The sequence below is a fragment of the Crinia signifera genome, chromosome 1, assembly GCF_055691185.1.
Source record: "Crinia signifera chromosome 1, ASM5569118v1, whole genome shotgun sequence".
In the NCBI taxonomy this organism is placed as follows: domain Eukaryota; kingdom Metazoa; phylum Chordata; class Amphibia; order Anura; family Myobatrachidae; genus Crinia; species Crinia signifera.
In genome coordinates this window covers 352,891,921-353,014,689 of record NC_139217.1, presented here as the reverse complement: position 1 = coordinate 353,014,689, position 122,769 = coordinate 352,891,921, and the positions used below count along the sequence as shown (strand labels likewise).

The 122,769-nt window shown below is 44.6% G+C and overlaps 1 protein-coding gene across 2 annotated transcripts; it reads right to left on the bottom strand.

Moving 5' to 3' along the window:
- Positions 1-4,823: 4,823 nt before the first annotated feature.
- GGT1 (gamma-glutamyltransferase 1) lies at positions 4,824-104,816 on the bottom strand. 2 transcript variants are annotated; one of them, XM_083148188.1, is made up of 13 exons: positions 104,682-104,816; positions 60,360-60,539; positions 54,095-54,225; positions 52,406-52,495; positions 41,021-41,213; positions 20,645-20,802; positions 20,361-20,510; positions 19,997-20,130; positions 18,231-18,418; positions 12,148-12,275; positions 11,943-12,055; positions 8,970-9,083; positions 4,825-8,876 (listed from the first exon to the last, which is right to left on the bottom strand). In XM_083148188.1, exons 2-13 carry the CDS (start codon positions 60,533-60,535, stop codon positions 8,730-8,732), a joined length of 1,722 nt encoding a protein of 573 aa, XP_083004314.1. In that variant the 5' UTR covers positions 60,536-60,539; positions 104,682-104,816; the 3' UTR covers positions 4,825-8,729. The 2 variants fall into 2 exon arrangements, with proteins under 2 accessions (XP_083004322.1, XP_083004314.1); XM_083148196.1 differs by lacking the exons at positions 20,645-20,802; positions 41,021-41,213; positions 52,406-52,495; ... (1 more) ...; positions 60,360-60,539; positions 104,682-104,816 and having other exon boundaries at positions 4,824-8,876; positions 19,997-20,114; positions 20,361-20,374.
- Between the last annotated feature and the right edge of the window lie 17,953 nt (positions 104,817-122,769).

The following is a 122,769-nucleotide window of genomic DNA, read 5'->3' as shown; positions in this document are numbered from 1 at the left end:
AATATACTTACCAGGTCCCCCCAATGGTCCCCCGGCATCCATGGTGGCCTTAAGGATCCTCTTCAGCTGTCTCAGGGGTGCATTGCACGAGTTTGCAGGCGCGCTCGTGCAATGCACCCTTGGGACCGGAGATGCCTCTGAAGAGGATCCTGAAGCCTACGATGGACGCTGGGGGATTTGGTAAGTATGAAAAAAGGGGCAGGGAAAAAAAAAGAAATATTCTGAAAAACCACAGTTTTTAGAATATTTCGGTTTTTGGATATACGGATACGGGATACTCAACCTGTATCATGTTGCCTATACTAGGGATGCATGTGAAATCCCGGCGTTCAAAATCCCGACGCCGGAATCCCAAATGCCGAAATCCCGACACTTTCTCTCCCCGTGGGAGTCCACGACACCCTCGGAGGGAGAATAAATTAGTGTGCCGAGCGTAGCGAGGCACCGGGCCCTCTGCGTGGCGAGCGCAGCGAGCCCGTAAGGGGGGGCGATCCACGTCCCCCCCTTGTCGGGATTTTGGCGTTCGGGATTTTGAACGCCAGGATCCCGACCGCCGGCTTTTCATGCCGAATCCCTATACTAACAACTATTCATTATAACATCTCATTGACTGCTAATCATACTAAACGGACTTTCATCTACTAATCCTTCAACTAATTCATAAATGATCTCATTAATACTTGTTTGTTGATCAATCAGCATTAATACAAGTACTATTCTACATTATTCATAGTGCTCCATGGACTGGCTTATATAACAGCGCTAAAATATTGCCAATCACTTCTTCTCATTGAGATTGTTTATCTTTTATGTGTTTTTTTTTCACGTTTGACTTTAATTGATAATTTATATATTTACATAAAAAATTGATTTCTATTTTAGCGCATTTATTTGTCCTTTTTTGTGTGCTTCATGTGACTCAAGTACCCACATTACTGCTGCTTAAATAAAAATATCTGTACACATGCATCGGTTTGTCCCGATTTTCGATTCGATTTTGCTTCTATGAGCAAAATCGAATCGAAAATCGGGAAAAATCGAATCCTAAATGAAATAAAATGGTTTCTGTGTAACTTTCGATCTACATTCGATTTGATGCGCGCTCCCGTTTTCACAAGTCGAACAGAAAAATCTACTGTGCAGCCAAGGAAATATCGAATTCGATCTAGTAAATCGAATGTGTGTAGGCATGCACAGCACATTTTATTAGGGGGTGCACTGTCAAAGGGGTGTGAGTAGCTCCACCTATTGGGCATGTCTAACCGCCAATCAGGCGTGTCTTCCGTCATCTATTGGCACTCGCTACAATATAAAAAATCTCCTGCCTATTTCAGTTTTCATCTTCTAATTACTCTATGTAACACTAACAGCACATTTAAATCAGTTAAGTCATACACATATATGGATGACGCAGGTATGTAGTAATATGACTATGGTCTAGTAAAATTACCAATGCACACACATTATTGATGGGCGCTTCTTTAAATGGAATACAGTTCTAAAAAGTAAAAGTCTTTGGTTAAAGCAGGGGTGTCCAACTTTTTGCAACAAGGGCCAGATTTGGTGAAGTGTAAATGTGTGGGGCCGACCATTCAGCCTGCCATTCTTTGAATCATTAATCACATCAGAATGGTCCCCCACTCTGCCCCCATTCACTGTATGTCCCCCAGCCTGCCCCTCCTTCACTGTATGTCCCCCATTCACCGTATGTTCCATTCTCTGTACCCATTCACTCTGTCCCCTTCTCTTAATGTCCATCATTGTACGTCCCCAAGCCTAACCCTTCTTCACTGCATGACCCCCATTCATTATGTACCCTACTCTGCCCCCTTTCACTGTATGCCTGCCCCTGCATCTCTTAATGGCCATCACTGCCTCCATTCACTGTATGTCCCGCAGCCTGACCCTCCTTCACTGTATGTACCCCACTCTGCCCCTTCCCTGTATGTTTTCCAGCCCCTTGTGTGAGCCAGGCAAAGCAGGCACTGCAAGGACAGGAGATGCTTGGACTCCCGCTGCTGCCCTCCTCCGCTCTGCATGTTACGGGAGCAAGCTGCCCCCCTCCCCAAACACTGCTGTCACTGTGATTGTGGAGTAGGGATATATACGATTGCAGCAGCAGGGGTAGGACGCCAAACACATCTGACTGTGGCGGCCGGCACCTCCTCACTGCAGCAGACATCAAGGTAAATGCGCGATCGCTGGGGCCCTACCTTTAGTGCCCTGTGCTGTGCTTCCCACATCTGATGCTCTGCTCGCTTCCAGCTGGAGGCTGCGGGCCGCTTGAAATGACAGCACGTGCCGCAATTGGCCCCCGGGCCTGACTTTGGACAAGGTATTGTTGGTATTGCTAGCGGCAGGGAGGTGTTCATAAGGGGCGGGGGGGCACAGCATTAGGGGGTGCCTGTGCACCCTTAACACTCAATGTGCGCACACCTATCAATGTGTAAAATGTACCATGAATGTATATCGAATTGATATCTAATGCAAAAGTACCGATCTAATGCCATATCGAATGGAAAGATCTAATGCCAGTTCTAATAGAAAATCAAATCTAACATCGAATCAAAAGCAAATCGATGTGTGTGTACAGGGCTTAATGTTGATCATTTGGACAAGATGCATTGTGCACAGCCACTTTCCTTTATGATTCCATATGCACAGGGCGATTTGGGCTTATTTTCTAAGCAAAGAAAAAATTACAGTATCCTATTGGCGCACAAAAAGCTGCAGTAGGTACAGGGAAATGGAGGTCACCCAACCTTCAATACAAACAAGAAATACAAAGAATAGTTTCCCCTGTCGCACACCGCGCTCACAAACTAATATTAGTATCTAAAGATAGTCCTTGGTGGATAATATAATATAATCCTCTTCCAAGAAGTGTCTTTTCTTCTTTCTTTCTTTACTTTTTTTCTCCTTTCTTTCCCCCTTCCTCTCTCTGTGGCGGGAGCATGAAAGAGAAGCAAAGAAGAAGAAGGAATATAGTGTAGTATATTCTAGAACTGGTAATGGATTGTTATGTAACCGCCACCCTAGATAGAAGTGGGAATTTTTTTATATAAGTCCAGAAGGGTAGCATACCCTACTCACACCAAGATAGAGATGTGCTCCTCACATAAAGGTTTCTTTTCCTGCCTATGGGTGAGGCCTTTTTCTATCGGTTCCTCTCCTTCCCCAAGATCAGAATAAATCTCCACCCGGTGCAGGTCAAAGAGAATAAAACTGGGGACGTACCCCACTTACACAACACGGTGCGACTTCAATCCTATCTCGGTTTCTTTACTGTAATCTCCTTCTGATTCAAATTCCTTTTCTTATGTCAATATTATATCAAAAGAAAAAGGTAAAAAAATACCGGTATAATACAGATAACCAATTTATTTGAAAGGACAATTAAAATGTGGATTACAATGGGCCCGTACAAAAACTGCACAGTGTAGATGAAAAATAAACACTTAACTTTGTTCAGGGGATCAGGTCCGGACTGATACCCCTGAAATGGAAATAAGGTGCATGCAGCAGTACAGGTCTCCAGATATGTCCCAGACTCTCCACCAACGCGTTTCAACCTTGCCAGGTCTTCCTCAGGATGTGAGAGTCTTTCCCCTAGAATCCTGTTTTATGGCATATAGACTGCAGGCTGTTTTCCCACTTCTATCTAGGGTGGCGGTTACATAACAATCCATTACCAGTTCTAGAATATACTACACTATATTCCTTCTTCTTCTTTGCTTCTCTTTCATGCTCCCGCCACGGAGAGAGGAAGGGGGAAAGAAAGGAGAAAAAAAGTAAAGAAAGAAAGAAGAAAAGACACTTCTTGGAAGAGGATTATATTATATTATCCACCAAGGACTATCTTTAGATACTAATATTAGTTTGTGAGCGCGGTGTGCGACAGGGGAAACTATTCTTTGTATTTCTTATTTTCTAAGCAATCTGACCAGATTGCTTAGAAAGTAAGCACGGGTTTCTCTGTGTGTACAGGGTATACCGATGGCGATGTGTGGATCCACGCATCACCAGTGCCTGCAGGGATAGACAGTTCATGCACTGCCTATCCTGTTAAGATTGCAGCATTTTGCCTATTAGCATAGGAAAAATGCTGCTCTGTACAGATCGCTGAGCACACATCATGGGAGCTTCAGCACATTGCTTAGCACCGGCTCCCCCTATGCGCCATGTGTATGGGGCTTTACAATGTTGCTTAGAGAAACATTACCCCAATGTCTGGCTACATGCTTATGATCAATATACAGCACACTGGATGTTGTGATTTTTCTGTAACCTCAAGGGTGCATGGAATACTTACCAATGTTGCTGGCTATTGTGCCATTTGGGTCGACAGTCAATATGATGTGGTCAAAATGTTGATGCAAGCAATAGGTCGACATGAAAATGGTTGACACATGACATAATCTATGATTTTTCACACTTTTTTCCCATTTTTGGGACTTATTCATACTTTCCATTCATGTAGATTCCATTGGCAAATGTTAAAGTGTGCTGAGCGCAACAGTAGTGGAGCGAGAGATGGGGTCCGCATGCTTAGGTGTCCACATTGACAACATTTTTTGAAAAATTATGTGTTGACCTTTTGCTGTTGTCAACCTTTTTCCAGTGTTGACCTTGTGTCTGTCAACCTAGACATTGTCAGTGAGCTATACCATACCCAGGCTGAACTGAATTGCCAGTTGTTTCCTTGGTAGAGACCATTACGCCTAAACTTTATGTTACTGACAAAATGCCATACCACTCACATATTTAAATTTTGATAATATTGACAATTCATTATTTGTGACAAAAATAAATAATTTGAATGGGGTGTACACATGGTGCAATGTACTTTCTATTCAATCCCAATTCAACCCTGTATCCCGATTAGATTTCCTTTAAATCTGCACTATTCAATGATTTATTTGGTCAAGTTTACATGTACCCTATTAAATCACCGTGCCGAATGACTAAATTACCGTGCCGAATGGATCAACGAATTACTCCAACAAAGCCGAAACCACATCAATGGAAAAAGCGCCCACGTAAGGCTGCATTGAATAGGATATTATTGAATACGGTATACGGTCATTAGCAATAGGATGAGCAATAGGATTACTATGTATTGTATTGCTGCTGAGAACAATAGGATATCCATGGCTAGCCATGATGAGCCACGACCTAAGGAACAAAGTTGGCAGGGGCTACAACTGTACATTGCGTTGTGTGTACACCTCTTTAGACGGGAAAAAAAGAAATCTTCCAATAAAAAAATTTAATGTTAGCAGAAAATTACAATTTGCTCATTCATTTTTCAGCTAAGAAATCAGGGGAGGAACAGAAACACAGATACAAAGTATATTTAAGATGGGTTATGTGCATGGGACATTGGCACAGACATCTGGCCTGTTCAGTGATAAAGTATTACCTCCAGTCTTTCCCAACAAGGCATCAGATAGCAAATTCAAGTCTTTAATATTGCAATAATATAAACGCCTAAAAGTGAATACACATGGAACGATTTGGCTAACTATAATATTGTTAAGGATTTCCTCATTACTCCTGGACAAACAATTTGGTGTCAAATAGTGAACAATTCTACAAACGATTACACATGAAAGATTGATCTTTAACGATGGTGGAGGGGAGTGGGAGCCAGTCAATCAGCTTTACCAAATCCTTTATTTCTTGGATATTCCTCTCTCCGACAGAGGACGGTAGAGTTTACAAATATGAAAAATAAAAATATGAACAATGTGAATGTGAAGTATTGTTTTTATGCAATAAATGATTGTTGGTATTTGTTTACTAGTAGGCGTACTTAACTTACACATGAGTGTAGTCAGGGACACTTATGAAGATTTCTTTTCTCACAATGTAAAAGGTGTGTATACTCCTCATCTTTGCACAGATTTCCTCAATTATAAAAAATATATATTTATTAAAGCAAAAATATACATGATGAAAAATTAATTTCTAAAACCTAGGTTTCAGGCTTCAGTCATATAGTGTAAATTGGTATTCACTACACACATGGTAAATAAGTAGATCCTACCCTCCACCAAGGTCAGTCCACACACAACAATCCCCAGGTGGACATTCACTCCTTCCAACACGTTTTGAGATGATCTCTTTAAAGTATGCCTATCAGTAAACGAGTACCAACAGTAGCTGTAGAATTTTATTGGGCAAAGCTTCAAGCGCTGCGTCTGATCTTATGCTGCCTCAACCTTCCCAAAAAAGGAATGTTCCCTCAAGTCCCAAAACAATTAGTCTAAAAAAGAGAGGGAGGACTTGCTTTTTGGTACTTATGTATTATCTGGGCTCCCATGTTAAATGCACCCCATTTTTTCATACCCCTACTATCCAACTACGCATGGAGTTGATTTTATATAGTGTGGCGAGCGCAGCGAGCCACCGTGCCCGAATCGTGGCGAGGGGACGCGGTCTCATAAGAAAAACTGGAGCCCAGATATTACATAAGTACCTGCTTTTTTTTATTAGGAATACTCTTTGCTGAGAGTTCTGGACATCACAATGCCCCCCTGGGAGAAAGGTAGGATACATAGCATTCTTGTTTGGTACATTAACTATAAAACCTGTTTGTGGTTTTGTACCTCTGTCCTCCCTACTCCAATAGGGCCGACTCAATCCCTCTACCAGCAAACAGTTTCCCAATTTTTATTTTATGTATTTTATAAGTCAAAATTAAAACATTTTGTAAGGATAAAGAAACCTTGATGAGAGTGATTGTACATACCCAGATATTCCTAGCCTCACTACATTGTTACGTAAGTGAGGTAGGAACACTAACATCCCTGGGACACCTGCACCATTTTTTAACAATCTGAGACCTTCCTAAAAAAATTCCTTTACCCCTTTTTTTGTCTCCCATACTCAAGGTGAGATTCACAATCATAAACAAGAAGTACATTAAAAAAGAAAGAACACCATCAGGATAAGTATTCAACTATTCTATGATTTTACTTATCTAGCGCCATCTTCCCCACCATTTTCTCTTTTGTTCGAATACGAACAGTAATTTATTACATTAAAAACAATACTTTCGTTGTACATATTTTTATTTTTCATATTTGGAAACTCTACTGTCATCTACCGGAGAGAGGAATATCCGAGAAATAAAGGGCTTTCCAAAAGATAAGTATACAGTATATCCACCTTCTTAGTGCCCTGTCTATATACCCCTTCACCAACCTATCCATTGTATCTTTCTGGGATTAAAGGGATTGATCCTGGGATATAAGAAAGGCAGCAGAGATCAAGGAGCGCCCCATCTTTCTCTCCTCATATCTCAAAAGCTTCACCAAATCATTCATCCTGCATACACATGAAACGATTTGAAAACATTGAAAAATTTGGTCTATGATCGCTCTGCGTTCATGAAAGATATTAGACCCCTCTTAACTAGCGGCATGTATGCACATCAGCGATAATATCGTTCATACACACGGAATGATTTGATCGATCGGTAACGCACACATTCTATGCCAAATTGTTCTGTGTGTATGTACCCTAACATACTATGAAATGTAATGGATGGAGATGATGCAGATAAAGAAACATGTCACTACACAGGCTACTGCAAACAGAAATCTCTCTCCAACAGGTGAAAGAATAAATAAGAACCAATTGATAAGTAGTTAAAAAACAACCATATATTATAGGGTTCTTCAAAATAAAAATGTGGCTGTGATAACCTCTGACTGACTGAAAAATAAAATCCTAATTGATATGTATATACTTTGATTCGAAGCTAACAAACAGTAAAACACAGGAAGAGATAATGCATGTTCTTTGTTGGGTGTGAAGCGTTCATCCTCTTGAAGAGATGTAAATATTTTGTAGGATTATCTTTAGTCCCACTTTTCTTTCACATATAGCTCTAACAAACTCTCCTTTATTTACAAGAGACGATATTACGCTGGTGAATGAACTCTCAAGAATATATAGAGTCAGAATGGCGGCTCTATGAAAGGCACTAGATAGAAGTTTCTAAATGCAGTCCGGTTCTGCTTTGTTCATTGTATCACCGTTGTCACCTGATCCCGTTTGCACATTCTGTGGTCACAGCATGGAGTTAACAAATATGTTCCCATCATGCAGCAGCACTTTGTTATATCCTTTATCTAATGGAGTGCTTTCTATATTGTGTACACCGATAAGACTTAATAAAATTTTTTAACATATTATGTAAAATATATATATATATATATATATATATATACAAATACATCCAAATGACTGAGAGCGCACTCACCAGACTTGTTAAGGGGTAAAACTTCAAGGCTTTATTCAATCCATTCAATCCTTTTTCGCCTAGATCCCAGGATCTAGGCTTTTGTTGTTTGTCTTGGAAAAGGGTCATGTTTGGACCCGGAACGTCGACCTTGCTGTAAATTTTAAAAATGGATTGAATAAAGCCTTGAAGTTTTACCCCTAAACAAGTCTGGGGAGTGCACTCTCAATCATTTGGATGTATTTGGCCCACAAGGAATGTGGCTTGAGCTTATGGACACCCCATCAATTTCTGGATGAATATTGTGAGTGCTGTTTTTCTCTGCAAAAAAAAAAATAAGTCATTGTGTTACCCAAGTTGTCAACACAATCTGATATTTGTGCCCTTGGATGTTTTTGTGGGTTTAGGGAAGCTAGAGGAAGAAGTGCGCAGAGACCCCAATAGGCAGTTCGCAGTCAGCATATAACATGGTCCAAGATCAGTAGCCTGCAGGGTAACCTCCCTTCCGAGTGTCTGAGGCTGCTGCCCACTTGCCCTCCGTCCGTACAATGCCCTGTACCACGGTTCCACGTCTTTCAGAATATACTACATTATGATGGCGCTTCAAGAGTTCAGTCTCCACGGTCTGCAATACAGAAGTTAAGTCAAATACAAATGAAAGGTGAAGAGTTGGTGATAGTGAGCAGTAATAACATAAATCTATGCAGAGATGTATAACCTTTGTCATGCTGACTTCTATTGTGGTGTCATTAGGGAATAATTGATTGTGTAGTCGTGCCATTTCCACAGATTTCTCAATATCATAACCAAACCAAATGGAATGTATAATTGCCTACAAAAGGAATGAAACAAAAAAAGACACGAGACTCAGGTGCTGTCATGAAATTGCTGCACATCATTGCATAAATGGTCATACATAAAGAACCTTTTATGTAACACAAGTTTTTATTCACAACAAATCTTTATTTTTTATTTTTACTTTTAAAATGTAATTTTTTAAGTCTAATATACTATGTATGTCTTTTTGGATAAACTTTCTCCCTGGCTCTTACAAGTGTCGCAAACACAGTGTTAAAATGGGCTCCACTGTGCATGCTGATTTGTGCTAGTGTGTCTAATGATTTCTAGGAGAGTGCAGGGCCGTAACTAGGGGGGGGCTGGGGGGGCACGCGCACCGGGCGCTGGAGGCAGGGGGCGCTGGAGGCAGGGGGACGCTGGTGTGACCAGCGGCAGCAGCGGGGAGCTAGCGCCGCAGCCGCTGCCACATCAAAGATGGCCGCCCGCCGCCGCCCCCTCGTCTCCCCGCTCCCCCGCTGGCTGCCCTGCTCCCGTCCCCTCACGTCTCCCCCGCTGTGTATGCGGGAGAGACGTGCTGCTGCGGTGCTGCATATGCTGCTGGACCGCTAGCCAATGGCCGCTCGCGGTCCAGCAGCCACCAGTTGATTGGCTGCTGGACCGCGAACGGCCATTGGCTAGCGGTCCAGCAGCGGGAGTTAGAAATGTTAAAATCATACAGCACAGCAGCAGCACGTCTCTCCCGCGAATACAGCGGGGGAGACGTGAGGGGACGGGCAGGCAGGCACAGGCACACTGACAAGCCTGCCTGCCTGTCTGCCTCCCGCAGGCGGGGGAGGGGGGGGTTCTATCCCCCTTGGCAACGAGCACACTGGCATTCTATCCCCCTTGGCAACGAGCACACTGGCACATATCAATCCCCCTCGGCAACGAGCACACTGGCACAGATCAATCCCCCTCGGCAACGAGCACAGAGGCACAGATCAATCCCTCTCGGCAACGAGCACACTGGCACATATCTATCCCCCTTATCAACGAGCAGAGGCACAGATCTATCCCCCTCGGCAACGAGCACAGAGGCACAGATCTATCCCCCTCGGCAACAAGCAAATTCAGTCCACCTTGGCATCGGCATGAACCCCCTGGCATTGAGCATATAGGTAAGTGGCACTTATGTGTCAAATGTGTATGGTGTGTTATACAGTATGTCATGGGCATTGCGTCGTGTTATATAGTATGACATGGGCATTGCTTAGTGTTATAAAGTATGACATGGGCATTACGGAGTATTTATTTGTAATGGGCATTGCGGTGTTATATAGTATGTCATGGGCATTGCGTAGTGTTATATAGTATGTAATGGGCATTGCAGTGTTGTATAGTATGTAATGGGCATTACGGTGTGGCTGGGGGCATGGCTAGAGGCTCACAGAGCCTCTGGGTCATGCCCCCATAGCGGCAAAATGGGGGCGTGGCCTCGCGGGGGGAGCAGCGATTATAGGCCACGCCCCCAAATTAGGCCACGCTCCCCCCCGAAAATTTCGACGCGCCTCCGGCGCACAGCATCACTAGGGTGGGGGGGGGGGCACCAAAAGACTGCCTTGCCCCGGGCGCCGGAAACCCTAGTTTCGGCCCTGGAGAGTGTAAGAATAGAAATAAGATGGCGGCCTTTTCATAGATGGGGAGGAGTTGGGTGGCGCAATTACCTGCTAAGCACCGAGCAAGTGCACAGTGTTTTATGGAGGTGAGGTGGAGGTGTGAATATGCAAATCAAATGTCTAACTTTATGGGGATCCTTGCTGTTCTGATTGGTTCTCCTGTCCTAGACCTTTAGTGGACCACATTCTGCACGTTTATGCAGTACTGCTGAGGAGAAACACATTTCTAGGTACACTCCGAACAATGGAATGAAAATGTATCTCCCTGCATCCCAAAAAAGGTATTTTCTGATATTGATAGTATTATATCCTCCTTTATATGGAATGGCAAGATCCCCAGAGTAGTAATGAAGACCCCGGTTCAGTCCAAACTTGACGGTGGCCTCGGTCAGCCCAACATTTGCCTGTATTATGTGGCATCACAGCTGGCTGACTGGCTCCAAGGTAGAGGTAGTGTTACTGTGACTGGCTTCTTCTCCAGTTGGGTGAACTCTTCTAATTCTCCTCTTCATTTTTAACCTTTTGGCTGCTCTGCCTCAGCTCTCCCTCCTCTTCTGCGCCAGGCTCTTCTGGTGTGGGGCCTATCTCATACTTTTTGCAAGTGGAAAGACCTGGATGGGGAATCCCCGCTATGGAACAATCCTTCCTTTAAAGAATGCCTCCCCTTTATTGAGGATAACTATTTGTTTTGAATGAAAGTTACTACTGTAGGTCAGATATACGAGGATAGACTCTTCAGGGGTCAGGGAGATTAACACTATTTCAGGGAGTCTCCATAGCATGCATTATGATTTGGCAAGTATGCGTTAAGGTGGATTTGCCTTTTTCTCATGAAAAATGCACTGTGTGGATTGGAGGATGTCTGCACACAGTTAGTGACAGCAGCAACATTCTCAGCTTTACCACCTGCACTGTCCTCAGTTACTGGAGGAGCTTTAGCTATCTGTAATGGACTGAGGATGTAATAACTTACATTTTAACAGAGCTGCTATGGAAAATCAGAGTAACCCATGGCAATGTATTTTAAATTCACATTGTAAACGATAAAAGGGAAAGAAAATCCTGATTAAACTTTATATTGAGCTATTTACCATATACCAAATGCAACTGAAATTGTAAGATGCACTTATGCAAGCTCCATTTGTTAGAATTGTATTTCTGCTCCTTATTGTTTTCCTCATCAATCTGCATTGATCATTTCTCCGCAGTCTCCTGATTTTTTTGACTTCATGACTTACCAGCGCTGTTGATGTAGTGATTTTACTCCCTCCTGCAGCGCCAATCACCATATGTACCTTGTTGTCCTTATTCAGTAGGATTGAGGGGCACATTGAAGAGAGGGGTCGCTTCCCTGAATAAGATTTGGAAGTTACAATCTGAACATTTCACTACCCAAAGTTTAGTTATGTTCTATATTTGTATGCACATTAAGTGGACAGATACCTGGCGTGATGAAATTAGCTGGTGATGGGGGAATACCAAATCCATTGGTTATCAAAGGTGAACTAAAGTCATCCATCTCATCATTGTAGAGGATTCCTGTCACGTTGGAGAGAACATAGGAGCCAAAGCTGGAACAAAGAAGAAACGACGAATCTTATATTCTAATTCCAGACCTACAAAGGCAATGCTTTACTATATATATTGTTTAGAAAGTGCATGAATAGGCAAATAATATATTTTTACTATACACTTATTATGGCTTGTTAAACTTGTTTAAAATGAGTCAGCTTTCCTCCTGGAGATGGAGATAGGGGTTGTCAGCCCAGGTAGCATACACATTAATAGTTGGGTATGTCTTCTGGAATGATTTCAAAACACCAAAAGGTAATTTTGCTTGTGCTTTAGTAGACACAACTATTCAGCTTCCCAAGAGACTGCTGCTGTTGAAATGGGGAAGAACCAATAAGGACTTAAGTTATATAACTTCTTCTTGAAGCCAAAGCTAAAATACCTTTGGTCAATCAATTTTATAAAAAAAAAGACTTTAAATAAACTTATATTTGGACTTCAATTTAATTGTTTATTGGACTGGAAAATCCGAATAAGAACTCAGGCTCATATTGGTCGTTATACTAGACCTATGTATTCGATAGGTATGTATTAGATGCCAACGCAATATATATATATATATATATATATATATATATATATTTAGACCACCAGGTGGTAATAGGAATAAGATCTTGCCTGGTGGGCTCAATGAAGCGCTGGGGCTCCAGTGTTTTCTTTGACTCCCAGGTATCAAGTTGTTTATTACATATTTGCATTAATAAACACACTAATTCTTTGTTATGTTATTTACATTGTAGACTTTTCAGGAACAAATTGGATGTGTATTTAATAATTTATCCATATTTCATTTATCTACATCGTTCAGAGTTTCAGTTCTCTATCCGATTGTATATATTTGTATATATGTTAAAAAATATATTTTTTCTTCTACAGTATGCAGTCTTAAATAATGATATGGCGCATATCTGATGAGTTATTAAATTGATTGTTAGCTGTTATAATATGCGATCTATTGGGTATTGTTTTATGATTTTAAATGTGTGTTATTCTTGTTTCCATAGGAACCATCAGGCTGGTTAGTTTGCCTGCTTCCTGATGCGGGGTGCCGAAGCTCCTGTGGCGTCACTGAGTCACGTGGGGCGGAAGGAGAGGTCAGTGAGACTCCACTCCACCTCAGCTGTGATATGCTGGCAGCATCCATGTGCTTCATGGCAACAGGTATGATCAGCTATCTGTGCAAACAGGGGGTGAGTAAGCATCCAATCGGATGTGTGCAAAGGGGGGGGGTGTTTCTATTTTTGTATGTGTATATAATGTTGTTCAGTTTTATTGTGCATTTGTGTCCCTGGTGACGGGGTGTGTTGCCTCGTAAAGCAATAAAGGACTTTTAAAGCAAGTTACAAGTCTGTTGGAGCACCTCCTATCTTCCCTTCCTGTATTATGAACCACGTGTTCTGGAAGGCACCACAGCAAGTATTTCCATTAAACAAGTAGAGTGCTGGGTATATCTGTTATATATATATATATATATATATATATATATATACACAAATAGAGGAAAAGGGTACCCAATAGTGCAGCATCATCTGATTTATTTAAATGAATTTAAAAGTTTCAATGTACATCAAGCGTACCAAGTATTTCCTCAGCGGTGGACTTAAAAAAACACCTGGCATAAAATGTAATCCACACTGGCAAACAGCATAAAAATGCAGGCAGAGAGAGACCCTTTCGGTGCACTCACGGTTACCTGACTGCACACTGAATGTGTGCAGGGACAGTTTTCTCCTGGGATCACTACTCTCTCCTCCACTCTGAACGTTGCGTCAGTCAGGCCACACCCCTACGAGTTTCGTCAGAGACTTCGTCACCCCACATCATACGCTTGATGTACTTTGAAACCTTTGAAACTTTTAAATTCATTTAAATAAATCAGATGATGCTGCACTATTGGGCTCCCTTTTCCTCTGTTTGTAGATTTATCTCGTGGGAATCGAGATCAAGGAAGAGGGACAAGTGCTTATTAAAAAGACTGTGGACTGATTGCAGTGTCCTCACTAAGTGCAGGTGCTAGCGCACCTTTTCCAGCCTATTGTTTATATATATATATATATATATATATATATATAAACATATTCTAACAGCAGCAGTAACATTGGTGCCTCCTTGAATGTGTAAAACTGAAAGATCACAGAGCAACACTATCTTCAGGTTACAAAGAAGATTAACACACATCCTATCTTTAGTACTATACACCCCCATGAAAACCGCGCCAGGCATTGGGACTGGAACCTTGTTCTGCATCAGTGATGACGTCATTGTGCCTGGAACGCTCACGGCGCAATAACAGGGCACCCATCACAATGACAACTGTATATAAAAATGTCACAACGGAATAAACCATAATAAAGCAAAAGGCTAAATATCCAAAACATTGCTCTATCAAACAATTATACCCTAATTTAAGAAGCATGACAGTGTTAAACCGCAAGGAGAAAATCACATCCAGACAATGGGCCTTATTCTGATCGGTGCGGCCCGATCAGAATATGCGGCCGCAACCGTGCAGGCGAATCCCCGCCTTCCATACGGATCGCCACCTGCCGTCCGTACGCGGATATGTGGCGATCCGCATGAAATTGGACGGGGATACGCCTCCTCCGTCTTGGGAGCAGCCCCTGCATTCGATGGTCGCCGAACATCGAATGCAGGGCCGCACGCTCCACCAGGTCCCGCAACACAAGACCACACGGACACTTGTCCGTGTGAAATCATGTATGGGGGCGGGCAGCTGACATCCGGCGATGTCAGATGCCCGCCCCGTACCCACGCGTCACGGCCTCATTACCATGCATACGCCCCGCGTTTGCATGGGAACGCCCATGAAACGCGGGGCGTATGCATAGGGTAATGAGGCTAAGTAGCCCCTCACGCCCCTCTACGCCCCCTGTGCGGCGTATAAAGAATCCGTGCGGCGAAATCGCCTGCACATGCGCAGAGTGACCTCTGCACATGCGCAGACGATCAACATCGGCGGTCCGTCCGCATGCGGGAATATCCGCACCGATCAGAATAAGGCCCAATGTGTCCAATGCGCCTCGCGCATTACAATCACCACTTTTATATGGTGTTAAGGAAAACGCTAGGAATGATGGTAAAAACACTGGGAGTGTCAGGGAAAAAGCAGTTATGCCAAAGCTGGTTAGGGGAGGGTGTGTGACGTCTGCTCCAGCCTCGATCTGATTTTATCGCAGCTGCTGAGTAAGTCTCTGGCTACTCTGAGTCTGTGATGAGCGGTGACCAGTGAAAAAATGATTTGATGGTGAGCGCCTTACGAATGTATAGAGACATTTTCGCATGCCTGCAAAGTCTTCGCTAGCTGTACACATCCTCTTAGCATACACAATAATTCACAAGGATGGATTTCACTATAGCTGGGCGGTGTCCACCTGATCGCTGGCCGCTGCACATTTGTGGCCATTCGATCAGGTCTGAATCGGCTCCAATGTGTCGATGTGTTCTAAATTTACATGGGGGTTTTATCCAAATATGGAATCGCAATGACAAATAATCTGGTAAATCATTCTGACATTGAAGGGGACATGTAATACTGTGCAATTTTTTTGTTAAAAATGTCCCAAATCACACACTTACGATAAATCGCACTTCAAAAATCACTTCCAGATGTTTTCTCATTGAAAAACATCAAAATCCCGAATGTAATCGGGTGGGATTTTACAAATTAACCCCTATACATTGCCAAAAATCACAAGAAATCTAGATCCGCTTATGGTTGCTGAGTTTGGCAGAACCATGCACAGATCAGTGAGATCTGTGCATGGCTCTGTCAGAAAGAATATTGTAATGTAAACAAAACCCAAAATTACTTCTGCAGTGCAAGGCGCATTAGATACATTGTCTGAATGTGAGAGTTTAACACTGTCATGGATATTATACCTTTTGCTTTATAATGTTATATCGCTGTATTTGCTTTCAGTGTCTTTTTTGTATAAAGTTTTCATGGTGATGGGTGCACTGTTATTGTACCGGTGTGTATTCCAGACACACAGATGCAATGCGTTCCAGATGTGATGATGTCATCAGTAACTGATGCAGGATGGGGTTCCGCTACCATTGCCTGGCATGGTTTTCATGAGGTTGCATAGTGTTTAAGGTAAGATGTGTTTTAATTATCTTTGTATCCTGAATATAGTGCATTAAACAATGAAAAGTAAATATTACGGTCTTGATTTATGTAAAAGTGAGGTGGCTGCAAAAGTTTTCTAGCTCCGTTTTCCAACTGAGTTAAAAATGTTCATCAATGGTAAAACTTTGCGCCTTCAGTGTTAATAAAGGTGATTATCAATCCTTACAAGTTACACAAATGTCGATATGCGTACGGGATAAAATAAATCCCAAACTATAAAGATAGTTATAAAAATTGGTGCTACACTGCCACCATGTGGTTTAAATCTATAAAGATACATTACTAGTGATATATATATTAAAAAATCACCCAATTTAAAAGTGAGGATTTTTTTTTTACAGTATGTTAAAGTAAAAAATAACACCCCCTGTCCCCTGTCTCCACTGTTCACTATAAATGTAAGTACCTTGTTTGCTGTGCTGTATGTCTTGATAAAGGGCTTTGCCCGAAACGTTGACACAAGCCTGTGTTGATTCTGTTTGTTCACATTATTGCTGCCGCCGTGCAGACTTTGTTTAATCTTGTGAGTGCCATCTGCAAATTTGTTGCTATATATATATATATATATATATATATATATACACATATACGCATACACACGCATATATACCTGCACAAAACTCACTTTATGAAAAATTGACACACTACACACACTGCACCATTTACGAGTACAACATCGGATAACCCTGGAGCACACCAGGCAGAAGTACCATGTCAGAAACACTGTTACATGCTGAATTTCCTTAATCCGGTACGAATATAGAACATTCATGTAAGGATAGTATATCACCTTTATTAACATTGATGAACACACACACACATATATATATATATATACAAACGTTTTAGGTCCATCCCAGCAAAGACGACAAGAACTACAAAAGGCTTCTTCCCAATAGCTGTCCACCAACTAAACCGTATTGAACATACCAAATACTAACTCGAACTTTTCTAGATACATGTGAAATGTATGTGATGTATGTTTACGCCTCTCTTCCCACCCCCTTTGTGTTCCCTGATTGATGCTGCACTGTTACCACAAAAAATTCCAAGCATACGCAAGTATACCTGGCCAATAAAGATAAAGATGATTCTGATATATATATATATATATATATATATATATATATATATATAGATAGATAGATAGATAGATAGATAGATAGATAGATAGATAGATAGAGAGAGAATGAGAGAATTATGGGTAGCCGGCACTCAACTCCGTCAGTAAGATAATTGCCCTGTGCTTTCGGTAAGATCACCTCAGACAGGTGCTGCATGTAATATGTACTGGGAGTTGATGCACTCAAGACTTAGGTAGCAGGAAAAACACGTAGCCTGTAGCTAGGTTAGCGTTTCAGCCTTTATTAAGGCTTTTATCAATCAATGGAAGCTATTTTGATAAAAGCCTTAATAAAGGCTGAAACGCTAACCTAGCTACAGGCTACATGTTTTTCCTGCTACCTAAGTCCCGAGTGCCGCGGCTACCAGTACATATTTTATATTATATATATATATACATACATACATACATACATACACACACATGCACACACATACATATAACATTGTGTTGTATACTTATAGTTAATCCACACATCCTATTAAATTCGTGGAGCATTTTCTCCTACTATTTGCATGAGGAGGGAGACACTTTTGCTACCTATTTAAATTTAGTTCCATCTTCCACATTTGGCCAAGTCAGAATAGGTAGGTATTGTTGCAAGGCTTCATTGCTCTATGATGTCATTGATGCTAGCATGCTATGATATTTGCATATACAGTATACTGTCCTATGTCTTACTAGAAGTTGATGGTGCTGGTTGCAGACACTGCACTTCCATCCTCCCCTACAACGGACAGGTGGACTGTGCCATGATTATCTGGAGTGTAGAATACGGGCTCATAATATTCGTAGGGATGAGTGGTATCATCTGTGATCTTCTGTTTCAGATTCTCAGCAAAGTCAGTTGAGGTGAAATTCTTCATCACCTGTAGGTAGAATTACATCTGTCATGTCTAGCCATGTCTGTCATCCTCACAAATCATTACAATATAGATATACAGGGTTGGGGTCCTGGGGTGCACACCAATTGAGATGTGCGACCATGCGGAGACCTTTCAGTAGAACTGCATACAAAGTCAAAGTTGCCGGTGCACAACTCAAACTCCCAAATTAATGAATATTGCAATAAAATTTTGCATTTTTAGCACGGTTCTTCGCTTATTTATAGCCATAAGTAATGGCTTGCCCACCGCGTCCAGGTGACCTCATTAGTCGGGCAAGTCCCTAACATTTTGGGGGGTACAAATCTAGGGCACAGGGCACCCCAAAACGATGCAGCCGAGTGACCCCAGGGCAACACAAGACTGAAAGAAATATATAGTGAAACAAAGTGAGGATCCAAACAGCCACATAAGTCCAGGGGGCCCACAACCCAGAAATGCACCCCCCCATCTGATAATCCATTATACATTTGTGCAGGTCTCACCTTGCTCTGCATGCAGTCTAAGAAATGTCAGGAACCTAATAAAAAAAAAATCCTCACTTTGTTTCACTATATATTTCTTTCAGTCTTGTGTTGCCCTGGGGTCACTCGGCTGCATCGTTTTGGGGTGCCCTGTGCCCTAGATTTGTACCCCCCAAAATGTTAGGGACTTGCCCGACTAATGAGGTCACCTGGACGCGTTGGGCAAGCCGTTACTTATGGCCATAAATAAGAGAAGAACCTCGCTAAAAATGCAAAATTTTATTGCAATATTCATTAAATTGGGAGTTTGATTTGTGCACCGGCAACTTTCACAATATAGATATAGCTGGAGAGCAGCAAATGCTTACCTCCCTATGTTTATATCAAGTCTCATTTTATTAATCTGCTCCAAACTGTAAAGTACAAAGGGACAGATTCTCTAAGCTTCAAAAGTGATAAAATGGAGAGTGATAAACAGCCAGCCAATCAGCTCCTACCTGCCATGTCACAGACTGTGTTTGAAAAATGTCAGACAGGAGCTGATTGGCTGGCTGTTTAACACTCTCTATTTTAACACTTTTGAAGCTTAGAGAATCGGGCCCAAAGGAACATATGCTGTTTCTATTGAAATAAATGTGGATAAATAAATGCAAATGGTGTATAAAAACATTGGGGATTATTCAGACCTGACCACAAAGCTGCTTTTTAGCAAATGGGCGAAACCATGTGGTGGGGCAAATGTAACATGCGCAGAGAGAGTTAGATTTGGGTGAGTGTTTGAACACACTCCACCCAAATCTAACTCTATCTGCACATGTAACATCAGCCCCACCTTCAGTTTAACATGATTTTATCCATTTGCTAAAAAAAAGCAGCTTTGCGATCAGGTCTGAATAACCCCCAGTATACACTCATCGCTGTGCTTTAAGTATTCTCTGTCCAAATGTGTCTACAAAATGTTACTGAAATAATAGGAGCGAAAGGGAATAAGCGTGCATTGTAGCTTGGGTGAAATGTCCATATAAAATCCCAACAACTGTTTTCTCATACAATCTATTAGAAGACATGTACACATCAGCCAGGCAGACCTGCACATTACCTCTGTCATATCCACAAATTCGGGATCCCCAAGCAGAGTTCTCTTTGCATAAGCAAAGCGGAAAGCTTCTACAATGCGATGGTAGGTCAGTCCGAGAGCCTCAGGCTTTACACTGTTACTGGAAAAATTAAAACCTAGTTGAAAACAAGAGAGGATAAAAACAACAATAAATCACATTCCACCAAGTGTTTCGATTATTATCACTGGTGTGTCGTAAGTTATGACAACCCTTGGAAATGGTGACTTTGAAGAACATGAGAAGAGCTATGGTTTCCTCCTGAGAAATAATTATCACCAACAGATCAGTCACCTAAAGCTTCACTACAGGTGACTAAACTAACAACTCTCTTCCTCTAGATCTCACCACTCAGTATGTTGAGGATGAGCCCAAGAACAGGACCACTCAGAGGTGCAGAAGGGGTGATGAGGGTGAGATCTCCAAGTTTAAAACTCAGTGGATTCTCTTCGATAGTCACTTTGTAGGTTCTCAGATCTTCCTCTGTAATAATTCCACCTGCAAAACAATGTAGGAGAAGTAGCGATTAAGGACACATCCTCATTAGACAATTAAGCCACGGACCATGTCATTCTAGGAGTTGATATGATTTAACCAGATACCACTAACACAACCCATCATGTTTGTCTCACCTGCTTGCTGGATGTCCTTAACAATTTGCTTAGCTAGCGAGCCAGTGTAAAAAGAGTTAGCATCTTCTGCCAGGATCTGTAGCGTGTCAGCAAGTTTAGGCCACTTCACAATGTTTCCTCTCTCCAAAACCTTCCCCTCTGCATTACAGAATACCTCGCTGCGAAGGCAGGAGACAGATTCAATAGAAACATGCACTTTATACCTGGAAGCTTTTGTTTTTTTTTTAAATAAACTTTAAAAACTGTATAAATTCCTCAAATATACTCTTTTACATCACCACAATATCCATGATGGGTAATTCCATGCCACCTCAGCCATGCCATCTAACTCACCAACTCAAATTTCGATGACATTTGACACATACACTTTACCATAAACCTAAGAAAGTGCTGAAAACATTTAAAATGTTTATTCCCTATTTTTGAATCACAACACCCTAGATCAGGGGTGGGAAACCTCAGGCCTGGTGGCCGTATGCGGCCCCCGTAGCCGGTCAAAGTGGCCCACCCACCCGCCCCACGGCTTTGCCGGGAGTCAATTACAGGATAATTCTTGCAAGAGGTCAGTAGTTCTCGCGAGATTCCTCTTAATCAACAGCAGCTGGAGACTGTCAGTCCTATTCAGCGGCAGGCGCTGGAGCATGGGAAGGCTGTGTTTATACAGTATGTCATCGTTATGGCCAGTTATATGGAAAGGGACAGGATTTGCTTCTGACTGACTACATATATTGTGAATGGAAGCCACAAGCACTGGTTTTGCCTGTTATATTGGGTGTGGTATAGGGCTCTAACAGTAGGGATCCCGACAGTCAGTATCCCGACTGCCAGTGCTCCGACAGGGGGGCGAGTGCAAAGAAGCCCCTTGCGGGCCTGGTGGCTCACTACGCTCGCCACAGGTTATATTTTCCCTCCATGGGGGTCGTGGAACCCCATAAGGGAGAATAGTCCCTGTGTGTCGGGAAATCCCCCGTCGGAGCACTGTCAGTCAGTATACTGACTGTCGGGATCCCCTCTGTCGGACCGTCATCCGGCACTCGTTATATTGCCCATAAATAATTTTAATTGATCCTGGACCACCAACCCCGGCACCCCTGCAACAGTCCCGAGGCACTCCAGGGTGCCACGGCACACAGTTTGGGAACCACTGTTTAAAATTGGGTTTAACGGTTTAAAATTGGGTTTGCCTTTGTTCCTATATATATATATGCCCACCACCAATGATGGCCTACCGCCGAAACCCGAATCTACAGCAGATCCTGATGCGACCAACCGCACGACCTATAGCAAAAGGGACACAGTGGTTACGGTCCAGCAAACCAGGCTGTGTGAAATGCAAGGGGTGTACAACTTGCAATGCTATGGTAACTGGGGAGACGGTGGTGCACCCACACAGTGGAAAAAGAATCAAAATACGTCATCGTCTGACATGCACAACAGCATATGTAGTGTACGTCCTAATTTGCCTCGTGGTCTTTACTATACAGGCATGACCACAAGACCATTCCAGGAACGGATGACAAACCACAGGTGCACAATCAGAGCCGCACTGGAAACAGGAAAAATTGATAAACCAGTGGCAAAACACTGCTTGGTGTATTGCCACCAAATAGCATCCATTAAATCAATGTTGATTGACCACATAACCCCATTCAACCGTGGGGGGGACCGTACGAGGGCTCTACGTCAGCGTGAAGCACAGTGGATTTTTACTCTGGACACTGTGGCCCCACGTGGCCTAAATGAAAATAATCCACTAAATTGTTTCCTATGAACGGGACCCTTTGTTGAACTATGACTGAGGGTATACGAAGGCAATTGGTTCTCTTATAATTATATTTTCATCATCTTCTTGTTAGAAAGCAGCGCCCTGCGTCTGTCTCCATACACTGGTTAGTGTGCAGCCTACAGACTGCCTTGTCCCCCTGCAGCCACTGTAGCTAGACGTCACCCTGAGTGACAGCTCACATAGCGAATAGCAGGGCAGAGACTCCTGACCCTGCTGGCAGCGTTTCCTTTCATGTAGGGAAGTGATAGCGCGTGATAGTGTGCCTCAGCGCGTGTGTGACATCCTCCATGCCTGTTTGCAGCTCCACGTGCACCGGAGCGCGTAAGAGCAAGCCCCGCTGTACTCCCGTTACAAGCGTGACCTCTATACAGGGAGATTCATCATATGTGGCAGCAGCGTCGCTGGGAGAGATACCGCAGCGTAAACCAGTCAATTGCCATTAACCCTGCACAAGCTGAACGCTACAGATAAGTAACACCCGTAACTGTGATTCCTGCATCAGTTGTATTACACCTGAAGTTAACTACTGAAGTACTGTTGTATTCTACAAGCTTATCACTTGAATAAACCTCAAGCTGGTTACATCTTCTAAAGTGTGTCGTCTAACAACCACACAGCACGTATATATAGACACTCTGCCAATAGGTTATGGGCCCAGCACGTCACGTGCACGAAGATTAACCTCCTAAAGACCAAGTGCTAGCGCAGTACATAAAAGAACACAAAGGAATTATTTCTAAATTGACATTTGTGGAAGAGTTAACGAGAATGCACAGTACAGGGCATAGCATGAACTTTCCAAAACTCAAAGGCTCAGAGAATTACACTACATGGAAGTTCACTATGGAAATGCAGCTTAAAAGGGAGAAGCTATGGAAAGTCACAATAGCCCCAGGAGATAGTCCAAACCCAGAAGAGGTAGACAAGGCCATTGGCACAATAGGCCTGGCTGTGGAGCAGCATGTTTACTCTACAATCTGTGGGAAAGAGTCCGCTAAGGACATGTGGACAACTCTACAAGGTGCTTATGAGAATAAAGGCCTAATGAGGAGGATAAGTCTGAGACGCACACTGTATGGAACAAAGTTGAATGCATGCAAGGACATGAACGATTACATTGATAAAATACTATCAATAGCTCAGCAATTGGCATGTGTAGGAGCGAAAGTGGATGAGGAAGAAGTGGCGATGGTAATGCTGCAGAACTTGACAGAAGAATTTGACTTCCTAGTTGTCGCACTAGAGTCGAATGAAACCAAGCTTACAACAGAAGTTGTGAGGGCCAAGCTACTACAGTTCCAAGAAAGAATCCACAAGGATGCCATAGCTGAGGGTTCTGCCTTAGTAGCAAAGGATGCAAAACCCAAGAAATGCACATTCAAATGTTATGTGTGCCACAAAGTAGGGCACAAGGCTTCAGAATGCAGGATGAAGAACACTAGTGGCATGCACAAGCGGCATGACAAGAAGAACGAGTCAGCACTGAATGTAGCAGACAAGCCAAGGAGGGATTGCTGGTACATGGACTCGGGAGCCTCTAGACACTTCAGCTGCAACAAGGAGTGGTTCAATTCTTTAACACAGTGTACACCCACAACAGTTACCGGGATTGGTGAAAAGGTCCTTACTGTGTTGGGACAATCACAGTGAGACTAAGAATTGAGGGACAGACAGTAGTCACAGATATCCAAGACGTCCTGTATGTACCAGAATTGGGAAGTAACCTCATCGCCATCAGCGTACTCGAGGCAAAAGGCTACAGAGTCCAGTTTGCAAAGGGCAGGTGTATGGTGCATAATGAAAGAGGGACTGTAATTGCTTCAGCAACCCGATGCAACCAACTATACGTCCTAGACACAGATGAATGTGTAGCTTTGGCAGCCTCTGCTGAAAATGAATCGATGGAACTCTGGCACAGACGTTTGGGACACTTAGGATATGATAATGTCCAGAAATTAGCTGATGGGATGGCAACAGGGATCACAGTGAAAGACACCGGAAGACCTGTGTGCGAGAGTTGCATAAAAGGCAAGCAGACCCGCAACCCATTTCCCAAGTCAGCGAGCAGAGCAGAAATACAGTTAGCTCTGGTGCACACAGATGTGTGCGGACCAATGGAAGAGGAGTCAACCAGTGGTTACAAGTACTTCATGACTCTCATCGATGACGCCACAAGAATGACACACGTGTACTTCATAAGGAAGAAAAGTGAGGTGGTCAAGAAAATTGTGGAGTACAAGAACCTAGTGGAAACTCAGAGGGGCCTAAAGCTAAAAGCCCTGAGATCCGACAATGGGGGAGAGTACGAAAATGAAGAACTAACCGACTTTCTCAGAAAACATGGCATAAAGCATCAGCTGACGATGGCCTACACGCCTGAACAGAATGGCGTAAGTGAAAGGGCGAACCGAACAATCGTTGAAAGAGCACGAGCGATGGTGAACGATGCTGGCCTGGAGAAGAGTTTTTGGGCAGAAGCTGTATCTACTGCAGTATACCTGAAAAACAGAACACCTACAGTGGCCGTGAAGGGAAAAACCCCCTTAGAGGCCTGGTCTGGGAAGAAGCCAGACATCAGTCATCTCCGTGTCTTTGGGAGCAGAGCTTATGCGCATATACCAAAGGAGAAGAGAAAGAAACTTGACCCGAAATCAAGACAGTGCATACTGCTAGGCTATTGTGAGGAGAGCAAAGGGTACAGGCTCTGGGATGCAGAGAACAGACGTCTTCTGAAATCAAGAGATGTGATATTTCAAGAAACAGCATCACCCACAAAAGCAAAAGAGCAAGAAAAGCAAGCACTAGTAGAGGTGTGCAAAATAGAAAGCATACCTGAAACAGAAAATACCGAAGAGGAAAGCGAACCAACAAACAGAGCTTCCATAAGGAGCAACAAGGGCATACCAGCCAGAAGGTATGAGGAATAATATGCGAATATTGCTTTCAGTGAACCTCAGAGTATTCGAGAAGCGAAAGCGTGCAGTGATTGGGCGAAATGGAAATCTGCAATAGACACAGAGCTATCAGCACTGAAAGAGAACGATACTTGGACCATAGTAGATAGGCCAAGCAACCGCAAGACAGTCAAGAACAAGTGGGTCTTCTGCAAGAAGTTAAATTCGGACGGAGAAGTTGCCCGTTACAAAGCCCGTCTTGTTGCTAAGGGATACACACAGAGATCCGGAATTGACTATGGGGAGATATACTCACCAGTTGCGAGGTATAACACTCTTAGATTAGTAATTGCAGTCGCCACCTTACAAGACTTACTGCTATACCAACTAGACTTCCACTCAGCGTTCCTAAATGGAGAACTACTTGAAGAAATCTATATGGAATCGCCAGATCATTATAATGAGGATGAACTTCAGACAGAGAAGGTGTGTCTTCTGAAGAAATCCATATACGGCCTAAAACAGAGTGGTCGTTGCTGGTACATAAAATTGGACACAGTACTACTTGAAATGAATTTTATTAGATCAGAGACTGACCACTGCCTTTATCACAAAACTCTGGGAGAAAAGTTGTTCATCATAGCAGTCTATGTGGATGATATACTTATAGCAGGTCACGAAGATCACATCATAAGTGTGAGAGATCAACTAAAACAGAGATTCAAGTTGAAAGACTTAGGTCCAGCCAATCATTTGTTGGGAATGAGAATTGTTCAAGACTTGCAAAAGGGAACAGTCACAGTCGACCAACAAATGTACATCGAGGCAACAATCTTGAAGTATGGGATGGCAGACTCCAAGTCAGTAAATACACCAATTGACAAAAGCATCAAGATTACAAAAGGTATGTCATCAACCACACAAGAAGAAGCAGAGGAAATGCAAGATGTTCCTTACAAGAACGTGGTTGGAAGTCTTATGTATGCAAGTATTGGAACCCGTCCAGACATCACTCATACAGTCAGTCGGGTGAGCCAATTTGCAATAAATCCTGGAAGGCAACACTGGATCGCAGTGAAGAGGATTCTGAGATACCTAAAAGGTACAAGTTCCTTGAAATTAAAGTTCGCCAAGACAAGCAATTCAAATTTGAAAGTCTTCTGCGATGCCGACTGGGGAGCAGATGAAGATGATCGTCGTTCCCACACCGGTTACCTGTTCACACTGGCTGGGGCAGCAGTTAGTTGGGCGAGTAGAAAACAACCAACCGTTGCTCTCTCAACAACTGAGGCCCGAATACATGGCTCTTACAGAGACATCAAAGGAAGCACTCTGGATCAAAGAGACTTTGTGTGAGTTAGGTCTACTTTATGAAGAAGAGACTATCAGCATCGCATGTGATAACAGGGGAGCAATAGATCTTTCCTGTAGTACCAAGCACCATGGAAGGTCGAAACACATCGCGATTAGACACCACTTCATCAGAGAACTAGTGGAGAACAAGTCCATCGATGTTGAATACATTGCAAGTGAACAGAATGTCGCTGACATGCTTACAAAAGGACTGTCGACAAACTTGCTTATTAAGTTCTTGAAGGACTGTGGACTTGTCTAAGTTCAAAATGTTGATTTGAAGTTTTGATGTTCTGAATGTCTCTCTCTCTAACCATATTTTCGGTTACAGGTATAACAAAGGACAAAGTATTGTATTAAGTTCTTTTATGTAGCCGAAGACAGCCTTGAGCGAGGGGGAGTGTTAGAAAGCAGCGCCCTGCGTCTGTCTCCATACACTGGTTAGTGTGCAGCCTACAGACTGCGTTGTCCCCCTGCAGCCACTGTAGCTAGACGTCACCCTGAGTGACAGCTCACATAGCGAATAGCAGGGCAGAGACCCCTGACCCTGCTGGCAGCGTTTCCTTTCTTGTAGGGAAGTGATAGCGCGTGATAGTGTGCCTCAGCGCGTGTGTGACATCCTCCATGCCTGTTTGCAGCTCCACGTGCACCGGAGCGCGTAAGAGCAGGCCCCGCTGTACTCCCGTTACAAGCGTGACCTTTATACAGGGAAATTCATCATCTGTGGCAGCAGCGTCGCTGGGAGAGATACCGCAGCGTAAACCAGTCAATTGCCATTAACCCTGCACAAGCTGAACGCTACAGATAAGTAACACCCGTAACTGTGATTCCTGCATCAGTTGTATTACACCTGAAGTTAACTACTGAAGTACTGTTGTATTCTACAAGCTTATCACTTGAATAAACCTCAAGCTGGTTACATCTTCTAAAGTGTGTCGTCTAACAACCACACAGCACGTATATATAGACACTCTGCCAATACTTCTAAGTTAGACACTTAAGATGTAATTGTATCGGAAAATAATTGTATAATATTTTTTGACTTAAGGATAGACCAATCATGGTAACTAGAGTCCATGATCACCAACCCTGGTGATCTAGAGGACATAGATATGTTCTGTCTTTAATTTAATATGTTTATTTTCTTCGTGTAGTTTTTTCATTTGTAAAATGTATTTTCATGTAAATACTCCTCTAATAGCAATCTGACAAGGTTACAATCACCCTCAGGATAAAGCATACAACAGACCATAGGGGGTTAATGGGCTGGAACGCACAGCCATTATAACCAGAACTGGCAGAATATACCAGCAGACGAATACATCTAATTCAGTACCAGTGACCTCACTAAATTAAGCATCTGACTGGAGAATGATAATTATAAATCAACTAAAAGTGTACACATTTGATAGTCCAGTAAGCTGTAGGCAGAAAACTATCCCTGAGCTGTGGAACGCACAGCCATATTTGTTTTATTAGCCACAGAATTCACACAAAAAACAGAGCCCATAAGAGTCGACTACAGCGCTTACAGACGCTCTACAAAATGAGTAGAGAGCGCAAATCAGAGTATTCACAGTATACTGCTGCTCCTGTGACCATGGGCTTTCTTCCATGACATCGCTGACTACTGAGACCACGTATTTACCAAGCTCCTTGATAAAGGTCCGCCATTATGGACCGAAACGTCGGGGCACATATGGAAAGGCTAAAACTGTGATTAATGCTGATTAAAAATCACTGGATGTTATAATAAAACCTGGATTGGATTTTATAACAAGATTGGATATCTTTTGTTATAAAGGCGAGTGCCTGACATCCCCCACCTTCAGTGTGGAGGATACCCCCGGAATATATATATATATATATATATATATATATATATATATATCTCAAACATACAACATACAAAGCTGAACTTTCAATGAGGAAATTAGATAATCAGTGATAAAAAAACCCGTTTAGCAATATTGTTTTAACTATTTAAAAAGCTTAAAAATTAGCCTCAGGCAGGAAAAGCAAAATCCCGCAAAATTATTGGAGGCATATTTGGTCTTTTACATGATGGTGAACCTATGAGGAGGTAAGATTGGATCGCACCGGAGTTTAAATCTCAGCTCAACTAAGCATTATATGTCTGCTTGATTGGAACGGACAATAATATAGGGTACGGCTCCCATGTATGTCTTTATTCTAGTGGATTGGGGTTTTTAACTGTATCACACCATATGTGGTTTCCTTTTTTTCTATATACTGAGAGGAAGTGTGCTTTTATCGTGGAGAAAATGATCCCCGACTTTGAAGATTGGACCTTCACCCCTTAATAGCTGAAATAATCGACTCTATATTGGTGGACTATATAGTACGGTACAGTTATACACATATACCGTGATTACACTATTGTGGTTTTCTCTGTCTCTTTCATGTTCAAAGTAACACCGGGAAAAGGGCTAAACCGGGGTTTTGCAGCACATTTGGGAAGCGCCTGAAAAACTGTCGGTATTTATTTTTCTTCTGTGGATGTAGGCTTGCTCAAATCCTTCTGTCTGTTCACACAATCCCTGACATATTCGTTGATTAAGATCTGGGCTTAGTGGGGGCCATATCATCACTTATTATTCTTCTTTACACTGAAGATAGTTCTTAATGACATTCATATTTCATTCTAATCAAATTTCCAACTCCATTTGCTGAAAACACGTAAGAAATGTCCACCATGCTTCACTGTTGCAGACACTCCTTATTGTACCGAATTTTGCAGCTTTGCACATGGATTAAACGCCGACCACACTTCCGGCCGCCCCCCCCCCCCCCCCCCTCTCCTCGCATGCTGAATATCCCTGCACGCATGCTAATGGATATTTTGCATACACATCCATCCGCAGGCTTGCATGCAGGGACAAAATCAATGACTTTGCAAGCGCTCACAGACCTGACACCTCTTAGGTCTGTGGGCGCCCTATACGGGAAGCGGGTGGGCAGCTGACAATCACTGATGTGATCAGAATAACCCCCAGTATGCCACACTGCAGTACATTCAAAATGTGTCAGTGTTTGTATAATTTAAATGAATGTGTGCAAGGAGACAAAGCTGTTGTCCCTACATATCCTGCCTGTGCTGGGATCTGAGACACCAGCTTAATACCCTGGCCAAGTCTCATAGACTCGCTCTAAGTGGCAAGTACCTGATTCACAGCTGCAAGAACACTGGGGAGGAGACAATGCGGTGCTCATCTCTCATGTGGGTCTCATTCACATCACCATCCCCAACCCATTCTGCCCCTGTTGTTGCTGGCAAATGTACATCAATGCATGGAAATCATCCCCCCCCCCCCCCTCCAGGTAAAATCGGCCACTGGAGTGCAGCCAGATGCAGTCTGTGAGACTGCACTGGCTTCACTGTCCGACCTGCCAGTCACCAAGGCAGTCCCATTGGGAGGTGTTCCCTCCCTCTGGGACACCTCTCTTTGGTTTGTCGAGCAGCAGCCCAGAAAGTGTATTTTTGGAAAAAAATGAAAATGTTTAAAGAAATACTTAAGAAAAGTAGAGCAGAAGGTGTTTAAATACATCTAAAAAGAGACAGTGAGGCAAGGTGGTGAAATTACAGGAATATAAAGGATGGGCTATATGTGACAATTTGCTATATATCAGATCTGATGTGGACAGAATAATGAACATTGGTGTAAAATATATATACACACATATTGAAAATGCACTGATTAATGCAAATCAAAGGGGGGTACTTGTTTCCTAGCACGGCCACAATCGCATTGATCTTGTGCCCTTAATAGTGGTATGCGATGGCCCCCGACGCGATGGACCCGATTTCCCATTGAAAAGCATTGAAAAGTTAAAAAATCGCGTCGGTCGCGTCGCATGCGGCTAAATAAGCATTAAATGGTCCCGACGCGATGCCCCCGATTTCCCATAGGGAACAATGTCAAATGGCTCAATTTACCCAAATCAACAGGGAACAATGTTAAATGGTCCAGAAAACCCCAAAAACACCCCAGAACAGTGAAATGGCCCCCCAAAATTAGTTAACGCCACCCCACGATCAACGTGAACCCGAAGCGTGGCGAGCGAAGCAAGCCCGCGAGGGTCGTCGGTACGCGTCCTCCGACCTTTTCATACCCCCACTATCCACGTCGGCGTGGAGTTGAGAATAGAATAGTGTGGCGAGCGCAGCGAGCCACCGAGCCCGAAGCGTGGTGAGCGCAGCGAGCCCCGCGAGGGGACGCGGATACCTTCACAGGTAAACGCGTCCCCTCGCGGGCTTCACAGGTGTCCGCGTCGCCACGGACACCTGTGAAGCCCGCAAGGGGACGCGTATAACTGTGAAGGTATCCGCGTCCGCTCGCCACGCTTCGGGCTCGGTGGCTTGCTGCGCTCGCCACACTATTCTATTCTCAACTCCACGCCGACGTGGATAGTGGGGGTATGAAAAGGTCGGAGGACGCGTACCGCCGCCCCTCGCGGGCTCGCTGCGCTCGCCACGCTTCGGGTTCACGTTGATCGTGGGGTGGCGTTAACTACTTTTGGGGGGCCATTTCACTGTTCTGGGGTGTTTTGGGGGGTTTCTGGACCATTTAACATTGTTCCCTGTTCATTTGGATAAATTGAGGCATTTAACATTGTTCCCTATGGGAAATCGGGGGCATCGCGTCGGGACCATCGCATGCGATTTTTTAGCACGCATGCGATGCGACCGATTAGATTTTTTTACCTGCGATGCCCCCGATTAGAATCGGTGTGGCCGTGCTAGGAAACAAGTACCCAAAGGGGTATTCTAAGCTGTTTTAGGATGGCTTTTCTGCTGATACAGATTAACCCCTTCACGACATTTGACGTATATATACGTCATGGCCGGGAAGTACTTCCCGACCGTTGACGTATATATACGTCATGGCTTAAAACTGTCACTGCGTCTAGAGACGCAGTGACAGAGGGACGATGTCTGCTGTCCCTGACAGCAGACATGTCCGTGCATGCCCAGGGGGGGCTGCGATGCCGCCCCCCCGTCCGCGATCGCTGTGATTGGCTGTTCAGTGTGAACAGCCATTCACAGCGTTTTCTGTGTCACCGGCGAATAACATTCGCCGGTGACACGGGATCGGAGGTGATTGGTGCTGTAAAGTACAGCACCAATCACCGCGGGGTGTAAGGGTGACACTGGTGTCACCCCACCTCACCCCGCCCGCCCCCAAAGGCCGTGATTGGTCCGTCGGACCGACGGACCAATCACAGCCAAGGAGGGGGGTTTAAACTAACGGTGACTGCACTGCAGACGCCATTCCGGTCTGGAATAGCGTGCAGTGCGGTCACCGTGCCCAGCTGCCGCCAATACTGACCAGAACCCATCCAAATACTTACCTGATCACTGCCTAGATATTGCTTATTCTTGTGACATCTTGTGACATCCTGTGACATCTTGTGCTGCTGCGAGTTATTAGATAGTTATTAGATAGAGAGAGAGATAGAGAGAGATAGAGAGAGATAGAGAGGCCTAGTGCTATATTTTGTGCTGCTGCAGTGTGATAGAGCTATAGATAGAGAGATAGAGAGAGATAGAGAGAGAGAGAGAGATAGAGAGAGAGAGATAGTGACAGATAGTGACAGATTGTGCTATATATTTTTTATATAACTGAAAGAGATATAGAGAGATAGAGAGAGATAGAGAGGCCTAGTGCTATATTTTGTGCTGCTGCAGTGTGATAGAGCTATAGATAGAGAGATAGAGAGAGAGAGAGAGAGAGATAGAGAGAGAGAGATAGTGACAGATTGTGCTATATATTTTTTATATAACTGAAAGAGATAGAGAGAGATAGAGAGAGATAGAGAGGCCTAGTGCTATATTTTGTGCTGCTGCAGTGTGATAGAGCTATAGATAGATAGAGAGAGATAGAGAGAGAGATAGAGAGAGATAGAGAGATAGTGACAGATTGTGCTATATATTTTTTATATAACTGACTGCTGCCCCCCCTTTTGTGCTGATCAGTATAAATTAACTGATCAGCAACTTTTTGGGGGCGCAGGTTTTTTTTTATATATAGATATACCTGTCAGTGCTGCTGCTGCAGTGTCATAGAGTGATAGATAGTGAGAGATAGAGAGATAGAGAGAGATAGTGACAGAGAGTGATAGAGAGTGCTAAATTTTGTGTCTGCTGCCCCCGCCTTTTGTGCTGATCACTATATCTGAGGTGATCAGCAACTTTTTGGGGGTACAGAGGTTTTTTTTTTTATATATACCTGTCAGTTGCTGCCAGTTGCACTGTCAGTTGCACCAAAGGTTGTGCACCTGCTGCCCCTCACTGGTAATCAGTGTCGCATCACTGATCACCTTTTTTTATTTTTTGTGAGTGCTGTGGGGTCTTTTTTAAATTTTTTTTTTACACACACTGTGATTTTGTGTGTGTCCTGTGGCCACTGTGCGCTGATCAGTGACGTACATCACTGATCAGCTTTTTCGGCACAGGGTTGATCTATTTTTTTTTTTTTTTGATCAAATTCCTGTTGCCTTTGAGCGCTGTTCAGTGACGGACGTTACTGACCAACATCTGTGCTCAATTTTTGGCGCAGGACCTTTTTTTTTTTTTTAACCCCTTCCATTTTTTTTTTTTTAACCCCTTCCATTTTTATTTTTTTTAACCCCTTCCATTTTTTTTTTTTTTAACCCTTCAATTTTTTTTTTTTTTGTATTTTTTTTTTCTGCACTACATACACACCACACACTACATACCCCCCGGGTTGAAATAAAGTTTGTACCCCCCCCTACACTATACACGTGTTGAAACATTTCACTACCAGTAACACAAAAATATAAATGGCATCCCAAATGTCATCCCAAATGTCGTCCCAGTCATCCAGGAGAATGTATTCAGTGGAGGAGGCATATGCCATGCTTGCCTCTGACTCTGACACAGCCAGTGAGGCAAGCGGGGAATTTGAAGGATTCGTCTTAAGCTCTTCTTCCTCCTCTGGTGATGAGGGACCCCCTCAAAGACGCCCCCGTAGAGCAGCTGAGACCCCCCCCCCAATAATTGATCTCGTATGGACCCCACCACCAGACAATTTTGAGCCCCAGGTTCCTGAGTTTTTGGCCATCCCAGGAATCCAATTTGATTCAACAGGTCTCAGAGAAATTGACTTTTTCAAATTATTTTTCTCTGATGATTTTATAAATTTAATGGTGGACCAAACTAATTTATATGCCCAGCAGTTTATTGCTCAAAACCCCACGTCATCATTTGCTAGGTGGACCCATGTGGATGCAGTAGAGATGATGACGTTTTGGGGTCTGGTGTTACACATGGGCATAGTAAAAAAGCCACAAATTAGGCAATATTGGAGTACAGATGTTCTGTACAGCACCCCATTTCACCGTATGGCCATGCCCCGGGCTCGTTTTGAGGCAATCCATAAATTTATACATTACACCGATAATGCACAGTGCCCACCCAGAGATGATCCCACCTTTGACAGGCTATTCAAAGTCAGGCCGGTCATTGATCATTTCAGTGCCAAATTTGCAGAGCTATACATCCCTGATAAATGTATTAGTATCGACGAGTCCCTTATACATTTTAAAGGAAGGGTTAAATTCCGCCAGTACCTTCCCAGTAAGAGGGCAAGGTATGGCATAAAAATGTATAAGCTGTGTGAAAGCACCACAGGGTACACCCACAAGTTTAGGGTATATGAAGGGAAGGATTCAAGAATTGAACCACCAGAATGCCCCCCCTCCCTCGTAGGTGTTAGTGGAAAAATTGTCTGGGATTTAATGCACCCCTTCCTGGATAAGGGTTATCACCTCTATGTGGATAACTTTTACACCAGCATCCCCCTGTTTAAGGCCCTTGGTTCAAGAGGTACAGCAGCTTGCGGTACTGTGCGCAAGAACCAAAGAGGCCTCCCCAAAACGCACATTGCCCAAGTAATGAGAAGGGGTGAAAGCAGGGGAATATGCACCGAAAATATGTTGTTGGTCAAATATAAGGACAAGAGGGATGTCCTTATACTGACAACAATTCATGGAGACAGTACCACCTCCATCCCTGTACGAGGTACCAGTACCCACACCTCAAAACCAAATTGTATCCTAGATTACAATAAGTACATGGGCGGAGTGGATCTTTCAGATCAGGTACTGAAGCCGTACAGTGCCCTGCGGAAAACAAATATCTGGTACAAGAAGCTGGCCGTGTATATCATCCAGATGGCACTGTATAACGCTTACGTGCTATTCCGTTCTACCGGCCAGAGGGGGACATTTATGCACTTTCAAGAGGAAGTCATAAAGAGCCTAATATTTGGGAATCAGCAGGCAGAGGGCCCCAGTACTTCTAGTTCTGGCCCCCGTATTGTACCAGGGCAGCATTTTCCCAACGAAATCCCCTCCACTGCAAGAAAGGGCAGGACACAAAAAAGGTGCAAAGTTTGCTATAAAAAGGGAATAAGAAAGGATACTATTTTCCACTGTGAAACTTGCCCCGACAAACCCGGCCTATGTATAAAGGAGTGTTTCAAAATATACCACACATCTATGGATTATTAGGTTCATCATTTCACCGTGCTTCGGGGGTCTTGCTAATGCCACATAGCACCCACCATTCATTCCACCAGAATCTGAGCTGCAAAATCCAAAAATCACTCCTTCCCTTCTGAGTCCTGCCATGCACCCAACTGGTATTTTTTGGTCACATGTGAGGCATTGCCGTACTCTGGAGAAATGGGGGCACAGATTTTGGGGTGCTTTGTCTCCTTCATTCCTTGTGAAAATGAAAAATTTTGAGCCAGAAGTACATTTTTGTGTAAAAAAATGTATTTTTTTCATTTTCACTGCCCAGTTGTACCAAAATTGATGAAACCCCTGGGGGTTTGAAATGTACACTATACCCCTAGATGAATTCCCTGAGGGGTGTAGTTTGCAAAATGGGGTCACTTGTGGGGGGGTTCCACTGTATTGGTAATGCAACATAGCACCCACCATTCATTCCACCAAAATCTGTGCTCCAAAATCCAAAAATCACTCCTTCCCTTCTGAGTCCTGCCATGCACCCAACTGGTATTTTTTGGTCACATGTGAGGCATTGCCGTACTCTGGAGAAATGGGGGCACAGATTTTGGGGTGCTTTGTCTCCTTCATTCCTTGTGAAAATGAAAAATTTTGAGCCAGAAGTACATTTTTGTGTAAAAAAATTTATTTTTTTCATTTTCACTGCCCAGTTGTACCAAAATTGATGAAACCCCTGGGGGTTTGAAATGTACACTATACCCCTAGATGAATTCCCTGAGGGGTGTAGTTTGCAAAATGGGGTCACTTGTGGGGGGGTTCCACTGTATTGGTAATGCAACATAGCACCCACCATTCATTCCACCAAAATCTGTGCTCCAAAATCCAAAAATCACTCCTTCCCTTCTGAGTCCTGCCATGCACCCAACTGGTATTTTTTGGTCACATGTGAGGCATTGCCGTACTCTGGAGAAATGGGGGCACAGATTTTGGGGTGCTTTGTCTCCTTCATTCCTTGTGAAAATGAAAAATTTTGAGCCAGAAGTACATTTTTGTGTAAAAAAATGTATTTTTTTCATTTTCACTGCCCAGTTGTACCAAAATTGATGAAACCCCTGGGGGTTTGAAATGTACACTATACCCCTAGATGAATTCCCTGAGGGGTGTAGTTTGCAAAATGGGGTCACTTGTGGGGGGGTTCCACTGTATTGGTAATGCAACATAGCACCCACCATTCATTCCACCAAAATCTGTGCTCCAAAATCCAAAAATCACTCCTTCCCTTCTGAGTCCTGCCATGCACCCAACTGGTATTTTTTGGTCACATGTGAGGCATTGCCGTACTCTGGAGAAATGGGGGCACAGATTTTGGGGTGCTTTGTCTCCTTCATTCCTTGTGAAAATGAAAAATTTTGAGCCAGAACTGCATGTTTGTGTAAAAAAATGTAATTTTCCATTTTCACATCCCAGTTGTACCAAAATTGGTGAAACCCCTGGGGGTTTGAAATGTACACTATACCCCTAGATGAATTCCCTGAGGGGTGTAGTTTGCAAAATGGGGTCACTTGTGGGGGGGTTCCACTGTATTGGTGCTTGGGGGGTCTTGCTAATGCGACATAGCACCCACCAAAATTCCACCAGAATCTGAGCTGCAAAATCCAAAAATCACTCCTTCCCTTCTAAGTCCTGCCATGCACCCAACTGGTATTTTTTGGTCACATGTGAGGCATTGCCGTACTCGGGAGAAATTGGGGCACAGATTTTGGGGTGCTTTGTCTCCTTCATTCCTTGTGAAAATGAAAAATTTTGAGCCAGAACTGCATGTTTGTGTAAAAAAATGTAATTTTCCATTTTCACATCCCAGTTGTACCAAAATTGGTGAAACCCCTGGGGGTTTGAAATATACACTATACCCCTAGATGAATTCCCTGAGGGGTGTAGTTTGCAAAATGGGGTCACTTGTGGGGGGGTTCCACTGTATTGGTGCTTGGGGGGTCTTGCTAATGCGACATAGCACCCACCAAAATTCCACCAGAATCTGAGCTGCAAAATCCAAAAATCACTCCTTCCCTTCTAAGTCCTGCCATGCACCCAACTGGTATTTTTTGGTCACATGTGAGGCATTGCCGTACTCGGGAGAAATTGGGGCACAGATTTTGGGGTGCTTTGTCTCCTTCATTCCTTGTGAAAATGAAAAATTTTGAGCCAGAACTGCATGTTTGTGTAAAAAAATGTAATTTTTCATTTTCACATCCCAGTTGTACCAAAATTGGTGAAACCCCTGGGGGTTTGAAATGTACACTATACCCCTAGATGAATTCCCTGAGGGGTGTACTTTGCAAAATGGGGTGACTTGTGGGGGGGTTCCACTGTATTGGTGCTTGGGGGGTCTTGCTAATGCGACATAGCACCCACCAAAATTCCACCAGAATCTGAGCTGCAAAATCCAAAAATCACTCCTTCCCTTCTAAGTCCTGCCATGCACCCAACTGGTATTTTTTGGTCACATGTGAGGCATTGCCGTACTCGGGAGAAATTGGGGCACAGATTTTGGGGTGCTTTGTCTCCTTCATTCCTTGTGAAAATGAAAAATTTTGAGCCAGAACTGCATGTTTGTGTAAAAAAATGTAATTTTTCATTTTCACATCCCAGTTGTACCAAAATTGGTGAAACCCCTGGGGGTTTGAAATGTACACTATACCCCTAGATGAATTCCCTGAGGGGTGTACTTTGCAAAATGGGGTGACTTGTGGGGGGGTTCCACTGTATTGGTGCTTTGGGAGTCTTGCTAATGCATCATAGTACCCACCATTCATTCCACCAAAATCTTTGCTGCAAAATCCAAAAATCACTCCTTCCCTTCTGAGTCCTGCCATGCACCCAACTGGTATTTTTTGGTCACATGTGAGGCATTGCCGTACTCGGGAGAAATTGGGGCACAGATTTTGGGGTGCTTTGTCTCCTTCATTCCTTGTGAAAATGAAAAATTTTGAGCCAGAACTGCATGTTTGTGTAAAAAAATGTAATTTTTCATTTTCACAGCCCAGTTGTACCAAAATTGGTGAAACCCCTGGGGGTTTGAAATGTACACTATACCCCTAGATGAATTCCCTGAGGGGTGTACTTTGCAAAATGGGGTGACTTGTGGGGGGGTTCCACTGTATTGGTGCAACATAGCACCCACCATTTATTCCACCAAAATCTGTGCTGCAAAATCCAAAAATCACTCCTTCCCTTCTGAGTCCTGCCATGCGCCCAACTGGTATTTTTTGGTCACATGTGAGGCATTGCCGTACTCGGGAGAAATTGGGGCACAGATTTTGGGGTGCTTTGTCTCCTTCATTCCTTGTGAAAATGAAAAATTTTGAGCCAGAACTGCATTTTTGTGTAAAAAAATGTAATTTTTCATTTTCACTGCCCAGTTGTATCAAAATTGGTGAAACCCCTGGGGGTTTGAAATGTACACTATACCCCTAGATGAATTCCCTGAGGGGTGTACTTTGCAAAATGGGGTGACTTGTGGGGGGGTTCCACTGTATTGGTGCTTTGGGAGTCTTGCTAATGCATCATAGTACCCACCATTCATTCCACCAAAATCTTTGCTGCAAAATCCAAAAATCACTCCTTCCCTTCTGAGTCCTGCCATGCACCCAACTGGTATTTTTTGGTCACATGTGAGGCATTGCCGTACTCGGGAGAAATTGAGGCACAGATTTTGGGGTGCTTTGTCTCCTTCATTCCTTGTGAAAATGAAAAATTTTGAGCCAGAACTGCATGTTTGTGTAAAAAAATGTAATTTTTCATTTTCACATCCCAGTTGTACCAAAATTGGTGAAACCCCTGGGGGTTTGAAATGTACACTATACCCCTAGATGAATTCCCTGAGGGGTGTACTTTGCAAAATGGGGTGACTTGTGGGGGGGTTCCACTGTATTGGTGCTTTGGGAGTCTTGCTAATGCATCATAGTACCCACCATTCATTCCACCAAAATCTTTGCTGCAAAATCCAAAAATCACTCCTTCCCTTCTGAGTCCTGCCATGCACCCAACTGGTATTTTTTGTTCACATGTGAGGCATTGCCGTACTCGGGAGAAATTGGGGCACAGATTTTGGGGTGCTTTGTCTCCTTCATTCCTTGTGAAAATGAAAAATTTTGAGCCAGAACTGCATGTTTGTGTAAAAAAATGTAATTTTTCATTTTCACATCCCAGTTGTACCAAAATTGGTGAAACCCCTGGGGGTTTGAAATGTACACTATACCCCTAGATGAATTCCCTGAGGGGTGTAGATTGCAAAATGGGGTGACTTGTGGGGGAGGTTCCTAACTTTTAGCACTTATGGTGCCTAGAAACCTACATGGTGCCTAAAAAAAAATCTCATAAAAAGGAGGCTCCAAAATCAAGTAGGTGCTCCTTCTATTATGAAGCCTGTGGTTTGGTCAACGTGCACACTAGGGCAACATATAGGATATTTTTGAAAACAAAAGAATTGGGGGAATCAATTTTTAGTCACATTTCTCTAGTAAAATCTACTGTATTTGTTAGAAAAATGTATTAAAATTGAAACTCTGCAAAAAAAAAGAAATTTTGAAATTTCACCTACACTTTGTTTTAATTCCTGTGAAACACCTAAAGGGTTAACAAACTTCCAAAATGCTAATTTGAATACTGTGAGGGGTGCAGTTTTTGAAATGGCATCATTTATGGGGGTGTCTCACATACAAGTCCCTCAAAGTCACATCAGAACTGAACTGGTCCCTAAAAAAATCAGTGTTTGAAATTTTCTTGAAAATTTGAGAATTTGCTAGTCATATTTGAAGCCTCCTAGTGTCCAAAAAAATGAAAAGGGGGTTGAAATAATGATGGCAACATAAAGTAGACATATGGTCTATGTTAGTTATTAACTATTTTGAGTGGTATGATTATTTGTCTCACAAGCAGAAAATTTAACATTTTGCATATTGCTAAATTTTCCATTTTTTCACGATATTTTGGTATTTTTCACAAAAAAACACAGACTGTATCGACCAAAATTTACCACTAACTTGAAGTACAATGTGTCACGAGAAAACAATCTCAAAATCACTGGGATAAGTAAAAGCAAAAAAAAGTTATCCCCACTTAAGTGAGACATGTCAGATTTGAAAAAAAGGGCTCTGTCATGAAGGCACAAACTGGCTCTGTCATGAAGGGGTTAAAGTGAAATGTGCACACGTATCAGTGAGTAATTTGCCAATACACGTTTATTCCAACCAAGCAGATTTCTTTAACAGTCAAAAAAAATCATCATGGATTGAATACCCCTCATAAACAATAACTAGAGAAAATATTGTGATCTTTCAAAAGGTGAGAGGGGCAAGCAAGGGCCCAGAAAGTGAATGTGCAGTATATCTCGCACGTGTTGAGGATCCTTTATCCAAAATGTTCAAGATCAGATGAAATTTGGATAATGGAATATTCCGTATTTTTTAATATTTTTATATTTGAATGAGGTATCTTGCATTTATGTTGTATAAACACATGAAATATACAAATATATTTTATTTGTGCATGAAACAAGGTTTTAAAACATGAAACAAAGTTTGTGTACTAATCTCAGATACTGACTTTGAATGCCAAGCAATCATTGTCTTGCACATATTTAGTGCCAGTTACATATCATGTCCCCAGTAGTGCCAGTTACATATCATGTCCCCAGTAGTGCCAGTTACATATGTCCCCAGTAGGTTTTTTTTAGCAACAAATGGTTGCTAAAAAATGGAGACTATGGTTCTCGGAATAATTTGGATAACAGATATTTGGATAAGGGATACTCAGCCTGTTTCTTACCAGAGTGACTTGTCTGCTTCAATAGCTGCCTTGGATGAAGAGAGACCCTGGGACAGGCCCAACCCAACTTCAAATCCCTCACGTGCCAACTTAATGCTAGGCTCAATCAAACGTTTCCAAGGCAACTTGCCATACCGCTGGTGTGCTATTTGGTACCCTTTGATCTCTCCTGGCACAGCAATCGACAATCCTCCTGTACAAAATGATAATGTTAAAGAAAAGTAAACGATTAGGATAGTGCGCATAAAGCACACTATAGATAGATAGATATAGTGTGCATAAATATTGCCTGTAAAAAATGTTTATAGTGGACATTTTTTGTACTAGCATTAACACACATGGAAAGATTGTGGTATAAAATTATTTATTTGTAATGAGAAAGGAAAAAACTTCATAACATGAATAAATAGAATTATTCTAGTAAAAAAAGCACGCTATGAAAATAGAGACTACACAGTGGAAACTTGAGATATAGCACCACCTACTTTACCTCCAATAATAAATGTGGGGACTCCAAAAACCGTGCTGAGGCATACAGATATATCCTCATTACCTCATAAACCTAGCTGCCACATGCACAAGACACTAGATGCTGCGCTGTGACTTTTACTGCACAGTAATTAGTTACCAATCTGTACAAAGTCGCAGATGAAGCACAACAGAACTTGGCGTGAAGACGTTTTGGTTACTGCATAGTAGCACTTCATATAAAGATTCATACTCATACTCATACAGATGCACAAGTGCAGTCTATCTGTTTGATTATCGCATAGTGAATAAGAAGCATATGCAAGTGAAAAATACACTTGGTCTGGTACCTAGCACGCTGAGAAGGGAAATTTGGCATAAGTGCAGCAATAGGCCAGTATTGAATGCTCCGGTGAGCGCAGGGGCAGCTTACGCTGTAACGCTTTTGCCTGCGTTCGCTGGGCTTTCGCTGACATTTTGATTCGCCACCTGCCCCGCCTTGCACCCTTTTCAACGCCTCAGGGGCTTGCTGCCCCTGACGTGAAAGTACCCCAGAATGGCGACACAGCGGCGGCAGGCATGATGGCGAACCGCCAGCATGTAGAAAGGCAGGAGGGGGACAGGGCGGCCGCTGCGGATTGACGGAGGGCTGCAGGGACCCCCTGCCCGCTGGTTGGTGGCATGCAGTGGTGTCTGGCAGCGCAGGGTCAGTAGCGCTGATGGGCAGGTGGTCCCTGCAGTGTATGTGAGTTCCCATCTGCCGCAGGGAACCCACCGCTGACTTCACATACACCGCAGGGACCCCCTGCCCGCCAGCGCTACACGACCCTGTACTGCCAGACCCGCTGCATGCAACCCACCATCGGGCAGGGGGTTCCTGCAAAGTACAGGATGTGAGATCAGCGGCGCCCCCCCCCGCAAATGTATTGGAATCAGCAGCCTAATGTTATGTACTGTAATGTAATGTAATTAGCAGCACCCCCCCCCCCCCCTTCATATGTAAAGGAAAAAAAAAATATATTTATATGCTGCTTTTCAAGTAAAAAAATTATCAAGATCCTGCAAATAATAAATAAACTGATTTATAGACACCAAAAAAAAGAAAAGAAAACATTTATTTTAAAAGTACACATTACAGTTCACCTAAAAAAAGATGAAACCGGTGAAACTCAGTGAAAATCACGGTGAAAGCAGTTCTCCATTTCAGCATTGAATACGCTTTCGGCGAATTAGAGTCAAAGCCCCATCGAAATAAACCAGAGAATTGCAGTGACAATGAAACGGTGAATTGGCTGTCATTCACTGTTCGCTTTCGGCGAACAGTGATCATTGAATACTGTGAATAACATTTTCAGTGAAAAAATTCAGTTTCGACGAAAAATAGCCCTGTTCACCGGAAAAAGCGGTGAATCAAGAGCATTGAATACTGGCCATAGTGTATGAGTGTATGCAGACAGATCTGTAGTTCACTAGTTGACATTTCCTTGACATGTAATAGGATGAGATTTTTAGAAAGGTTCTGAAATCGCACAAAATCTATTTTTTTAAATTGCACTTTTTAATGCAAATTGCAGGTTGAAAAATGTGATGAAAAGTGATTTTGTGTGATTTTTGGTCATGAAAAAATGTGAATTTTAGTAATGAAAACATGCGATTTAATGCATATGTGCAATTTATTAGACATGGATATGTGTGGTTTTTAGTAAAAAAGATATGGCGTGGGCTCCTCCCTCCTGAGCATAACCAGCCCCGGGCTCATTGAACCGGTCCTGGTTTAGAGATTCAGGGGACAAAAAAAACATAGTGGTTCCCCAAGTTTTCTAAAATCAGCACCAGGCTCAAGGGCCGTCCTGGTTCTCAAAACAAGGGGACAAAACGAGTAGCTGTCCCCCGTATTTTGGCAACCAGCCAACAGGGTAATGTCACAGCTGGAGGAAACTTTTTACACAAGTTGCCCCGGCCAAAGCATTCACCCCTGTGGCTGGTCAGCCTGGGCAGGGACCCTGGAGGAGTGAGCACGGGGCTAGTTATGCTCAGGAGGGGGGATCCCACTCCGTTTTTTTTCTCATTTTTACTTTTACACATTATTTGGGACAGAACCTTGCACAGATCTCACTGATCTGTGCATGGTTCTGTCAAACTTGCCATGCTGAACTTGGTCTATTTGGTTTATTATTTTTCTTAACGTTTTCCAAAAGTCGCACCCTATTTGCGAGTTTGTGAGATTTTTACGGCAATTCTCATCTTGTTACATGATTCGATGGTGAGCGAACATCTAATGATTTTTCCTCCGTGCTTTCGCAAGCCATAGGATGTGTAAGCGTACAATCCACTCACATAGTAGCAAGGGGATTGGGATCTTCTTCAGCCCCCTTTGTCCTTCTGTTGGCTTCTCCTTCAGTAAAATGAGATGTCTATTTTGCAAGTAGGTTTCATTTCTGCTACAAAACAGGGCTTTTCAGCTAATATGGAGTCCAACAACAGACGTCTGATTTTATTTCAGTCAGGGTTCTGTAGTACAGTACCTTTCAGCTAATCCCATTTGCTGTGCTGTATATGGAACGGTCTTTTGATGCTCTATGCAGTGTCTTAAGAAGTTCTCTATTAACTTGTTACTTGTCACGGTTACTTGGGTCTCTATTAATCCTGCATTTTATATTTGTTCATAGTTAAATAAGTTACTGTATATCTTGATAAGTTCGCCATAAAAGTCATGTTGCCTTCCAGTGTGGGTCATTTCATAGGCGCACTCATGTGTAGGAGATTAAGAGCCAGATGTACTGTATAAAGCTTCAAAAAGTGATACAATGGAGAGTGATAAACCAGCCAATCAGCCCCTAACTGTCATGTTAGAGGCTGGATTTGAAAAATGACAGGTAGGAGTTAATTGGCTGGTTGTTTATTACTCTCCATTTTATCACTTTTTGAAGCTTGATACATATGGCCCTAAAAAGATCTTGCATGTTTTAGATTTTGTTTCCTCTTAGCTTAAGGTTTTATGCAACAATTAATATCCCTTATATCAACCTTTGCAGTGGTGTCAGCTGGCAGGTATAGGCAGAGCCAGTGCAAACCGCTTAGCAAGCCTATGAAGTGCAGGTAGGAGTCAGATTGAAGAGGCGCTCTCCCTGCTCTACTACCCTGCTGTTTCTGTTGGATGCCACTGAGCCTATGAAACTGTATGAGAGTCCTCATTGGCAGTGGGAAGCACAGCTCTCTGATTGCCTCCTTCTCTCTCCTTTCTGCTGAACCAGTTAAGCTCTATGAAAGGCAGAGACGCCATCAGCTTCAAGCTGATCTCCGTGCAGGTACTGCACTACTGTGTAGCGTAACATGTATAAGAGGCACTACTGTGTAGCTTAAGATGACTAAAAGGCACTATTGTGTGACATAATCTGAATAAGGGGCACTACTATGTGTTGTAATATGAATTATGGGAACTACTGTGTGTTATAATGTGAAAATGGTATACTACTATGTAGTGCAATATGAATTAAAGGCACTACGTGTGGTGTAATGTGAATAAGTTTGTGCTGCTGTATCATTTGAATTGGGGGTACTATGGTGTGGCCACAATCCTTCCTTGTGAGACAACAACCCTTTTTGTGGAAGGTGCACTGTCCCTTTATTACATATGAGACCGAGGACGCAAATTGATCATTAGCAGGGAGGCGCCGAACACCCTATCACCGGGCCTGTATCTATGTACACTTCATATTTGCCGACACTCCCGAATTTTGCGGGAGGTTCCCGCTTTAGCCACCATCCCCCCCCCCCCCCCCCCCGCAAAGCCCCCTCAATCCCCCGGAATTTCAATGTCGAGCTTAAAAAAACGGACTGTGCATGCGCTAGTCCGGCGCGATGTGGGCGGGGCTTGGAACTACTACGCGTGCAAGTCACAACATTAGTGTGAGAGCCGCACGTGAGAGAGCCTGTTAGCAGAATCAGCAAGCAGGGAAACTACGAGCATCAGTGAAGCCCGCCTCTCTGGCCACTTCCCCTCACCGCCTCAACTAGGAGCTGCATGCTGGAGACACGGAGGAGGGGGAGAGATGGGGACCAGCACAGAAAGCAGCTGTGTGGAGACTGGCTGACCAGGCCAGCTGGGAGCTCGGAGGAGAGGCTGGAGGAGGAGCAGGAGTGCTGCCAGCTGTTATAGATACACCCAGGTTAGTGCATGTTGTTCTGCCACAGAAGCTCCATACTGGATGATACTGTGTGTGGGCAGCTATGTAATGTGATCTGTTTGTGTTTACTTAGCTTGTCACTGACTTTAATGTGTGTATGTAGGTGACCTATGGGTGTATCTATTACAGCTGGCAGTGTGTGTGTGTAGTCAGGTACTGACCCATGTCATTGTGTGTGAATACACTGGCACTGTGTGTGTATAGCCTAACACTTTTCTGTTTGTGTGTGTATGTGTGTGTGTGTGTGTGTGTGTGTGTGTGTTTACTGGCAGAGATTCCTGTGAATTTTAGGCTGGCACTGAGCATCTGTTCATATGTGTAGGTAGGATCCCTGTTTGTGTGTGTGTGTGTGTGTGTGTGTGTGTGTGTGGGGGACGGTAGTGACCCCTGTGTGTGTGTGTGTGTGTGGGGGGGGCTGGTAGTGACCTGTGTGTGTGTGTTTGTGGGCTGCTAGTGACCCCTTTGTGTGTGTGGACAGGACGGTAGTGACCCCTTTGTGTGTGTATGTGTAAGGGGGATGGGGGGACGGTAGTGACTAGGGTTACCAACTCATCCCTTTAATCCGGGACACATATTAATTACACAGGTTCTGTGGCAGTTTAAAACCAGGTGAAATGGAGTCTTGAGGTGTGGCAGTTTAAAACCAGGTGAAAGCCAGCCACAGAACCTGTTTAATTAATATGTGTCCTGGATTAAAGGGATGAGTTGGTCACCCTAGTAGTGACCCCTGTGTGTGTGTATACAGGGACTGGTAGTGACCCCTGTGTGTGTGTGTGTGTGTGTGTGGGGGGGGGGGGGCGGTAGTGACCTGTGTGTGTGTTTGTGGGCTGCTAGTGACCCCTTTGTGTCTGTGTGTGTGGGGACGGGACGGTAGTGACCCCTGTGTGTGTGTGTGTGTATACAGGGACTGGTAGTGACCCGTGTGTGTGTGTAGGCCGATAGTGACCCCTGTGTGTGTATATGCAGGGACTGGTAGTGATCCCTGTGTGCATGCTGGCGGCCAGCCACTGAGGAGACCTAAAGGCCCCCATACATAGAGCCTAAGGACAAGTCGGACCCAATTCTCCTCCGAGCCGCCCGGCAGCTCCCCGGGAGGCTCACATACAATGAGGACTTTGATGTGCCATTTTTTACATGTGATAAATCGCATGCGATTTATCACATGTAAAAAAAAATAACAGGGAGCTGCAGGGCGGTGAGGAGCAGTGGGGGCGGGCGGCTGGGGAGGAAGCAGTGGGGCAGCAGCGCGTTACCAGATCAGTGCTGGGGCGCTGACCATCAGTCTCACTCTCCACTGTCCGTGTCCAGCGCTGTAGCGGGCGGGCAGCCGCGGCTATTACATCTTTAAAATAACATGTCAAATGACTGCCCGGCTAATGATTGGCTGAGATAGAGCATTCTCAGCCAAACAGTGGCCTCCTTTCCAGTGGGAGTGGCAGTAGCAACGGATCCTGCCCTCTTGCCCTGACCCCTGCATGGTGGGAGCTGCACCTTGGAGACATCCAGGACGGTGAGAGACAGGGAGCTAGTACGGAGAGCAGCTGGTGCGGAGGCTGACAGCCGGGGCCAGTGGGAGCCCACAGAAGAGGCTGCGGGAGGAGCAGGAGTTCCCGGGCTGCAGGTTAGTGTTTCCTCAACAGCTCCATTTATCCATTTTGTGTATATGTGTGTTTGTACAGGTGACTCTTGTTTTTTGGCTAGTGTAAGCTGACCCATGACCCCTTTGTGCAAGACACAGTCCCTCATCTGCGGGCTATGCAAACTCTCTAGAATCTCATACCTTCCAATTACAGTTGGACAGTCTCGCTAATTGCTAATCTCGTTGTACCTAAGGGGGGCAGAGATCACCTGTAATCGCTGAAGAGATGCTGTGTGCATGGCATCTCTTCAGTGCAGGGAGGAGGCATGCCCCCAAAATTATGAAAATGGGCGTTGCTACACTGGGCCATGCCCACTTTACTGGAGACCACACCTACTTTTTTGTAGCCCCCACCCCCCATTCTGGGTCGGCCGCGGCCTCCGGCGCGGCAGGTCACAATTTCAACCATGAACAAGTTGAGAAGTATGGAATCTCCCTGAAAGCAGTTTAAAAAAGTAGGCAAGTATGGTACACTTCCATGTAATGATGATGATCATGTTTTTCATCTCTATGTTATTAGTTTTAATATTTTGAATATTAGATGACCTTCATTTTATGAAAGCATCAGTTGAAATTTGACCTTGCATAACCGTTTCTATTAACTTTCACATACCAACATAATGAATAGACTTATGTGAGTAGGATTTAGTACTGGAAGAATTACCAGTGTTTATACATGACTGGACAAGACAAGGATTTAAGTCTGTGAAAACTCTTGTCATGCTTGGGATCTTCCATTACGTACAGTTCTGTGATTCTTCACTAGCCTTCTCACAGAGAAAGAACAGATAAGGCAGTTCTCAGTTCAGAGAATTTAGTCTGTGTTCCAAACACTGATAAATTCTGAGCATGATGCAACACATTGTTTTTTTTCCTAGGGAAAGAAGAGCCAGTACTCCCCTAACTACCATTTGATGGGAGATAGGGGCATATTAAAGGAAAGGTGGCCCTCATCTGGACCCCTCTCTCTATCTGGCTCCTCCAGAATTACGCATGTGTAAGCCCTGTCAGTGCAAGCCCTGTCAGACACCCCGCCGATCACCACCAGCTCCAACTTGGTCCACGGGGGGGGGGGGGGGGTGAGGGGCGGGGGTGGCACGGACGCCTCTCCAGTCTCCCGCTCCCCTCAACACCTGCTCCAGCCTGGTCATGGGAGGGGAGGAGGGTGCTGACACCAATCGCCTGGCTCCATGGGGGGAGGGGGGATGTGCGCTATGTATCCGTCCCACCGCGAGTGTAGGGGAGGGGGGGTGGATAGGAGGCAGTCGGTCACCTCTGACCCGGTCTCAAGGGGGGGGGGTTGGGGGCACTGCTAACCTGGCTCCAAGGTGGGTGCAGCGGCCGCCGCTTCCATACAAAGTGTAGTGCTGGCTCTGCCGATACAGAACTCCAAAGAGAAAAATATTGCAGACATGGGTTCAGGGAGTGTGGTGTGGGCCCCCCCTTGACCCAGGGGCCCATGTGTACTGCACCCCCTGCAGCCAAAATAGATACTGTATGCATGGCCAGTGCAAGCCCTGTCAGCGCCCCAGGCGAGCCCCCTCACGCGCCCGCCCCCCTCCGCTCGCCCGGTCTGGGGGGGGAGGTGCCTTCACCCCGCCAATCACCACCAGCTCCAATTTGGTCCACGGGGAGGGGGCGGGGGTGGCACGGACGCCTCTCCGTTCTCCCGCTCCCCTCAACACCCGCTCCCACCTGGTCCACGGGAGGGGAGGGGGGTGCTGACACCAATCGCCTGGCTCCATGGGGGGGGGGGGGTGTGCGCTATGTATCCGTCCCACCACGAGTGTAGGGGAGGGGGGGTGGATAGGAGGCAATCGGTCACCTCTGACCCAGTCTCAAGGGGGGGGTGGTTGGGGGCGCTGCTAACCTAGCTCCACGGTGGGTGTGCAGCGGCCGCCGCTTCCATACAAAGTGTAGTGCTGGCTCTGCCGATACAGAACTCCAAAGAGAAAAATATTGCAGACATGGGTTCAGGGTGTGTGGTGTGGGCCCCCCCTTGAACCAGGGGCCCATGTGTACTGCACCCCCTGCAGCCAAAATAGATACTGTATGCAGGGCCAGTGCAAGCCCTGTCAGCGCCCCAGGCGAGCCCCCTCACGCGCCCGCCCCCCTCCGCCCACCTGGTCCGGTGTGGGCGGGGGGGGGGGGGGGGTGCGGACACCTCGCACGCCAATCACCACCAGCTCCAACTTGGTCCATGGGGGGGAAGGGGCGGGGATGGCACGGACGCCTCTCCGTTCTCCCGCTCCCCTCAACACCCGCTCCAGTCTGGTCCACGGGAGGGGGGGTGCTGACACCAATCGCCTGGCTCCATGGGGGGGGGGGTGTGTTGCGTGCTATGTATCCGTCCTACCGCGAGTGTAGGGGAGGGGGGGTGGATAGAAGGCAGTTGGTCACCTCTGACCCGGTCTCAAGGGGGGGGGGGGGTTTGGGGGCGCTGCTATACAAAGTGCTGCCCTCCAGTGGCCGGCGCTCTAGGCAAATGCCTAAACCTGCCTACTGGTGGCGCCAGCTACTGACAAGATTTTTATTACCTTGCATCTGCTGAATAAGTCTTCAAATGTCAATTTTATGAGTTTCTGATGCTGCAGAGGTGATCACATATACCAGGGGTTCCCAAAATGTTTCAATTCATGGCACCCTAGAAAATCCAGATTTTTTTTCACAGCACACCTAGGCCAAAAGTTTCTTTTTTTTAGAATTAAATTTTTTTTTTTGACTCAAGTAAATTTTTGTTTCTACATTATGCTTAGGTTTAGTTATGTTGTGAGGGGCAGAATTTGCTTATTTTTGGGCACATAGTTTATGATTTACAGCCACAAGCACTGATTTTACCTCTCAGATTGACTATCATTTTTTTTAATTCTTTGTACCATTAATCCAAGGCACCCCAGGGTGCCACAACACACAGTTTGGGAACCACTGACCTATACCTATCCTGAAATGTCACCAAATAGCCCCATTTGGCATGCATTGGACTTTGTGAATAAGGGCCTGATTCAGAGATGCATACAAATAGAGCCTACTGCCCTGAAATCAAAACAGACGCCCACCGGAGCCATCACGACTCATTTGCAATATGCATACACAATTACAGTCTAATACAAGGACTGGACCCGCTATGCTGACTGGACCCGGAATACAGACAACATTCTTTCATACTTAAGAGCTTGAAGCTGACATCAGATACACACCCCGAAAATGGCCATGGCACGCCTACAATTTCTAACCACTGTAAACTCTCTGTTAACACCCCAAATGTGCTGGAATCGTCATTGCATGCAGGTTCACAGCAGCACCTTGATGCATGTACAATACAATCGCAGCACATGCACAGTCTGACGATAATCGTCCATTCTGTGGAGCACTGGCTTTGTGTCCATGTCTAAATTAGGGCCTAAGCCATTAAATATGCGTCTTCTTAGCATCACTAATATAACAAATGTACAATGCACAAATATCCTAGACACTGGCCCTAGCAGTGAATGCAGCTTTGTGCTTCATGCTTTATACAAACTCAATTGCAACAAAATTATTATTATTATAAATAATTACAAATAATAATACAGTAATAAGGTTTTTGTGCCGCATACCACTGAGTACCTTCGGCAGAAAAGCTCTGAGTCTACATCCATTACCTGGCACATGAATTGAGTACTACACAGTTGTTTTCATTTTTCCAGTTTGTGCGTCCTTTAAGGTTTATAATGACTATATTTTGTATATACCCCCTGTACAACACGTATGTGTTTTGACACTGCGATATACGGTATGTTTGGAGAGAAAGTCCAAGGAACTAACAAACAGAACATGTAGTACCGCTTGTTATTTTTTGTGTTTTTTTTTATCTAGATTTTTTTTTTTCAATTAAAAACTATAATTATGTAAAACAAATAGCCTTTTCCATTACTCTGGTTTGCCCTGTTTACTTTTCATCATCACACAGCTTAAACAATTTGTGACTTCATATAAACATTACTTATTTTGTATATCTCCCCAAAAATATGTTGTTTTAATCTTCCATGTTTATTAAATGCTGCACACTGCCAACCATTGGGTGCATGGTAACATGATTTATGTGATAAGTTCCCTGTGCTGTTAGTAAGATGTATACAAAGGACAGGACACACTGCCAAAGATTGTTCATTGCTGTTCTAATGCCAAGTGTTTTGACATTTGCTTTACCCACTGTAATACACTGCTTACAGCATTTCCTTACTTCACCTTTCTTTCTTTCTTACGGCAGAGTGCCTCAGCATCATGATGCACAGACTATAAGCCAGATGCACTAAGCTTCAAAAGTGATAAAATGGAGAGTGAAAAACAACCAACCAATCAGCTCCTGCCAGACATTTTTCAAACACAGTCCGTGACGTGGAATTTAGGAGCTGATTGGCTGGCTGTTTATCACTCTCCATTTTATAACTTTTGAAGCTTAGTGCATCTGGCCCTATTTCCCTTATACGCAGATAAAAGATCTACTCATTTTTTATGGAAAAAGGTGGTATAAGGTTTACCTCACAGCTATTAAAGATGGGGAATGAGAAGGTGGTGTGGCAAAATGTCAAGCTGGATGTGTGTCCAACACTTACCAGTATTGGTCTACCCCCAGATCCCATTACAACATCCCTTCAACGTCACATAAACCACCATATATATGTATTGAATGACAACTACCACCAAACTTCATCATTTCTTGACCAGGGATGTCGATGTGTAGGTCGAATTTACTGCAGCTTGGATTTGTGGAAAAATGCCTTTTAGCAATGCATCTCATGTGAACAATGTGGTATGACTGCTGCCAGACCTTTAGTACTTGGCCAGAAATTGCTCAAGGTGGACAATGTCTACATATGTGATAGTGGAAAAGTACTCTAGATTGGGACTGTTGGAAGGTACAGTATGTGTAATCCAAAAACAACGCCATGCATTGAAAAACAACAAAATATTTTGTTCTGTATGTGTAATTGTGGAGCAATGCCGTAGTCTGACTGCAATAAACCAGTCATTAAAAGTCTTGTTTTGGGGTCTTGAATTATATGAAAGTAATTCAGTGCTATGAATCTTTCAATATTATAGTTTCCTTACCCCTTTGAGATAACGCAGTACTGTTTCCAAACATTCCCTCTGTGGCATTCAATGGGGCAGTCTCACGTGCATTAATTACCTCTGTTTTTCCTTTGTAGAAAAAAAAAAAAAAAGAGAAAGGTTAAAATGGATTGTGGGCTTGAGCTTCACTATATAGTCCCATGGACCTAGCATACAAGCTAACCCAGAGGCTCCCAAACACAGTCCGTAAGGCACCCCCAATGGTTCAGGTTTTAAGTAAATCAAATTAACTGAGGTAGTAATTAATTCACCTGTGTCCAAGCATAGATATTGTTAAAACCTGGACCTGAATGCCCTGATCCTTGAGAACAGTGACAGGAAACCTCTGAGCTAACCAGTGCTAAAGGCATCCTGCTGATAATAGAAGATGATTATTGTAAAATGAGGGTTATTTGTAAAAGGCAAAGGAACCTTTGTTACTTAGTATGTGAATAATCTGCAGTCAGTTAGCCAGTTCATCCCATCAAAAGCAGAGAACTCAAGGGTAGATGTATTAAGCGCGGTGAAGTGATAAAGTGGTTTTATCACTGACCAATCAGCTCCTAACTGTGAAGTTACAGGCTTGGTTTGAAAAATGACAAGTAGGAGCTGATTGGCCAGTGACAACCAGACACTTTATTACTTCACCGAGCTTAATAAATCTACCCCTCAGTGAATTGAGGACTGCAGCCGTGCACCAACAGTGCTGTGCATACATTATGGCAGTTCTGAAGACCGCAGCAGAAGCTACAAAGACTGCGTGGTTTGGAGACATCCCTATATTTGTTACTTTTTCTGTTAAATAGCATCTTATTTGCAAAACAGAGCAAGCAGGATGCACATGCTTTTACTGATTAAAATGATATGGGACATGCCTACAGTATATTCAGTGTGTCACTACCACTGTATATGACTATATGCATAAGAAATAGAAGATTTCAGTGTTTTCCTGATGTACGTTGTAGTCAAAATCACTTTAGAACAAATCGCTCTGTGTGTACACGGCTTTACTGATAACTAGCCTGTGGCTGGATCTGCCAACATATACAAAATATTTTCTATACCCTGGTAAACAATAATCCATTTATGAAACTTCATATTCACCTCCTTCTCCATTCTACAGTGATGCAAGGTAGAAAAGCCCCACTGATAGCATTAAACAATGACAGCTTTCACTAAAGGAACAGAACAAATATTGTGCAAGACGGCTTCAGTTAAATATAAACTCTTCTGCTAAAATGGATGGAAATAGCACTGTTAATCTACGCTGTCTTTCAAACTTCTAACTTGTATGAACAGAATGCACACAGTGGAGGGGGTAGAAACAGACAAACATAGCACCAGATTTACAGTTGCATGCACCAGTCCAATTTTGCTCCCAGGGTACTAATACTAATGGCTCAGTGCCATCTTGAGCGCAGAGATGCCCACTGCTGGGATTTCATATCCGCTGCTCAGATAAGCAGGATGGCACATCGGATCTCTGAGCATCGGATGGGACATCGGATCTCTGAGCAATCCTACTAAGGCCTCTCCAGCTAAGAACGAAGAGCATTGCATGACTAGGCAATGTGCAAAAATGATCCCAACATGCCTGTGTTTTCTAAGCCCCTCCCCCAAATGCTGACTACTTGTCACTCACTTTACAAATATTTCCTCTGTGCATAATGCCGTCTTCCCATTGCTCACCTGTTTTAGCATCATATATAGTTAGGATCACACCGCCTCCAATGCCCATGCTATGAGCATTCAGAAGACCATCGCAGAAGAGAGAGGCAATAGCAGCATCGACTGCTGAACCACCTTCTATAAGAACATCCCTGTGAATAAGAGATATACAGAACAATCGGTCATTACACCGTGAGGCAGATAATAATTTGACTATGTAACAATCAGAATTCAAACATTGCAGTGAGATCATAACAGCTCTTTTTTTGTGCCACATAATATAAAATGATACCTCTGCAATAAAAGAGTAGAACAATCTTGAGAACAAATATATGATGGGAATGATGTTTGAGGTTTCAAACTATGAACAGTCCAGTTACTAAACAAGTGCTGTTGGTTTATTGATAGCTATCTGGTATAGTTGTACTCACTGTTATATGTACACTGGTGATGGACAGGAATTGAGCGGATTGGATTTTCATACAGCTCACCAGCTGGTGAGTGTGTCCTGCAAAAGTGTAGTGTTGCATGGCTGCTGGAACAGCTGTCTAGAAAATATTAACCAAGTCTATCATAGGAACTAAGCAGGAGAGGGTCTCACACACCACTCACTGTTCACTGTGAAGACAAGACGGCCCTTGCACATGCTCATTAATGAGCTCAGCCATTTTCGGTTAAGGCATGAAGCCCCCCAGGAAGACTTGAGTCTGTGCAATATCGAATTTCTCATTCAACAATATACAAGGCAAATAATCACTGAGGGAGGCTGACATGAAGGACGTACTAGAGGATTTAGCGTTATGGATATTACACACATAAAGTGTGAGTTACACTGGGCATGACATTGCTTCACCAAACCTTCATGTCTCCCTCTATCTCCTCCCTCTGGACTGTAAGCTGTCATGAGCAGGGCTTTCTGAACCTTATGGTTCCTGTATGCCTTTTTTATATTCCCATTCGCTCAATGTCCATCTTCTGTGCTATGTGCAACTGTATGGTCGTTAAAGGATTTGTATGATGTGCACACTAGCGTATCTACAATGGATGCACAGCCTCTGGGTGAAGGGGGCTCACACTGCAAAAAATGTATCTATTTTGTGAATACTTTTCCTTTGGAGTTCCACATCAGCATCGCTGCACAAATCACCATTTTACGCATGCATACCACCCTACATGACCAATTCAAGGAGGGACAAGATGCTGTTCCTGGACTTCCATGCTAGTTGCAGAGTTGCAGGGCTGCAGCAAAGTCTAAAATTCAGATAGGGGAGCCCCACCAACTGCCACCCCAACACCACAGTCTGGGACTCACTGTGTGGCTCTATCTGAACTTTGGACAATGGTGCAGTCCCACCTCTGCAACTGCCACTGGAAAGGAATTCCAGGAGCAGAGCATTTTGTCCCTCCCGGAATAGGTCATGTTGGGAGGTATGCACATGCATAGAAAGAAAGTCACCAGGAAGGTGACTGCCACAGAATTTCCCCAGAGACCTGCACATGAACACTAGACTGGCATAGTGCTACAGTCGCCTATCAACCATAATGCTGACATCATTGCACTGCCAGGTGATACATTTCAACCATTCAATGCTCTTCAGTGCCCATAGCTGGATAAAGTATTTAAGGGGCCTGGGTCACTTAAAACAGGGGCCTCCTTTGCCCTACAATTATATCTATACAGTGGGGTATGTAAAAAAGAAACACTTTTTGAATTTTTTATTTTTTTAAATAAAAGAATAATGCTTTTAGGTATTGGCGTAATACAACTTTAGTTGGTAGGAGGTCCCCTGTATAGGGCCCAGTGGGGCCACTCGCACTCATAATCCTAGTTTCATACTGCTTCTTATACGCTGCCCCTCTGTCAGGTCAGTATCCTTTTGCACCGGCAGGGCAGAGGAGGGGGTGGCACTCTTGGAGGGGCCACTGGTCAGCTCTACTTTCTGCTTTCCACTGGTGCAGACCTTGATGGTACCCACACTGCACACAGCCACTGAAGGAGGCAATGTGATTGTGATGTGATTCGCTGAGGAGGCTTGGCTGCAATGCAAGGTGATAGAGGCACTTTAGATGTTCCTGCATTGCTCCCTTAGCAGTTCCACATTTATTCCCTTCACAATCTATCTATGTGCCCCCCTCACTAATTGTTCCTCTATGCCTCTGACCTCTTTACCATCTGCGACAGGAAAAATGGCTGTAACAACTTATACCAAGAATTCAAAGCTTAACATTTAGTAGTATAAATGATGGTCATTGTAGTACACAACGAGCGATTTGGTCGCCCCTTCAAAATGTTTGACTCTGCACCCTTGCTCATGTGTGCCTCTACCAGCCTTCTCTTCATTGGAAGTGACTGCCAATTAGAAATAGTGAGGTCTGGTGCAATCAAATATAAAATGGGGAGAAGTCTGAGAAACATGTAAAAGGCATATGAAGGTCTGTAACATGAGGAGAGATCTGGGAGGGGGGCATGTGGGGAGGTCTTGGGCAGCATGTGTCACACATCAGTACTATAGTGGGGGCTTCACAGCATGCTCCTCTGCAACAGGGCTCCCTTCTACACCTTATGTTGGGTAGTGGGAATCAAGGACTTTGGGCTATTTATAATCATTTACATTGGGCACCGCCATCTCTGTTTGCAGTCTTACACAATTACATCAGTACCAATTTGTCAAATACTCACTGATGGCATATTATCAGTCATGATAACAAAAGTTGGGACATGAGCCCAGATGCCCCTACCCAGAATCCATGCCAGCCCCATGGACAGCAATTACCTTTCTATACAACACACCCTAATGACAACCTGCACTAAAGGAAATATCCTTTTGTAATTCATTTTTTGTAATTCTATTTACTTTGTAAAGCATCAACATGAAATGCTGCTCACACAATGGCATGTATGAATGCGTGAACATGCGTGCCATTGGGAAACAACACAGGTAAATGACAACATCTATTAAAATGTGATCTGAACTTTTTCGGGCATTCAAAACTAATTTGGTCATATAATCGGAAAATTATTTAAGTAAATAAGTAACTAAACTTTGCAGAATTAGCTGGCACAAAGACCTTTAGCCAGTGGCGGGATGGGCCGGGGGGGGGGGGGGGATTCATCTGCCCCCCCTAGGCTGCTCTACCAGGTACTGCTGCGGGCCGCCTGCTTGTTCACCTTGGCTCATTCTGCTGTAGCCGGGGCTTTCAGAATATGGCCGCGGCTACAGTAACGTGGCCGCCTGCATGATGACATGTCCAGGGGGAGGGCCGTGTGTTAAGTTCCTCCTGGCAGTGACAGACACAGTGGGGGTGATGTCATGATGCCACCCACCTGTGCATCTGCTGGAGGAAGAGCCGACGGGCGGAAGGCGGAGGGTGGACTGCTGAGGACGGAGGAGGGAGGTTAAGCCAGGCAGGGGGAGCAGGCCTGTGGTGTCCTGGTAATATTATTTTTAAACAGGGAGAGAAGCCTGTGGTATCCTGTTATTGTTATTATATAGTGGGAGCAGCCTGTGGTCACAGTGTGGTGTTGTGGTAATATTATTATTCAGGAGGAGCAGCCTGTGGTGCCCTCCTGTTATTATTATGCAGGGGGAGCAGGCCTTTGATGTCCTGGTATCATCATCATTATTATTATTACTATACAGAGGGAGCAGCCTGTGGGAGTACTCCTGTTATTATGCGGTGGGGGGGGGGGGCATCATGTGGCGTCCTTCTCTTATTATTCTGCAGGAGGAGCAGCCTGTGGTGTCCTCCTGTTATTATTATGCAGGGGGAGCAGGCATGTGGTGTCCTGTTATTATACAGGGGGAGCAGCCTGTGATGTCTTGTTGTTGTTGTTGTTACAGGGTGAGCAGCCTATGGTGTCCTGTTTTTTTAAAAATTTTATATACAGGAGGAGCAGCCTGTGGTGTCCTGGTATTATTATATTCCAGTTGGAATAATCAACGCCAGGCCTAATCTTTTTTATTAATAAGAAAAATCTAAATTTAACGCTGTTACTTATGAGCCAGTGCTCTGGGCTGGCCCCCCCAGGCTGAAAGTTGCCAGCCAGCCCAGGGGCAGGCCTTTAGCCCACTGCACCTGCCAGTCCCCCAGCCTAACTGACTACTCCTCTTTCTCTAATATATTGCACATTTTTCACCAGCTGCTCATATATCTGATCAGTCTTGCATTCCTGTGTGCTTCTCGCTGTATAACCTGCATGAGCCTGTGTGCACACACACACACACACACACACACACTGCCCGTGTTCTCAATAGAGACAACACGGATGATGACTAGATTTTGACAGCATGCAGTCAAAATCTAGTCAGACGATAGCGAGGCGTGGAACCGCGCATCATCATCGCCGGGGGCCATATACACAGAGCGATCCATGCTCCATTTCTAAGCGATCTGGTCAGATTGCTTAGAAATGGGGCTGAAATCGCCCCGTGTATATGCCCCTTTAAGATGCCCATACACAATGTGTTTTTGCCTTACAATGCGATCACACTGTGTAAGCTGCTTGCCCTGTCCCCAGCCCAGGGCCGGATTTAGGGGTCTTGCCGCCCCCAGGCACCACACTGTTGGACACGCTCCCCCCCCCTCCTCCGTGTACCTGGCCAGCCCCTGGTCGGCACTCAGTCCCGCCGCCCAGCTCAGCCTCTCTGTCTTCTCCTGCAGCTGCCAGCGCGTCCTCCAGCTGCCTCTCCATGCCGCCGGAACATCTCTGCCTGCAGCCCCTGCAGGGTCCCCCTGTCATCCTTCTGCAGCTGGCGGCTAGCCACACTGACACCTCAGCCACCGACGGCCACAGTGTTCTGGAATCTGGAGGAAGAATGCATGCTGCCCGGCACAGGGAGCACCCACAGATGGCTGCAGCACACAGTACAGCCTCGACCTGGCACAGGTCACTCGCTCCAGGTCTCTATGGGCAGCTGTGCAAAGGGGTGATGTTAGTGCTCCTGCTTGGCTATCCGGTGCTGCTGCCCGTAGAGACCTGGAGCTAGTGACATGTGCCGGGCGAGGTAGTGGCAAATCCGGCTCTGCCCCAGCCCCTCATCCTCTCTGATGGACAGCGTCTATTCCCTGCTGCTCTGCTCAGAGCAGCGACAGGCAGGGTGGACTCCCAACTGCCTGCCCAACCCCTTCTTTCCACGCAGGCCACTGATGGGCCCCGGGCAGGATACGGGACCGTCCCAAAAATAAATAGGATTATATAGTGTTTTATATTACCATTTAATACAATTTTGTATGACCTTTGTGCAGGTGTTCTATAGAAAATTACACCTGCGTTATTTTCCCCAGAGATGAATATGAGATTCTACTACTGAACACAGGCCCTCCCCTTTTTTAATCCATTCCTGGGCCATTTGTTTATCCCAAAATAGTGTGAAGTTTATATGTCCTCTATGTGCCTGGGTGGGTTTCCTCTCCCAATCCAAAAATATACTGGCAGGTTAAGTGGCAAACTCTTAACCCTATTGTGTATTGTGTCCATGAGATAGCCAATAGATTGCAAATCTCCTGTGTAACTGATATGAATAACTTAATACGCTTTGTAAAGTGGAGCATGATAGGCGTCTATCATTTAGGGTGAGATTCACCAAACACAAAATGCCGTAAAAACCCAGTTTTCTGTGTTTTTACCGCATTTTCATATACAGCAAAGCCCCACCGCCAGGGCTTCACTGCGGGGGGTTACGCCAGTTATATATGGCATTACCCCATCGAAGCCTATGGGCTTCACTTCGAGTCCCCCGCTGCCCCGCGCGCCCCACGCCGATCCGTGCCGCATCCCCTCACCTGTGTCCAGGCAGCCTCCTGCTGTGCTGCCCGGACCAGTGATCTCCTCCTGCCTGCACCGCTTCTGAATGCAGGGAGGAGGAAGAGGAGCCCTCTCACAGACGGCTGAGGGTTCAGGGAGGGAGGGAGGACCCGCTGCACATCACCGGCCATCGCCTTTTTGTTAATAATCGCATATGTTACTGCATATGCGATTATTAACAATGTGAGTGCCAGCGATGTGCGGACGGGATTATTAGAGAATCCCGCCCTTAATCTTAAAAAATCTGTTGTAATTTATTATATATTTATACCAAAAATCTACAGCATATTATACATTATTCTCTATAAATATAGGTGCCCCTCTTTAGAGGAACACTTTAACACATCCCCCAATTTGTATGATCACTAAATTCCTTTTATAGTAGAACTAGAGTGTAAAAATTAAAGCATTTGTGTTACCCCTTATATAAATTTCACCTTTTACAAAGTGTGAAATGAGTGTCAAATCCCAAGGACTCACCTGCCAATCTCAGAGCATATTCCAGCATCAGTGGCTACAGCTGCTTTTCCGAAGACTTGGGCGCTGTTTTTTGAGGTTACGGGAGATTGAGAGCGCAGTCCAAAATACAGTCCCAAGATCAGTGCCAGAGCTATCAGTATAGCGCTCAGGATTCCTATCACCAGGCGTTTCCGCATTGCTCTGTGGAATACACAAGAATTATTGTCAGTACAGAACTCACACCATATTCTCTAATTCTAGAACCAGACAGTCATCTATGGAAATAAGTAATACTATTGAGGTACTACTTTTATTGGCTTAAATTCGCCTTACCTTTACATCAGTTAATGAATCTTTAGTCTAACAAGAGAAAAGGTAACACTGTGTCCATATTAGAATGGATGTACCGTTAGACAGGGCTTGTGCTTCTGCAGCATGAGGACTCTGCCTGCTGCCAGCACTTCCTCACTGGATTGCATGGTGCCAGCGCTGCCCTCAAAATTTTCTATCATGGGAAGCTGACTCACAAGCAAGGTTAAGCTGCAGCCAGCCTCTTTGGACATATAATAATGAATTTTCCACTTAAGAAAAAGTAAGAAACCTCCCCAGAAACCAATCGAATTTACTGATAGCATAATACAACCAAAACAAAAAGAACTAACAAAGACATTTTTTTCTATCTATTCATGTAAACACATACCTCCCAACATGACCCTCTCCAGGAGGGACACAATGCTCTGCTCCTGGACATCCCTCTTAATCTATGATTGCCATCACCTGTGCTAAACAGGGTAAATTAAAAGAATAGTGTTTTAACACAGGTGATGGCAATCATAGATTACAAGGGAAGTCCAGTAATAGAGCATTCTGACCCTCCTGGAGAGGGCAATGTTGGGAGGTATGTAAACATGAACCAATAAAGGCATGATTCAGGTCCAGTCATTATTCTGTGTTGGGCACAGAGTACTGATGCTCTGTACATTGTGAACCTGATCCAGTGTATGTGCAGATGAGCGGGCAAGGAGGGGGTAATAACATACTAACTTTAATTCAGTAAACCTGGTTAAAGTATAGGGGGCGTGACCAGTAGGAAGGTGTGCTGGGCGTGGCTGCATTATTGCATCATCATGGCCCTGCCCCCCTATGCAGTACAGTAAAGACGAATTGTATAGCAGTGGTGGGGCTACAATGAAGCGATTCATTGTGAATAGCATCATTGGGTACTCAGTCTGACATGTTGTGTTCTGTAAATGGTCCGCTGAGGAAGGTTTCATGGGTATGGGGGATGTGGGAGACTTGCCCATCTTTCGGGCCACCCCATTTTTGTAAGCCTTCTGGCTGTCTAAAAGGGTAGGCAAGTATGGCTGGCAATGGTCGCCATTTCACAAAACAGAGGTATGTTGCCATACTTTTTTTTTTGTCCCGAGGTGAGGGTCTCCATCTTCTGATGGAGAATTCCTGGCTACACCTATGGAACTGTGGCAGCCGGTGTGCGTAACCTTAGGGTTATTCAGTCAGCCAATGGTTTAGGGAGATTTGATGCCGTTTCTTAGGCTAATCTATGTGCATCAACCACTAATTTACACATGGAGCATTTAGCTCTCTTCATGGCCCTTATGCTAGTTGACTCGGATGGATGCGTATTTCGGACGGCCACAGTGTGTTCTTAGCCCTGCCTACCGTACGGATCGCTCACACTCCGAATGCGGTATGTTTCATGCGAACACCTCCCCATCTGTGGGAACCTCCCCCATTCTCCGATAGTCACCGACCATCGATTGATGGACCGATTGGTCAGGCAGCCCGAGTGCTCCAGACCACTCGGACATTTTTCTGTGTGAATGCAAGGATATGGGCGGGCAGCTGACATCCGGCTATCTCAGCTGTCCGCCCCCACACGTGCGTCATGGCTGGATTACCATACGTACGCCCACCGTTTTCAAGGGAACGCCCATGAAACGCGGGGCGTACGCATATGGTAATGAGCCCAAATAGCCCTTCATGTTCCTCTCCACCCCCTGCTCGGGTGGTTCCGTACGATACTTTTCTGCACGGAATTCATGCCGTGTTCGGACTTGCGAGGCATTCGCACATGCACAGAAACGCCTCTGCACATGCGCAAACACCAACCATCGGCCGTCTGACCGAACACGCAGCCATCCATTTCAATCAGAATAAGGGCCCATGGGTGAGATGTACTAAGCCTTGGAGAGTGATAAAGTGGAGAGAGTTAAATAATCAGCTCTTAACTTCCACACCACAAGCTGTGTTTGAAAAGTGACAGTTGGGGGCCAACACATTGGTACTTTTTGCTGCAAGCCTGGAAAGTAAGCTCGGAGGATTTTTTTCTAAAAGGGACAATTACAAGGCTTGGTTGTGCCTTGTAATAGATTGCCCCTTTAACAAAGCCTCCAAGTTCAGCCGGCATGCCCCAGAGTCTCTGAACTTGCAACGCATTACATCCTGTAATTCATCTCTAAACACATTTCATAAAATGCTTAGTTGTCTTTAATTACACATCTGTATATTACCTTCCAGTACACTGTGGGCCTGTTTCTGGTTGACTCAGTAAGCTGCAAAGATCACAGCTTACCAAGTCCCAGAGTGCCCGCCCCACCAAAAAAAAATGCCCCTGTTGCCGTCTACCCTCACAAACATGTTAGGGGATGTGTTATGAAAACCCATCCCCTAGTAGGTGCTTGCAGCAGTAGGAAACATTTGATGGTCGGCGAATATCTAATGATTTCTCCTGGGCTCGCAAATATAAGTCAGTGGAGACTGACTTATATTTGTGGGCTCCGGGGAGAAGACAGGGTGGGCGGCTGACATCATGTGACAAATATAGCCTGAACCAGACATTGCCTCCATGGGGATATTGTGCTCAACAAAAAAATCCATTTACTTTCTCATTGCAATAGGATTTTATTCCTATTGCCCCCTCTCATTGTCGTTGGTACATGGTCAATTATTACTGACCGAAGGCTTGCCACGCTGTATTTGACTTGTAGGCAATGCCTGGCTACAGGCTGATCGCTAAAACCCTTACTTATGGCTTGGTGTATGGCTGTCCTATGTAGGGCCATGCGCTCCTTAAATTGGCGCTGGGTTTTCCCCACATAGGAAAAGCCACATGGACAGGTGAAAAGATAAGTTGATTGATTACCATTCGAATCCATTTTTTTTTTAAATCCCTATTCCTGACCTCTGGAGGACTAAACACCGGAATCACAATTTCCTGCTTTAAATGAAAAGCGGATACCACTTTAGGTAAAAACTTCGGAACTGTTCTCAACACAGCTCTATCATCATGGAACACCAGAACGCCTTGCAAGACAAGGCCCCCAATTCAAATACATGTCTTGTAGACGCCAACAAAAACGTCAGTTTCCAAGTCAAAAACTTAAGGTCAGCCAACCTTAATGGTTCAAAAGGTGGTTTCTGCAGAACAAATAACACCAGAGATAATCCCAAGGTGCCACTGGTTGTCTATACGGAGGCTTAAGACGGGTAACCCCCTGGAGGAAGGTCTGCACCTCCGGCAACAAGGCCACTTTCTTTTGAAAGAAAATGGACAAGGCCAACAACTGCACCTTCAAGGATTGAAGGCTTAAGCCTGTGGAAAATCCATCGTGGAGAAACTCCAGAAGTCTTGAAACTTTAAATCTAGATGTGTGAACTTTTTGTCTCTCACACCACCTAATGTAAGTCTTCCAAACTCTATAATAATTAGCTGCAGAAACTGGTTTCCTTGCACTAATCATGGTTCAGATTACTGTGTCCGAGAAACCCTTCTTTTTTAAGATGGAGGTTTCAAGAGCCAGGCCATCAAATTGAGCCGAGCTAGGTCCTGGGGTGTCTGTCGCCCATTATCCACCCTAGGCAGGGAGCCAGCTCAGGAGTCCTCTCTGTGAAGAGGTCAAAGCGCTGTGCTGAGAAACCAGACAGCGTCTCTCAGCCCACAGGGAGCTGACAAGACGCGCTTCTGTCAGCCTCTGCTGCACTGACAGTGTGAGGAAATTCCATTGGAAGCCTCACACTAAAAAAAAAAAAACCAAGCTACTCTAAACTTCAGCATAGTACCACTCTGATGGGCACCTAAAACGAACTGAGGAATGCTGGGATGCAGAAGGGAGAAGCCTGCCTCTCCAAAAGCTTTAGTATTGGTGCCTGGCTCCTTTGGACCCTCCTACATCCCATGGTTGAGCTGTGTCACCAGGATGAATGAAAGAGAAAATTATGTACATGGAAGTACATGTAAGGGGGTAATGGGTAGTGAAATATTTCCCTGTATGGCAGTAACTAAATTTGTCACCAACTGTCCTGGCTCTACAAGTGTCACACCCCAAACTTCGAAAACTTCCATTTTTCGACACAAGAAATGTAAAGGTGCTGTTTTATTCCAACCCGTGATATCTCATCTCACCACTGAGATTATATTTCCTATATAAGGTAAACGGTACTTCCTTATCTCTGCGGCCACCGCTACACCACTTACATTAGCCGCTACTTAACCGCTACGTAAGGATTTTCGGCAAGGAAGTACCCCATCTTCCTGTGTCCACATCACCCTACTGTGTCCACGCCATCTATTACCTTTAGTAAACCGAGTCCGAAGCGTGGTGAGCCCACGAGGGGACAATGGTGCTACGTAAGTTCCGTAGCGTAAGTGGTGGTTGGGATCCCGGCGTTCAAAATCCCGACCGCCGAAATCCCGACAAGGGGGGACGTGGATCGCCCCCCCTTGCGGGCTCGCTACGCTTGGCACGCTTATTTATTCTCCCTCCAGGGGAGTCGTGGACACCCACGGAGGGAGAAAGTGTCAGGATTTCGGCGGTCGGGATTCCAGCGTCGAGATTCTGAATGCCGGGATCCCGACCGCCGGGATTTAAACTGCATCCCAGGTAAACATTAAAGGTCATTATGATGAATAAAAATGTTTGCTTACCAATTTTGACAAATTCACTTGGCACTCAAAGGGTTAAAACAGCATCAATAATTCTAGGCCCAAAGTTAGTTTGTAGTATTATAATCAGATGTATGATTAACCAATAATATCAAACAACTGATAATGATCATCATTTTCATATTTAGGATGAAACCTAGTCATAAACTGAAATACAAACCGCTTTGTATGAGCCTTAATACTGGTTGAGGAACCACCAAACTCTGCTACAAACGTGAGGATGAGGAAGACATTTTTATGTCATAAGAGTTCATATACCATAACTGAGCACAGCAATAAGACACAAGGTAGTTATTCTGCTGCAGCAAGGTCTCTTTCACGAAAAGACTGGGCACACCTACAGATTTATCTGTCCATTCTATATGGTGGGAACAAAAATCTGGTAATGTATGGAAGCAAATGACCATTTGACCAAATGACCATTTGCGCCTAAACACTGGGAAATGGACAAAAATTATTGTTTGGATAAATTTGCTCTATCAAATGGATTTAACCAATTTGTCTGAATGACCACTGTGTTTTCCAGTGTTTGGGCGCAAATATTTGATTTTTTTTTCTCCCATACAATACCAGATTTTTCCAATCTGGCTGGTTGGAATGAAAATCTGGAAATTTTTGGGAACAATTTACAATCGACCGTTTGCTCCCAAAATTTGGAAAATGGACAAAAGCAGTCATCTGCATACATTGATTTAACTAATTTGTCTAAATGACCATTTTTGTATTTTTTCCATGTTTAGGAGCAAATGGCCAATTGGCATTTGCTCCCAAGGGTGCCGGTCGGGTTCCTGACAGTCGGGATCCCGACAGTCATTAACCTGACGTCGGGATCCCGATTGTCAAAACGTCGACAGCCAGGCCACCCGCTATTTTCCCTCATGGGGGTCCACGACCCTCATAGAGGGAGAATAGAATAGGTGGCTCGCGCAGCGAGCCACCGTGCCCGCAAGGGGCTTTTTTGCGCTCGCCATGCTGTCTGACTCCGGGCAGTCGGGATGCCATGTCGGGATCCCGACTGTCGGGATCCCGACTGTCGGAGTCCCATACCACACCCGCTCCCAAATATTTCCAGATTTTCATTCCAACCAGCCAGATTGGAAAGATAATTTTCTAGTATATACAGGCCTAAAGATTTCAAAGCAGACTGGGGTTTTAATATGCGCTGTTAAAGTTCTTTCGAAAACCCACGCACCATCACCTGACCACTTAAAAGGGGTACCTAAATACTGACATTTCATTTATTTAAACTGAATGAGCAGCACTCCAACAACCAGAGACCGATTCCTTTTTTCTTTACTTTTTTTGGACTTATAATGCTGGACAATTTATTTTAATTATATATGGACAATTATTATTACTAATTTAATTAAAGCTAGGTACACACCTATAGATTTATCTGTCCAATATATCTAGTGGAAAGAAAAATCTGGTAATGTATGGTAGCATAGAAAAAAAGCAAACATTTGCTTCCAAACACCGGAAAACAGATAACTATTTAATTTACCAAATTTATCCGAACAAAAGTTTTTGTCCATTTTTATGCATTTGGAAATGATTGTCCTTTGGTCCCATACGTTACCAGATATTTGTTCCCACCAGAAAGATTGGGCAGACAAGCCTATAGGTGTGTACCTAGCTTAACCCAACTAGATATCAGGGTCCAGTGCAACATCTTAGTTTACAATTTTTCTTGTACTTTTGCTTCGGCAAAAGTGCAACTGGCCATCGATAGTGTAAAACTATTCAATGGGTAACCATCGATAATCCTCTTATGTTTGAGTGATTGGCCTGTGGGCCAATCAAAACACGTGGGCGGGGCTTTGCTGGTGTCGGGGGGGGGGGGGGCATGTTCGTGTCCTGGCACTTTGAAAAAAAAAGCATTGATGTAGGGAAACCATCTGGTTCTATCCCATCGATGGCAAAAGTATTCAACATCGGCCATAAATCATCGATGATTTTGATTCGTCGATGGCCATCCCTATTTAGCACATTCTAGAAGATGATAGAATCTAATTGGATGCTATGGGCAACATCCCATCTTGGTAAATTTGCCCCACATCATGCTTACTTCCCTTCAAATTGGAACATATCCAACAGTGCCATATGCTCAGAACCGGCAGAAACCACTGGGACCCAGGCACACCCATAAACTGTTCAGAGAAGTCTGACCAAAAGTGGTCTTCATGAAAAAAAATTGGGGCCAAATAGCCATACCTTCCATACAGAAACAAGGGCAAGCAACCTGGAACACACCCCCTGACAAGTTAATTCAAAAACTGTGTGAAAGTGTACCAAGAAGAATTGCTGATGCTTTCAAGGCAAAGGTTGATCACACGGAATATTGATTGGATTTATATTTATCTTCTGCTCATTAACATTCCATTTTATTCATTTAAAAAAATATATATTAACATTACATTTTTAAAAGCATTCTTACTTGTTATTTTTTCTATCCCTGCCTAAAACTTTAGCACTGTACTGTATATATCTATCACTACACTACATGCAAATACAATATTAATATATAATTTACCAGAGCAAGCAAAACTGGACAGAATACTTGCCTACTATTGCAAACTAGTTTCAGGGAGATTACAGATGGTAGAATTGTGCAAAGCGTCCCATTAAGTAGGCGTGTCATGCCAGTGGCAAACGCAGGATTTTTAAAGGGAGGCTTCCAAATGTAATCTAATTACCAGCAGTGTGCAGAACTGCAATAAAGCAGATAATCGCTCTCAGCACCTGATCCATTCAATGCAATGTAAAACTGAAGCTCACATAATGTAGTTGTGCCATTAATTAACTGTGCATGCATGAAAAGTTCTGAAAACCCCAAGTCATATGTGTTACACAGACTGCATACCTCCCAACTTTGATAATCCCCAAATAAGGACCTGCTGCGCCAAAGGCGTGAACGGTCCGAAAAGGGGCAGAGCTAATGAGATGGTGTGTGTGTTAAGAGATTCTAAAGAGATTGGTGGAATGTAAACTTGCTTCACACTAGGAGGCACAGCTTCACACTGGGAGCAGCAAATGATACAATGACATTGCACAATTGGGCTGGATTCACAAGTGGGGCTTTGTCGATGACGGTACGGCAACTGATTGGTACTGCCATGGCTGATGGGTTTCCTCTTAAAATGCCCAATGGCTACAGAGTGAATCTGCACCATTGATCAGTTATCGGTGACACCATCAGACATAATATAATCCTATGGTTGGTTAAAATGTCAGACATGGCCGCTTATGCCATTTGAATTGCATTTTTCAATGCAGTCACTAACTCCCACTTATCCTTTTAATGCCCTTCGAAATGGAATGGATCTCTATGCAATTCTGATCTACCTCCCAGCGGAAACCATTGGGAACATGTGCAATACCCAACTGCACCTTACCAACTCTGATTCACCCCCAATTTATACTAATCTTAGTGCATATCTTAAGCATAACCAATAACTAAAAAAAATAGCATTTACTGTATCATTTAAAAAGGAAATTAGAACTAGCATGACCATTCATATTCCTGTCATCTTCCTATGTAAATATCTATGTGATATGCTTTATTACCAAGCCAACGCATCTGAGAGTCCACATGTAAGCCAGATGTGGGCCTGCCCAGAGTAGTGGCCCCATCCCCTCCTGTCTCCCACACCAACAACCTTTACAGATTCACAGAGTACCAGACATTGCAAATACTTATCTAAGAGGGCGCCCATCTATAGCCATTGGAACATCATCTGTTAAAGGGTATTTCCATCCTGGGGGAAAGTTGGGGATATTTCTGATATTCAAAAGGATTATGGTAATGAATTGTTTGTCTGCTTGATGGTATTATGCAAAATGTGGAGGTTTGTGATTTGTCACAGCAAGATCTGGGGGCCACTGGACTGCCAAGCATATTGAAACCAATGCTTCCTCATAGGTGTAGTGATGTAATAATTCCAATTAATTTGCTGTTGGTTCAACCTACATTTAATTTGTTGCCGCCCACTTGAGAGATTTGTCCATGGTCACTTTTAGTTACCAATCTACCCCTGCTTATTACAGTGGAGCAATTGTAAATATCCCATTACTATATTATTATTAACATGTGGGGAGGACTATCATCAGTTCACATCAAGCACCTGCAACTGATTGCCTCTATATACGTCTTTCCTGTAGTCAGTATGGGACTAGATTTCTGAATTTAAGCCCCATTCACACTAGATGACTCTTTAAAAGATATAGCTCAGTTTGGCCCTTCTGAGCTAGATCTTTAAAGAAAAAAAAATCACTAACGTTGCAGGCTCCTGCTCCCCTGTCTGTGCAGCATGCTCAATGTTGATTATATTGTCAACAAGACATGCTGTCAGCGAGGGCCGCCAATTTTTATCATAAATAGTGTCCATCTCTGAATCAGACCCATTTTACAATGCAGCAGTAAACACTAGTGTAACATGTTTAGCATTACTGCCTCTTAGCACTGAGGTCATTGGTTCGATTCCCACCATGGCCCTAACTGTGCAGTTTGTATACTCACTGTGCTTGCGTGGGTTTATTCCAGGTACTCCGGTTTCCTGCCACAATCCAAAAATATTCTGGTAGGTTAATTGGTACTTGTGTATTATCACGGCGCCCATCGCATCGCATACCATAAGGCATGCGATGGTATGTGATGCGATATCGTGCAATGTTGTACAATGTCATACAATTTTAAAATTGCGATTAAAAATTGTATAAGCACCCTAATGGGTGCTTACAATGTTAAATGCACCCCCACTATAAACGTGAACCCGAAGCGTGGCAAGCTCCGCGAGCCCGCGAGGGGACGCACATAACTTCACAGGTATACGCGTCCACTCGCCACACTATAAAATCAACTCCACGCCGACGTGGATAGTGGGGGTATGAAAAGGTCGTAGGACGCGTACCGCCGCCCCTCGCGGGCTCGCTGCGCTCGCCATGCTTCGGGTTAACGTTTATAGTGGGGGGTGATGTGGGGGTGCATTTAACATTGTAAGCACCCATTAGGGTGCTTATACAATTTTTAATCGAATAGGGGGCTAAAACCGCATCGCAGTGCATCGGGTGTATGGCATGCGATGCGATAAAAACATTGCGCGATCAATATCGGGGGCACTGTGATAATACATAAGTACCGGTAATTGGCTCACAACAAAATGAACCCTAGAATGTCTGTGTGCATGTGAACGTGTGGTAGGGAATATAGATTATAAACTCCACTGGGGCAGGGACTGATTTGAATGTTCCAATATTCTCTGTAAAGCGCTGCGGAATTTTTGTGCACTCTATAAAGAACTAGTAATAAAAAATACTATAGATTTGATACACATGTTTTTACAGGGATGTAGTCAGGATTCAGGTCTTCGGGACCCTAATGGGTCAAAATAAGGAATTTGGTACTTACCGATAATTCCCTTTCTCCGAGGCAGCAGGGGACACTGCAGTACTGACGTATGAGATAGAGTGGGTGCGTAGGAGGAGTCGGCACTTAAGTGAAAATTTCATCTGTGGCTGGCTCCTCCCCCCTCTATCTCCCTCCAGACACCAGTCTTAAAAAACGTGACCGAGAGAGAAAGGGGACAGGCAAAGTAGAACCACAGACTGTAAACAAAAAAATATTAGGTAAACCCTTCAACCAATAGACATGCATTCATGAAACCAAACAATACAGATAAATAATCCAATCTGTAAAAATACAGAACTAGCAGGACCCCCAAACAATCATGGCAGGAACGGTACTGCTGAAAAAACAAAAAAACCAAAGCGCTGGGCGGGCGTGCAGTGTCCCCTGCTGCCTCGGAGAAAGGGAATTATCGGTAAGTACCAAATTCCTTATTTCTCCTACCGCAGCAGGGGACACTGCAGTACTGACGTATGAGATGATACCAAAGCTACTACACCCGGGAGGGCGAGCGCTGAGGATCCTGTAAGACAGCTCTGCCAAAGGAAGAATCTTCCCTGGCAAACCTATCAAACTTGTAAAACCTAGCAAAGGTATTGGAGCCTACCCACGTGGCGGCTCTACAAACCTGAGTCAAAGACACTCCCCTGGCAGCCGCCCAGGAAGTACTGACTGATCTGGTAGAATGGGCAGAAACATTTGGAGGAACCTGAATGCAGGCTTTTGCATACGCCTCCTTAATAGTAAGGCACAACCACCTGGCCAGAGTCTGCTTCGACGCTGGCCAACCCTTCTTTTCTGCCCCAAACAAAACAAATAAAGATTCTGTCTTCCGAAACGAAGCCGTCCTATCCACATAGATGCGTAATGCTCTTACGACATCCAAACTTTCAGAAGACCCAGGCAAGGCCGGAACCACGATCGGCTGGTTCACGTGAAAGGAAGAGACTACCTTGGGAAGAAACCTAGGATTAGTCCTTAACTCTGCACGGTCTCTGTGAAAAACCAAAAACGGAGGACGGCAAAGCAGAGCCCCCAGCTCTGAAACCCTCCTGGCTGACGCCAATGCCAAGAGCATCAGAGTCTTCCATGTCAACCACTTCAGGTCCACTGAATCCAGCGGCTCAAACGACTCAGATTTTAGAAACTCCAACAGGAGCCCCAAGTCCCAAGGCTCAGTCGGAGGAACATACGGAGACTGCAACCGTAAAGCTCCCTTCAAAAAGGTCTGCACCTCCGAAATGAGTGCCAATTTCCTGTTGAAAAATACAGACAAGGCGGAAATTTGGACCTTAATAGAACCTAACCGAAGGCCCTTATCCAACCCTGCCTGAAGGAATTCCAAAAGACGAGGAAGCTGAAAAACCGCTCTCTCCACCTTCTTCCTCTGACACCATGCCACATAAGACCTCCAAATACGGTGATAATGCTTGGAAGTTACCTCCTTTCTAGCCCTGAGCATGGTGGGAATTACTGTCACTGGAACACCCCGCCTTTTTAACAGGTCGGCTTTAACAGCCACGCCGTCAAACGAAGCTGCGTCAAGCCTGGGTAGGCGAACGGTCCTTGCTGCAACAGATCCTCCCTGAGAGGAAGACGCCACGGAGCATCGGCCTGAAGAAGCTTCAAGTCCGAGTACCAAGCCCTTCTCGGCCAATCTGGGGGTATTAGTATCGCTGAAGCTGACCCTCTTTTTATCCGTTTGAGTACCTGTGCTAACAAGGGAAACGGAGGGAAGATGTAGATGAGGTCGAAATTCCAATGAATCGAGAATGCATCCACCGCCCAGGCTCCCGGATCTTTCGATCTGGCACAGTAAAGAGGAAGTTGGTGATTCAGTCTGGACGCCATCATGTCGATCTGAGGCGTCCCCCACCGCCGTGTGATGAGCTGGAAAACATCCGGATTTAAAGTCCATTCTCCTGGATGGAAATCCTGGCGACTTAGGTAATCCGCCTGCCAGTTCTCCACTCCCGGCAGGAAGACTGCTGTGAGATTTGACGCATAAGCTTCTGCCCATTGCAAAATCGGACGAACCTCCTTCATTGCTGCCCTGCTCTTCGTCCCGCCCTGACGGTTTATATAAGCAACCGCGGTCGCATTGTCGGACTGGATCATTATCGGCAGACCCTTGAGCAGGTCTTGGGCCTGAAGGAGTGCCAACCTGATGGCCCTGAGCTCCAGAATGTTGATCGATAACTTGGCCTCCTGGACAGACCAACGGCCCTGAAAAGTATAACCCTGGGTCACAGCTCCCCAACCTCTCAGGCTGGCATCCGTCGTCAGAATAGTCCAAATGCATGGCCTGAAACTTCGACCCTTCAAAAGATGAGAAGTTGACAGCCACCAGTTCAGAGACAGCCGCGCTTCCCTTGAAAGACGGATTCTCTTGTGGATCTCCAAATGGGATCCCGACCACTGGGACAGAAGATTTTCTTGAAAAGTCCTTGTGTGAAAACGACCATATGGTAGAGCCTCGAAAGAGGCTACCATCATTCCCAGTAGACACGTGCAAGTGTGTGCTGACACCCTTCGTAACGACAAAACGAGTCTCACCATCCCTTGAATTGCTCGCACCTTGTCCAAAGGAAGCGAGACAGTCTCGTTTTCTGTATCCAAGATGAGTCCCAGGAACTTTAACTTCCTTGATGGTGTCAGATGAGATTTCTTGAGGTTTAGAATCCAACCATGGTCTACCAAGAATTTGCAAGCTACCATGGCGTGTTCTATCAGCTTCTCCCGACTTGGCGCTTTGATTAGCAAATCGTCCAAATACGGAATAATTGTTATTCCTTGGAGCCTGAGAGCTGCAATCATACATGCCATGATCTTTGTAAAGACTCTGGGAGCTGAAGACAGGCCAAAAGGAAGAGCCTGAAACTGGTAGTGGCAATCGTCTATCGCAAACCTCAGAAAACATTGATGGGGTTCCCAAATTGGCACGTGCAGGTATGCATCCTTGATGTCTAACGACATCAAGAATTCTCCCTTTTCTAGAGACGCCACCACGGACCGGATGGACTCCATCTTGAACCGCTGATAACAGATATGGAGGTTTAAATCCTTTAAATTTAGGATAGGCCGCACCGAGCCGTCCGGCTTGGGCACCACAAAGACGCTGGAATAGAAACCTCTGCCCTGCTGTGAAGCCGGGACTGACACCACTACTCTTGCGTCTAAAAGACCCTGGATGGATCCACGCAGAGCCTGACTTTCCTCCTCTTTCCTTGGCAGACCTATCCGAAAAAATCTTGAGGGGGGGGTCGACGCGAATTGCAGTTTGTATCCCTGGGAAATGCTGTCCAGAGCCCAAGCATCGCTGCAATGGGATCTCCAGATTTCTGCAAACTGCAACAGACGCGCGCCCACAATGGAATCCCCCACGTGGGCTGCGAGACCGTCATGCCACTGGCTTGTCAGTGGCCTTGGGATCTGGCCTGCGGGCAGTGGCGGGTGCAGTAGGGGCCACTCTGGCACCTCTTCCTCTACGGCCTCTGAAAGAAGAGAAGCCCCCTCTTGTCTTACCTCTGAAACCTGATGTACCACGAAAGGCCCGAAAGGAAGGCGCCACAAACTGGCGCTTGGGAGGCGGAGCTGCGGAAGGTAAAAATGCAGACTTACCCCCCGTAGCCTGGGCGATAAGTTTGTCCAGTTCCGCACCAAACAATACATCACCTGAAAAAGGCAGAGCCTCGACTGCCTTTTTAATTTCAGCCTCAGCCTGCCACGGCCGCAACCAAACGGCCCTCCTGGCCACCACAGCTGAAGCCGAAACCTTAGCTCCAAGAGACGCCACATCTGCAGACGCTTCCCCTATATAAGTAGAAGCATCCCTGATAAACTCAGCCAAGGACAATAAATCCTCCTTAGGACTGTCCTGCTCCAAACCAGATACCAGCTGAGAAGCCCATACCTCCATGGCCCGAGCCACCCAGGCAGAGGCCAGCGCTGGTCTCAACAAAACCCCCGCTGTGGAGAAAATAGTTTTTAAGGTAGTATCTAACCGCCGATCTGGCGCCTCCTTTAAGCCGACCGCCCCCGGCACTGGCAGAGTCGACTTCTTAGAAAGTCTAGAAAGGGACACATCTGGTGATGGCGGAGCCTCCCATTTTTCCCTGGATTCAGGGGAGAAGGGATAGAGAGATTTAATACGAGAGGAAATTTGAAATTTCTTATCCGGAACCTTCCATATATCTAACAGCGGGTTATCCAGCTCAGCCGAGTCTGGAAAATACACTGGCGTCTTCTGTACCCGACCAAAGATAGAAACCTGAGGCGGAGCCCGAGACTCCTCTAGGTTTAAAGTAGTCCTAACAGCCCTGATAAGGCCGTCCACTCCCTGAGCGTCCTCTTCATCCAAAAAGTCCTGAGGAGACTCCTGAACCTGTGGAGCTACATACTCCCCATCCTCTAAAACCTCTAACCCCTCATCATCATCTGAATGATGAGGGACAGCCAAGAACACTCCTGCCTTCCTCTTAGCCGCTACCTGTGAAGCAGGCATTCTCTGTGAAGTGCCAGCCAGCGACTGGGACAGAGAATCCACAGAAGAAATAAGTGTCCTGGCCCAAACAGGCTCTGCTGCAGCTATGCTAGAAAGCTGAGTCTGCATCAGCTCCCTGTCTTTCCTGGAGGCCACCAATTCAGCAGTAAGATTAGCTAACACACTGTGGATAGGATCCACCACAGACTGAGGAGTCTTAGGGACAGCTGCAGCAGCCTTTGATAAATCATAGCAGGGAGCACAGAGTGAAACACCCTTCATGTGCTGGGTATATTGACCCTTGCAGCTCTTACAAGCATACAGCTTCACAGCTGCCTTGGAAGAAGTACCCTTCCCAGCCATAACTGTACAGGTGACCCAGTATATAAATATATAGAGACACACTGGCTCACACACCAACACACACACACAGAAAAAACACCCCTTAGAAACCAATCTCCCAACAGAGAAAGTCTAGAGTCTGGGTGTCAAACAGGGAGAGAGGAGCCACAAACCCTCCCAATGCTTGTGTGTGTGTACAAAACCTCCGCTACTTACAGTACCCCTGTAGAAACGGAGGAACAGCGCTGAAGTGACGACTGTCAGGAAAGTGAACCAGCCTGCAGCCTCTCAGTAGCAGCAGTCACCTCTCCCACTGGCGTCCGCGCGGAAGAAGTACCTCCCACAAGCCATCTTCCCGCGCCCGCCGGAATTTGATGACGTCATCGTCGCGCTGATGCCGCGACGATACTGCCCGGCCAGCGCGCTCTCCTCTGGCCGCCCCCTGTATGGTGCAACGCACCTCCTAGCTCTGGATGAGGGGGAAGCTGCCGTGGACCCATAACGCTAGCCGCAAGCAGCTGCGGCGGGTCCCCGGAGCCGATGCTCCGGTGGCTGGGTACTGGAGGGTAGCTGCACGCAGTACCGACCAGACCCTCCAGAGCCTCCCACGAAGCAGGCACCCTGTCCAGGGATGCCTGTGTCACTAAAAACGATAAAAGAAAAAGAAAACACAAATAAAATCCTAGTCTCCTGTGGAGACCTTGCCGAGGATACCGACTCCTCCGGCACTTTTTTAAGACTGGTGTCTGGAGGGAGATAGAGGGGGGAGGAGCCAGCCACAGATGAAATTTTCACTTAAGTGCCGACTCCTCCTACGCACCCACTCTATCTCATACGTCAGTACTGCAGTGTCCCCTGCTGCGGTAGGAGAAAACCCAATGCGGGGTTAGGATGGCTGCGAAAGACGATGGTTAAGCTTAAAATACTCACTAAACTGCTTGAGCACTGTGAGCATCAGGAATGCACTTTTGTGATTCTATTCAATGGGAACCGGTATTTCAATAGCAACCCATTTTTAACAGGATTATAATTAAAAGCACTGATGAAAAACAGATCATTAACTTTTTTTTTTCCTTCTCTAGCAGTCACTACATGCATGGGTTAAAAAATGCCCATTTTCTGTCTCATGCACCTTGGCAATGCTGCAAAACATGTATACAAAGATATGACAGGCAGAGAGAGTGGGTGGCAATGCCATCTGTTCCTGTTAGTGTGAACAGCAACAGCTCCCTCAGTCTTCCACATTCTGCCTTATCCACCCTAAACTAAAACTTAAAACACCCTATACTAATAGATATATATGTTATTCTTCAGATTTAACTGTAAAACCTATGCACCTGTCAGAAGATTCAAGTGAAAAAAAAAAAAAAATAATTAGGGAATCATTTTGATAGAACTAAAATAGCATCCAGAACAGGTATATTGCAGAATCACCTGATTTAAAAATGACACAATGTCGACATTATCAACATTTACATTAATCTTAGGACTATGGAAACAATAAGGGTTACCATTAAGGATAGCTTTAGCAGTGCTGCATTGCCGTTAGGTTTTTGTACAATAAAGATCCCCAATCTCTAAGGTCAATGTACATTGCTACCTGTCCAACTATTATGTAAGAGAGGAGAGTCAGGAGAAAAAAAACAAAAAAAAACAGAGAGTAGGAGATTACGATAGTCCAAGTAAAACAAGACAAGGGGATAAATAAATGATTTAGGGGCGGATGTACTATGCCTTGGACAATAAAGAGGATGGAGATAAAGTACCAGATTCAGCATGGACCGCAAAAGCAAAATCTTTCTATAATGAGCAAAACCATGTTGCACTGCAGGTGGGGCAAATGTAATGTGCAGAGAGAGTTAAGCTGGGCATACAATACTGCGATTTTTCACAGCAGTGTATGCCCAGCCGGTCACCTGCGAGCCGCCCTGGACCTTCCACCACATGCAGACCTTTACTTGTGACAAATCAAATGCGACTCATGTTCCCCACCCTGCCCTTTGGCAGGAGGGAGGTCCCAGGTCGGAGGTCAGACCTGCATGCACGGGACCATGCATTGGACCTGAGGGGACATCACACTGACCTGATTTGGGCCAATTTCTCGGCCCATTCTTCGGGAACGGTTGAAATCGCCCCAAATCGAGTTAGTGTATGGTGGCTTTTAAATTTGGGTGAATTATGTTGTTTCTGTGCAGGGTAAATACTGGATGCTTTACTTTTAGAGTGCAATATATATATAATTTAACACACCCCACCCAAATGTAAATGGGTGCACACTCGGGACTCGGTTCAGTGATTTTCACTAAACCGAGTCCTAATCAAGATGAAGTTAGCCATCAGAGATAAAATGTTAACTACATCCTGCCTTCCCCTAGTCGCGGCCAAATACACTGTGACAGATGGCTTAGTGAAAATTAGTTAAGATAGCAACGCTGTGGGGCCGCAGATCGGTATCACCCGCTGTGTACACACGAGGCAATGCTGGCTAACTATTCTAGGCTATTTTGATTATCTAGTCAAGATCATCTGGCCAAATCTTCCTGTGTGTACACCTCTTAACTATCTGCACATGCACATGTTACATTTGCCCCACCTGCATTGCACATGGTTTGACCCATTACAGAAAGATTCTGTTTTGCAATCTTTGCTAATCAGGAAGGGTGGAGGGGATTATGAAAGGTCGATAGAGTACACCACTTGTATATCAGCACCACCAACAATTGCTGTAATAATTACAGACTCATATTACAATTTTGACAATTTAATACAAAATCACATATAAAACAATAATTTAAAACATTCTTGTATTTTGTCGATTTCGTAAGACCGAAGAATCACCCTTGTTCGTTTTACAAGACAGAAAACACCCAACGCGTTTCGTCAACCAGTGACTTCCTCAGGGGTAACAATATCTAGGTGGTGAGAACCGAAAATGGAGGAGATCATATTAGCTACTATATGTTAGCCGCCATAGGATGTTAAAGATTGTTGTAAATGTACATACCAATCTGTAGTTGAAACACTGGATGCGCAAATTGCGTGTATTAGGGTCCAATATGAAGCGACAAATATGGGATCTTCTATGGATCCTAATGATATGTGCAGATGCTCAGCATCTAGAGAAGTAGTATACACTAATGTAAGAAGGAGAGCATACTTTCACAGGGAGGAGGATTATGGACATAAAAAACAAATGATGTAATGTAGGCAGGTGTCACATACCAGTTTTGATAAAATAATTTAAGACCAGAAAATTCGGCAGAAGGACAGGAGGTAATGTTTTCCAAGCACCTACAGAATTAGAGAGTGTAGGGGAACTTTAGTATCTAAATGTTAATACATAGTATCGTCAATAAGTGTACATTTTATGGTCTGTACCATCAGAAAGATAACGTTAGCACACATAATGTGTGGTTCCAACCACTGATTGAATGCATAATTTGATAATTCCATCAAAATATGACATTTACATTGATAGTGTATGGTCTTTGTTAAGACCTCCTAATGGACTTGATATAGCTATTATTCAGAGAGGTATCATATTAAACAGAACATATTTCACAATCTTTAATTTAGAGGGACCATCACATCAATGTAGGGCTATAGCCACAAACATTCCCAATTTACAAGCCAAAAATCATGGAGAAAGTTCAAAGGATCGAATATCTTCTATGAAGTGTAGGGAGCACCAGTCTGTCATTCACTGCCAATAGCAGCCATGACAGACTGACTCAGTTTATATGCAGGTGACTAGCTTACGTCACTTCCTGTGGGTGTGTGCGAAGTGCAATACGTGTATATCCTCATAGCAACAGTTATATAGTGATTAGCCATCTCCAGTGTAGAGCATGATAAAAGTTAAGGAATGGAAAACTACCTAACTGAAATATAGGCCGCTAAAATAAGTAGAAGGGGCTGCATTCCGGCGTGAGGAACCGAGTGCGTTCCACACTGCGGTTCACTGATGTGTAACTTCCGGTTCCGGGTGGATCGAGGGGTTGGAACGCAGTCTGCGTTCCACCTCTATGTAACGCGGCTTCCGGTGGAAGTTCCCTGGTAATTTTTAAGCACACACCTTACAACTTCGGTGTCGGGTGCTGGTGAGAGGTTGGAACGCAATTTGCGTTCCACCCCACAATGGCGCGGCTTCTGGTAAATATTGACCAGTGTTTAGGAGCGCAGCTTGCGTTCCACTTGATGACATTGTAGCTGCTTACGCTTCAGTATTGGAGCGCAACGTGCGTTCCACTGGCGTTCTATAGTACTTTGGCATATTATAATAGATGTGGAACAGTGTTATTAACTAGTTTTGATGAATATCCATCCTATGGGGGAAAAAACTATATCTACAGGATACCAATATGCCGGCTAAAAATTGAAATAATCAATGGTAAATTACTTAAGTATAAGCATAACTATATAGGGTATCTTCTATGAAATTTCAATTACATTCATATCTTGTTGTGAAAAATAAGAAATAAATATAAGAAATAAATAAATAAAGGCCTAGTTAGGCAGGATTTTGGTGTTCTTTATAGTGCAGTGTTTGATGTGTTGATATAGATGCTAGGGTATCCCTGGAACTCTCTCCATTTACAAATGAATATACATCATAAGACATGTGTTCCACAACAAATATCCAACAATAATCTTTTAGGGCAAATACAGAATTTAGGCAATATTATATATTTTAATCTAAGTGCAACATAAGAAAAAAGACAGAATAAGGGAAAGGATACATTAGACATAATAATGATAATAATAATAATAATAATAATAGTGAAGTGCCTGTGCTAATTTTCTAACCTAAAAAGGATACAATATCTACATTTTCATTGAGGCCTACAGGGATTAAAGAATTAAGCGAATAAATCATAAAAGTTGTCTCTCTTTTGGATAACACAAAGCTTGGGCTATTCGCACAGGATCCTCATCTATGAGAGGCAAAAGGGTGGACCCCCAGTTGGTACAGTGACTAAAGAAATGTCGGTACTTGTGAGTTATCCGGACGCCCGATTTCTAAATCGGGTCGGATCGGGCACATCGCATCGCATCGCATGCGACCATCGGATGCGATGCGATGCGATGCGATGACCCGATTTTTCCATAGGAATCAATGTTAAAATGGACTGAGTCCATTTTAACATGGAATTCAATGGGAAAAAGGGGTCCTTTTCATACCCCTACTATCCAAGTGGGCATGGAGTTGGATATAAACCTGTGGCGAGCGTAGCGAGCCACCGAGCCCGAAGCGTGGCGAGCGTAGCGAGCCCCGCGAGGGGACACGGAATACCGTCCGCTCGCCACGCTTCGGGCTCGGTGGCTCGCTACGCTCGCCACAGGTTTATATCCAACTCCATGCCCACTTGGATAGTAGGGGTATGAAAAGGACCCCTTTTTCCATAGGAATCATTTTAACATTGATTCCTATGGAAAAATCGGGTCATCGCATCCGATGGTCGCATGCGATGCGATGCGATATCGCAACGCATCGCATCTGATTGTATGCCTTAACTTAAGGCATACAATCAAAAAATCGGGCGTCCAGATAACTCACAAGTACCGAAATGTCAATTGTTATCGGAGGTGTGCTACCACTGGACATAAAAATTTGAAACATATATCGTAGAGGAAGAGTATGTCCGTGTGTGATGCACCTGCTGAAACTCACACGAATAAAAAGTAACTTTTATTTGTCATTTTAAGAAAGCGAAATATAAAAAAACACATACAACAAATACACACTGTGTTAAAAAACGGTGGCTCTCTGATCCTATAAGCGGTATGACTATACCAAAATTCAAATACCAAAATTGAAATACAGGAATGGGGGGCCGTAGTATCCTTATAATGTAGTGAAATACAGACACAGTGTTATGTCACTGAGTGGTTGGCCACAATCCCTGGATAGAAGTGCACTAATGGATAATCCTAAACAAAATGGGACATATTTTTGGACAGATAGTGTTACAGATCTTCAATACATGGTGCGTTGGAGTCTGCCTGAACTGCTGTAAACCACAATAAGTAATCCTAACATCTATCGACACAGATGTCGTAGTTTGAAAGGATGTCTCCTCCCGAACAAATATACAGGCTGGTGATAATCACAGTGCGCTAGGTCTATGAGCGCCTATCACTATTAAGCCTAGTTTGGGGTGACTCCTATGTACCTCAATATCTGATCCCAGCATATGCCGACACAAATGTCGTCACCTAAGGTGTGTCCCTTCCCTAACAAATATATAGGCTGGTGATTATTCCTGTGCACTGAATGTGCGGGCGCCTATTACCAGTAAGCCTAGTTATGGGTGGCCACCTGAGGTGTATGCTATCAATGGTGATTTACAGTTAACTCATAGGTACCTAGAGTAGCCAAAGAAGTTTTATCTCTTAATTATATACAGAGAATTAGTGCTTGGTCTCTTAATTACCCGCAGAAACGGGAGTTATATATAGAGATTGGCTGGTGAATATAGTAACTGTAATGTCGACATTGTGTGTCAGTAATTATGCGGCAGGTAGGTGGTTGACATATATCCAATAATTATATGGCAGGTAGATGGTTAACATATATCCAAATATGTGGCGAGTGATAATCTGCCTGAAATGCTGTGTACCACAGTTTGTGGTCCTGATAGATATCGACAAGGCAGGTCGTCACTTGTAGGGATGTCGACTTCCAAACAAATATTGATAGGCTGGTGACTATCACGGTGCGCTAAATAAGTATGCGCCTGTCACCAGTAAGCCTAGTTTGGAGTGACAGCCTAAGGTGTGGACTATCAATAGTAATTTGACTCAGAACACCTTTAGTAATCGCAGAAAATTGACACAGCTTTCCAAATCTCTCAATTACCCGAAAAACGGGAATAGTATGGAGACTGGTGGTAATGATATTATGATGATCACTCATAGGGATGAATCAAATTTCATCTCTGCGGAGTAAGGTTAATCTAGTAATCAGGTGTTCGTGGACACAGTAGGTATAAAATCGACACTAAGTGTTATATTTGTTCGGGAGGAGACATCCTTTCAAACTACGACATCTGTGTCGATAGATGTTAGGATTACTTATTGTGGTTTACAGCAGTTCAGGCAGACTCCAACGCACCATGTATTGAAGATCTGTAACACTATCTGTCCAAAAATATGTCCCATTTTGTTTAGGATTATCCATTAGTGCACTTCTATCCAGGGATTGTGGCCAACCACTCAGTGACATAACACTGTGGTATTTCACTACATTATAAGGATACTACGGCCCCCCATTCCTGTATTTGAATTTTGGTATAGTCATACCGCTTATAGGATCAGAGAGCCACTGTTTTTTAACACAGTGTGTATTTGCTGTATGTGTTTTTTTATATTTCGCTTTCTTAAAATGACAAATAAAAGTTACTTTTTATTCGTGTGAGTTTCAGCAGGTGCATCACACACGGACATACTCTTCCTCTACTATATATGTCTCTTTTGGATAAGGTGTGATCCCTGTCGCCACCTCTCGGATCGATAAAAAAAAAATTCCAGCACCGTGAATGAAAAATTATGTGTGTCCACTGTGGAATTGTGTTTATCTAAGTAATGTCTTGATAAACTATGTATCAGCAATTTATGTTTAATGTTTCGGATGTGTTCTTGTATTCTTACTTTAAACTGTCTCTTTGTCTTCCCTATATATGTTTTGCCACAGCCACAGGTGATTCTGTATACCACATAAGTGGAATTACATGTGGTGACTGAGTTCGCAGTGCGTTCTTTTTTGTCTATGGTGCATTTGAATGTATTTTTTTCAACTAATTTATAGCAAATGCACTTGTTACAGGGATTACACCTATTGGTTTTCTCCAAAAAATTGTTATTTTCTTTGTTTTTTGGAGCTGTTTTCAATTTGCTTGGGCAATAAGGCTCTTGAGATTGTTGGCTCTTCTAAAGACAATATTGGGGTTGGGCGGGAGGTGTGGGCCTAGAATGTTGTCTTTTCGCAGAATATCCCAATGTTTAGTCAATTTTTTTTAAATTTGGTTACTTTCCCTATTAAATTGAGTAATGAACGTTTTTTTAAATACTTGGACTGCTGCTCCTTGTGATTCCACGGGATCCATGAACAATTCTTCTCTTGTTTTCATAGTCACACGTTGCCGAACCTCCTCAACTTTGGATGGATCGTAACCCTTCTCCACAAATCGATTCGAGAGTATAAGCGATTGTTCATTGTAATCGTCCTGACTACTGCAATTCCTTTTAATTCGAGTAAATTGAGAATATGGTACATCGTTCTTCCACTGCGGATGGTGGCAACGGCTATATGGAATAAAACTATTGGTGTCCACTTTTTTAAAATGAGTTTTAGTGTGGATAAATTCGCCTGTGATACCTGTTAGGGCCATATATATATATATATATAGTACTTGTGTATTTTGGCGGCGCCCATCGCATCGTATACCATAACGCATGCGATGGTATGCGATGCGACGGGATGTCGTTGGTTAGTGTACAATGGCATACAATTTTGAAATTGTATGCCATTGTACATGGCATACAATGCATACGATGCGATGCAATGCGATTAAACATTGTATAAGCACCCTAATGGGTGCTTATACTATGTCAAGCACCCTAATGGGTGCATACAATGTTAAATGCACCCCCACGCCACCCCCCCACTATAAACGTGAACCCGAAGCGTGGCGAGCGGCGGCGGTACGCGTCCTACGACCTTTTCATACCCCCACTATCCACGTCGGCGTGGAGTTGAGAATAGATTAGTGTGGCGAGTGCAGCGAGCCCCGCGAGGAAACGCGGATACCTGTGAAGCCCGCGAAGGGACGCGTTTACCTGTGAAGGTAACCGCGTCCCCTCGCTGCGCTCACCACACTAATTTATTCTCAACTCCACGCCGACGTGGATAGTGGGGGTATGAAAAGGTCGTAGGACGTGTACCGCTGCGCTCGCCATGCTTCGGGTTCACGTTTATAGTGGGGGGGTGGCGTGGGGGTGCATTTAACATTGTAAGCACCCATTAGGGTGCTTATACGATTTTTATTCGTATAGGGGGTCAAAATCGCGTCGCATCGCATGCCATCGGGTACATGGCATGCGATGCGACACGATACGTTCATCGTACGATGTACATCGGGGGCGCCGCTATAATACACAAGTACCTATATATATATATATATATATATATATATATATAGTGAATAACAATAACACACTTCTGATTATCAAATATATCTGGACTAACAGATTACAATAACTGTAGGGGATTACATATAATAATATATATTGTACAATGATGCACTATTAAACTGATATGGTAACAAGAAAACAAGATAATAAGGCAGTCGCTCGAGGTTCAGCGATCCAAATCGCTGCCAAACTCAAAAAGACCATAGGAAAAACCTTGAGCAAGCGGAACTAGATCTTGCCACGTTAGAAGCTGCTCATAAGGTCAATCCAGCTGACAAATCCCTTTTTAAGCGATTAAATGATGCAAGAGATAAAGTAAATAGTCACGACTTATCTGTTGTTCAACGGAATGTAGCTAAATTGAACCAAAAATTTTATCTGCTGGGTAATCGTGCGGGCAGACTGCTGGCTAGGAAGCTGAGGGGCAAGAGAGCCTCACAAAAAATTCATATGATTCACTCTGCTCATGGGGTGAAGATTTATGACCCGAATGAGATATCCAATGCCTTCTCGGAGTACTACTCTAAACTTTATAATCTAAAGGAGGATCCTTCCACTCCCCAACCTTCCTTTGAAAAGATAAAGAGTTTTTTGAATAAAATTAACCTCCCGGCTTTGTCAACGGAGGTCTGTCTGTCCCTAAACGCCCCGTGGTCATTGGAAGAAGTGCAGGGTGGTATTGACTCCTTACCTAAGGACAAGGCCCCAGGGCCAGATGGCTTCCCATCCAACTTCTATAATACTTTTAAATCCCAACTATCCCCAGTGCTTCTTAAGGTCTTTAATGAGGCCTCTGAGACCAAACTTTTCCCTTCAGAAATGTTGGAATCCCGTATCATCACGATACCTAAACCAGGAAAACCCCAGTCTTCTGTCCAAAACTATAGACCCATTGCGCTACTTAACTCAGATATAAAACTTTAGGCTAAATTAGTTGCTAATCGTATAAGCCCAACTAATTTTGCTCAACTAAGAAGGATCCTCTGTTGGTTTTATCGTTGGATGCCGAGAAGGCATTTGATAGACTCCACTGGGGATTTATGCAAATGGCCCTACAAAAATTTGGCTTCAACGGGCGGATATTGGACTCCATATTGGCTCTATATTCCTGCCCATCGGCTAAAATCTTCAGTAATGGGTGTACTTCTCCAGGCTTCCAAATAACTAATGGCACCCATCAAGGATGCCCGCTTTCTCCTTTAATCTTCGCACTAGCGGTGGAGCCTCTGGCTGAATGTATTAGATGTAATGACGCCATTAGGGGCCCGGTCATTGGCAACGCGCCCCACAAAATCAGCCTTTTTGCAGATGATGTTCTACTTTGTATTCTAGATCCTGTAAACTCTTTACCTGCCCTCCACAGAGTGTTGCAGGAATACTCAGAGGTTTCCTATTATAAATTAAACACCAGTAAAACAGAGGCCCTCCCTCTAGGTTTTCCATCTGAATTGGTCACTAAATTAAAAGAACTGTATAATTATTTATGGCAGACCCGGTCTCTGAAATATTTGGGAGTTAATTTGGCACCAGATAATCACATAATTGAATGTAATTATAACCCCCTGCTGAAGGCCTTTGCAGAGCTGACTGGAGACTGGATGCTGCATGATGTTTCTTGGCGTGGAAGTCGCAGCTGCAAAAATGGTCCTCTTGCCAAAACTAATGTACTTATTTAGATCCATCCCGAGACCACCCCCCCTCCCCCCCAGATCTTTATTCAACAAATTTAATCAACTTTTAGCTAAGTACATCTGGAAGGGAGCCAAACCTAAGATAGCAAAGAAAATTCTGCTTAGATCCAAAGTAGAGGGGGGTGTGGCATACCCTGATATTGAAACATATTTCGCTTCCTGTGTATTGAACCAAGCAAGAGATTGGTTCTCATCTAAAGATCCAAAACCGTGGGTAGTTCTGGAAAGCTCTTACTCCCAATGCATGCATATTTCAGACTTACTTTGGCTTCCTCCCTGTGCTTCACAGAAATATGCAGCACTTTGCAAGTCTATTAAATTAACCTTAGACATTTGGCATAAAATGACAGCTTCTGTCGAGGGTGCAGCTCTTTCAGCTCCCTATCTCTAAAGGCCCTGAAGTCTTTAATTCCAAACTTACCATTAGATAGATGGATTACACAAGGAATATTGACAGTGGGGGACTTATATGATGGAGAATCTTTGATGTCCTTCGAACTTATCCAAACTAATCACAATATCCCAAGGCGGGATTTTTATCTATCTACAGTTACAGAGTTGGATCCAAGCACATTTCCCTGTGTCCATTAAAAAACCGTCCTTCCCTGCATTTCTTAAATCCAAGGTGAGCGCCTCCTCTCATAAAGGGGGCATTTCATGGTGGTACACACATTTACTTTTAACCAATAATAGACCTAAATTGAATTCCCAAGTGCTATGGGAGAGAGACCTGAATAGAACCCTTGATGAGGGAGACTGGGACAGGATATTTAAGTCCTGTTTCAGGATCTCCCGCTGCATAAACCACTCAGAGATGTTTTTCAAGCTCATACATAGGGCCTACTTCACCCCAGACAAGTTGCATAGGATTTGGCCAGCGACGTCTAATTTATGCTGGAGAAACTGTGGAACCATCGGAGATATTTTTCATGTCTTCTGGGCATGTCCACTCTTGCGGCCTCTCTGGAGGGAGGTGTTTCAAATGCTGTGCTTAATCTTAAACCACCCCATTTTCCCTGACCCAGCCATAGCTTTACTTCATATTTTCCCACCATGTTTCTCGGTAGCAGATAGCTATATTGTAGGACAGGTCCTTGTTGCCACTAAGGCAGCTATTGCCAAATTATGGAAATCGAACACAATCCCTCCCATAGGATTCATACGTAATAAAATCCATAGCCATTTCATATATGAGACCTCAGGTGCCGTTTATTCCCCATCCCCAAACTCAGTAGTCATGAAATGGTTTGGCTGGTCTCTTTATATTGAGAAGATGGGTTACTCTAACATTTTCAGCAGTCCTCCGGATTTAACGATACTCAATTCTCAATGAGTATGTTCCTCTTCCGTTGTTCACCAATTCCATAGTTATGTGTAGTTCAAGACCGACATAGTGATACATTGATTGATCCAATAGTGAATTGTGAGATAATTGTCATTTTACCATGTGCAGTGTGCAATATTTGTTCCCCCTTTCCTTTCTCTTCCTTCTGTACCCCCTTATTATTTGGTTAAAAACTTTGAAATAAAAATCTAATGTTAAAAAAAAAAAAAAAAGAAAACAAGATAATAATATAACTCATCACTGGTAAACTTAACTAATATTTGATCGTGCACATTCACATAAAAAATCACGGTATATGAGAGCGTAGCAGCATTCATTATTGCAAAATACATACTAACTGGAATGTGAGCTGCAGGAGACAATTACTATAGAGACACTATAAGGGGTATTCAATGCCCTGACAGCGAGCAGTGACATCAGAGTATTGAACGTTTCCACCTCGCTGTTCCCATTCGGCGAGGTGGAAATGGCGAGTAAGGCCATCAAAACGGCAGGGCTCATGACAAAATGCAGTGGACGTGCTGCATTTGCCGCGAACCTCGCCGTTTAAGGCATACTTGCCTACTTTTGAAAACTGGTTTCAGGGAGATTATAGTTGTTGATAGAATTTTGCACAGTGCCCTTTTGAGGGGGTGTGTCATTCTCCACCCAAAGGGTGTGTCTTCATATATATGGAGAGATTGTGAAAAGAGATCATGAACGTGGCACCTAGAAGCGTGGGTGTGCACTGCTACATCTGAGAGGAATCTTTTAAAATGACTTATATACAAATGTAGATGAGCCCCAACGCAGTTAGAAAAAGCCTACTATACTTGCTAATGTGCTGAGAAATGGTGCGGATGATTCAATGTAAATCTATTTATCTCTCATTTATTTTTCCCCAAAAAAATGTAACAGTGTAATGTGGGCTAGGTGAAATGAGGGAGATTTCTAGACTAATGAGGGAGAGAGGGATATTGCTGTTATTTCAGGGAGTCAGGGCTGGCGCTACCCGCTCAGCAGAGGATGCAAAGGAGGGAGGCGCCAGCCTGGAGAGCAGTGGCGTAACTAGAATTTTTTCTCAAAAAAGAGAGAGAGAAAGTCAGTCGCACTGGTTAATGATATGAACAGTGTGTTAACCAAATGGACCCTCCTTGTAATGAGTGTAATTCTGCAACTATTACAGGTAAGTATTGAGGGTGTGCTACCTAAGGCATGGAATTTTACAGGAAAAGAAGACAGGAAGAATGCCTTTTGTTGGTGCACCTAAGAACGATTGGACTCATAATACATAACTTTTAATAGATCCATATATAAAATTTCTGCGAAATATAAAACCAAAACATACAACAATCACAAAAAATAAAAAGGGGAGGACATTCCCCTTACTCAGTGTGACCCCCTGATCACCACAACCCCAATGTTTTGATAGGTACTAATGATAATAATAAAGGAGTGGGTATTCTCCTATGATAGCGGTTATGTTGGTCAAAAATATCAGCCTACTTATAGGGAGATAGTAGGTGGAATGAGGGTGAGGCACGCACCTATTGAGGACAGTCCTCAAGTAGTGCTGCCCTCAACCTAAATGTCCACTAATGTTTCACAGGTGTTTGAAGGGCTGGTGAACCCAATCCTAAAGGTGTGTAATCACAGATTAGCCTTTTACACAGGTAAGTAATGGAGGAGTAGATATTCTCCTGTATACGGCGTAATGACAAAGGTCTCTGTAAATCAATTTGACATGATACAGATACTATCTCATGCAATCTCATGCAGTTAGGAAGTAATAAGTGGGGGTGAGGCACGCACCTATTGAGGACAATCCTCTAATAGTGCTGCCCTCAGCCCAGGTAACCGTTACCGCTAACAAGTGCTGCCGGCTGGTGAACCAAATTGGAGGTGTGCAGGGATGCACTTGCCTCGTTCAATCAGCTCGTCCTGACCGCGCTAAGTCTGGCGCCAGACTAGCGTGTCAGTCGTCGGGCAGGACCGCTCACAGTTTGTGCGCAGCAATACAGGTAAATTTCAACATTGCAAGTGGGGAGGGGAAGAGGGGGTTTTAAACACACTGAGTGTGTCAAGACGGTCAGCGTACGCTTCGCAGTGAACACTTCCTCAGGACCAATTTTTTCTCCCCCCCCCCCTGCAAAAAAATGTCAGGTCCCCCCCCCCCATTAAGCAAAAAAAAAATATTCCTTAAATCAGCAAGGCAGCGCGGCACCCACAGCAGCAGCGCACCCACCGAGAGGGAACAAACACCCAGTACACGGGCCAGCGTGGCACCCGCAGCAGCAGTGCACAGAGAGGAAACAAACACCCCCGCAGAAGCAGCGCACCGAGAGGGAACAGGTACAGGGGGCAGCACAACACCCACAGCAGTAGCGCACTGAGAAGGAACACCCAGTGCAGGAGGTAGCACGGCACCTGCAGCAGCAGCGCACCCACTGAAGGGCATAGTATACTCAGACGCGCACAGCAGCCAAAACCTCACACACGGACAGCGCAGGTACACAATAAACAGTACCTGCGCTGCTTTTATGCATCCAGAAGGAGAGCATCCTGCTCTCTACAATGAGCAGTGAGAAAGGAGCCGAGGAGCGGCGGCCGGCAACGGTAAAGGGGGAGCGGCAGGCAAGGTGGCAGGGGAGCTCTCTGGCTGTCTGGACACGAGAGGACTCTCAGTGACCCGCCCCATGGGCAGTTCATGGGGCGAGTCACTGAGCGTCCTCACGCAGATAGCCAGATAGAGAAGTCTGCGTGTTTTATTGGCAGCTGCTGCAGACTTCTCTCACTCTGGACTTCTTCTGGCACGCTGTCTGGAAGCCTAGCACCGTGGTCCTGCGCCCCAGCGGCGCCTGCTCCCCCCCTTGCGCTGCGGAGTGGTAGTTACGCCACTGCTGGAGAGGCACTCTCCCTGCTTTTGCTATCCTGCTGCTGCCAGCTGGCGTTGTGCCTGACAGTCTCCAGTATAAAACAGTCAGCAGCACCGGGATCCTGAAGCGCTCTGCGGCTCCTTTACTGTATGTCAGGTCACTTTGGCTCCCTCCGCCCTCTCTCCTCCCCTCTTCCCTTCGGAATCCCGGGTCCTTCACTTGAAAGGGTGCACCTGCTGCAGCGGCGGCTTGCAGCAGTAGATTTCAGTCACTGCAATCTTCTGATGCCGCCCTTGTATTGGGAGCTCGGGCCTGCCAGAAGGTGACCCCGGCTGATGGCTCTCTGTGCATAACTGCAGCTCCCATCTCATATACATACATATATACACACACACACACACACACACACACACACACACACACACACACACACACACAGATTCTGCTCCCTGGGGACCATATTTGCCATGAGGCAGATTGCTCCAGGCACAGTGGAGGCAAAGCAGTGCACAACCCTCCAGATCCCGCCTGTATCAGAGCAGGTCCGCGGCTACATGCATTATGCTATAGCACTCAGGCAGCGGCAGGCAGGGTGGGGGCAGCTCCCTAGTGATCAAGTTCAATCCAGACATTCTATTGTCCTCTGTGGGCACTGACAGGCCCCGGATGCTGCTGGTCTAGCTGCTGTGCCCAAGTGCCTAATGACAAGATTCTGCCAGTCAGGTTGCCCCCTCTGTGTGTTCTCAAAGCAGATAGTGCTCCTGTCATTTCACTTTCTAGCTAGCGTCAGCATTGGCCCATTGCCCCCAGTACATCTCTGATGCATGGGGGCCTCCATCTGGCAGAAGCACTGGTGTTTCAAGTTACCCAGATTCGCAAAAACACCCTGGCATTAAGCATGAAACCCCTGACTTCAAGCAAGAAACCCGTAGCGACGAGCATGTAGGTAAGCAGAATTTATGTGGCATAATAGGCATTACGGCATGTGGTATTATATGGAATGGGTGTTACTGTGTGTGTGTGTGGTATAATATGTAATAGGTATTATATGTGTGGCATAACGAGCATTATGGCATGTGGTATCATATATATATTGGGTGTGCAATATGTGGAATAGGCATTATATTGTACATTTTTGGTGGGTGTCTTCCACGTGCACAGTCCTGTTTTTAGTTTGTCTGGCTCCTACACTTTCATCCTGGTCTGGTTCCTAGATTTATATAAAAAAAGGAGGGTAGGCAACTATGGTTTAAGGCAGGGGTTCCCAAACTTTTTTGAATCACGGCACCCTAGAGCATCAAAATGTTTTCAAGGCACCTCTAGGTCAAATATTTCTTATTGAGAAATTCAGTTAAAGATATAAAAGTAAGTACATTGTGTTTATATGTCACAGTTATCTGGTTGTCCACATATGTTATGATTGGCAGCCACTAGCACTGCTTTTGCCTATTACATTGCACATAACTAATATGAATTACATAGTTACATAGTAGGTGAGGCTGAATAAAGACTTGCGTCCATCTAGTTCAACCTATGTTTATAGTAGCTTATCCCTTGTTGTATTGTATGTTCTGATATTTTAAAGACAGATTTTGTTAGTTATTCGTACCCATGGATGTTTTTAACCAATAAATGTTTATCCAACCTTATTTTAAACATATTTATAGTGTCTGCCGACACCACTTCTCCAGGAAGAGAGTTCCAAAGTTTGACTGCTCTGACTAAAGAAATTTTTTCTTATAGATGAACAAAAAATGTTTTCTTCTAATCTAAACTCGTGCCCTCACGTCCTAGATTCCTTTCTAGTAGAAAAAAGGGTGTTTGACAGTTCCTTATATTGGCCCCTAATATATTTATACATGTTGATCCTGGTCCACCAAGACAAGGCACCCCTGTAAGTGTCCTGAGGCACCCCAGAGTGCCTAGGCACACAGTTTGGGAACCACTGGTTTAAGGGGATTCTCGCCATCCTCTCACGGTAAGGATCTCTCCCTTTCATTGAATATGGCAAGGGGGTTTGACGTAACCCCCCCCCCCCCCTCACCGGCTCGCATTGAATACCGCCCTATAATTTATAAATCACAACTTAAGTAACCAGTAGTAGTGAAATAACACTACCTATTGCATCTATTCAAATAATATTCAACGACTGGCATCACAAAATTACCATAGCTTGCTAGCATGTGATGTGTTTATAAAAATAAAATAAACCAGAATGAATATACCTTGGTTTTGCGAGAGGGATACGGTCACTAGGTGGATAAGCATTAGGTCAACAAGCATTACGTCGAGCACTGAAGGTGGACACAAGCATTAGGTCAACATGGGTTAGGTTGACAGTCAAAAGATCGACATGGGGTTTTTCACTTTATATTTTTTTAGCTGACATGTGCCGACAGGCGGTGTTTCATGCCCTACCATCCACTAGGGCGTGGTGGGTGAATAAAATAGTGTACTGAGTGTAGCGAGGCACCGTGCCCGAATCATGGCGAGTGCATCGAGCCATGCGAGGGGATGCGGTGCACTTTTTTAGTGTCCATGTCGACTGTGTCGACATTCGGAAAAACGAAGAAAAAACCCATGTCGACATTTTGACTGTCGACCTTCCATACGTTGACCTAACCCATGTTGACCTGCAGTCATGTCAACTTTCAGTCATGTCGTCCTTCAGTGGTCGACCTAATTCTTGTAGCCCTAATGTCTGTCTATCCAATGATCCATACCCGTGTGAGAAACTATTAATGAAGAGTTTGTGTGATAAATACTTCAATACTTGAACAACTGACAGTCTGCTGATATTTATATTATACAGCATATAAAGGTACAAATTATATTACAATAAGATTTGCATGATCTGATATACAAAAATCTACAAATCAAATACAGTTTACATATTAATGGATACAATAAACACATGGATTGGTTTAAATCTTTATTATTTCCTCTTTCACATTGCAAATGCCAGGTCACCCTCGGCATATTTCTGGGTGTTTCTGTCAGGGGGCGGGGTAGAGCAGCGGCGAATCGTGTGGGGGAGGAGGCAGTACTGACTCTACTGTCTCCTCCATAGCAGTGAACGGGATCCGGGTCCCTTCAGACTTCCAAGCAATAAAAAAAAAAAAAATATGACAAAAAAAAAAAAAGCTTTTTTTCTGTGGAGGGAAGAGTGTGTCCCCTTTGAATTGGTTTCCCTTGGTTTTCTTTTAATTAAATTCATGCTTTTGAAACCATTGAACAGCACCTATTGTCATTGATATTTTTTTTTATCAAAACACAAGTAGAAAACATTCCTCTCTCCTTATTACTACTATCTGGAAAAATTACCCTGGTGCGGGAATCCTTCATCTCATACATCTCTCCAATACCTCTTTCAGACATACGCAAAAATCCCATGATTTTCCCCATAATTTAGCTGTCTAAAATCCCGATTCCTGTGCACCTGCAATTGACCCGGGATTTTTAAAAACCCGGGATTGTACCGGGTTTAAAAACTCGGGTGGTATTTTTGAAAGGGGTATAACTATCTCCCTCATCAGTAGAGACAGGATTGTATGCATTTGCATATGCATTTGCATATTTTGCCCATTCTCACTGGTTATTGCATATTTTACCTAAAATCTAGTGATGGTGCATATTTTAGGCCCAGCCCTCTTCCCACCCGCGAGTCACAGCACTGCTTAGCCCTGCTGCTGCTGGCCAGGTAGTGGTAGAGTGTGCAGGCTGGTGCAATATGTGCGCAGTGTGAGGAACCTTGGATGTACGCTATGTCTGACACTTCTCTAGGCTGCCAATCCATGTTGATAAAAGTCAGTCAGGGCAGATGCCATTACGTAGCTCCTGAACCTTTGCCTGCCTCTGGCCTGGGACTTTACACCAAGAGACAGACTTTTGCAGCAGAGGAGGCGGGCGGAAGGGTTGTGACATCACGCGGCGCGGAGGAAATGCCGTGTCACAGTGAGTATGCGGCACAGGGAGGAAACCTTCCACTGCGCCGCCCTCACACGCTATGCTGACATTTGATCCATCGGCACTGGAGATGAGGGTCCGTGCAGGGCCGGATTAACAATGGGCCTGATGGAGCTACAGCTCCAGGCCTACTCTCCAAATAGGCCCATTTTATAGCTGAGGGCCAGGGCTTTTCAACGAGCCCAGCCAAGTGTCGCTAGACCCCCGGGAACCGGAGATACCGCTAGGCAAACCTGGAACGTTTTCCCCATAAAATAACATGGGACCCGCTAAGGCATGCTGGGATGTGTAGTTTTACAACAGCTGGAGGGCCACTGTGTGGACATGCCTGGTATAGTGTGTATTTGAGCTCAATCCATGTGGCAAAATGTGCCTTAATCTGTGTGGCATAATGTGAATTTTGACTCATTCTGTGTACCATAGTTTGAATTTTGGCTCAATCGGTGTGAATTTTGTCTCATTCCATGTGGCATAATGTGTAAGAGGCAAGTACAGTATAAGGGGGTTACTATTGTGTTGCATCATTTGTATAAGGGGTATATGGTGTGGTAAACTTGACCACATAAAAGGTGCTGAAATGTTGTCTACCAAGTTTCTGATTTCAGTATTTTTTATGACTGGAGTGCCGTCTCACCCCGCAAGTATCTTAGGACATCGGCATCCTGCGGGTGCACCTTTTTAGGGCACCCGCCAAAATATCTCCCTGGATTTTTCTTATGCCAGCCCCCTGCCTTTTCCAGGCATATGTAATTAGTTGAAAGTATTTACACAAATAGAGACACACCCATGAGCAGACCACTCAAACAGAACACTGGTCACGCCCCCCACATTATTAGGTGCTGGCCACAACCACTATTATTGCGCATAATAGGCCCATGATAATTTTCAGCTCCAGGCCCGTTTAGACCTTAATCTGGCTCTGGGTCCGTGCAGTTGATGCATGAAGATTTTTGGACGCTGCAGTATGCTGTAGCAGCCAGCAGACTTGACATCTGCCGATGCTGTGGGCTTATTTTTGAGGTTTATTTGCAACTAATTGTATGCTGATTATTAAATAAATAAGTTAAAAATTACTTTTTTTATTATTTAATGTAGCATATTTTAACACTTTTCATGCATATTTTAAGCATTTTTTATGCATATTACAATCTTTTTTTGTTGCATATAATCCTGTCTCTACTCATCAGCAATGCAATGGGACTGTGCAATGATATTGCCTTTCCAGAGAACTTTCCCAAGGTAGGCTGTTTCACAAGGGTGTCACACACCTGCCCTTATGAAGGCACCCTGCTAAAACTACTGGGTGCCGCCCCAAACACAGGCCAATTGTCCAACGTAGGGGAAAGCTGCGTATTAACACTCACCACATGCCCCCTAGAGGTACATACCATCAAACCTTCCCAAATGACAACCTCCTCTTATAATGTCACCAGATTATCCTAAGGATTGCTGCAAGACTGAACTTTGCCCCAGTCTGCAAATCCCTACAGAGCCTGCTTAAAATCTAATGCATGGTCCCATTTAGGTTTGTTCACTAATTTACCAGTACACCATGGGCCTGATTCAGTACCGCTCGCTAATCCGCGGTCGTTCGGTGCTTGGAGAGCAGCTTAACGCCGCCCGCTGGGCGAATGAACACCCGCCTCCCGCCAATCCTCCCCGGAAGCATGTGAATGGATGTGTTCGCCGATCATCAAATGTTTTTTCCCCCATTTGCAAATATAAGTCAGTCTAAACGACTGTTATTTGGCTCGGAAATGTTCGAGAATGGGGCGGGTGCTGACATCATGTGACATCAGCCGCCCGTCCCATGCAGGCTTTGACCCATCTGCGTTCGCATGGGGGTGTCCAGCATTTTTCTGGGCGCACCCACCATTTTAGTGGGCACGCCCAGGAAACACTTGGAGTCCCCATGCACCGGCCCCCTGTGGTCCCCCTGCCTGCCCCTTTGTGCGAATGCTTCGGCGACTGTGATAGTTTCTGAAGGCATTTGTACAGTGACCCTGCACATGTGTAAATATTCGCTTATACGCATGCGCAGATCCGCACCATCGGTCCCCGGAGCGACTACGCCGGGGACCGACCACTAATGAATCAGGCCCCATGTTTCAGGGGCCTGATTCATTTCAGGGATATGTTAATGAACACACTCTGTTAAAGCAAGGCCAAAGTACAGGGATTTTGTTTGCAGACCCTAACTATGATGTGTCCTGTAATTCACTCATTAACAGGAACTGTGACACCTGGATTGTTTCAAGTGCAGATTACGATACTGGAAGAGATCTAGATGAAAGGCTAGAACATGCTGTCACGGTTCCCAGGGAAAAAGAGGCACCATTACAGCTGTTTTTTCTACTAGTTGTGCCTAGTAATAAGCAAAACAGGACTGCGTAAAATATCATTAGCTAACAATGAACAAAACGTTACAAAAAATCTGATTGCAGGGCTCTCTGATTTCACAGAGCAATTATCAGGTCTGAATAACCCCCAGGTCAAGTATAGTATCTGTAAAATATTTCTCCTGGCCTTAACGCCTATAAAAACCTGAGTGCATTTAACTATGTTTGCCCTAATCTAGACATAGTGGACCAAGAAAACTGTATCCATTTGATGTAGTGGTGCAGTTACAACCATACGAAACAGACAGAAAACATGGAAATGATAAGAATTCCACATGACTACTTCCCTAAAAACAAGGTGATATCTGATAAAGGAATGAGTTGTGGATAAAATATTTACAATAGTAATCAAATGAATAAATCTATCATTTAGAATGTCACTTTTATAATTGTGTCAGTGGGGTTTTTCTAGTTCACTCGTAAAGGCACAATCGCATTCTAATGGACAAAACCATATGCACTGCAGGTGGGGCTGATGTTACATGTGCAGAGAGAGTTAGATTTGGGCAGGGTTTGTACTTCAAACTGATATCTAATGCTGTGTACACACTTGTACAATCTGCATGAGATCCAGATGAGATTTTGACTATGTATACAATTTAGACTATCTGCGTACATTTAGACTATATAGTGCAGATCTGCACTATATACTGTAGTCTATAGGCCCCCATACATTAGTCCAACTTGTCCTAAGGACAAGTCGGACCTGATTTCCCCCTGCAGCTCCCCGGGAGGGGGACACACGATTTGGCACTTGATGTGCCAAGTTTTGTAAATGGTACATCGTGCGGACGCTGCGGGGGACACAGGCGGCAGTAACATAGAGCCGGGAGCTGTCAGTACTGGAAAAAAAAAAAAAAAAAACCATACAATGAATAGGCAGCCTGTGATGGGGGACACAGGCGGCAGTAACATAGAGCCGGGAGCTGTCAGTACTGGAAAAAAAAAAAAAAAAAACCATACAATGAATAGGCAGCCTGTGATTGGCTGAGCGCTCTCTCAGCCAATTGCTGACAGGCTGAGAGAGCACTCAGCCAATCACAGGCTGCCCATTCATTGTATGGGCTTTTTTTTTTCAGTGCTGACAGCTCCCGGCTCCCCCCGCCCGGCTCTATGTCACTGCCGCCTGTGTCCCCCACAGCGTCCGCACTACGAGCGGCGTGTCCCCCCCCCCCCCTACCCGGACGGAGCATGACAGCTCCCTGCTCCGGCTCCCCCTGCCGCCCCCCTCCCTCGCCGGCGTCCTCAGAGTCCCCATGGCTGCACATAAGATTTATCTTATGTGCAGCCGGTCCGACGTCCCAACTCTGACCCGGTGCACACGGGACCGCACATCGGGTCGGACCGGGTGTCAAAACCTGCGATTTGGTCCGATTTCACTGCCCGATCCATATGGATCGGGTGAAATCGGGGCCAAATCGCATAGTGTATGGCGGCCTTATGTATAGTCTATGCAGCCAAGACTTTCTGCATGAGATCCAGATGAGATTTTGACTATATAGTCAAAATCTCATCTGGATCTCATGCAGATTGTACAAGTGTGTACACACCATAAATTGCAGTGTAAAAATAAAGCAACCAGTGTTTACCCTGCACAGAAACAAAATAACTCACCAAAATCTAACTCTCTCTGCACCCGTTACATCAGCCCACCTACAGTGCATATGGATTTGTCAATTAGAGAGTGATTGTGGCTTTGCTAGTAACCAGAATAACCCCCAGTGTCTGCTGCTGCAACTGTCTTTTATTTACCAAGTATTTGTCCTAATTTGCATTTGTACTGTAAATAACTATTTTCTTGGCTTTTTTTTGTTATGTGGAGTGCAGTGAGTCATGCAAGGGGGCGCGGTACATGATGTCCATGTCGACCATGGATTTAAAAAGGCAATAATATAAAAAAATACAAAACATGTCTAGGTGTAATATCATTTCACCGTTAAGTCCATTATGTTAATAGAATGGCCAAAGATCTGGGTTACACCTAGAAACCCAGTAACTTTGGGATTTTGATAATGTAAAATCAATATTATATTTTATATATATATTTTAGCGCTTTTTTTTCCAACAAATATATATATATATTATTGAAAAAAACTATATTAAATCATATAATGTTAGCCAACCTGTGTTCCTAACATCTCATGTGTCCATCATCCGTTTATCTTATTATTTATTTCAACTTTCATTAAAATGTCTCATACCCCTTTCACACCAGAAAATGCAGGGACTTACCTGGGAATAATGTCCCTTGATGATGCAGGGACATTCCCGGGTTGGCCCCTTTCACACCGGGCTAGTCCTTGAATTTTCTGGTGTGAGGGGGCAGCCAGGGATTTAAGTAACAGGCCCGCCTATAGGCATTGTGTGCCCCCCCCCCAGCGTACCTGCTGATGCCTCCCCGCTCACGATTCATGCCCCCGTGACCCCTACTCCCACATTTCGTGGACCCCCACCCCCGCGACCCCCCATCCCGCGATTTGCGGACCCCCACGATCCACCCTCTCACTGGACCTCGCTGCCCGGACCCAGAACCCCGCCACCTGGACCTCACCGCCCGGATCCTTGGACCCTGCTGCCTGGACCCAGGAACCTGCTGTCCAGGTGGAAGCAAGCCGGGATGCCGGGTGAGTACCTTTCACACAGGCCTGTTTCCCGGGTTGGTACCGGGAGCAACCCTGCTATCTAGCAGGGTTGAATTCCCGGGAATTCAGGCTGGTGTGAAAGGCGTATTACTTACTTTCTTTACTTACCCCCAACACCTTTCATATTCTCCATCCTCCTTTAGCCCATCACTTTTAACTCCATCCTTCCAGCTCTGTCCTTCATTTCATTCCCTCATTCCATATACTCCCATTGCACCTCACTCCCTCCATCTTCCACCCTTGCACCTCACTCCCTCATACATCACAAAATTACTTTATCCAGGAGGGACAGAATTCATTAATTGACTGCCAACCAGGGCCTGATTAAAGGTTCCAGGTTCCCTCGGTCGATGCACATGTAGCTTCCCTTGTAATTCTGCTAAACACACGTGTATGGACGCTCAGGGACTCGCCAGTCATACTGCCCATGTGCATGTACTGAGGATTAAACAACTGTAGTGTTCATTCTAGCACCCGCCATATTTGAAATCCCATGCAGTTCCTCTTCCCTGCCTGGGGTGTCGCTGTCTGCTGTAGTGCTTCTAGCACAGTGTGGTCTGTATATCAGCACTGATATGCAAAACAGACCTGTGCTAGAAACACCAGAGCCGACAGCGACACCCCAGGCAGGGAAGAGGAGCTGCATGGGTTTTCAAATATGGCGGGTGCTAGAATGAACACTACAACTGTCATATAGGATATAATGAATGTGACATGTGAAGGAGACTTAGGGGCTCATTCCTGTGAGTTTGGCCCCATCCCGATATTTGTGGGACAGCGCATGGTATATTATGTTTGCAAATGGCTTTGAAGACTTGCATAATTGCTGAGCCCTTCGCAAAGATCGGGGTGGGCCGGGGCAGATGGGGATCACCCATGGAAACACCCAGCGTTTTATGGGCATGCTCATGGGGATGGGCCTTATTCTGGTTTACTCCTTCTGGCAAATTCCTTTTTAGATGGACAAAACCATATGCACTGCAGGTGGGGTAGATGTTACTTGTGAAGAGAGAATTAGATTTGGGTGGGGTTTTACTTCAAAGTGAGATCTATATTGCAGTGTAAAAATAAAGCAGTCAGTATTTTACCTGCACAGAAACAAAATAACTCACCCAAATCTAATTCTTTCTGCACATTTTACATCTACACCACCTGCAGTGCACATGGTTTTGTCCATCTAAGAAGGAATTTGCCAGAAGGAGTGAACCAGAATAACCCCATATAAACTAGTGTTCATTATAGCACCCTGCAGCTTTCAAAACCCATACAGTTCCTCTTTTCTGCCTGGGGTGTCGCTCTCTGCTGTGGAATCTCTATCACATTGTGGCCTGTATCTCAATACAGACCATACTGTACTAGAAGCACCAGACAGTGACACCCCAGGCGGGAAAGAGGAACTGCACCTGTTTTGTAAGGGGTGTGGATCATTAGGGTCGACAGTCAAAAGGATGACCACCAGTGGCGTATATAGCTTTTGGGCGCCCCCCCCCCGTTAAAGGGAGGGCGCCCACCCACGCACCCCGCCGCACCACACACCCACGCACCCCGCCGCACCAGCCCCCGCCCGCCCCGCCTCACCAACCCCCGCCTCGCCGCCCATGCAATCCCCCCCATCCCCCGCAGTCTTACCTACGCTCAGTACGCACTGGTCCCGGCTCCCTTCTTCTGCTATGAGGACCACCACAAAATGTCTGCCCCCATGCAACAGACAGTTTCAGAGAACTTTCTGCTACATGGGGGCAGACATTTTGTTGTGGTCCTCATAGCAGAAGAAGGGAGCCGGGACCAGCGCATACTGAAGACTGACAGGTAAAGACTGTGGGGGATGGCGGCGGGGCGGCTGGGTGTAACTATAGCACTGCAGCCCCCGGCACCCGCACAGCGCCCCCCCCCCCCCCCCCCCGCGGTCGCGGGGGCTGCGGTGCTATAGTTACGCCCCTGATGACCACTATTGTTGACAGGCAGACGATCCACACATGAAAAAGGTGAACATGCATTAGGTCAACATGGTCAATATGTCAACACCCGCAAATGTCGATATGGGAAGAGGCAGACATGCGTTTTTCATGATTTTTGTCTCTGTCAGCATAGGCCGACATGAACACCGTGATAGTGTACCACCTCCCCTCACCTGGCTCGCTGCGCTTGGCACACTATTATATTCTCGCTCTATGCCCACTGGGATGGTAAAGTATGAACAAGTTGTTTGCTTTTTAAATTATGAAAAACATGTCGACCTTTTTCCATGTTGACCTTCTGCTTAAGTTTTGCCCATGTCGACCTAATGCATTTCAACCTTTTTTGCCTGTAGACCTTTTGAATCTCGACCTAGACACTGTCGACTGAATGAATGCATACCTTTCATGGCATGGACAGCATCTTTTCACATGAAAGTAATGTGGAAGATCCAGTCCAGGTTACATGCTGCATGAAAGATCAGAAGATTTAACAAAAGATCCATAGGAACGCACAAGGGATCTTAAGAAAAATCTTTGGTAAAGATGTGCGCTTGCCTGAAATCTTTTGTTCAGGAAAGACAAAAGATTTGAAGGTTAATTTTTTACATCTTATGATTGCAGATCTTTCTAGTGTGTGGGCACCTTTAAGGTATTTTGTTTGACTGTAGATACAATATCCAGTAGGAGAGTGTGCAAATCATGTAAATCACATCACAACAGTATCAACTGTATCTCTTATCTACCTATTGTGGTACAGTACTAGTTAACTCTTGTGAGACATTTGCTGAAGCTGATACTGCTAATTTATGCTAATGACGCATCCAATGGACTGTCTGCTGATACAGAATGTCCTTCGGCTGAGGTTTAATCCATTGAAAAAGTTGCAACATCAATTAGATATCAGCTGCACCATTGGGTATAAAGCAATCCTATTGCTGCTCAGAATATTCAACAGTACATGGCCGCCAATTTCAGTGGGACTACGTTTTACAACACTGACATGCCCCCGACATGCCAACTGACTGCAACATCCCCAGGCACCAGTCACTGTCCATGCAATTCTGATATGCATCTATTGGCAGTAATCATTGTAATGCAAAAGCAGTATGTTTCACGGGACACATGCGCAGAATAAAGCACCAGACACTTGCGCCTAAAGTTTTATAGCGTGCACTGCTGAAATATGGCCTCTGTACTTCATTTTATTCCTGGGTACACCTCCTACTTACCACAGAAATGTCTGATTGTTATATGACATGGGGAGAGAAATGTTTTATTCATTTTGAGTCTGTGCTGTTGTATACCATTTATGTACTCTTTGTAGGTCAGAAGAATGCAGCTTTAGCGATATCTAAAGGTGTTTATACACTGGGCGATGTAATAAATGATATTGCTCATTTTGGTCCTTCTGAGCGATATTATTTATCAATGTGTATGCTCCAAATGACAAACAACGTGTGTCCCTGGGTCATTAATGAGACAGGGGTGAAATAGAAGCTTTGCGTTTTATTTTGACATTTCTATTAGGATGCCTGTAATAATTTGTGTGGTGATTTTGTTTCTGCACAATAGGATAGTCCTCAAGGTGCGTACACACGGGGTGATATATCGCCCGGCGATATATCGCTCCATGCCCCCTTTACATCGGCGACCAGAGATGGTCCCTGATGAAAAAAAAACTCTGCCGGGGGAGCCGCAGAGGTAATCAGCTGGTCGCAGGTGCAAGAGGACGTGTAATACATGTGAAGTTATCCACGTCCGCTCGCCACACTTCGGGCTCGGTGGCTCGCTGCACTCGCCACACTATACCCCTTTTCATACCCCCACTATCCACATCGTCATGGAGTGATTGTACAATGAAATCATCGTTTTGATCGCATCGCATGCGATCTGGTCGCATGCGATGCGATCAAAACTATGTAACAAGATTAAAATCGTGGGCGCCATGCTAGGAAACAAGTACCGAAATTACTGAGTAATTAGATACCCCTCTAACTATCAGACCCTCAAGCTTGAGGGGTTATTCAGGCCTGATCGCTAGTCTGCTAAATTGCGGAACCCGGCGATCAGGTGTACGCTGCCCAGCTAGAGTGAAATCAGTGTGTGCAGCCTGTGCGTAGTCCAGGCAGCTGAAGGCGGCGGACAGGGGCCAGAGCTGAGGTCACACGACTTCCCCTCGAGCACCTGGGCACACCTGTGTTTTCCCTGACATTCCCAGAAAACAGCCGGTTACCACCTCCCAATTGCCGACTTTCTGTCAATCAGCTTGCATACAGCCAGCAATAACAAAATGAGCAGGATTTTATTGCAGGATGGCCTCGCGCATGCGTGCTACGATCTGTACACATGTGCATCTTTTATCACCCAACCTGCAAATTCTCAGCCGTGCAATGAGGTCTGAATTACACCCCATGGCCACGACCCCTTCTGTCGGATAGGGTAAGAAATGCTTTGCTCCTGGACTTGCCTGGTAATTTATTATTGCAGTCACCTGTTTAACTAATTAATTGATAGGAAAAGTATTAAGAGGGAAGTCCAGAGGCACATCTTGTGCCTGATGGAAGGGGTCAATCGAAGGTCTGAGGTACTAAGCATTATTTCATGCACCCCAATGTGTGCAAGTTCAGCTGCCACCCTACACTTCCCATCATAAGCTACTAAAGCAGAATTTTAATACACATACACACACAAATTCAAAAAATAAGAAAATAATAAAGCAGGCAATCGTACATGCATCACATGACATTAGTCGTGTCATACATAGTGAACCAGAGTACTGTGAGCACACACACACACACACGTACGTGCATTGGCCATCCATAGCAGCAGGTGAATGTGAGCTGCCAGCCCGACCGTCAAGTTGGAAGCGCTGCGCTGGCAGAGGGACAGTCACTGGGCAGGCGCCAGCACATTGCAGCACAACCTAGCAACAAACTTGTGCCAAGCACAGCGGATCTTTTTTTGCATGTTTAAAACCGAGACTAAAGAAATGAAAAACTAACATCTGTTCTAAAGTGTAAATCGGCATTAGTAATGTCACTTCCCCGAGTACCCTAAATTCCGCTCCCCTCACATGTGCATACAGTAGGTATCAGACACTCACCCTTCAGTGTGGTCCTGCCGCTAGTAATCTGCTCCTCCTGAGATAGATAAGGTGAGTGTGACACACGCTCCTCACTGCAGAGTGTTGCAGGGGCTGGAGGAGGAGACAGGGCTGGGAAGTGCAGTAACCTCTCCCCATTCCACACAAAGCAGCCAGGTACCAAAGTCATAGCACATGGCTGCTGGATAATTACAGGTGCTGAAGTTCATCATACCCTACAGGCAGACACGAGAAAGTTACTATGTACAAACTAGTGGCCCATAATCCACCCTAGTGGAACTGCTCTATAGTACAAGTTCACACAGTACACCACACATTCTATAACTGCAGCACAGCTTGAGCACACTGCACACAGGTGTATGCTTTCGAAAACCACAGGATTATAATTCACGTAACCACACCTGCTATCAATTTTCCTCATTCCTTTCTTTTGAGGAATATTTAGTTTAATCAATTATTACATTGTTGTTGTTTTTTCCATAATTTATGTTACAATGATATTAGAAAATTGTGTTGTGAGAAATACCAATTGCCTGGTAAATTACCCTGGGTATCCCCATGATTAGCACAACCCCACATTATGCATACTACATAATTGAGGGGATATTGGGGGGAAAAATTGTGTAGAATAGGGATTTCAATTTCGGCCATATTGTGTGCACATACGGTATAAATCTGATTGCCATTAAAAAAGGTCAAACAAATCTGCAATGCAAATGACCCAATCTGTATTGTTTAGTCACTTCCTGATTGTGTCTATTCTTCTCCCTCCAGCCCCTTGCAGTGCAGCTTTTTTAATGCTGTGTACACACGGGGGCGATAGGGGCTGAAATCACTGGGAATATGGTCGCTGAGCGACCATATTGCCAGTGATTGGAGTGTGCACCAGCGATAAATCGCCGGGTGCGCGCTCCCGTTTTCAGCCCCTGAATGGTCGCTGGTCGGAGGAACATGCTCCTCCGACCAGCGACATCCCCTGCCTCTTCACCCAGCAGTGTTTAAATTTTCATCTGCGACCATCTCTGGTCGCAGATGAAAACGGGACACGGGGCAATATGATTGCTGAGCAATATATTGCCAGCGATCATATTGCCCCGTGTGTACGCACCTTAACAGTTTAGAAAGTATTTTGTAAACTTGACTTTTGAGTATCAGTACAGAGAATAAACAAAATAAACACTGGGAGTCTCCTCTCAGTGGATAAAAATGCAAAAGTTAAACATATGCGTCCTAACATCTCCAGACTGAAGAGCATGGATTTTTTATTTTACTTTTCAAACACAAGAGTGAGCAAACCTGATCTATAATAATGCTTTCTTTTAAAGAAACTTCATTCAAATGCTGACACAAAGCCCCCTTCCTTGTGTACATCTGTGCTCCCGAATGTACTGAGATGATCATGATGCACACTTTCAGCATCTCTATACTCTGAAATACAGATAGGAGCATTTTAGATGCTACCATCAGCTGCAACTCTAGTACCTTAAAACAGGCATAAATTGGGTCACCTCAATTTGTGGCCCCAAATCACCCCCACAGAGTCCTCCATTCTGTCTGACCGCACCTGCTGCTCTATCCTGCCCCCCCTACCTTACACACAGCTAACAGAGAAGATTTTATTTTTAATAACATTTCTATGAAATTGTAGATTTATTGAAGTATAACATTATAAAAGTGCTAGCTTTTTTATTTCAAATTATACGGAATGAGGTTTAAATAGCTCTTATTGACATACTTTGCTAATAAATAAAATTGTTAGTTTTGTGAACATGTTTTGAAAAAAATTTCAGTGGTTAATGTAAGTAGACATTTCTGCCATTTAAACGCCTTTCACTTGGACTCGGGTTATTGACGGGTTGGTGACGTGTGGACCCCGGTCGAGATGCTGTGTGAAAGCACTACAGTTTATAATACCCCTTTCACATTGCAAAAATAACCCCGGTTGTTCCGATGTCGACCCGGGTCAATCTGCAATATGAAAGGGTCTTTTCAATTTCCCGGGTCCAGCAACCCGGTTTTCTAACCCAGGATAAAATAAGCTGCATTCTCCTCTATCCCGATGATGCACCATCGCTCCACCACCATAAGAAGTCAGCAACAATTCGAACCGCTTTATAAGAAGGGTTAAACATGGGTTGTCCTCTTTATAATGGCAGCGATGTGAAAGGATCATCAGGGTGGACTTTCCCTCTGTGCCAAACCTGTACCTTTCCAGAGCAAAAAAGTGCACAACAGAGATAGTCAAGGACCAACTATATTCTGGCCATGGCTTGTTTAACCTGCTGCCATCAGGCAGACGCTACAGGGTCATTCCCACCAGGTCCACCAGAAGCCTAAGATGTTTCTTCCCGGAAGCGGTTCACCTGCTGACACGTGAACTCCTGAACATCTCACTGTCTAGTTGCGCCCCCCCCCCCCCTATATATTTCAGTAAGATTATAGTTAAGCCCACTTCAACATTTGCTTCTAAGCAGTCTGGGCTGCCCACTGTTCAGAACCAGAGGGAGGCCGGGAGATGGAGGATTAACACAGCACACTGCCAGTTATGGGTGCACTGCTTGGCTCAGCTGCTGTCCCGCCCACTGCATACACAGCAGCCAATAGGCTGTGTGCATAGAATAGCAAATGGGAGCTGGGCAGCAGTCTTCCGGAAAGCTCTGTGGGGCCGATGTCCGGTGGCAATGTAATGTAAATGGTGAAGTGAGCAGGCAGTGGTGTATGATGAGCGGCGCTACCACCGACATAATGCTTATGGCGGTGCCGCTGTCACTCGCCTCTGACCGCTAGGCTCCGCCATGCTGTTCCCTGGATAGGTCCCTGGTGGGGATGGTGACTATGACAGACTGTCAGCCTACTGTGCTGCCCCTAATTGGTCCTGCCCCTAGGCCCGTGCCTCATGTTCCCCCTTGTTGCACTTGTTACCCTCCTGGCTGCTGCACAGCAAACCGAAAACAAATCCCTAGTATACCTGGCCAGTAAAGCTGATTCTGATTCTAACTGTTGCCTTCGGGACTTCTGAATATGCCACAGGGGTTTATAAACATGATAGTTGTAGAGATAAAGCAGACATTACATTAGGAGTCATATAAGGTATTGTCAGGTATAGCAACAGACAAGCATTTGCAGGAATGAGGCAGGATGGACATATATTATCACTCTGCTCCAACACGCTTTATGAGGATTTCACAATATTCTCAGGAGCCAGTCAACATACACTATTCCTACTGATGCCACTCAGCCAAGTGTTCCATGTGCGCCAACAGGGAGTCAGTGTAGGAGAATAATTGGCGACACCACTAGGCTCCTATACTTAGGATTTACTAAAGCTTCTAAAACAGACAAGAGGTTGTGGTGCCTATATAACCATACTTGCCTACTTTTGAAAACTAGTTTCCGGAATATTATAGTTGGTAGTAGAATTTTGCACAGCACCCCACTGAGGGAGCGTGTCATGCTCCACCCAAAGGGCGTGTCTAGTTCCATATATGGAGAGATTGTGAAAAGAGATTGTGAACGTGGCACCTAGAAGCGTTGGTAAGCACTGCTACATCTGAGAGGAATCTTTTAAAATGACTTATATACAAATGTAGATGAGCCCCAGAGCAGTTAGTAAGAGCTACTATACTTGCTTAAGTGCTGGGAAATGGTGCTGATGATTCAATGTAAATGTATCTATCTCTCATTCCCTTTTTTCCACAAAAATGTAACAATGTAATGTGGGCTAGGTGAATTGGGGGAGATTGCTAGACTAATGAGGGAGAGTGGGAGGCAGTCAGGGCCGGCGCTACACACTCAGCAGAGTATGCAAAGCAGGGAGGCGCCAGGCTGGAGAGGCACTGCTTTTGCTATCCTGCTGCTAGGGTAGGCAGCTATGTATATAATCAATCCGATTTTAGCTATGGTTTCTTTATTGCATTATAGATAAAGATAGATCCAATCTGATTGGTTGACTGGTCAACATAACCACTTGTCTGGCTTAAAAGCTTTATTAAATATACCCCTTAGAACTGCTTATGCTTATTGATTGATGTATAGCTGGCGTAGAACCTCTTTGCTGCCTGTTTGTACAAGTTGCTTTTTGTCACACTTTGTGGTATTGGTGGGACTAGCAGGAAAGGGGCAGCTGAGGAAGTGAGTGGAAGGATATGATGTTTCCTCAAATACTAAGTGCCAGATGAATGGAAGAGAGGTTAAGCAGAGTTTAGAAAGTTTATTGATAATAAGGTCTTGTGGTACAGTCAATAGGAATGGCAGCACAAAACAGGTAACGAAGAAAATGAATGGTAATATATATATATACTTGGTGCTGTGAATACTTGGTGCTGTGAAGACTTGGTGCTCTTGGAAGCAGCTAAGGATAGCTGAGGAGCTTGAACAACCGAGGCGCTTGGACAACTGTGGATACTTTAGCACTCTGGTATACTGGAACACACTGGGGATACTGTGGCACACTGGGGATACTGTGGCACACTGGGGATACTTTAGCACTTGGTACTGTGATGACTTTGTACTTGAATACAAAGCGGATAACTTTAGCACTCTAGAAAGACGTAGGATAGCTGTGGCACTTTAAGCATGACTGTGGATAACTTGAACACTCACTGTGAATACTTTAGCATTCTGGAATACTTGAACACTGAATACTGCGGTACTGGTACCTTTAAGGAACACCGGACAGGAGCAACAGCATCAACATTTTTTTTTTAATGTATTTAAAAAAAAAACAATCTTAACCATTTGAGTGCTAACATCTCTAGCAGCATTGCTCACATTTATTATATAAATTCAAATTAAAAAATCCTGTGTAAAAAAGATTATATTTCCTAAATAAGGAAACCATTACAGGTCATTATGATGAATAAAAGTGTTTTCTTTTTTGACAAATTCACTTGGCACTCAAAGGGTCAATAAGTAACTTGTGCCTACCTGTCATCCTTAGGCTCAGTGTAGGTATTTTGCCTATGATATTTACCATAAAGTCTTTGATTTGGTCCTGTACCACAAACCCGAGGCACCCCTGGAGGGTCTTGTGGCAGCAGAGCCAGCCCTAACCAATTTGATAACAGGCAAGATTTTTGCTGGTGCCATCTAGCATTGGTGCTGGTACTACTTCTGACCCAATGCCTATGGAAACTTACCCACACCCAAATGCTCCTGCTGCTGCCGGGTCAGCGATCAGAGCTCACAGCCAAGCCAGTATGGCAGCAAATGCAGAGCTGGCGATGCCATCTGCACATCTCACCAATGCCCATTGTTTCAAACTGAATCTGCCGGACCTAGTCTTAAAATTAATGTCCCTAGGCATTCTAAATGCCCAAGGCATTTGCCTAGTTTGCCCATGCCTAGGGCCAGCTCTGCTAGCTATGCAGTTTGGGAATCACTGGCCTATAACAAGATTTCCTTCTTAGTTAAATTTAATAAATGTTACATTTCAAAACTGAAAAGAAAATGGGTACTTGTTTCCTAGCACGGCGCCCATCGCATCGCATACCATAAGGCATGCAATGGTATGCAATGCGATGCGATACGATGGCCCCCGATGTCATACAATGTTAAAATTGTATACCATTGTATATGGCATACAATGCCATACAATGCGATGGTATACAATTTAAAATTGTCTTTCATCTTTCAATGTTAATTGGCCCCCCTATAAGATTAATAATTGTATAAGCACCATAATGGTTGCTTACAATGTTAAAAGCACCCCCCACGACACCCCCACTATCAACGCGAACCCGAAGCGTGGCGAGCAGCGGCAGTACGCGTCCTCTGACCTTTTCATACCCTCACTATCCACGTCGGCATGGAGTTGATTTAATAAGTGTGGTGAGCCCGAAGCGTGGCGAGCACATGCGTATTACTTCACATGTATTCTGCGGGGCTCGCTGCGCTCGCCACACTATATAAAATCAGCTCCACGCCGACGTGGATAGTGGGGGTATGAAAAGGTCGGAGGACGCGTACCGCCGCCCCTCGCGGGCTCGCTGCGCTCGCCGCGCTTCAGGTTGGCGTTGATATTGGGGGTGGCGTGGGGTTGTATTTCAAATCACCCATTAGGGTGCTTATACAATTTAAAATCATATAGGGGCTTATACAATTTTTTATCGCATCGCATGCCATATGCCCGCATGTGATGCGATGAGATGGCATACAATGTAATATCGGGGGAGCTGTGCTAGGAAACAAGTACCAGAAAATGAAACTGGTTCTTTTTGTCAGGGGATTGACCTTGGTTTTGCAAGAACAACTTAAATTAGGTGAAAATAATAGTATCAATTAATGGTAAATGTTAAAATATAAGCTTTATTTGTAATGCAAGTCATTCTAAAATCTAATAATCATAAACTTTAGACTTTAGACGTACAGTATTGAGATAATTGGTTATAGTTTATTTAGCAATTACTGCTATAAATTTTGCTCCCCCAAACCAAATGTTTTGTGTTTTCAGATATTTTTGTGTATTTCAGATATTTTCAGATTAGCAAACAAACGTTTGTTTGCTAATCTGAAAATATCTGAAATACACTATTGAAGTTTTTATGGTCTGGAATAACCACCTCTATTGAATGAAACAAGAGACTTTTTAATAAATGTTTATAAATTTTGGACTTTACTTTGATTTACTTTTTAATTTAACTAAAGGCTATTATAGAACCAATCACTAAAGGTTTAAGCAAGGCGCCTACTTACAACTGCTATCCACATTCTCCTCTCCCCCGTCCAACAGGGGTTCTTGAAAGTCCGGCAGCCGAGATTTAATAATTAATAAGAAAACTTGCGCAAAACAAGGGTCTGCTCCATATATATATATATATATATATATATATATATGTCCGATGCACAGCGCACACATCAATCAAATTCAATTGCCGGGGTGCCCGTCCAAAGAAATTCATATAGATTGCGATGGGGACTGCACACACCGGTCTTTATCTCAGGAAATAAATGACGCCGACCACAGGGGTCTCTCAGCCAAGAGACCCCTGTGGTCGGCGTCATTTATTTCCTGAGATAAAGACCGGTGTGTGCAGTCCCCATCGCAATCTATATCTATATATATATATATATATATATATATATATATATATATATATATATATAAAAAGGGATTTTTGTAAGAACTTACCGTTCGAATCCCTTTCTCTGATATGGTCCTGGTGACACAGCTCAACACTGGGATGTAGGAGGGTCCGAAGGAGCCAGGCACCTATCCTAAAGCTTTAGAGGGTAGACTCCTCCCCTACTGCATCCCGGACTCTTCAGTTCAATCTTTCAAAGCCACTAGAATACATTAACTCAGTACAAACGCCTGCACATATTATATGCACATTTTATAACAGTAACTGTTAACTTTTAACCATTTTAACATGAACATCATGAAACTTCTGGCATACTTACTGAGCATAAGGGAGGGATCGCTGTGTCACCAGGACCATATCAGAGAAAGGGATTCGAACGGTAAGTTCTTACAAAAATCCCTTTTTATATATATATATTCTATATTCTCTACTCCTGGAATGAATATAGCCGATACAGCTGGAACATTCTGTTCCGCCCATAGGAAGATTCTGGACACCTCCCACATGGCCAATTTGCTGCGTGTACCTCCCTGGTGATTCAGATACGCCACAGCTGTGGCATTGTCGGTCTGAATCCTCAAAGGGAGGTTCAGTAACCTGTCTCCCGCCAAGGAAATCACTTTCCAGACAGCTCTCAGCTCCAAAATGGCCGCCCCCATATAGCACACAGTTCTCTGAAACTGTCTGCTGTATGGGGGCAGCCATTTTGTGGTGGTCCTCAGCAGAAGAACGGAGCCGCCGGGACCAGCGCGATAGGTAAGGCTGCGGGGGATTGGGGGGGTTTGCATGGGCGGCGGGTGCTTGGCGGGGTGGCGGCGGGGGGGGCGCCCAAAACTTAGCTACGCCACTGGGATGGAGTATGGGCCTGGCAGATGTAGGGAGGATGAGGAGGGGGTGTGGACAATGGAGGGAGAAGGGAGACTTGCGCTGCAGCAGTGGTAGGGCGGCTGCAGATGGCAGAGGAAGTTAGGGTGGAGGAGAGAGGAAAGAGACTTGTGCTGACCAGTGATGGAACGGCAGAGGGAGATAGAGTTTGGAAGGCAGAAAGCAGAGGGAGTCTCGTGCTGCACCAGTGATGTGTCTTCTCCCGGGGCAATGGCTCCCCCATGCTGTTGCGGGCTCTGCGGGACCATAGTCATGTCACTGACAGCAATTACAAATAAGGATAATATTTAAATAATGAGACTTAAAACAAAGGAGGAAATTTACTAAGATTTGGAGGTCTATTTCAGATGGGAAGTTGTTATGGGCAACCAATCGGAATCGACTACAATTAAATTAGCATGCCTCATATTTCCAAAGCACTATCTGACATGATAGGCCTGATTCAGACCTGTTTGTTAGGCTGCGTGTAAATGCTGCCCGGCCGAATGTCCGCCACCTAGGCCCACGAATCATGTTGCTAGTAGGCAAAGGGATGTATACGCGAACACATCACCTCGCATGTGGCCGAAAGGAGGATCAAATTATTCCTTCATCCTTCGCATTGAAAATGTATCATGCCACCCGCCCCATGTAGGCATCAACACACCTGCATTCCCAGGGAAACGCCCAGTGTTTTTATCGGGACGCGCATAAAATGCTGTCCGTTTCCCTGCTGCCGTCCCCTGGCAATCCCTCACAGTGCGAAGACCTCTGCGAGTGTGATGCACAGGGGGGTGCAAATGCACATAATCGCGCATGCGCAGACCCCACCCGCCATCGAAAACTGGGTAGAATTGGACCCGACCTAATGGAACTTAATCGGCCCCTATATTTCCATTTCTGTGGACAGGTGTAACATTAGTGACTATGGCCCTTATTCTGGTTGGTGCGGTAATATCCGCGTGCGTTCGTGCCGCCGATGTTTTGTGTCTGCGCATGTGCAGAGGCGTCTCTGCGCATGTGCGAGCGGGGCGTAACGCAAAATCCCGCATGAAATGTGAACACTCCGAACAGGGGGTGGAGAGGGGCGTGAAGGGCTATTTGGGCTCATTACCATATGCATACGCCCCGCGTTTCATGGGCGTTCCCATGCAAACGCTGGGCGTACGTATGGTAATGCGGCCGTGACGCACGTGTAGGGGGCGGATATATGACATCGCCGGATGTCAGCTGCCCGCCCAGATCCCTGCTTTTGCACGGAAAAATGTCCGTGTGGTCTGAGGTTGCAGGAGCTGGTGGACCACTCGGTCCTGCATTCGATGGTCTGCGACCATCGAATGATGGGGGAAGTTCCCTGAGATGGAGGAGGCGTATTCCATGAAAAATACACATGCGGTCCGTTCGGCCAGCTTCTTACCGCGTACGGACGGAGTTGGCGATCCGTATGGAAGGCGGGGTTTCGCACGCACGGTCCTGGCCGCATATTCGGATCCGGCCGCACCGATCAGAATAAGGCCCACTATCTCCTTCACTGTCTGACAGTATGGTATATTACATAGGAACTTTCATGTGGCCTCAGGCCACCATTTGAACTTAATGGTTGTAGATAAACATTTTTTTTATATGGGGGAATTCCATCATTGTAGTAGATTACCACAAGCTAATTCATTTCCTGGTGCTATCCGGAATTTGGGAATAAAATTGAATAGCCCAGGTGTTAAAGTCCAAGGCTATCTACATCCCTTTTTCACCCATGTAATTTACAGAGTTGGTAAATGTATGCCACCCCTTGGTAAAACTCAAGGGACTTCCAGGTAATACAGTATATCCCTGCTGTTTTGAAATGTACCTCCTTGTCTGTCTGAATACTGCAGATTGAGTAATATATTCTGGTATTTTAGGGACTTTAAGTTCAGGTATGTTTATTATCATAGTTAGCATTAATTGCTGGCGATATGGACTTTAATCCTCATTAGTGTGAGAGGACGCAGTGCTCCTTGCATTCAAGTTAAATGTTATTTTATGATTTAGTGATTCAGCAGCTGTACACCTTCAGTGATTTCTGTTTTGGGTTAAAGTCCTATGCTTTCGTAGCATGGTTAATGATATGTTATCTCTAGAAGTGTATTTATGTTTAGAACTTTCTGAGACTGCATTGCAGAATCTTTTCCAAGGAAAACTCCTTTCATGTACTAGAACAGGCCTGGCCAACCTGTGGCTCTTCAGATGTGGTGAAACTACAAATCCCATCATGCCTTGCCAGAGTTTTGCTATAAGGTAGTGTTAAAACTGTGGCAAGGCATGTTGGGATTTGTAACTTCACAACATCTGGAGAGCCACAGGTTGGCCAGGCCTGTACTAGAACATGATCCTCAAAGTGCCAGTAACCACACATTTTATCACTCCAGTTTTTTAGGACCTCAAAAGAGAAGGCAGCGGGCAGCAATAATATGTATAAAGAATTGTTGTTCATATAAACTTTATTAGAGATGTCATGGTAAAAATAATTTTTTAACTAAAAGCACTGAGTAGGTGAGTGGTCACACCCACTATGTTACATGTACGCAGCCAACGTACCACAGCCATGTTCTGCATACTGGTTCTAACTTCTAAACAAAAATGTTTGCAAGTGTAGATGACAACCAGGGATTTCACTCTGTGGCGCATGCAGCCAGCAGGGGTTTCTGAGGGCCCAGGACCCCCTGATGGACCAAATTATTTTTTTCTGGAAGTGGCCCAAGATTGTAACTCTGCTTACAATGCCAATAGGCCCTACCTCCATTTTGCTGCAATTTATGGCCCTGTGGGGAAGGGGGCAGATAACAGATTCAGCCTAGTAGTGGCTTCCCTAAGTCTGCGTCTACACATTGCATTTTAGCAGGATGCAGTTGAATAGGAGGATATACATATACATACACAAGCCTCCTGCATCCTGTAAAATGCAGTGTGTAAACACAAGAAGCTGAATTCTGATAAACAGGATCCTGCTCAACTTCATCCTGCTAAAATGCACTATGTAGACGCAGCCTAAGCGACCTGTCTGGCTGTCTCCTGGTTGCTTATGGCTCCAGTGTTCAGAGCAGTGGTATGGCTAATCCCTCTGCTGAAAAATCAGTACCTCCGACAGATAATTACTAAAAACTTATTCAGATGGAGTCATTTGCCCATTTGCCATAGGCAGGCCGGCTACAGAAATCTTGGGGCCCTGTACACCGATATCTCTGGGGCCCTCTGACCCGCCCCCACCTCCCCCCCCCCCATGTAATCCCAATACTGACACAAACCTCTTCTGCACAAACTTCATCTTCCCCAAGTTCCAACTGTGTAGTTGAGTCAGTGGAACGAAGGACCACAGCAGGCACTAGGCACAGCAGGCGGCAGGCGGCAAGCCAGCAGCAGACTCCAAAAGCAGCTGACAGGATGAGACTTGGGGACGGATCAAGGGCGCTGCGCGCTGCTATCTGGACACTAGGATTACGCGGCGGACACTGTATAGTAAGTGTCAATCACCGCTGCGCAGGCAGGGGCAGCCGACGGAGAGACCCGGCGCAGCGGCGCGCACAGCGGCACAAGTATAAAGTATTAAGCTGAGCCAAACAGGGGTGACACACAGACGGGCCCCGGCCTGGCTCTGGGGCCCTTCAGATCGCCGGGGCCCGTCACACATGTCCCCCTTGACCCCCCCTGTCGCTGGCCATAGGTCATAACCAAACTACAGTATGATATATACTTATCAGATGTTTATCAGGCCCTGTGATTTCCTGCTTATAAGCTGTATAATTGGCTATTGTGCTAAGAATGTCACAGCGTTTATGGGCACATCAATCCAGTCTTTTTATAATTATTATTATCATCCTACAGTATATTTAATTGGTGCCACAAGGGTCCCGCAGTGCTTAACAAAGTACATAAACAAGTGAGCAGAACAAGAACAAAGTGACATAAGAGGCATACACATGTGGCAATTTTAGCCTATTTTCTAAGCGATCTGTCTAGATTGCTTTGACATTAGGCACAAATCACTCTGTGTATACACCCCATAGCGATGGCTGTGCGACGCCATCACCGATTCAGATATTTAGTGCACGGAGTCAAAATCTAGATAGATCGACTAGCAGGGTTTGTTTTTTTCTTAGCTTAGCACAAATGGCTTAGCACACACCAGCATGTGTGTGTGGGCAATCTACAACCCGGGAAGTTCAAGGGAAATTGCATAGCGTAAATCGCTTAGCATCCATCACTAAGCACACATTTTCCCATTTGTATAGGCCTTTACAATAGAAGACAATGCAAAACTAGTACATGTTTTATAAACATTGCTGCATTAGCGGTCATAACATTCAAATGAGCAGCAGAAGCCAAGGTTTAAGTGCCGTTATAGGGAGAATGGAGTCAATTATATTATAAGCAAGGGAATGGAAAGTGCAAGAGTCAAGATGACTCAGCTCCAAATAGCTTACATAAAGGTTAGCAGGTGACAGATGACAGACTTGAAGAAGAAGTGAATTTTAAGGGAGGTGTGCACTTTAGAGGAGATTCTTTTAGGGTGCCGGACGACCCCCATAGAGGGAGAATAAAATAGGTGGCGAGCGCAGCTCGTCACCGTGCCCGCAAGGGGCTTCATTGCGCTCCCCCCGCTGTGCAGTCGGGATTCCGACATCGGGCTAATGACTGTCGGAATCCCGACTGTCGGTGTGTTATACCACACCCTTCTTTTATGCTGTAGATTTCACATTGTTGAAATGTGAGATTATGCAGGAGCCAGGGGGTGCCTGATGACGCTCCAACAGTGGGGATCCCTACTGCCAGTGCTCCAACAGGGGGGATCCCAACGCCGGGATCCCGACTACCAGTGATCCAGCAGGGGACAGGCCTGGTGGTTCTCTACGCTCGCCACAGGTTCTATTCTCCCTCTATGGGAGGCAGGGGGCACAGGATGCCCGGTCAGGTGGGGTGGGTGGAATAAGATCTTCCTTCTCTTTCCTCTCTTTTTTCCCTCTGTCTTGGACTCTCTCCGTCCCCAGCCACCTCTCTCTCCTGTTTTCTTCCCTCTCCTTTCCCGTCTCACCCCCCCTCTCTCTCTCATTTCCCCCCCTCAACCCCCCTTGTCTCCCCCCTCACTCATCCTCCCCTTGTCTCTTCTCTCACTCTTTCCCCCTGACCCACTCACTCTCTTGTTTCTTTCTCTCCACTGTTCTCTTTCCCCATTCACATGTTTTTCTCTCAACCCTCTTACTCCCCCTCCATCAATCTGCCCCTATTCTCTTTCTCCTCCCCAGCTATCTCTTTCCTGCCTTTCCCAGGGGCAAACGCAGGATTTTCAGAAGGGGGTTTCTAGAGGGGCGGAGCAAAGCATGGAGATGGACACTTAGGTGACCCAGTATATGCCGGGTCAGTTAAAGTATTATTGATAGACCAAATGTATATAAATATATATATATATATATATACAGGTAGAAGAACCGCACACAAAGAATCTAAATTCCAATGGTGGGTGCCAGATCACGTATTCAATAGCATATGTTTCATTCCCACAAAAAGTAGAAAAGTGGTCTGCACACCGGTTTAGTAAAGATGAAAAACAGCTTTTATAAGCATAAAAAATCAATAGCACATGGCAACATACTGAGAATAACAGGTTTTAAAACAAGTGGGAGGGTTACTTATCATCGGTCCAATGCGTCAGTGTACAGCATATTTCTATAGGACACCCATCACCACTTCCAAGCAGGATACCCGACAGCCTGTTTCGGTGGTGCTACCACCTTCTTCAAGGGTACAAAGCATACTAAGACAGTTGCCATTAAATAGGGCAGGTAGTGGCGCCAAAATCATACAAACAAACCTCACCTGTTCATTCAAACACCTGTGTGGGGACGCGTTACCAAGGTGCTGGAACGCAGGAAGCATGCTGTGAAACGCATATCCGCTTCCGGTTTCTGTCACACAAATCACCACGACAAGATAAATATAACTGCACAATGCCCGGAGTAAGGTATAAACATCGCAACAGGGTCGTGCTGCTTGCATCACCTACTACCGCTATATGGTGTTCGGCACACCATCGGTATGCCTCTCACCAACAAGCGGGCAGATCGGCGAGCGCAGCGTTACTTCCTGTGAAGTGGAACGCACAGAGCAAGGCTATGGAACGCACAGCCATTGCTCTGGCACCACTGCTGTAATTAACCTCTCCTTTGCTGGCACATAAGCAGCGGCTGCGAAACACACAGCCATAACGTATTAGTGAATCGTTAAAGATGTATCCCAACTATACAATAGGTGTAAGTTACAGTGAGGATTTACTGTCTATAAAGGATGATGGCCGCCACAATACTACCCCTAGGAAGGGACCAACACCATGTGAATTTATCCACCGCATGTAATAGCATGTATGTCCTACCCGGCTCGGACAACAAATACATGCCATAAGTAAATAAATAAGAAAGGTGTATGTGATAAACACCAAGTGACACCAAATGTCATATATATAAGTCAATAAAACATTAATCCAAGTCATAACCCCGCTATAAAACACGGGGGAGTACATATGAATATACACAGATACAATGTAATTAGCATGTGAGTAGTCCCGTTATAAAAAGACATTCAAATTCAACTCCTCATTCAATCCATTTGGGGCTAAGGAGTTAAAGTTATAAATGATTTCACACTCCTTGCGTAGAAGTGAAAGATGCCTATCACCCCCTCTTTTGGGAGGCTTAATCTGAAACAGAGGCATAAATTTAAAGTCCCGCAACGTATGTCCAGCCTCAAAGTAATGTCTCGCCACCGGTGGGGTGGTATTATCGCGCACCAGCATCGCTTTTTTAATTGAAGAGCGATGCATCGCAATCCGCTCTTTGAGCATTCGAATCGTTTTGCCCACGTAAATGTAATGACATGGGCAAACAACGGCGTATACAATAAACTTGCTGTCGCAGTTCATGCGATGTTTGAGCCTGAAGTCAGTTCCATTTCTTCTATTGTGAAATGTGTCGCCAGTGATCATAAATTGGCAGTTGATACATCCGCTACATTTGAAGGCCCCATTTTTGCCACCCAACCAGGTGCTTCTGTTGGCTGCCGATCCCACATCTGAGGAGGTAATTTGATCTTTAAAATTACTACTCCGCTTATAAGCAAATAACGGCTTCTCCATGCAAAAAGGGCCCATAGTAGGGTCTGACTCAAGTATGTGCCAGTGCTCGAGAATTACTTCTCTCAATTTAGCCGAAGATATAGAAAAAGTGGTTGGAAAAATCATACGCTGTACTTTTTTGTCACGTGCGGGTTGGGAGAGTAGAGTATTCCTATCCAGTTGTAGACATCTCTGGATGGCTTCTTCTACTTCATTTTTATCGTAGCCTCTGTCAATAAAGTCTTTGCCCATGGCTTGTAAGGCTTTGGGCAGGTCTACTGCATCGGAGGTGATTCTAACAACACGTAAAAGCTGAGAATACGGCATCCCTCTTTTAAGCGAGGGAGGATGAAAACTTTCTGCTCGAAGGACAGAATTTGTGTCCGTGGCTTTCTTGTAGATCGAAGTGCCCAACTTATTGCCCTCAATACTCACTTCCACGTCTAAAAAAATTATTTTGGTGGGACTACTCACATGAGAGAACCGAATGGTACCTGGTAATTCATTAAGGTGCTGAATAAAGAGCTCCAGCCTATCGGGGCCCCCGGTCCACAAAAAAAGAAAATGTCGTCAATAAACCTAACATAAGATGTTATGAATCTTGAAAAAATACCATTATTTAAAACGTAAGATGTCTCATAATCATGCATATAAAGGTTGGCATAGGCCGGGGCCATGTTGGAGCCCATGGCCGTGCCCTGTAGTTGCAGAAAGAAAGAATTATCGAACAAAAAATAATTTTTATGCAATATAAAATCAATCAATAACATAAAATAATCGACCGGAGGACCCTTGTAGGCTGGACTCTGTGTGATGATGCGTTTAATGGCATCTATCCCAGATACATGACTTCTATTCGTGTATAAACTTGTGATGTCACAAGTGACTAACAGGCTGTTAGGCGGTACTGAACTGATTTTATCAATGCGGGTCAAAAAGTCTGTAGTATCCTTCAAAATGATGTCGACTTCTAATACCACAGCTTGAAGAAAGAAGTCGACAAACTGGGACAGATTCTGGCATAGTGAGTTTTTTGAAGATATAATTGGCCTCCCTGGTGGTCTATGGAGGCTCTTATGGATTTTGGGCAGTACATATATCAATGGGGTGACTGGATATGGCTGAGTCAAAAACTCACAGGTAGCATCATTTATCCAACCATTAGTCAACCCCATTGACAATATACTGTCCAATTCCTTCGAGTACATGGACGTGGGGTCATAACGCAATGCTGTTATTCTCAGTATGTTGCCATGTGCTATTGATTTTTTATGCTTATAAAAGCTGTTTTTCATCTTTACTAAACCGGTGTGCAGACCACTTTTCTACTTTTTGTGGGAATGAAACATATATATATATATATATATATATATATATACACACACACACACACACATATATATATATATATATATATATATATATATATATATACATACAGGGTTGTCAGCAGCAGTGTAGACCCCTGGGCATAGCAATGTATTGGGGCCCCTACCGATCCTCCAGTGGTAGGGGTGGGGGAAGCTTTGATGTCCCGCGGGTGGTAGGGGGTATTATATCAACCGCTCAGCATGTAGGGTCTGGATCACTAATTTCCACTTATTTCCTCTTTACTGCAGAGATGGTGGGAGATGGGGTGGGGGAAGGGGGCATTGGGCTGAAGAAGGGGCCCTGATACATAACTTCCAGGGTGGTAGAGGATGTTTAATATGCAGAGGAGGGGTGTATAGTGGAGTGGGCTTATTATTCATAATTTTCTGGTGGGAGGACAGCTTGCTTGACTGCAGATATCTCCAGTTCCCAGAAATAGATTTCAGAGATTTTAATGTAATTAAAAGCTAGAGAATCCCACCTACCAAATGGTATTAGGGACTAGGTGATCAGAGTTCAGGAGGCAGTGCAATCTGCCAATGAGAATATAAAACTACATACCAGGTGTGTGGAGCTGGAGCAGTAACCAGCAGCTGGAAGGCTGATATCTCTGGTTCTGGGAAGAGTAGAGACAAGCTACTAGTGTCCATCAAAGGGGGAGAGTCCCGGCTTTTGGAATATACCCTCAGAAAAAACTCTAAATCAGACAGAACCTGAAATATCTGACTGGGAAGAGCAATTAACAGACTTGGATGGGGACCACTGCTTTGAAGTCAGATATCTCCAGTTCCCCAGGGCCGATTACTGTTTCCGCTCACTCTCTCCCCCCATTCACTTGCTCTACCTGACACTGTCTCTACCAGACCCTCTCCCTCTCTCCCAGACATTCTCTCTCCTGCTCATACCTCTCCCTTTCTCTCTTGCTCCTCTCCCTTTCTTGCTTGCTCCTCTCCCTGTTTCTCCTCACATTCCTTCTCTTTTCCTGACCACCCCTATCTCACATCTTTCCCCAGCATCACTTTTGTCTCTCGGCGCGCACGACGGGGGGGAGGGGGCCCCATAGCAAAATTTTGCTATGGGGCCCAAAGAGTTCTAGTTACGCCTCTGGTCTCATCGCTTTATAGTATTTTTCCCGGTACGGATATCATTGTATATGTTATATCTCCACATGTCTTATATTTGGAAACTAATAAAATAGTTATTAAAAAAAAATAAAAATGAAAAGGTAAAGAAGTTTTATAGTTATTCCTATATGCAATGTTATGTTTGATTTTCTTCAACTTTTACAAGATGGGAAAAAGGCAGCTTTTGCAATGTTTACAGAGCAATGCTAGTCTCTTCCTGGGGTGTGGTGCATTCCTATGTTCCCACTAAATTATGGAAATATTTATCATAACTGAAAGAAAGTTCACAGTAAACATGAAGCGCGCTAATCAGACAAATGGTTTTATTGGATGTTATAAAGTAATAATGATAGAGTCTATAAGACCATTGACAACTAGTGAATTAGGTAACCTGCAATAATAGTGCATATTTTCAGCCTTCTGTTCAGAGTTTGACACATAAATCGTTTTATTGAATGGTAATTAAAGTATTCAATATTTTTATTACTTCTGCTGTGCTCGTTGCA

Bases quoted from the DNA above. Each gene is read 5' to 3' on its own strand.
- GGT1 (XM_083148188.1), bottom strand. From the start codon at position 60,535: ATGCGGAAACGCCTGGTGATAGGAATCCTGAGCGCTATACTGATAGCT. The intron at 52,496-54,094 runs GTGAGCAATGGG...TTTTCTACAAAG, and splicing joins TATATATGATGCTAAAACAG to GAAAAACAGAGGTAATTAAT. The intron at 20,511-20,644 runs GTGAGACAAACA...ATTGTTTTGCAG, and splicing joins TAAGGACATCCAGCAAGCAG to GTGGAATTATTACAGAGGAA.